Below are 139336 nucleotides of genomic sequence, written 5' to 3' on the forward strand. Positions count from 1 at the left end.
ACCCAAGTATTTCCATTGTGGATGACAGTCTTTCGTAGAAGTTTCTACGCAATCCATGGTGGAGGGTACATAAGATTCGGCCTGGCCGAACTTACGGCCGTATATACTTGTTTTTAATTATTAGTGATTTTTTACAGCACTACCTCTTTTTTTAGTTATTTATTTTTCATAAAAATTTGTTAAAAATTTAAAGGAGATTATGGGAAATTTTAGTTTATTTTGGGGACGAAAGCAACCCAATTTAGGGAAAAGAGAAAATACTGGGAACAAACTCTACTGGATACATTTCAAAATATTATCCCATATACACAGAAAAAAATGAATCGAAATAAAAATCAATTATTGGCATAATTGAATGATAAAATTATATCAAATACGATTTTTATTAAGTCAAATACGAAAATAATTGGTTGAATGAAAAACTGTCAAAAATATCCAAATTCCCTGGTAATTGAATTCACAACACATCATTTTATATTTATTATAATAAATATAAAATCATAAATTTTTATAAAATCCTTCAGAAAATTATTCGATTTACCCAATTGGGTCGGAAAACTGCATTATCATAGTTTTAATTACATCTCCTAAAAAGAAAAGTCATTAGTCACAATTTATTACTAAAAAAATATCCATTTTAATGTTCTTGTCTAGCATTGGTGTGGTCCTCTTTGAAAGAGATCTACTCAAATCATTTAATATTTTCAAAGAAATTCTAACGGTCCTAATCTGGCAGGAAGGGAACATATTTTTTACCAACATTTACAATCGCAAGATAAGTAAAAATTTAGTGGAAGGAACTCAATAAAGTAGGATTTGTTATTGGGTACAAAGTCAGTGACTTTAAGACATTGAACAGGAACCCTCTCACACACCAACTCATGGCCTATGAATGAGTTGCATTGCTAACATACTTTTATTTATGACCCGTATTTAGATTAGCCAAAAATCAGTCTAAGTCTGTTTCTTTTTTGTAGTTTTTCTCACTAGGCCTATCTCTACATGGTTTAAGTAAAGGCTCAGAAATCGTTAGGTGAGAAACAAAGATCAGTATTTTAGTATGCTTAACAGCCAAACTCATCTAACTCATAGCAAACAGGTAGGACATTAATACACCGGTATAATGGTTATCTCATAATATGAGTTTGGGTATGTGTGGGTGTGTGTGTGTGCATATCCTTATGCGCAATGTGTAGGAAGGATTCAAAGTGCCATGGCGCCGAAAATCCATTTGTTATACTCCATAAACCGTTAGAAGTGAATAGATAAACAGATTTTATGCATTCCATTTGTAGTTGTTTTTGTTTTAGTATCCTTTTTTAGTTTTTTTTTTGGGTTGCAAAGGACCTCACAGTGGTCCTAATGATATTTTTAAATAAACAGAATTACCATAGTACAAGAGAAAATTTGTTAAGATTACAGATGCAAAAAAAAAAGGATCATAAATTTCAAATGCATTTACTGCTTGGCAGGACTTCGCTTTACAAACAGATAGGAGAATATGAAGAAGGATAAAGTGGAAAATAAAAATTAGAGTAGTGTATAGCTCAATGGGAAATGGATCTACCCCATGACCTGGTGTGTATGAACGCAGAGAAGGAATTTGATCACCTCACCTCAGCGTTACTGAAAAATGACACTAAAACTGGCATTCGCAATATAAGGTGGCACAAAAGGTGGCATATTTTGTTCATTTCTTTATATCAGTTTTTTATGGAATTTTTTTAAAGGAATTGTGAAATATTTTATTTTCCTTTTGATTCTCACTAACCTAACAATCATTTTAGCTCCATTTCATTTAAAACCATTGCTTGAAATTTAATTTTAATTTACTATAGAAAATTTCCTTTGCAAATGTTCAGGCGGAACACTTGTCCACTGAGAACATTATAACACAAAAGGGAAAATTGTTCACGAATATGGTATTCGAATGGTAATTTATCGATTATTTGTTAAGACACCGACGATATCCGTAATCTTAACGGAATTTGGGATCACAATGTATAGTATAATCTTACGCTGTAAATAAAGTGGCACAGTGTGACGAAAAGGTGGCATAAAAATGTGAAACGAATCACATCAGTACAAAAAAGGTATCACTAGTTAATAACAAAAGTGGCAACTTCGCCACTGACGCCAAATATGTTTCACGAGCATAATGTACTCTTTTCAGGAGGAAAGACTCTGCTGTAGAGAATCAGAAATAATTTAAAAATTAAAATTTTGTCAAATCCAGCAAGATGCAACAAGATCAAGATTTCGAACCACAACACCAAGGGACTGGTGATCGTCGTCCAAATGCTGGAGATATGAAAATGGGAGTAATAAAATGTTGACAAAATTTTCTAAAGAAATAAAATTTTGACAAAATTTTCTATAGAAATAATTTTTTTTAAAAAATTTCCATAGAAATAAAATTTCGACGAAATATACAATAATAAAACAAAACGAAAATTTTATTTCTATAGAATATTTTGTCAAAATTTTATTTCTATACAAAAAAATTGACAATATCTTTTATATAAATAAAAATTTGGAGATATGAAAATGGGAGTAATAAAATTTTGACAAAATTTTCTATAGAAATACAGTTTGACAAAATTTTCTATAGTAATAACATTTTGGCAAAATTATATACAAAAATAAAATTTTGACAAAATTTGCAACAAAATGAAGTTTTGAAAAATTTTCTATAGAAATAAAATTTTGACAAAATTTTCTATAGGAATAAAATGTTGACAAAATTTGCTACAAAATTAAATTTTGACAAAATTTTCTATAGAAAACGAAAATATAGAAAAAAAAATCTATAGAAAACGAAAATTTTATTTCTATAGAACATTTTGTCAAATTGTTATTGCTATTGAAAAGTTTGTCAAAATTTTATTTCTATAGAAAATTTTGACAAAATCTTCTATAGATATACAAATGTTGACAAAATTTTCTATAGAAATAAAATTTTGACAAAATTTTCTACAATAACAAAACAAAACAAAAATTTTTAAATTTTGACAACATTTTCTATAGAAATAAAATTTTAACAAAATTTTCTATAGAAATAAACATTTTCTATAGAAACAAAATTTTGAAAACATTTTCTATAGAAATAAAATTTTAAAAAATTTTGAAAAAATTTTCTATATTGACAAAATTTTTAAGAAATTTTCTACAATAACAAAAAAAACGAAAATTTTATTTCTATAGAAAATTTTGTCAAAATTTTATTTTTGGAAAAATTTTGACCAAATCTTCTATAGATATAAAAATGTTGACAAAATTTTCTATAGAAATAAAATATTGACACAATTTTCTATAGAAATTAAATTTTGACAAAATTTTCTACAATAATAAAACGAAACGAAAACTTTAAAATTTTGCCAAATCTTCTATAGAAATAAAAATTTTGACAACATTTTCTACAGAAATAAAATTTTGACAAAATTTTCTATAGAAATAAAATTTTGGCACAATTTTCTATAGAAATAAAATTTTGAAAAAATTTTCTATATTGACAAAATTTTCTATAGAAGTAAAATTTTTAAAAAATTTTCTACAATAACAAAAAACGAAAATTTTATTTCTATAGAAAATTTTGCCAAAATGCTATTTCTATAGAAAAAAAATTTGAAAAATTATCTACAAAAAATGTTGACAACATTTTCTTTAGATATAAAAATGTTGACAAAATTTTCTATAGAAATAAAAATTTTGCCAAATATTCTATAGAAATAAAATTTTGACAAAATTTTCTATAGAAATAAAATTTTTAAAAAATTTTCTACAATAACAAAAAACCAAATTTTTGTTTTTATAGAAAATATTGTCAAAATTTTATTTCTATAGAAAATTTTGTCAAAATTTTATTTCTATAGAAAATTTTGTCAAAATATTCTTTCTATAGAAAATGCTGTCAAAATTTGAAGATATGAAAATGGGAGTGATAAAATTTTGACAAAATTTTCTATAGAAAAAAATTTTGACAAAATCTTCTATAGAAATAAAAATTTTGACAAAATCTTCTATAGAAATATAAATTTTGACAAAATTTTCTATAGAAATAAAAATTTTGACAAAATTTCCTATAGAAATAAAATTTTGACAAAATTTTCTATAGAAATTAAATTTTGACAAAATTTTCTATAGAAATTAAATTTTGACAAAATTTTCTACAATAACAAAACAAAACGAAAATTTTAAAATTTTGACAAAATCTTCTATAGAAATAAAGTTTTGACAACATTTTCTATAGAAATGAAATTTTGACAAAATTTTCTATAGAAATAAAATTTGACAAATTTTCTATAGCAATAAAATTTTAACAAAATTATCTACAAAAAAATTTGACAAAATCTTCTGTAGAAATAAAAATGTTGACATAATTTTCTATGGAAATAAAATGTTGACAAAATTGTCTGTAGAAATAAAATGTTGACAATTTTTTTATAGAAATAAAATTTTGGCACCACGGTGGCTCAATGTTTAGCATGCCCGCCTTGCATACACAAGGTCGTGGGTTCGATTCCTGCTTCGACCGAACACCAAAAAGTTTTTCAGCGGTGGATTATCCCACCTCAGTAATGCTGGTGACATTTCTGAGGGTTTCAAAGCTTCTCTAAGTGCTTTCACTGCAATGTGGAACGCCGTTCGGACTCGGCTATAAAAAGGAGGTCCATTGCACCACGGTAGCAATTTTGCGGTTGAAATTAAGGGACGAACCCCGTTTTTGAGGCATTCTTGGTTGACCTGTACTGACTACGATGGTGATCAGTCCTCTGACAATGTCCATTCTCTGTGTCCGAAATATCTAAACGACCATCGGCGGCGCTTGAGTTCTGGTGACCAATTGAAGGGTAAATTTTCAAATAACCTCATTGGCACGAAAACCCGATAATTTTGTTTGTTCATAAACTGTTCAATTTGTAATGGCTTCTTATCGAAAAAAATCAAAGTCGGCAACTGACCACTTTCGTACAACCGAAGCAAATCCTTGACTCTTTCCAGTCCAAATTTTTTTATACATCGATGAGCTGTTACTCCAATGTCTTTAGTCAAAACTTTTTGGTCCACCCTTTGGACGCAATGTAACACTGTCAATACGAGTATCACGGTAATGAGCAATGGTACGAGAAACAAAAAATTTATTCACATTTAAATGCTAAATGGCTCAAACTATCATGAAGTTGACATTTTGAGGTTATACGTACTTAGAACGTTTTGACATACGAGAGCTATTTGCGTTGTTTGCAACAGAAAAAAAGCTTCATTTGTCTAACATTTCGATCCTCAGAAAAAGAAACTCTTTTTTCAAGTGTATTCAGCTGCATTCTTAAGAAAAAGATCATCATGTTTGAAATGTTCAGTTATGCTAACCCAAATAGTAGGTGGGGCTGCGAAAATAAAGACATTGCTCTTGATAACCATCCCATGGTAGCGTTTGTATGTATCCACTTTAAAATCACCTGAAACCCTATTTGGGAAAGGTGTCGCTAATACAAAATGATCTTTGGCGGTAACAAATTTTTGAAGTACATTCTAAAGAATACCTAAATTCTAAATCAATTGCGATTACTATTTTATGTCACCCGGGTAAAAATTAAACAATAACCATAGTCGGGCATTGTATTTTAAATTTTAATACAAAAGATGTTTTGAGCATTTTCCCCCTCTTTCGGAAAGTTGACAAAAAAGGCGAATAATATTAATTGATTTTAAGCAGAACCTAATGGACAACTGATCGCATTTGCTTTCAAACAATGACATCTTAGCCATGATCTAAAGCAACAGGACAAAGAGGCCTTTGGACAATGGTCAAATGTGAAGTGGGAGTATCCAGTAATATTTGTCAGCCTCAGTTTGAGTTTTCTTTTTAGCGAATTTCGTGTTCTTTTATTTCGTGTAACACCTTTCTCATTACCAATTAATGACATGACATCCTTTTGGGTTATTTTCTCTTGGCTACCGGTACTTTTGCCATGGCTTAAAGATGCTGTCCTTTGTGAGAAAAAAAATATTGCTGATGTTCAGAGAGTAGGATTAACAGGACACATAAAACGAACAGAGGAGTTGTTAGTGCAAATGAAAAGCGTAAAGGATTCCTGGAGTGAATAACAATGACTTTGTGAAACTACCATATTGTAAATCATTTGCACATGCGCACTATTTATTTTCCACTGCACTACGCATTTCTTACAATGCGTGTACAGGTGATGGTCAAGCTGTGTTTGAGAAAATATTCAGCAGTTTTTGGGATCTATTAATTGCAGAATTTAATGAAGAATATATGTAATATACAGTATTCCTTTTTATTCAATATAGATATACATTTTTGAATATTGAATTTGAGATTCCGAAGATAAAATTTGTAAGAGCAAACAAGTAAATGAACTCGACATGATCTTGTATCTCCCAATGTGTACAGATTTTCGACAAATTTAACCTAAATCCATATTAATAAAATATAAAATAGAAATAAAATATTGACAAAATTTTCTATAGAAATAAAATATTGACAAAATTTTTAAAGAAAAAACGTTTTGAGAAAATTTTTTTAGAAATAAAATTTTGACATAATTTTGTATAGAAATAAAATTTTGACAAAATTTTCCATAAAACTAAAATTTTGAAAACATTTTCTATAGAAATAAAAAGTTGACAAAATTTTCTATAAAACTAAAATTTTGAAAACATTTTCTTTAGAAATAAAATTTTGAAAAAATTTTCTATAGAAACGAAATTTTAAAAAAAAAATTTCTATACAAATAAAATTTTTACAAAATTTTATAGAGAAATAAAATTTCAACAAAATTTTCTATAGAAATAAAATGTCGACAAAATTTTCTATAGAAATAAAATTTTGACAAAATTTTCTATAGAAATAAACGCTTGACAAAATTATCTATATAAATAAAATTTTGACAAAATTTTCTATACAAATAAAATATTGGCAACATTTTTCATAGGCAAAAAGTGTTTTTAGAAATAAAATTTTGACATAATTTTGTATAAAAATATATTTTGCAAAATTTTCTATAAAACTAAAATTTTGAAAACATTTCCTATAGAAATAAAATTTTGAAAAAATTTTCTATACAAATAACTGTTTTACAAAATAGAATTTCAACAAAATTTTCTATAGAAATAAAATGTTGACAAAATTTTCTATAGAAATAAACGCTTGACAAAATTTTCTACAGAAATAAAATTTTGACAAAAATTTCTATAAATCAAAAATTTTGAAAACATTTTCTATAGAAATAAAATTTTGAAAAAATGTTCTATAGAAATGAAATTTTGAAAAAATGTTCTATGCAAATAAAAAGAGAAATAAAATTTCAACAAAATTTACTATAGAAATAAAATATTGACAAAATTTTCTATAAAAATAAAATGTTGACAAAATTTTCTATAGAAATAAACGCTTGACAAAATTTTTTATAAAACTAAAATTTTGTAAAAATTTTCTATAGAAATTAGATTTAGAAAAAAATTTCTATAGAAATGAAATTTTGAAAAAATTTTCTATACAAATAAAATTTTTACAAAATTTTATAGAGAAATACCATTTCAACAAAATTTTCTATAGAAATAAAATGCTGACAAAATTTTCTATATAAAAAAATTTTCTTTAAAAATAAATTTTTGGCAAAATTTTCTATAGAAATAAAATGTTGGCAAAATTTTCCCTGCTGGGAACAAGTTCAGCGATTCCTTAAAAAATGAAATTGGGAAAAAAATTCCACAGAAATAAAATTTTGACAAATTTTTCTATAAAAAAAATTTTACAAAACTTTATATAGAAATAAAGTTTTGACAAAATTTTCTAAAAAACTAAAATTTTGACAAAATTTTATATAGAAATAAAATGTTGACAAAATTGTCTATAGAAATAAACGCTTGACAAAATTTTCAATAGAAATAAAATTTTGAAAAAGTTTTCTATAGAAATGTAATTTTGAAAAAATTTTCTATACAAATAAAATTTTTACAAAATTTTATAGAGAAATAAAATTTTAACAAAATTTTCTATAGAAATAAAATATTGACAAAATTTTCTATAGAAATAAAATGTTGACAAAATTTTCTATAGAAATAAAATTTTGACAAAATTTTCTATACACCCAAAATTTTGAAAACATTTTCTATAGAAATAAACTTTTGAAAAAATTTTCTGTAGAATGAAATTTTGAAAAAAAAAAATTTACAAAATTTTATAGAGAAATAATATTTTTACAAAATTTTATAAAGAAATAAAATTTCAACAAAATTTTCTATAGAAATAAAATTTTGGCAAAATTTTCCCTGCTGGGAACAAGTTCAGGGATTCCGCGAAAAATGAAACTGGGAAAAAATTCTATAGAAATGAAATTTTGACAAAATTTTCTATAAAACAAAAAATTTTGACAAAACTTTATATAGAAATAAAGTTTTGACAAAATTTTCTATAAAAATAAAATTTTGACAAAATTATCTATAGAAATAAACGTTTGATATAATTTTCTAAGAAATAAAATGTTGACAAATTTCTTTATAGAAATAAAATGTTGACATAATTTTCTATAGAAATAAAATTTTGACAAAACTTTCAGAAAAATTAAAATTTAACAAAACCTTCCTTCTAAAATTTTGACTAAATTATCTATTGAAATACAATTTTGACAAAATTAAAAATAAGTTTTTATGGGAATAAAATTTTGACAAAATTTTCTATGGAAATAAAATTTTGACAAAATTTTCTATAGAAATAACATTTTGACAAAATTTTCTGTAAAAATATAATTTTGACAAATTGGGAAATTTATTGGCAATAGTACACAGTTTGTCTTTGATGAAAGGAATACTGTGGATAGAGTGAAGAGATATAAAATTTTTGCAAAATTTTTTAAAGAAATAAAATTGTGACAAAATTTTCGATAGAAATAAAAATTTGACAAAATTTTCTATAGAAAAAAAATTTGACAAAATTTTCTATAGAAAAAAAATTTGACAAAATTTTCTATAGAAATAAAATTTTGACAAAATTATCTATAGGCATAAAAATTAGAAATAAAATTTAGACAAAAATTTCCAATGAACTAAAATTTGTCAAAATTTTCTGTGGAAATAAAATTTGATAAATTTTTCTATAAGAGTAAAATTTTGACAAAATTTTTAATTAAATAAAATTTAGGCAAAATTTCTATGGAAATAAAATTTGGCAAAATTTTCTATGGAAATAAAATTTTGACAAACTTTTCTATAGAAACAAAAATTTGACAACATTTTCTGTAGAAATAAAATGTTGACAAAATTTTACCTGCTTGGTACCAATTCAGGAATTCATGACTGCTAAGTCGGCGTCAAAAACTCACACCAGATACTAAGGATTTCCTCGGCAATCTAGTCGTCTACTACTTAATCACTGATTCGTAGTACAGTGTTGTTTCTAATCACCCTCGTAGTGTTCTTAAGGTCTTTGTGGAGCCTTCGGTCAACTTAGATAAAATATAATATATAATATTATATAAAATTATATTATATATTATATAATAATATATAATATAATTTCCTATAGAAAATTTGAATATAAATTTAATTTTTTTTTTTCAAAATTATTACAATATTTTCCAAAACAAAAATATCTACATTTTTCTAAACATTTTCAATTTTAATGAAATTCTCTGAAGTAGTATTCCAATTGAAAAGAAAATATCACCTTTTTTCAAGCGCCACCTCCCTACTTTCGATTTTCTGTTTTTCACAATAATAAAGAGTGAAATCATTTTCATTTTTACGAAAACGAAAAATAAAAAACACCTTTCATTCAGTATTGAGAAAGAAATCAATCCTTTCGTCATCACATGTCAATGATATACGAAATAAAAGAAATTCCTTGTCAACTCATTTGAACTAAATTCATTTGTTGGAAAGTAGAAATGCATCTGCTTGGAGAGAATTTGAGATGGTTTTTTAGTCAAGTCAAGCCTTCATTTCAGTTCGTTTTCTATGCGTGCAACACTTTCGCCACGTGTAAGGATTTGCTTACAATTTCCGGTTATTGGCATGCATCAAAATCTTTTTCATTGGTGTTCTTTGACGACATATAGATGACAAGGACAATAATGGTGGTGGTGGTTGTCGTAGATGATTAATAAACAAATCCTTTCGTTTTTTTTTCAGCATCGAGTTTTTTAGTTTGCCTAAATACCCTTATGCGATTCTTAGGACCAACATATCCTTGGAATTCCTTGCCATAGTTTGGCTTTTGTTATGTCATTGCTTTGGGGAGGAAGTTAAATGTTTTCTTATTACTTATTAGATGATTATTTAGATGATGATTGTCGATGCTTCGTTGGTTGGTCGGTTGGTTCATTCTGATGACGATGAAGATGATTGAAAGGATAAGGATGGTGACTACTACGATGGAGATTTCATCGTTTGTGTTTTCGTTTTTTGCATCATACGCGTGTCGGCCACACTCCTTTTTCCGGTTGTATGCAGATGGACTCCAGATTGTTTTTTAGTTTCTTTCCCCTTTTCTTTATTGTGTTTAACACATTTCAGCTTCACTTGAAAAGGTGTTAAAGGGTTAAGCGTATGAGCCAGGGCAAATGTCTGCATCTTGCGTTCAAAGGGTGAACGAATTGATTATGCTGAGCAAAATGGGTGTTAAATGTTAAGTAATATTTCCGTAAACGTCTGCTTTTTTATGGTAAATTTGTTAAGGTAATTTCCAATGGAGTCGATAGTGATGAAATCTAAGATTTATATTTGCTTTGACCATGAATTAAAGGAGTGTGCGATTTTCGAGTAGATATTGATGAATTTTTTTCTCTATTTGTACTCTATTCGAATGGAATTGGATGTAGTTTATTAGCATATGAAAGGACGTAAATGGAAATGGTCCGGCCGAAAAAAGTCGATCACGGCGACAAAGAAGTCCGAACCCATGACGAAAAATTGTATTATGGTAAAAATAACATTGTGAAAATTTCTTCTATAGCAATAAAATTTTGAAAAATTGTCTTTGGGAAAAAATATAGAGAACTGTTTTATAGAAATAAAATATTTGACAAAATTTTATTTCTATAGAAAATTTTGTCAAAATTTTATTTCTATAGGAAATTTTGTCAAAATTTTATTTCCATAGAAAATATTGTCAATTTTTTTTTCTATAGAAAATGTTATTGAAACTGTATTCCTATAGAAAATGTTATCAACATTTTATTTCTGCAGGAAATTTTGTCAAAATTTTATTTCAATAGAAAATTTTGTCAACATTTTATTTCTACAGAAAATTTTGTCAAAATTTTATTTCTATAGAAAATGTTGTCAAAATTTTATTTCTATAGAAAAAATTCTCAATATTTTCTTTCTACATAAAACTTTGTCAAAACTTTATTTTTATAGAAAATTTTGTCAAAGTTTTATTTCTATTGTTGAAAGTGGCAGCCCGATTAAGTTTCAGGCTCACTTCGACTATTCAGAGTCCATTCTATAGAAAATTTTGTGAAAATTTTATTTCTATAGAAAATTTGTCACACTTTTATTTCTATAGAAAAGTTTGTCAAAATTTTATTTCTATAGAGAATTTTGTCAAAATTTTATTTCCATAGAAAATTTTGTCAAAATTTTATTTCTACAGAAAATTTTGTCAACATTTTATTTCAATAGAAAATTTTGTCAAAATTTTATTTCTCTGGGAATTTTGTCAAAATTTTATTTCTATAGAAAATTTTGTCAAAATTTTATTTCTATAGAAAATTTTTTTAAAATTTTGTTTCTATAAACAATTTTCTCTAAATTTTATTTCTATAGAAAATTTTGTCAAAGTTTTATTTCTATAGTTTAAAGTGGCAGACCGATTAAATTTCAGGCCCACTTAGACTATTCAGTCCTTTCTATAGAAAATGTTGTCAAAATTTTATTTCTATAGAAAATTTGGTCAAACATTTATTTCTATAGAAAATTTTATTTAACTTTTATTTCTATAGAAAATTTTGTCACAATTTTATTTCTTTAGAGGAATTTCTCAAAATTTTATTTCTATCGAAAATTTCGTCAAAATTTTATTTCTATGAGAAATTTTGTCAAAATTTTTTTCTATAGAAAATGTTGTCAAAATTTTATTTCTATAGAAAAAATTCTCAATATTTTCTTTCTACATAAAACTTTGTCAAAACTTTATTTTTATAGAAAATTTTGTCAAAGTTTTATTTCTATAGTTGAAAGTGGCAGCCCGATTAAGTTTCAGGCTCACTTCAGAGTCCATTCTATAGAAAATTTTGTGAAAATTTTATTTCAATAGAAAATTTGTCACACTTTTATTTCTATAGAAAAGTTTGTCAAAATTTTATTTCTATAGAGAATTTTGTCAAAATTTTATTTCCATAGAAAATTTTGTCAAAATTTTATTTCTACAGAAAATTTTGTCAACATTTTATTTCAATAGAAAATTTTGTCAAAATTTTATTTCTCTGGGAATTTTGTCAAAATTTTATTTCTATAGAAAATTTTGTCAAAATTTTATTTCTATAGAAAATTTTTTTAAAATTTTGTTTCTATAAACAATTTTCTCCAAATTTTATTTCTATAGAAAATTTTGTCAAAGTTTTATTTCTATAGTTTAAAGTGGCAGCCCGATTAAATTTCAGGCCCACTTAGACTATTCAGTCCTTTCTATAGAAAATGTTGTCAAAATTTTATTTCTATAGAAAATTTTGTCAAACATTTATTTCTATAGAAAATTTTATTTAACTTTTATTTCTATAGAAAATTTTGTCACAATTTTATTTCTTTAGAGGAATTTCTCAAAATTTTATTTCTATCGAAAATTTCGTCAAAATTTTATTTCTATGAGAAATTTTGTCAAAATTTTTTTCTATAGAAAATTTTGTCAAAATTTTATTTCTATAGAAAATTTTGTTTCTATAGACAATTTTCCCTAAATTTTTTTCTATAGAAAATTTAGTCAACATTTTATTTCTATAATTTAAAGTGGCAGCCCGATTAAATTTCAGGCTCACTTAGATTATTCAGTACTTTTATTTCTATAGAAAAATTTGTCACAATTTTATTTCTTTAGAGGAATTTGTCAAAATTTTATTTCTATAGAAAAGTTCGTCAAAATTTTATTTCTATAGAAAAATTTGTCAAAATTTTATTTCTATGGGAAATTTTGTCAAAATTTTATTTCTATAGAAAATTTTGTCAAAATTTTATTTCTACAGAAAATTTTGTCAAAATTTTATTTCAATAGAAAATTTTGTAAAAATTTTATTTCTCTGGGAATTTTGTCAAAATTTTACTTCTATAGAAAATTTTGTTAAAATTTTATTTCTATAGCAATTTTTGTAAAAATTTTATTTGTATGGGAAATTTTGTCAAAATTTTATTTCTACAGAAAATTTTGTCAAAATTTTATTTCTATAGAAAATTTTGTTAAAATTTTGTTCCTATAGACAATTTTCTCTAAATTTAATTTCTATAGAAACTTTTCTCAACATTTTATTTCTATAGATTTTTTTGTCAATTTTTTATTTCTAAAGAAAATTTTGTCAAAATTTCATTTCTATAGAAAACTTTGTCAAAGTTTCATTTTTATAGAAAATTTGGTCAAAATTTTATTCCTATAAAAAATTTTGTCGAAACGCTATTTCAATAGAATATTTTGTCCCACTTTGATAACATATTGTATAGAAATAAAATTTTGAAACAATTTCCTATAGAAATGAAATTTTGACAAAATTTCCTATATAAATAAAATTTTGGCAAAACTTTATATAAATACATTTTTGACAAAATTTTCTATAAAAATTAAATTTTGCACAAATTTCTATAGATATAAAATCTTGCAAAATGATCGTTAATATCATAAACCTTTTTCTATCAGTGTAGAGTGTGCAATTTTTTCCCAAATTTATATAAAATCGATGACTCAATTTCCACTATGTAATTTTTGACAATGAAAAAAATGACACTAATTTTCTTTCGCCCGAATAAAATTCAGATTATCGAAAATATGGTCAAACCAACAAAAATTTTAAGCTTAATTTACAAACAGAGACCATTGCAAAGGGAGCTCTAGAAATAATCAATTTTATTATAATCAAAATTTCCTATAGAAATTAAAATTGGACAAAATCTCTTATAGAAATGAAATTTTGACAAAATTTCCTATAGAAATGAAATTTTGACAAAATTGCTTATAGAAATATCCTATAGAAATACAATTTTGACAAAATTACCTATAAAAATAAAATTTTGACAAAATTTCCTATAGAAATGAAAATTTGACAAAATTTCCTATAAAAATTACATTCTGACAAAATTTCTTATAGAAATGAAATTTTGACAAAATTTCCTATAGAAATTTAATTTTGACAAAAGTTCCTATAGAAATGAAATTTTGACAAGATTTTCTATAGAAAGGAAATTTTGACACAATTTCCTATAGAAATGAAATTTTTACAAAATTTCCTATAGAAATGAAATTTTGAGAAAATTTCCTATAGAAATGAAATTTTTACAAAATTTCCTATAGAAATGAAATTTTTACAAAATTTCCTATAGAAATGAAATCTTTACAAAATTTCCTATAGAAATGAAATTTTTACAAAATTTCTTATAGAAATGAAATTGTTACAAAATTTCTTATAGAAATGAAATTTTGACAAAATTTCCTATAGAAATGAAATTTGGACCAAATGATCTACAGAAATGAAATTTTGACAAAGTTTCCTATAGAAATGAAATTTTGACAAAATTTCCTATAGAAATGAAATTTTGACAAAATTTCCTATAGAAATCAAATTTTGACAAGATTTTCTATAGAAATGAAATTTTTACAAAATTTCCTATAGAAATGAAATTTTGACAAAATTTCGTATAGAAAAGAAATTTTGACAAAATTTCCAATCGAAATGAAATTTTGAAAAAAATTCCTATGGAAATTAAATTTTTACAAAATTTCCTATAAAAATGAAATTTTTACAAAATTTCCTATGGAAAAGAAATTTTGGGAAAATTTGCTATAGAAATGAAATTTGGACAAAATATTCTACAGAAATGAAATTTGAACAAAATTTCCTATAGAAATGAAAGTGTGACAAAATTTCCTATAGAAATGAAATTTTGAAAAAAATTCCTATAGAAATGAAATTTTGACAAAATTTCCTATAGAAATGAAATTTTGAGAAAATGTTCTACAGAAATGAAATTTGGACAAAATTTCCTATTGAAATGAAATTTTGACAAAATTTCCTATAGAAATGAAATTTTTACAAAATTTCCTATAGAAATTAAATTTTTACAAAATTTCCTATAGAAATGAAATTTTGAGAAAATGTTCTACAGAAATGAAATTTGGACAAAATTTCCTATAGAAATGAAAGTGTGACAAAATTTCCTATAGAAATGAAATTTTGACAAAATTTCCTATAGAAATGAAATTTTTACAAAATTTCCTATAAAAATGAAATTTTTACAAAATTTCCTACAGAAAAGAAATTTTGACAAAATTTCCAATAGAAATGAAATTTTGAAAAAATTTCCTATAGAAATTAAATTTTTACAAAATTTCCTATAGACATTAAATTTTTACAAAATTTCTACAGAAATGAAATTTTTACAAAATTTCCCATTGAAATGAAATTTTGACAAAATTTCCTATAGAAATGAAATTTTTACAAAATTTCCTATAGAAATGAAATTTTGAGAAAATGTTCTACAGAAATGAAATTTGGACAAAATTTCCTATAGAAATGAAATTTTGACAAAATTTCCTGTAGAAATGAAATTTTTACAAAATTTCCTATAGAAATGAAATTTTGAGAAAATGTTCTACAGAAATGAAATTTGGACAAAATTTCCTATAGAAATGAAATTTTGACAAAATTTCCTATAGAAATGAAATTTTTACAAAATTTCCTATAAAAATGAAATTTTTACAAAATTTCCTATAGAAAAGAAATTTTGACAAAATTTCCAATAGAAATGAAATTTTGAAAAAATTTCCTATAGAAATTAAATTTTTACAAAATTTCCTATAGAAATGAAATTTTGAAAAAAATTTCCTATAGAAATTAAATTTTTACAAAATTTCCTATAGAAATGAAATTTTTACAAAATTTCCTATAGAAAAGAAATTTTGGCAAAATTTGCTATAGAAATGAAATTTGGACATAATATTCTACAGAAATGAAATTTTTACAAAATTTTCTATAGAAATTAAATTTTTACAAAATTTCCTATAGAAATGAAATTTTTACAAAATTTCCTATAGAAATATAATTTTGACAAAATTTCTATGGAAATAAAAGTTTTGACAAAAGTTTCTATAGAAATAAAATTATGACAAAATTTTCTATAAAAATTAAATTTTGATAAAATTTTCTATAAAAATAAAATTTTGCACAAATTTTCTATAGATATAAAGTCTTGACAAATGTTCGTTAATATCATAAACTTTTTTCTATCAGTGTAAAAATTGCGATTTTTTCCGAAATTTATATAAAATCGATGACTAAATTTCAACTACTACAAAAGAGAAAATTAGTGACTACAAATGACACAAATTTTCTGTGTGTTGATGATATCTTCGGAATAAAATTCAGATTATCGAAAATATGGTCATACCAACAAAAATGTTATGCTTAATTTATAAACAGAGACCATTGGAAAGGCAGGTCTAAAAAAAATCAATTTTTAGAATACATTAAACCATTGAGGGTAGAGGAAGAACATAAGCTCAACGCTTGATTTTTACAAAAAAGTAAAAAAAAATCAAAGCTAAATATAAAAAACAACGTCGTTCAGTGAAGCGTGAAAATTTCAACATCAAACAAATCAGTTCTCAAAAATGTGGTTAGAATTTTATACTCTGTTGATTTTAGGGTCAATGCTACAACAGATAATAGCCTTTGACAGCTACGACCACTATGTGACCTTTGGAGATTCCTCAATTAAATCGGCAAACATCACGGCCAATGTGTCGATAGCAGAGACCATATTTCGATTACCCAGTGACATTGATGAAGATGAGCTACTCCATGAAATGGGCCTATTCATGTTGGGGAATATGAACTTGAAAGTGGATCCTTGTGAAGATTTCTATGAGTATGCTTGTGGTAATTGGCGTAAATCGGAAAGAGTACCCAGTATGGGGCAAAAAGATACTCTCTTACATGTCATACAATCGGAAATAAATGAACTAATGGTGGGATTTTTAAAAAATTCCTCTAAAGAGTCGAAAACGGCGGAGGGTAAAGCGAAAATGTTCTACACATCCTGTCTGGTAATGGGCAAGGATATAAGTGTGGGCCTTAAAACTATGCTCGATAATGAAGAGGAAGTGTTTGCCAAACTGAAACTATCAGGCAAAAATGATTGGATAGTGCTAAATTTTATGTCCCCCTTCAGTGTATATCCCCTGCTGCCCATGAGTATCAATTATAGCACTCATAGTAGACAATTTGAAGTGGCCATTAATTTGCCCCCATCGACTTTAGAAAATTTCAAAAATTCCTCTAAATCGGAGGAATTTTTAGAGAAGCTAGGAGATATGGCTTCCGAATTAAAGGTGATGTTAGAATTTGAACGTAATTTAACATCCAAAGTCCAAAGTTTGAATCATACTGAGAGGCTAACAATGGAGGAATTTCTGGAGACTCATCAATATGATCCCATACCATGGAAAGATGTTTTCGCAGAAGCCTTTGGTGATAATACCCAAGGGGAATGGTTTGTGAATAATCGTATAGCCAATTTTACCAATCTGGAAAGATTTCTTCGGAAATCCAACATAGACACCTTAAGGCGTTATATCAAATGGAAGACCCTCGTCAAATTCTATAGCATTTGGAAGACCGAATTACAAAACGATGATAAAAGGGAACAGGTATGTCGTCTACACACTGAATCCTATTTCAGTTATGCCTTACTTCCATGGTTCATTGACACTCTCTATGATGCGGAAAGGCGTGAAGATTCCCTTCGTATAGCCCAAGCAATTCTCAACTCTTTTCTGAATGTGACCGAGAAATATTCATGGCTTGATGAGGATACCAGATCCCATGTCCTGTCCAAACTTCAAGCTATGGACATAATGGTGGGCTATAGAGATGATATGCGTCATCGTGATCAAATTGATGAGATCTACAGTGATTTGGAAATAACCGGGGATTGGTTTAAAAACCTCCTTATCCTAGAGGCAAATCATGCTCGCCTAAGACTGCGCTCAGTTCATCGCACTGTTCTTCCACCAATGCTTTCACCCTACAGCGTCAATGCCTACTATGCCGATTACATCAATACGGCCTTTGTGACCATGGGTATATCACAAATGCCTTTGTATGACAGTCGACTTCCAGCATCTTTGAAATTTGGTGGCTTGGGATTCCTTATAGGTCATGAGATGGCCCATGCCTTAGATTCCAATGGCTACCACATGAACTATGAGGGACGCCAGTATTCCTGGAGTGCTGCATCACAACGTCATTTCTTCGAGAGAATTCGTTGTTTGGAGAATCAATATAATAAATTCATCTATCGTGGTATTCAAACCAATGGATCTCTAACAATGCCCGATAATATTGCCGATAATACAGGAGCTCGTTTGGCTTATCATTCATATATGCATGGCCATGGCCGTAAGGAGAGTGAACAGAAACCTTTGCCTGGTGTGAATTTCACAAATAAGGAACTCTTTTTTATTAAAATGGCCCAGACTTGGTGTACTGGTCGTGAGGATTCCTTTAAGATGCATCACATCAAGTCTGATGTTCATGCCTATGCTGAATTTAGAGTATTGGGACCATTGAGGAATATGGCTGAATTTTCAGAAACATTCAAATGTAAATTGGGTGCCCAAATGAACCCGCTGAAAAAGTGTGTAGTGTGGTGAGAAGAAAAGGGACAAACGCAAATATTCAGAGACGAAATACATATATGCAATAATTTTTTAAAATATAATATTTTTTTTTTTTGACAAATAAAATTTAAGCCAAAAAGCATTGTTTGTTGTTTATATTGATAATTTGGTTATTGGGTAGCTCAAAATAATATTTTTTACACCATATTTTGTAGAAACAAACTATTGAAAAAAGAAATAACATTTTGACACAATTTTACATAAATAACATTTTCACAATAATTTCTACATAAACGAAATTTTCTAAACATTTCCTATAGAAATATGATTTTCCGAAAATTTCCCATATAAATAAAATTTTGAAAAATATACCTTCTATATAAAAAATTCTATATATAAATAAAATCTTGCAATAATTTTCTATAAAAAAAAGTTTTGCACAATTTTTCTTTTTATTTATTTTTTTTATAGTAATTAAATCTTGAGAAAATTTTCTACAGATATAAAATTTTCAAAACTTTTTTGTAGAAATAAAATCTTAAAAAAATATTCTGTAGAAATGAAATTTTTCAAACAATTCTCTAGAAATATAATCTCTACGAAACAAACGTTAAGAAAACTTTTTATAGAAATAAATTTTTTAAAACATTTTTTAATAAATAAAATTTTGTGTATATCTATACAGAAACAATATTTTAGATTAGATGTATGTTTATTGATATATATTATTTACAATTTGGTTAACCACTATATGTACAATTCAAAGATTTTAAGGTTTTTTATACTTTTTCTACTTAAACATAGCACTGGAATTAATGAATTAACTTAATGAGATTAAAATTTTAATTGAAGGGAAAAATTTACAAAAACCTATACAAATTTTGTTAGTTAAAAATCTTATAAACTAGGCTCATATCTTAGGAGACTAGCTCGGAAATATGATTATATTCAGAATATTAACATTTGACATTAAAACGTTCTATTAAATCGTTTATTTTGACATTTACAAGTTCGATTCCAGCGTCCTTGTGTAAACGGGCCGTAGAATAATATCTAGGCAAATTATTGATCAGTTTTAAGATTTTATTTTGTATTACTTGAATCCTCTTAATGTGAGTTATGGCTGTTTTACCCCAGACGGGAGCTGCATAATATACAACAGCGTGGAAGATTACTTTAAATATTAACATTTTATTGTCAATGTTCAGAGCAGAAGATCTATTAATGAATGGATACAAAGTTCTAATTAATATATTACATTTATTTAAAATGTTGACACTATTTTCGATAGAAATAAAATTTTGACAAAATTTTCTATAGAAATAAAATTTTGACAAAATTTTCTATAGAAATAACATTTTGACAAAATTTTTTATAGAGAAAAATGTTGACAACATTTTCTACAGAAAAAAATGTTGTCAACATTTTCTATAAAAATAAATTTTTGACAAAATTTTCTACAGAAATAAAATTTTGACAAAGTTTTCTATAGAAATAAAATTTTGTCAATTTTTTTTTTTATAAAAATAAAATTTTGAGAAAACTTCCTATAGAAATGACATTTTGGGAAAAATTTCTATAGAAAAAAATTTTCTGTAGAAATTTTGAGAAAATTTTCTATAGAAATAACATTTTGACATTTTTTATAGAGATAAAATTTTGGGAAAATTTTCTACAGAAATAAAATTTTGAAAAAGTTTTCTATAGAAATAAAATTTTGTCAACATTTTCTATAACAATAAAATTTTGAGAAAACTTCCTATAGGAATGAAATTTTGGGAAAAATTTCTATAGAAAAAAAATTTCTGTAGAAATTTTGAAAAAATTTTCTATAGAGTAAATTTTTAGTAATATTTTACAAATAACATTTGAGAAAATTCCAATTTTCAGAAAATTTCCTACAATACTCGTAATGAAATTTTCATAAGATTTCTATAGAAATGAAATTTTCTGAAAATTTCCTATAAAAATTAAATTGTCTGAAAATTTCCTATAAAAATGAAATTTTCATAAGATTTCGTATAGAAATGAAATTTTGAGAAAATTTTCTAATTTTGACAAAATTTAGCATAGAGATAAAATTTTGACAAAATTTTCTATAGAAATAAAATTTTGTCAAAATTTTATATAAAAATAAAATTTTGAGAAAACTTCCTATAGAAATGAAATTTTGGGGAAAAATTTCTATAGGAAAAAATTTTCTGTAGAAATTTTGAGAAAATTTTCTATAGAAATAACATTTTGACAACATTTTTTATAGAGATACTATTTTGAGAAAATTTTCTACAGAAAAAAAATTTTGACAAAGTTTCTATAGAATTAAAATTTTGTCAAAATTTTCTATAACAATAAAATTTTGAGAAAACTTCCTATAGAAATGAAATTTTCTATAGAATAAAATTTTTGTAATAATAAAATAACATTTGAGAAAATTCAAATTTTCAAATTCAAAATTTCCTACAATACTCGTAATTAAATTTTCATAAGATTTCTATAGAAATGAAATTTTCTGAAAATTTAATTTTTATAGGAAATTTTTTACCATACAGGCCTCCTTTCCTGAAAATTTCCTATAAAAATGAAATTTTGAGAAAATTTTCTAATTTTGACAAAATTTTGCACAGAGATAAAATTTTGACAAAATTTTCTACAGAAATAAAATTTTGACAAAGTTTTCTATAGAAATAAAATTTTGAGAAAACTTCCTATAGAAATGAAATTTTGGGAAAAATTCTATAGAAAAAAAATTTTCTGTAGAAATTTTGAAAAAATTTTCTATAGAAATAACATTTTGACAACATTTTTTATTGATATAAAATTTTGAAAAAATTTTCTACATATATAAAATTTTGACAAAGTTTTCTATAGAAATAAAATTTTGCCAAAATTTTCTATAATAATAAAATTTTGAGAAAACTTCCTATAGAAATGAAATTTTGGTAAAAATTTCTATAGAAAAAAATTCTGTAGAAATTTTGAGAAAATGTTCTATAGAAATAACATTTTTAATAACAAAAAAATTTATGGAGATGAAATTTTGCCAAATTTGACCAAATTTTCTATATAAAAAAAGTTTTGACAAAATTTTCTATAGAAATAATATTTTGACAAAAATTTTTATAGAAATACAATTTTGACAAAAATTTCTGTAGAAAAAGATTTTGTCCAAAATTTTGCATAAATAAAAATTTTTGACAGAACTTTCTATTGAAATAAAATTTTGACAAAATTTCCTATTAAAAAAATTTGAGAAAACTTCCTATAGAAATGAAATTTTGGGAAAAATTTCAGTTCTATAGAAAAAAATTTAAAAATATTTCTGTAGAAATTTTTAGAAAAAGAAATTAAATTTTGAAAACATTTCCTATAGAAAACAAATTTTTAGAAAATTTCCTATAGAAATTTAAATTTGTAGAAAATTTCCTGTAAAAAAATAAATTTTGAAAAATTTTCTATGGAAATAAAATTTTGAGAAAATTTTCTATAGAAAAAAATTTCGGAAAATTTTCTGTAGAAAAGAAATATTCAGAAATGTTTCTATAGAAATGAAATTTTGACAAAATTTTCTATTAAAATAAAATTTTACAAACAGACAGCAGGACAAAGGGAGCTCAATGGGAGGGTAGAAGAATAAAATAAGCTCGATGCTTGATTTATACAAAAAAGTCAAAAAATTCAAAGCTAAATATAAAAAATTCATTCAGTGAAGCGTGAAAATTTCAACATAAACATTTGATTTTTGACAAACTTGAAATAAATTTTTGACAAAACGTTCTATAGAAATAAAGTTTTGTTAAAATTTTCTATAGAAATAAAGCTTTGCACACTTTTTCTATAGAAAAAAATTCAGCAAACATTTTCCATAGAAAAGAAATTTGCACAAATGTTCTTGTTGAAAAAATTGCAAAAATTTTAGTAATATTTTAAAAATAAAATTTGAGAAAATTCAAATTTTCAGAAAATTTCGTATAATAGTGAAATTTTCATAAGATTTGTCAAAATTTTATATTTATGCTAAATTTGGTCAAAATCTTTTTCTACAGAAATTTTTGTCAAAATTGTATCTCTATAAATAATTTAGTCAAAATATTATTTCTATAGAAAATTTTGTCAAAACTTTTTTCTATAGAAAATTTGGTCAAAATTTTGTCAAATTTGGCAAAATTTCATCTCCACAAAATTTTTTGCCAAAATCTTATTTCTATAGAATATTTTCTCACAATTTCTACAGTAATTTTTTTTCTATAGAAAATTTTACCAAACTTTCATTTCTATAGGAATGCATTTAGTGAAGCGTGAACATTTCAACATAAACATTTGATTTTTGACAATCTTTAAATAAATTTTTGACAAAACGTTCTATAGAAATAAAGTTTTGTTAAAATATTCCTTAGAAATAAAGCTTTGCACACTTTTTCTATAAAACAAAATTAGCAAAACTTTTCCATAGAAAAAAAAAATGTACACAAATGTTCTGTAGAAAAAATTGCAAAAATTTTAGTAATATTTTAAAAATAACATTTGAGAAAATTCAAATTTTCAGAAAATTTCGTATAATAGTGAAATTTTCATAAGATTTCCTATAGAAATGAAATTTTCTGAAAATTTCCTATAGAAATGAAATTTTCTGAAAATTTCCTATAAAAATGAAATTTTCATAAGATTTCCTATAGAAATAAAATTTTGAGAAAATTTTCTATAAAAATTAAATTTTCATAAGATTTCCTATGGAAATGAAATTTTCAGAAAATTTCCTATGGGAATAAAATTTTCAGAAAATTTGCTATAGAAATGAAATTTCGAGAAAATTTACTATAGAAACTATTTTTTCAGAAAATTTCTTATGGAAATAAAATTTTTTGAAGATTTCCTATAAAAATAAAATTTTGACAAAATTATCGAAATGAAATTTTTCTATAAAAATGAATTTTTCATAAGATTTCCTATAGAAATGAAATTTTTAGAAATTTTCCTATAAAAATTAAATTTTCATAAAATTTCCTATGGGAATGAAATTTTCTGAAAATTTCCCATGGAAATGAAATTTTCATAAAATTTCCTATAAAAATGAAATTTCGAGAGAATTTCCTTTAGAAGTGAAATTTCGAGAAAATTTACTATAGAAACTATTTTTTCAGAAAATTTCTTATGGAAATAAAATTTTTTGAAGATTTCCTATAAAAATAAAATTTTGACAAAATTATAGAAATAAAGTTTTTCTATAAAAATGAAATTTTCATAAGATTTCCTATAGAAATGAAATTTTTAGAAATTTTCCTATAAAAAAGAAATTTTCATAAGATAGGAAATCTTATGAAAATGAAATTTTCAGAAAATTTCCTATAAAAATGAAATTTCGAGAGAATTTCCTTTAGAAATGAAATTTCGAGAAAATTTCCTAAAGAAACTATTTTTTAAGAAAATTTCCTATAGACAAAAAAATTTTAGAAGATTTCCAATAAAAATAAAATTTTGACAAAATTATAGAAATAAAATTTTTCTATAAAAATGAAATTTTCATAAGATTTCCTTTAGAAATGAAATTTTTAGAAATTTTCTTATAAAAAAGAAATTTTCATAAGATAGGAAATCTTATGAAAATGAAATTTTCAGAAATTTTATTTCTATAATTTTGACAAAATTATAGAAATAAGATTTTTCTATAAAAATAAAATTTTCATAAGATTTCCTTTAGAAATGAAATTTTTAGAAATTTTCTTATAAAAAAGAAATTTTCATAAGATAGGAAATCTTATGAAAATGAAATTTTCAGAAAATTTCCTATAAAAATGAAATTTCGAGAGAATTTCCTTTAGAAATGAAATTTCGAGAAAATTTCCTAAAGAAACTATTTTTTAAGAAAATTTCCTATAGACAAAAAATTTTTAGAAGATTTCCTATAAAAATAAAATTTTGACAAAATTTTCTATAAAAATAAATTTTTTATAAAATTTTCTATACAAATAAAGTTTTGACAAAATTTTCTATACAAATAAAATTTTGATAAAATTTTCTATAGAAATGATATGTTGATAAGATTTTCTATAAAAATTAAGTTTTGACAAAAATTCCCTATAGCAAAGAAATTTTGAGAATCTTTGCCAAATAAATGTTTCAAAAATTTGTGATGTTTTATACATTAAAAATTGAATTGAAATATATGCCAAAATCTATTACTATTTAGAATGGCAATGCCATTGATATTCTATTTTACCTGATGCGGTCTTATCTGATGCCACAAAATGAAAATCCTTCGATAGAAACATCAAAGAGAATTAGAACAAAATTTTCTCTATATAGCCAGCTAGTAAAAAATCAGCACAAGTGCCAACAAAAGGTTATCCCAAATTTCCCTAAGGAATAGGCTGTCATACAAAATGTAATGTAATGAATTTTAAGATTAAAAATTGCATAAAACCATATTAGGGAAGTTAAGATGCCATTGTTGTTCGGTGAGAAGGAAACCCAGAAGAAATGAATGAATTCCATGGCAAGCAAGACACATCTTCCACTATTAAGTGTCCTTTGAATCACTTTGATTTTTTTTTTTCTAAGAAAACAATGTCAAAGGTATTATGCCGCAAAACACCAGAGCAGAAAAACGAAACCAAATTAAAGTGACAGCAAAGTAATAAAAAGTGTTACTAACAATGGTGAGGGAAGAAAGAATCTAATGGCCCATTTTCCATGGCCAAGGTGTATAGGATAGTTGTTCATCACTGGAGTTTTTTTTAATGTGGCAAGTAAATCCTGTATCGAGATTCTTAACGCCTGGCAGAAGAATGAAATCAATCGCAACAATATGGTCTAAACCGCCAAAGTGTAATTCCAATAGAGTCTACATAGATTGCATCTATGGTTTATTGAATGGACAAAACAAAAAGAAAAACGAACATACATGTATAAGACACCAGCCTGCTTTAAATCCTTTAAGGATGCACCAATCATCGGGCGAGTATGTAACATTTGCCCAATGATAAAAGGATGTTGTCGTTGGTCTCATCCATATTTCAACGAAATTAATGAAATCCTGCAACGAGACTCAAAAGAAGGGGTTTCTGTATTCCTTGTGGTTTCTACCAATACTCGGTATAATTTCTTTTCCCAACACAGTGGGAGGAGATTTATAATAATACAGTTTCCGATTTTTTTTTTTCTATAAAAAAAATAAATTTTTTCTTTGAAAAATATTTTAGAAAAATAGGTTAACGTTTTTATAGAGAAAAAAATAAAAAATAAGAAAGTGAAAATATCTCTTTGGATTTTTCATTTACAAAAAAATTATTCACAATCATCTCGGAAATTATATATATGATTTGTGCAAGTAGATGTATGTTTGACGAGAAAACAAAGTATGTGTGACAAAAATATTCCATATTCCCCTACCAAAAATAATATTATACTCATGAAACATATTTGGTGCGATCATATTCCTTCTTTGGTTGTACTTTTAAAAATCCCCTAATTTTCCCGCATACACATCCCATTGTGCACCGTATTAAATTGAACCTGAAATCACAGATTTAATTTCAAAGAAGTTTTATACATATTTTTTCTGCCATTTTTAGTAACGTTTTCCCGGCTACCAATTGTTATGTTTGTGGCGCAATTTTTGTATCCTTTTTGTTAACAAACAAACAAAAAACGAACTGATTAAAATTGTATCCTCTTTCAGAGTTTTATTCAGGTTTATTTTTTTTTTTTTTCTTGGTGCTCGTGTGCCATTCACTACTTCTTAGTGTAGCATCAGAGAATTTCGTTTGGTTTCATTCTCTGCGGTTCAGGATGTTTGAAAACGTCTGTATTTGATTTTGGGATGCAACAGCTGCCATGAGGTATGGTTTGTCCATGCGTTGGCGAAAGGATTAAATTGCTACAGTTGTAGATGCAGTCCTTTGATGATCAATCGCTCCTGTAAATGTGCCTGAAATGTGTTGTGCGTATTCTTTTTTCGCTTCTTTTTTTAACTGAATTGAATTGTTACACATTTGCTTTGGTGATTAAACAATATTTTAACAACTGTCGTATTAACGATGCAGCATAGTGAAGGTATTCAAGAGAGCTTGTATTATCTGTTTACCGGATATCAAAAAGAGTTGTTTTGGGGTTATTTTTTTGTTATTGAAAGTGAAGTCAGCGAAAGTTACAATGAAATCATCTGGAAAATTGTTTGAGGAGGGAATAAACAATGATATTTTCAATAAAACTCATAAAATTATTCAACAATATTTTTTTACATAAAATAAAACCAGAAATTATTTGAATTTTTTTTATGAAAAATTTCATTTCTGTAAGCAATTTTTGTCAAAATTTCATTTTTATAGGAAATTTTGTAAAAATTGCATTATTATAGAAAAATTTCATATAAAAATTAAATTTTGATAAAATTTCGTATAGAAATTAAATGTTCACAATATTTCGTATAAAAATAAAATTTTGATATAATTTTCTATAAAATTAAAATTTTGACTAAATTTTCTATTGAAATAAAATTTTGACTAAATTTCTTAGAGAAATAAAATTTTGAGAAAATTTGGCTATCGAAATAAAATTTTGGCAAAATTTATTATTGGAAATTTTGTCGAAATATCATTCTATAGAAACTTTTGTCACAATTTCATTTTTATAAGAAATTTTATCAAACTTCAATTAAGACAGAAAATTTTATCAAAATGCCATAATGTTGTTGTTTGATAGTTGACCTTTAAACTGTTAATTATATTTGTTTAGTTTGGCTTGAGGTCATGTAAATAAAAAACAAATGTTGTTGTTTTATTGAGTTGTAATTTTTATTTAAAAATATCCAATATTTCGAGACATCTCCGTCTCGTCTCGTCTTCAGGGAAATTAATTCAAATTGAAAAAAACAGTGAACTTGTTCAGAAGAGTGTATATTTACAACCATAACTTAATTTCTATAGGAAAGTTTATCAAAAATTCATTTATATAGGAAATACTGTCAAAATGTCATTTCTATAGGAAACTTCGTCAAACATTCATTCTTATAGGAAATTTTGCCAAAATTTCCTTTCTATAGGAAATTTTGTTAAAATTTAATATCTATAGAAAATTTTGCTAAAATTTCATTTCTATAGAAATTTTGTTACAGTTATATTTTATAAAAAAAAATTTTTCCAACATTTTATTACGGATTTTTAATTTTGCTCGATTTGAGGTCATAGAAACAATTGATTTTTGATTTGTTCTAGAATTTATTTCCAATATTCGATTAGTGCCACTAACCATCTTCTGGGATTTTGTAAGACAGTTCGTGTGCTGTTGTTCATTCCGTAAGTCATCGTAATTTTGACAAAATTTATTATTATTATATAGGAAATACTGTCAATATGTCATTTCCATAGGAAACTTCGTCAAACATTCATTCTTATAGAAAATTTTGCTAAAATTTCCTTTCTATAGGAAATTTTGCTAAAATTTAATTTCTAGACAAAATTTTACTAAAATTCCATTCCTATAGAAATTTTGTCACAGTTTTATTTTATAAAAAAAAATGTTCAACATTTTATTACGGATTTTGAATTTTACTCCATTTGAGGTCATAGAAACAATTGATTTTTGATTTGTTCTAGAATTTATTTCCAATATTCGATTAGTGCCACTAACCATCTTCTGGGATTTTGTAAGACAGTTCGTGTGCTGTTGTTCATTCCATAAGTCAACGTAAACTTATAAAAGCCAAACAGAATTAAAAATCAGAATAATCAAAAAACATAAATCAACAATTATCAACAAATTATATTTCTACACTCAAAAAAAAAGCGAACTCTCTATTTCACTAAAGCCAATTTAACTTTATTTTAGTTCATGGAATTATTATGTTTGGAGAAAGTTTCCTTTACTCTAATAATTTTTTGTGTACGTTAGTTAAATTAACTAAAACCGAGAAAAAAATATACTCAAATGAAGCATAAAGATTAACTAAATTCGTGCCTTCCACAAAATAGTTCAGAATTTCTTTAAGTTTGTAAATTTTACCAAAAATGCATCCATCATGAACTTCGTATGTAACTAAAGACATTCTTGCAATTTTGAAATCCAAGTTTTTCCCTTCAAACTACAAAATTTTCTTTAACAAGTGAAAAAACTTAGTTATGTCTAATAAATTTTCTTGAATTTGTCGAAAAATGTTTACTTATTTTTATGACCTCGGCACGATGCAAACGTTTGTAATACTGTTTAGTTAAAATTTTCTATAAATATTCAAAATTTTCTAAAATTAACCGAAAGTTTTCTTCCTGGTGGGTTCACTGTTTTTTCAGTGTATAAAAACTTTTACCAAAATTTTCATTTTTCTAGAAAATGTTGTCAAAATTTTCATTTTTCTAGAAAATTTTGTCAAAATTTCCATTTCTCTAGAAATTTTTGTCAAAATGTCAATTTCTATAGAGAATTTTGTCAAAATTTTATTCCTATAGGAAATTTTATCAAAATTTTATTTCTATAGAAAATGTTGTCAAAATTTTATGTCTGCAGAAAATTTTATCAAAATTTTATTTCTATGGAAAATTTTTTCAAAATTTTCTTTCTATAGAAAATTTTTTCAAAATTCAAAATTTCTACAGAAAATGTTGTCAAAATTTTATTTCTGTACAAAATTTTGTCAATTTCGTTTCCCAAAAAAAATGTTTCAAAATTTTCACTATCATAGGAAGTTTTGTCCAAATTTTATTTCAATAGGAAATTTGGTCAAAAATTCATTTTGTTGAAAATTTTGTCAAAATTGTATTTCTATAGAAAATTTTGTAAAAATTTTCTTTCTATAGAAATTTTTTCAAAATTTTCTTTCTATAGAATTTTTTTTCAAAATTTAATTTCTATAGAAAATTTTGTCAAAATTTTATGTCTGCAGAAAATTTTGTCACTATTTTAATTCTATACAAAATTTTGTTAATATTTTATTTCTATAGGAAATTTTGTCAAAATTTTATTTCCATAAAAAATTTAAATTCTATAGGAAATTTTGTCCAAATTTTATTTCTGTAGGAAATTTGGTCAAAATTTCATTTCTGAAGAAAATTTTGTCACAATGTTTTTTTCCTATAGAAAATTTTGTCAAAATATTATTTGTACAGAAAATTTTATTAAATTTTTATTTCTGTAGGAACTATTGTAAAAAGTAAATTTCTTTAAAAAAATTTTGTCCACATTTTATTTCTGTAGGGAATTTGATTAAATTTTTATTTCAATAGAAAATTTTGTCACAATGTTTTTACACCCTGCGCCACACTGTGGAACAGCGTATTATAAGTTAGTACATATGTTTACAACACCCTGAAGGAGACGAGATAGACACTTGGTGTCTTTGGCAATAATGCTCAGGGTGGGGCCCTGAGTAGATCTAGCCATGTCCGTCTGTCTGTGAACACATTTTTGTGATCAAAGTCTAGGTCGCAGTTTAAGTCCAATCGCCTTGACATTTGGCACAAGTTCTTGTTTTGGGCCAGAATAGAACCGTATTGATTTTGGAAGAAATCGGTTCATATTTACATATAGCTCCCATATATATATTTCGCCCGATATGGACTTATATGGCCCCAGAAGCCAGAGTTTTACCCAAATTCGGTTGAAATCTTGCACTAGAAGTACAATTAGCAATGTAGTCAAGTGTGCCAAATTTTATTGAAATCGGTTCAGATTTAGATATAGCTCCCATATATATCGTTCGCCCAATTTTCCGTCAGAGTTTAATGTTGTAGTCCGATTTATGTGAAATTTTGCACAGGGCATAGAATTAAAATACTAAGTATGCATATCAAATTTGGTTGAAATCGGTTCAGATTTCTATATAGCTTCCATATGTATGTTTTTCCGATTTGGGCAAAAATGGCCAAATACCCACATTTTCCTTATAAAATCACCACTGCTAAGTCGAAAACTTGTAAAAGTGACTCAATTTTTCCAAATGTACCGATAAATCATAAATACACTTTTGCGAAGTTGCCTCAAAATTGGTCCAGACTAAAATGTTTCCCATACTAATTTAGTGTACCATCCCAGGGCATTAGCCGACTTAAATTTTAAGTCTATAGATTACAAATTTTGTTCAGATGGAGTCAGATTTAAATGTATGTATTTGGGACAAAAACCTTTATATATAGCACCCAACACATTTGACGGATTTGATATAGTATCGAAAATGTGGATTTACGACTTTTGACTTTCCTTACATGTTTTTATAGAAAATTTTGTCAAACTTTTATTCCTATACAAAATGTTGTCAACATTTTATTTCTACAGAAAATTTTATCAAAATTTTCACTTTCATAGGAAATTTTGTCAAAATTTCAATTCTATAGGAAATTTTGTTTACAGTTTATTTCTGTAGGAAATTTGGTCAAAATTTCATTTCTTTAAAAATTTTGTCAAAATTTTATATCTATAGAAGATTTTGTCAAACTTTTATTCCTATAGAAAATTTTGTCAAAATTTCATTTCTATAGAATATATTGTAAAAAGTTAATTTCTTAAAGAAATGAGCTGAAATCAGAACAACAAAAATTTTGTCAATATTTCATTTCTATAGGATATTTTCTATAGGAATTTTATTAAAAATTTCATTTTCATAAAAACTTTTACCAAAATTTTCACTTTCATAGGAAATTTTGTTAAATTTTCAATTCTACAGGAAATTATGTCAAAATTTATTTTCTTAGAAAATTTTGGCAAAATTTTATTTCTATAGAAAATTTTGGTAATTTTGTCAAAATTTTAATCTATAGAAAATTGTTAACTTGCCAAATTGTTTGGCTTCAGAAAATTTTGTCAAGTTTTTTTTTTTGCTATAGAAATTTTTATCAATATCTTATTTCTGTAGGATTTTTTTTTTAATTTAATTAAAATTCGTTTTTTTGTTATTGTCGGTTTATTTTTCAATCATTTTGTTGGTTTTGATTTAATTTAAGTTATAAATTGTATTTGATTTTAAAGAAAATATTCAATTAGCTATCCTTTCTTTACAAATGCCAATATTATAAGTTTTGATTTCATTACAATGTTCATAAGTGTTACTTGCACATATGTTTTGGAAAAATTATTTTTTGTTACTTTCTGACCACCGGTATAGATTTCATCAAAACTGAAAATTAATCTATCAATGTCATAAATTACAGGGACCCATAAGCACAACAAATCGATGGGCAAAAACTGTATTCAGTGGTAGAAATCCCCTCTCCCCATGTATGACCGTTTTGTTAAAAATCAAAGACCAAAAGCATCAATGACAATTAAGGAAATTAATAAATGAATGATTGCAAGAAGAAGGCGGCCAGTGGGAGTGATGGATGTAACGAATGCAATGTCCAATGCAATTTTTATCGGCCCCCGTAACACACAAAGGACTCTCACCCCTGGCACAAAACGAGGCGTAAAAAAAGGGTTATGTTTTTCTATTCCGAGAACAAAGGACTAAAACGAATATGTAATCATCAACCAAATGATCGCGTTAATAACTCCTAGTTTGGGGAGGATTTTTTCCGACAATGTTAGGTCATAAAAAAAGTTGTCCAATTGCCACCAAGTACTATGGTAGCAAGAGAAAGGGTGGAGTTATGCCATAAAGGCTACATTTTTATCCATTTGGTGTTATTCCGTTTGGCAACTGGTAACAAGTGTTAATAATGATGTTGTTGTGATAACAATGTCCTATAATATGGGGTGTTAAAGGGTTAAAACGTGGATGTGTTGTTTTTTTACAAAAACAAAGGATTGATTTTTGGGTTAGAATTGTCCTTTTTTTAGGTGACAATTGTTGTTTTAGCCCATTTTTTTTTTCTTTTTGGGTGGGGAAAAGGAAATTTATAGCTTACCTTCTAATGGGTTTATTAAAGCATATTTAGTAGATTTTCTTGAAATGTGATGTGTTTTTTATCTAATGAAAAAAGGGAGGGCATATGACGTCATATATGGATAAAATTGAATTTTTTATTTATTATCGTAAAAACAACCATTCTCGTATGCATTTGGTTAGAGACGATAATCTTCTACTTGGTCGAAATTCCTTCGTCCTTCGGCTAGTTAAAATCACATTCCAGTCTTCAGTAAAATATATATAAATTATCTTACTAAATTAATTAATTAGATAATTACCTGAAATTTGTCAAAACGCGTATCTTGGCTAGGTAAAAATCCATATATCACCCAGATATAATGTTGTTTTTTTTTTGTTTTGAGGGACATGTAACATGTTCATAGGGTGATTTTCAGCAGGGTAATAGGGTTCAAAAACAAGCACATACGAATTACGTAATTACGAAGGAGCACCTGCAGATGATGTATGAATGCTGTGTTGTAAGAGCAAGTAATTTTGGACACATCTATGTCGTCAGTGTCACATTTGCTACTTTTGTTCAAGCGGTAACATTTTTGTGTCACTTTTTTGCTGTGCCACTGATTTGCATACGTTTTTCATTTTTGTGCCACCTTTTTTCAATGTTGTGCAACTATTTCATTGATTCTCCTTGTGGTGAATATTGAACCCAATTACAATTGATATTACGGATGTGGTTGGAGCCTTAAAAAATAATCGTCTTTACGAGCACGTGGGCCGTCTGGAAATATGCAAAAAAAAATCGATATTAGATGCTAGCCGAAAAGAAGTCTAAATCTAGGAATAACTTAGGTATGGTTTTTAAATTACTTTACTTGAAATCAAACAAGTATATACGGCCGTAAGTTCGGCCAGGCCGAATCTTATGTACCCTCCACCATGGATTGCGAAGAAACTTCTACGAAAGACTGTCATCCATATACCAAATTTCAGCCGGATCGGATGAAATTTGCTTCTCGTAGAGGCTCCGCAAGCCAAATCGGGGGATCGGTTTATATGGTCAATATATAATTATTGACCGATGTGGACCAATTTTTTCATGGTCATTAAAGACCATATACTAACACCATGCATTAAATTTCAGCCGGATCGGATGAAATTTGCTTCTCTTAGAGGCTCCGCAAGCCAAATCTGCTGATCGGTTTATATGGGGGCTTTATATAATTATGGACCGATGTGGACCAATTTTTTCATGGTCATTAGAGACCATATACTAACACCATGTATTAAATTTCAGTCGGATCTGATGAAATTTGCTTCTCTTAGAGGCTCCGCAAGCCAAATCGGGAGATCGGTTTATATGGGGGCTATATATAATTATTGACCGATGTGAACCAATTTTTGCATAGTTATTTGAGACCATATACTCACACCATGTACCAAATTTCAGCCGGATCGGATGAAACTAGCTTCTCTTAGAGGGATCGGTTTATATGGGGGCTATATATAATTATGGACCGATGTGGACCAATTGTTTCATGGTCATTAGAGACCATATACTAACACCATGTATTAAATTTCAGCCGGATCGGATGAAATTTGCTTCTCTTAGAGCAATCGCAAGCCAAATTTGGGGGTCCGTTTATATGGGGCTATACGTAAAAGTGGACCGATATGACCCATTTGCAATACCATCCGACCTACATCAATAACAACTACTTGTGCCAAGTTTCAAGTCGATAGCTTGTTTCGTTCGGAAGTTAGCGTGATTTCAACAGACGGACGGACGGACATTCTCAGATCGACTCAAAATTTCACCACGACCCAGAATATATATACTTTATGGGGTCTTAGAGCAATATTTCGATGTGTTACAAACGGAATGACAAAGTTAATATACCCCCATCCTATGGCGGAGGGTATAAAAAGTAATTTCACAATTCCATAGAAAAAGAACTGATATAAATGCATGTAATTTTTATTTTTTTATGAAGAAAATTTGACTCTTTTTATGTCACTTTTTTTCGTCTTCGTGAGGGGGTCTCCTTTAAAGTCGCTCAAGAACTTCCATTTATCCGGCTTTCGGGTCCGGAAACCATCTACAACTGTCATCGTCTTTAAAACCTATTCTTACCATATGTTTCATAAGTGTATTATGCCCAGTTATAATACCAATTATAGGCCTCAAGTCCAGTCTGTTCATAACTATCATATTTTCGCAATTTCTAAAGTTCTTTTCGTCCAATATGAAATTGGTTTGCTTGCAGCCCAATATTTCAGACTCACTTAAACTATTCTGATCATAGTGATACCACAGTCGTGAAATTCTCTCTTATCACTGAATGCTGAGCCGATCCACGTTTAGCTCAATGACAAGGGATCTCCATTTTTAAAGCCGACTCCGAACGATGTTTCACATTGCAGTACAATCATTTAGAGGAGCTTTGCAACACTCAGAAATGTCACCAGCATTACTGAGAGGGGATAATCCACCGCTGAAAAAAACTCTTTGATGTTCGGTCGAAGTAGGGATTGAACCCACGACCCTTTGTATGCAAGGCGGCCACTATTGCACCACGGAGGCTCATAGTTCATCATATTTTACATGAATCCAGTAAAGATATGACGACAGCGGAGGAAAATAGTCCGAAAGGACATTATTCTTTCCATGAGCGCCCTCATTTCCCACTACTCCACACTGCCCAGGTAACTAGGGCAAAGTTACATTATGCTATTCAGTGAGAACCCCAAGCTCTCCACTACAGTGGCTGACTACCTTAGATCTTATGTCGGCATTGTCCAAGGCCTTTATAGATGCTTGAGTGGTCAAGAAAAGATATGGAAAATTCATCAACGAATTTTTTGAACCTTGAAAATTATTTTTCTAAATTCCTAATTCCAGAAATTTTGAAAAATCCTTCGAAATCTTTGGATTCTCTTAAATCTCATATGGATCTCAATGATCCTCAAAACATAGCTGCATGACTGTCGATGAAGAAATTAATATCATTTCTGAATAATGGCGTCATCAACAGCAACTCAGCAGCTTTGATGATTGCAGGAATTTCTGTCGAAATATACGACTTTCGTATTCCTCACTACAATAAATGTCCCAACCAATTCGCTCGTCCATTTTAGATCCATCTGTGTACATATATGGAGTTCAGAAAGGTATCCTCCTTTCCTCCCACTCTTCCATACCTGGTATAATACCATATATTTCGGCTTTTCGTGATAAATATGTTCAGTCGTCATATGATCCGTCATTCTATAACGTTCGGCAAGATGTTCTGTATGCCTGCAAATAGTGCTTTCCACTGTATCTGAGCGTTTAAGTCTCACGAGTGTCACCTTTGTTTTTTTTATTTATGTGCAAATCGAATGAGCAGACTCCCATCAGTACCTATAAAGCGGCAGTGACTGTGGTCCTTATTGAGCTTGTTATATAAACAAGTGCAGTGCTATTTATCCTAATTAATTATCAATATTTGATTTTGGATGTACGCAATGGTCCACCAAACGTGACAGCCATATGATGTCATAGGTCTTATAACCGAATTATAAAGGCAATATAACGAATGACACTTTTTGTGAAGAAATTCTAGGCTGTAACACTAACCGACTCGGAATGAATTGCAAGGACCTCAACCACTTGACCATAAAACCAGTACAAATGATCAAAGTGTCTAACATCTGTATCCCACCCATCTATCCTATCCTGTCAGTAACTCCCACGGTGATATATATCACCTGACCAAAAGACCAATAAGAGGACCCACAGTTCCTATAAACCCTATCCGATAACTTATGAGCAAAATGTACCCTACCAAGGAAATGAAAAATGTCCCCAATATTGAGGAAATCTCCTATATCTACCTCGTAAACTGCCGTGTAGGCCCCTAATTGGCTTACCTATAGCGCTTTCGACCCACGCCAACGGGTCTCATCAGTAGGCTTATATACCCTATCACTATTTATATATATACAACTAAAACTAACAAAACCAATAATAGGTACGTAACAGGTACCTATTGCCATCAAATAAAACACAACAAAATGAAAATACAATAAATCTTCCCGACTTACTGTAGTGACCCTATGTACGCAGATGTTGAACTCAATCATTCTGTGAAATCCCAAGACTCCAACATCCGATACAACCCTAACATAGGCACTGGATTCTAGAGACTCAAAACATCCAATTCGTGGAATCGCTAGACCCCCACGTCCGTCCATGTAAATAAGTCGAATTAACCCATCCCACTTGGGGAGCCACCGTGGTGCAATGGTTAGCATGCCCGCCTCGCATACACAGGGTCGTGGGTTCAAACGCAGTTTCGACCAAACACCAAAAAGTTTTTCAGCGGTGGATTATCCCACCTCAGTAATGCTGGTGACATTTCTGAGGGTTTCAAAGCTTCTCTAAGTGGTTTCACTGCAATGTGGAACGGCGTTCGGACTCGGCTATTAAAAGGAGGTCCCTTGTCATTGAGCTTAACATAGAATCGGGCATCTGTGACCATACTTGACCACGCCAAAACTATGGGCCCCTTTCCGTATCAAATATGTATCAACTTGGCTCGAACCATGTCTACCAATGTCGTGGTCAAAACACGTTTGACGGGGACTATGACAGAGAAATGTTGATTGATTTTTTAAACCTTAACTAATTAGATTTCTCTACGGACAACGATTGTTCTAAATTAAGAATTATTTTCACCAAAAAACCTACTTGTTGTACATTTTAATTTTGGGGAGCGGATATATCTAATGGGTTATAACAAATATAACCCATTAGCAATATACTAAAAGTTCCGCATTAATAAATATTTATAGGAAAGTTAGTATGATTTAAACAGACTGACAGACGGACGCAAAATTTATTTCCCTTAACAATAAATTTAAAAAAAAAATTTTTTCTTACATTTTCAGAAAATTATCATCTACACCAGATTCACCAGAATTTATTAGAATCCATATAAGAACTTTGAAATCAAAATCAACAATTTCTTTAACAAAATGAAAATCTTACACGAGGGCAATATATTCGCCAGTATTAAAGAAGAACCAAGATATGACGAAGAAGAAGAAGATGATAATGATAATAATCACAATGAAAAATCCGATTGTTATATCAGCAAAGAGCCTACAAACTATGCGAATGGTATCAATCTCAATCCAAATTATCACCCAAATACATATCAATTCCAATCAGGAATGTCGATAAAAACTGAATTCCCCATATATAGCGAAGACGAAAATGCTGCCTATAGGCAACAGTCAAAAAATGCTGCCAAATCTATGGAAATACCCAAAACGTATCAAACTATTTGTAACTCGAATGATCGAATTAATGGAGAATCAGTTAATGGCATAAGCCTAAATTATGAAAATCAAATGTTTCCTTATATTTTTAATGGAATAAATCATGGTAGACTATTTCCCATGCTTGATTTTAATACCTATCAAAACTTGGCATCACTTAGCGGTGGTGGTGTAAACACTGATAACTCTATAACATATCCCTTGTATACAAAAGAATTTACGAAAACTAAAGAAATTGAAGTGAAAACTTTAAATAAATCACAAAAACCTACGGTCTCAGAAATGGATAAAAGCTATGGCAACACTGTTAAAGATATGTTGAAATTTATGCGGGAAAATAAATCAAATGAAAACGACAAGGAGAAAGAAATGAATAAGAATACAGACAAAGAGGACCTTATTCCTTTACCGGCGAAAACTTATGAAGAAAATGTAAAATCCTTTAGTTGGCCTTTAGAAACCTCCAAACAAAAACTTTTTCCAGAAGCTGAAAAAGATGTGGAAAATTCATCAACGAATTTTTTGAACCTTGAAAATAATTTCTCAAAATTCCTAATGCCAGAAATTTTGAAAAATCCTTCGACATCTTTCGATTATCTTAAATCTCATATGGATCTCAATGATCCTCAAAAGAATACCGTACTTACTTGGTCTCAGTTATTGGCTACCAATCTGACACCTGTTTTCATACCATCCCCTCGAGGTCCCCCTACAAATGGCGCGAGTTCTCTACCAAAACATCAGTCATCTGTAGGAAATTCCACGGAAGGTGATTTAAAATCCCAAATTACCCCACCACAATCCCCCTTAAATCTCTTGCCACCATTTCTTTTGCCTCCAACACAAGTTGGAACAGCAGTCCCATTAACGCAATCCACTGGGCTACTAGCAATGCCACCAACATTTATGATACCAGATTTGTTAACAACACCAACGCCAACATCGACAAATATTCCTTCGACATCGTCATCATGCTCCTCCTCATCGTCATCTTCATCATCATCTTTATCCTCAACGCCAATTACGCCCTCTATGGCCACCCAACACAAGACATCGGAGGTAATTAACGATATAAATTTAACGAATACCAGTCATTCCTTACTCTTTCATAAAACTGTCGACAAGGCGACGACAGTAAGGGCCAGCATAGAGATGAAAACTACTCCCCCACCAACGCTTGACCATGGTATGAACGAAACCCAAGTACGGACAACAAAATCTCAAGAACCTGCAGATGTTGAAGCATCTGTTGATGGAGATGCTATGGGTGAAGGTGGCCTAGCATTTGGTGAGGTAATGATGGCAGACGAAAAATTGCTCACCGACATTGGATGGCATACGAAATGCATAAAACAGTCTGGCATGTCTGACAATGGTAGGGTAGTGGTAAGCTCAAAGTCATTAACCCACAAAGCTGACAACAAAAAAACAGCAGCAGACAATATGGGAGTAACAGAGAAAGACATGGAATCGAAGGAACGCATGATAGTAACAAAACAAAAGAAGAAATTCAGAAACAAGAAACCAAAGAAAAAAATCATCAGCAGACAAGTGCAGCAACATCACCCACATCATGGACAGTTACAGCAAAATTTTGAAAAAACTCCCACTTATCAGCACGCACAACAAACTCAGCCACATTATCACCAATCGACAATTTATACGCAGCAACATCAGAAGCCCATACAGCAGCAGCAACATCATCCCCAACAATCTCATTCCCATCAACATCATCACCATCAACCCCAGCAACATCATCCCTTGCAACAACATGTCCCGCAACATCCACTCTCACAACTTCAATCATTTACTCCCCAAACTCTCAGCCATGGTCCAGCTCTATGTGGCTCCCCTTTTGTCTCCCCCTTGTATGGAGAACAATTAATGTTTGTACGCAATATACACGAGAGAGATCATCGCATAAGAGAGCATCAAATTAGGCAACATTTGTTGAACGGCAGTAGTAGTAGTAGCAGCAGCAACATAAGCCAGGAGGACAGCAATAGTAGTTCAACGATTAATGCAACTATAAAGGAAACAATAATCGATGGTGTTGGTCACAATGTTCTCCCTCTCTCCGAAGGGTGTCATAAGAGAGATTATAAAAATTCACATATCTCATTATACTCTGAGCAATATTTACATGACACCCACCTTCAGCAACATCCAAATGACCAGAATTTCTATGTGAGACAAAAAGAAGTGACAGCAAATACAATAAAGGACAAGAATGAGGACGAGGAAAACATACCAAGCCATAATAATGAAGTTAAACAAAATATTTTCATTGCTGAAGATGAACAAGATGGAAATGACACTTTGACAATTGGGGGAGACATTGTTGCTGCTGCTGATGATGATGAAGTCAAGGGAAATAAAAATGGTAAAGTTCTTAATAATGATGGTACCCCCAACACTGCTATTGTTAATCCATCTAATTGGTATGGTGTTGTCGATTGTGTTGATGACATTCCCTGTCACACAACAAAAGTGAATGGCAAAGAAATTTGCGAACCCCAAACAGCAGAAACATCACAGCATCATCTCCGGCGGCCAAAGCCAGAAAATAGTGTTGTAAATCTTCTCTCCAATGACGATGACGATGATAATGATGACGAGTACAATGACCAACAACGACACTATTCTATGACTTCACGGAAGTCCATGAATATTTCTTTTGTTTCCGATGAAAAATCTTCACCATCATCGGCATCAAAATTAGCAGCAACTCCAGTCACAAATAATGAAGTTATCACCAACCAAGTGTCTCAGACACATAATAATGTCCAAGACAATGGAGACCCTGTCACAACAGTGTCTGTACGAAAAGGTAAGTTTATAAATATGATGCCAGACTTTAATAAAGATCTGAGGTGTGAGGAAAGGGATAGTCTTACACATCTTCCACAAAATTTGTCGTTAAGACTGAAAATTCTTGCAAGAGTCTTATACTCTAATACATACATATTTTATGAGAGTCAAATAAGTAATTTTCTTACACAATCGTTTATATAGCAGTGGCCGTTAAAGTTTCAATCAAACATGCACACAGTAAGGAGAAACGCACCGGATGCCTACAACTTTGTGATTTGCAAAATTTCCTATAGGAATAAAATTTTGACAAAATTTTCTAAAGAAATAAAATTTTGACAAAATTTTTATTGAAACAACATTTTGACAAAATTTTCTATAGAAATGAAATTTTGACAAAATTTTCTATAGAAATAAAATTTAGACAAAATTTCCTATAGAAATGAAATTTTGACAAAATTTTCTATAGAAATAAAATTTTGACAAAATTTTCTATAGAAATGAAATTTTGACAAAATTTTCTATAGAAATAAAAAATTTTGACAACATTTTCTATAGTTATAAAATTTTGCAAAAATTTTCAATACACATAAAATGTTGATAAAATTTTGACAACATTTTCTATAGAAACAAAATTGATAAAATTTTCTATAAAATAAATTTTGACAAAATTTTCTATAGAAATAAAATTTTGATAAAATTTTCTATAGGAATAACATTTTGGCAAATTAAAAAAAAAAAAAAAATTCTAAAGACGAAAAATTTTGCCATGGAAATTTCAAATTTTTCTATAGACAAAAAATGTTGACAAAATTTTCTTTACAAATAGAATTTTGACAAAAATTTTTATAGACAAAAAAAATGTTGACAACTTTTTCTATAAACAAAAAATGTTGACAAAATTTTCTATGGACAAAAAATTTTTGACAAAATCTTCTATAGAAATAAAATTTTGACAAAATGTTCTGTAGAAATAAAATTTTGACAAAAATTTTCTATAAAAATAAGATTTTGACAACATTTTCTATAGTTATAACAATTGGCAAAAATTTTTATCGATATAAAATTTTGACAAAATTTGCCATAGAAAAAAATTATTACCAAATTTTCTATATTAAAAACTTGACAAAAATTTCTATAGAAATAAAATGTTGTCATAATTTTGTATAGACAACACAATTTGAAAAAAATGTCTAAAGACGAAAAATTTTGCAATGGAAATTTCAAATTTTTCTATAGACAAAAAATATTGACAAAACTTTCTTTTCAAATAGAATTTTGACAACAAAATATAGACAACAAATTTTGAAAAAATGTCTAAAGACGAAACTTTTTACCATGGAAATAAAATTTTGAATTTGAAATTTTGAAATTTAAAAAAAAAAAATCTAAAGACGAAAAATTTTGCCATGGAAATTTCAAATTTTTCTATAGACAAAAAATATTGACAAAATTTTCTTTTCAAATAGAATTTTAACAAAAATTTTTATAGACAAAAAATGTTGACAACTTTTTCTATAAAAAAAAAATTGACAAAATTTTCCATGGACAAAAAGTTTTTGACAAAATCTTCTATAGAAATAAAATTTTGACACAATTTTCTGTAGAAATAAAATTTTGACACAAATTTTCATTTCATTTCATTTATTTATTTATTTACTTTCATAATTCAGAAGCCTCATTCGGCCAAATTGATTACATAGCATACAAAACATGAGACTTACAAATATCCTAATTTCTATTAAAATATAATTCAAATTCTATTTTATTACATTTTATGTCTTAAATATATATACATATATTTTTAAATAAACTTAAATATGAACACGAACATGATATTAAAGTATTATTAAATAATGATTAGCACGCGAGATTCAGAAATAGGGCTAGAGATAAGAGTTTATAAGTTCTTTGAATTTACTACATGACCACGAAAACTCTCTGTGTTCATAATTTATACGGTTGTTCCAGATTCGTATAGCTCGAATTTGGAACGAACGTTGCATAGCTAGAGTGCGAAATGATGGAACAATCAAAGAGCGTGTCCTCTGTGAGCTGCCGAATTCAAAATAGGACACTAAGTACTGAGGTCTTCTAAACTTCATTATTCTATAAAAAAGCAGTATTGTCCTAAGATCAATGAAATTCTCAAATGTATTACCCAAAAACTCAATTAAAAATGGCGAAATATGTGTAAAAATCCCTAGATTATAGACATATCTAACGATGCGATTCATACAAGTTCTTAGTCGAGTAAGATTAGTCAAATTCGTACCCGAGTATACTTCAATACCATATGTTATATGCGACAACAAGAGTGACTTAGCAATATGTTTCCTTACGCTCAAAGGAAGAAAAGCACCTGTATTATATACCTTACGCAGTAGAAACGTGACTTTTGCCGTAACCATGCCAATATGTTGGTCAAAGTTAAGTTTCTCGTCAATTACAAATCCCAAGACCTTAATAGAGGTAACATTCTGGATGGCAATGCTGTTGACAGTGAAATTTATTTGCCTATCCCGGCCGGTGTTAAATGTTATACATTTCGACTTCGCAGAGTTCAACGTTATAAAATTTCGGTTGCACCATCCTCCTATTATATCCAATTCGGTATTAACGATACCATTGAAATTAAACCCTGGAGCTGTTCTATCACTTGCAATCAACTGCAGATCGTCTGCATACAGGTGAGGTTCCATAAAGTGAATATTTTCAAAAATATCATTCATGTATATAGAAAATAGCAGAGGTCCAAGAATGGAACCCTGCGGAACTCCTCTATGTACTCTTCGTGTAGAAGAAGAACTAATATTGTTCCAAATATATTGAGTTCTCCCAGTAAGAAAGGATTCAATCAGCCGACATGCTCCGAAAGAAAACTTGTACCTCGAAAACAACTTGTTCAGTAGCACCTCATGACTAATTGAGTCGAAAGCTCTACTAAAATCTAAGCTAATCAATGCAACACGTCTCCCTTCATCCATATTCCTCCTTATACTATCAACGGTATTCACCATCATCGTGGTCGTACTGTGGCCCTTCCTGAACCCAGATTGGTTGCTGTTCAGAAAAGCCTTTTGTGCGAAGTAGTCTGAAATTTGTTCATTTACCAAGATCTCAAGAACTTTCGACAAGGCTGGTAGTATACTTATCGGTCGGTAATCTGAATTATCCTTCGGGCATTTAACTTTAGGAATAGGAATAACTCTGGCGATAGACCATCCTCTAGGAAAGGTTGAAGTCATAAGAATTGTATTAAAGATATGCGTCAAATGCGAGGAAATCGCAGGAAAAACAACCTTAGCGAACTTCAGTGGGATACCATCATCTCCTACGGCGTTAGATTTGATCCGATAAAAAGCTGACCATACGTCCATCTCACTAACACAACTAAAAGAGAACCCCTCAAATGGGTCATTGCTACCAGTATGGTAAAGAATGGTGGGTGGATTGTTTAGCTCCGGCATTATGAAGAAATCATTAATAGAGTTAACATCCACATCCACATTAACATGTCTATCGTCACTGTAACCCAGCCTTCTAAGTTCTGCCCACATGTCCCTAGGCGATGTCGAGCGAAATAAACTATGGAAGTGTCTAATCTTCTCTCTTCTCATGATGCTTTTCAGTCGATTTCTATACTTGCAGAATATTCTCCAGCTAGTCGAACATTTATTTTCCAAGTAAGACCTGTATGCAAGGTCACGCATCTCACGGGCACTTCTAATGCAATCCTTGTCTACCCAGTTTCTGTTGCCCCCATGACGTTGTGTGTTTCTCCCAAACCGTATAATCCTCTTGGGCACATATCTATCATATGTCTGAAGGACGATGTCATTGAAAACCTCTATTTGTGCGTTGCAATCGTTTGTACTGTAGATGGAGGAGAAATCAGAGATTGCAAGATCCCGCAAACAACCCTCGATGTTAATATTAGAATAATCCCGAACAATTATTTCGGATATCATAGTTATACTTCTGATACGGTATGACAGCAGTATTGCCGCATGATGCGAGTTTAGAGAAGGAAAAGAAAACTGGCAGTTTTTTGTAACCAAGCTCCTATTGCTCACTAAAAAATAATCTATCAAGGAAGAACTTTGAGACTGGATGCAATAATGAGTTGGACTGACGTTATGGACAATATTGAGTCCATAACTGCGAGAAAAATTTAGCATCTCCACTCCTCTGTCAAACAAATTTATATTAAAATCCCCCATAATGATGGTATGCTGATATTGGGCCGAGATATCAGCTATCGTATGTTCGCAACTAAGGATATTGCCATAAGGCAGATACAAAATACCTACTATTGCCTTTGCCCCATCTTCTAACTGAATCTCCACAAAGACTCCCTCAGACACGCAGTAATTTCTAATTTCGCATATAACTTTAGCCTTCAAATTCCTCCTAATATATACACATACTCCTCCACCTCTACCTGTACTCCTATCTACCCTATAAATATTATAGCCATCGATATTAACAACATCATTATTTATATGAGGCTTTAACCACGTTTCTGACACTCCGATGACATCGAATATTCCATCATCAAACACTGAGCGTATTTCGTCGATTTTACTTGAATTTATAGAAGGTACAATGCTTTGAGCATTAATATGAACCACATTAAAATTTTCGTAGCCAAGCCCTAAATTCCTAATTTCGCTTTTACTAATAAATGGACCTAAATTGTTGTCCATAACAAGAAAATATATGTTTTAACCATGTTCGTGTTGATATTACAAATCTATTTAAAAAATATCTAAATCTAAATTTATGTATAAAAATAACAAACGATAAAAATTCCATTGTTCTATTTATTCAAATCCATTATAATAACGGGGTTCAATTGTATCTTTCAATTAGTATAAATCATGAAGGAATTACCTTATTCTGTATAATTACATCTTTATGAAAATTTCCATTTAAACTGTCAATTGAAGCTACATAAACCAGTGTGCATTGGGGAAACAAAACATAAACTGCGGAGATATTGAGAGGTTGAGCAAATGCCATCCACTCTTCTTGTCATTTGAAAGAGAAATGTGTACACTTGATGGAAAGGAATACACTCTTAGAGAAAACAAAACTTGAAATAAAGAAGTTCCACCACATGATAGCTAACAAAGTTAGATTGCATATGAATGTAGCGACATTTGTCATTCTCTCAAAATCTCTATTTTCCTCTTGAAACAAAGAAAGAAAGATATGGAGAGCAATATTGTACTCATGAATATTGTAAAATTTCTCATAACATAACAATACAAAGAAAGAAATTTGTATAATAAAGAATAATAAGAATCAAATGAGACCAAATATAATTAAATGCATGCAATTTATTTAACAGAACAACAATTGATTGAAAGTTATAGGTAGAGAAAATAGACAAAATTTTCATAAATTATCAACAGCCTGAATTCCAATATCAGCATTGCACTCTTTAACGTACTTCATAAGACCTTCTAAATTCAGGGTACGGGTTGTATCATCATTGAGTACAATTTTAACTTCGGGTGTATTTTTATTGAGTAGCTTATATTTATTAATTTTCTTTTTTTGAACCAATTTTCGACAAGTATAGGTAAGTTTCGCAGCCATAGGAGGTAAATTATCGTTTAAATACACTCGGGAAGCAATCTCACTAGTGATGAGCTGGTTTAGCTTTAAACTTCTATCTTTAATATACTTCTGGAAAATAAGGTCACGTTTGTACACGGAGTTAAATTTAACAAGTACACCTTTTTTGTTTCTGATATAGGCGCAAATGTTTATATCGCTGTGTTGCAAATCAACACGAAGAACTTTTCCGATATTGAAAACTGCTTCGTATAGTTCATCATTGGATAAGTTAGAGGGAAGTCCACTGACCACAATATCGTTACGGTTTAATTGGCGTCGTAAACTATTATTTTCAGTTTCCAGTAAAAATATTTTCGATTTTACAAAACTCTCAGTCTCATTTGATTTCACTAAACAGTTGGTAACCTCATCTTCGATATGTTTAAGTTTAGTCATAATGTCCTCCGAAATTATTTTTGACAGTTGTTGAATGCTATTTTCCAAAGCCAATAATTTTGTGGAGATGTCTTTAGAGCGCTTGTCAACTGTAGATTTAGAATCATTCTGCGGCAATTTAATGCATTCTAAACACTTGAATACTACCCCTCCCTTGCTTTTTTTGATCAGTTCCACTAAGTCAGGTGTGAGACCAGTTATATTGGTAGCAGCACATTTCACATGAAAACGAAGGGAACAACTTCCACAAGATATACTGGCAGCACCTTGTAAGTTCTTTTCACAATCTGCACACTGTTGATTTGGAGCCATTCTCTTTGCTTACGTTGATTTCCTTACGGATCGCACAAATTTAGTTTGATAATTGCAAATAGCAGTTTAGCAATGTTTATAAGAAGCAAATAAAACGTTTGGTCGCAAATGTTATTCTGTAGTTTTCTTTCTTTTCAGTTTTTACCAAATACTTTTCTTATTCGCATGTACTTATGACTGTACTGCTCTTACACTGTAATAGTTAGTTTAAACAACTGTTGATTTAGGTGTTTTAGCATTTCTCTCTTTTATTCCCTTTTGATTATTGTTGTTTTCTTTTTTAGACTTTACAATCACTAGTAGTATAAGAGATTTAACCATCACGGAGTTTATTTTATGTATTATAAACCGAACGTTTCAACAATTGTTTTTTTTTTTTTTTTTTGAGGTTTTCTTTGTTTATTATTTAACACCGATTCTTATTCGCCTGCACTTATATCGAAACTGTTCTTACACTGTATAAGTTAGCTTAAACAGTACTGTCAGATTATGAGTTTTAATTTATCTCTCTTTCACTCCTTTTAGATAATTGTTGTTCTCCGAGTTTATTTTGTGGTTGTTATACCCAAAGATTCACTGCATGAAAAAATTAATTTTGTTTCGAAAATTTCTGTAGATCTTCGATAGATATAAATGCTTGTAACTAATATTCTGGATGTCTTATTGAAACTGTAATAACTTTGCTTTACTACAATCCACCAAAACAAGCATATTCCATAGAAAAAAAATTTAGTTTGAACCGCCGAAATAAACACGTCTACTCTCGTCTCATGTCTCTTTCTTTTCCTTATCTTATTTTCTATAAAAATAAGATTTTGACAACATTTTCTATAGTTATAAAATTTGGCAAAAATTTTTATCGAAATAAAATTTTGACAAAATTTGCTATAAAAAAAATATTACAAAACTTTCTATATAAAAAATTTGACAAAAATTTCTATAGAAATAAAATGTCAAAATTTTGTATAGACAACAAAATTTGAAAAAAATGTCTAAAGACGAAAAATTTTGCAATGGAAATTTCAAATTTTTCTATAGACAAAAAATATTGACAAAACTTTCTTTTCAAATAGAATTTTGACAACAAAATGTAGACAACAAATTTGAAAAAAAAATGTCTAAAGACGAAAATTTTTACCATGGAAATAAAATTTTGACAAAATTTTCTATAAAAAAAATTGACAAAATTTTCTATAGAAATAAAATTTTGACAAAATTTTCTATAGAAATAAAATTTTGACAAAATGTTCTATAGAAATTAAATTTTGACAAAATTTTCTATAGAAATGAAATTTTGACAAAATTTTCTATTGAAATAAAAAATTTTGACAACATTTTCTATAGTTATAAAATTTGGCAAAAATTTTTATCGAAATAAAATTTTGACAAACTTTGCTATCGAAAAATTTTTCTATATAAAAAATTTTACAAAAATTTCTATAGAAATAAAATGTTGTCAAAATTTTGTATAGACAACAAAATTTGAAAAAAATGTCTAAAGACGAAAAATTTTGCAATGGAAATTTCAAATTTTTCTATAGACAAAAAATATTGACAAAACTTTCTTTTCAAATAGAATTTTGACAACAAAATATAGACAACAAATTTTGAAAAAAATGTCTAAAAACGAAAATTTTTACCATGGAAATAAAATTTTGACAAAATTTTCTATAAAAAAATTGACAAAATTTTATATAGAAATAAAATTTTGACAAAATTTTCTATAAACTGAAATGTTTGACAAGAATCTTATAGAAATAACAGGTTGGCTGATAAGTCCCCGGTCTAACAAAGAAAAACAAAATTCGTTTTTATTATTCAACATAGTTCCCTTCAAAAGCGATACAACGATTATAACGACCTTCCAATTTTTTGAAACCCATTTGTGTAGTACTCCTTCGGGTTTGCCTCAAAATAGACCTCAGTTTCGGCGATCACCTCTTCATTGCAGCCAAATTTTTTCCCTGCGAGCATATTTTTGAGGTTTGACAACACGAAAAATTCTCTGGGGGCCAGGTCTGGAGAATACGGTGGGTGGGGATGCAATTTAAAGTCCAATTCATGAATTTTTGCTATCGTTCTCAATGACTTGTGGCACGGTGCGTTGTCTTGGTGGAACAACACTTTTTTTTTCTTCATATGGTGCCGATTTTCCGCGATTTCGACCTTCAAACGTTCCAATAACGCCATATAATAGTCACTGTTGATGGTTTTTCCCTTCTCAAGATAATCGATAAAAATTATTCCATGCGCATCCCAAAAAAAACAGAGGCCATTACTTTGCCAGCGGACTTTTGAGTCTTTCCACACTTCGGAGACGGTTCACCGGTCGCTGTCCATTCAGCCGACTGTCGATTGGACTCAGGAGTATAGTGATGGAGCCATGTTACATCCATTGTCACATATCGACGGAAAAACTCGGGTGTATTACGAGTTAACAGCTGCAAACACCGCTCAGAATCATCAACACGTTGTTTTTGGTCAAACGTGAGCTCGGGCGGCACCCATTTTGCACAGAGCTTCCGCATATCCAAATATTGATGAATGATATGACCAACACGTTCCTTTCATATCTTTAAGGCCTCAACTTCATTTTACGGTCATTCAAAATCATTTTGTGGATTTTTTTGATGTTTTCGTCGGTAACCACCTCTTTCGGGCGTCCACTGCGTTCACCGTCCTCCATGATCATTTCACCACGCTTGAATTTTGCATACCAATCAATTATTGTTGATTTCCCTGGGGCAGAGTACGGAAACTCATTATCAAGCCAAGTGTTTGCTTCCACCGTATTTTTTTCCCTTCAGAAAACAGTATTTTATCAAAACACGAAATTCCTTTTTTTCCATTTTTTTTTTTTCACAATAACAAAAGTTGCTTCACAAAAGACGCTCTATCTCACAAACTAATTGACTTACAGACGTCAAATTTTGACACGAATCATTTGAAGGTTGGTACTATATAAAAATAGTATGCAGTTAATACTGGCGACGCCAACTATGTGTCAGACCGGAGACTTATCAGCCAACCTAAAATTATGACAAACATTTTCTATAGAAATAAAATTTTGACAAAAATTTCTATAAAATAAATTTTGACAAAATTTTCTATAGAAATAACATTTTTACAAAAATTTCTTTAGAAATAAATTTTTGACAAAATTTTCTACAGAAATAAAATTTTGACAAAAATTTCGTAACAAATAGAATTTTGACAAAATTTTTTATAGACAAAAAATTTTGACAAAATTTTCTATAAACAAAAAATTTTGACAAAATTTTCTATACAAACAAAAATTGACAAAATTTTCTATGGAAAAACATTTTGACAAAATTTTCTAGAGAAATAAAATTTTGACAAAATTTTCTGTAGAAATAAAATTTTGATTTTATATAAAAGTAAAATTTTGACAAAATTTTACTTCTATAGATATAAAATTTTGACAAAATTTTCTATAGAAATAAAATTTTAAAATTTTCTATAGAAATTTGTTCAGAATTTCATCACGCCCCAAAATTTTACCTTAATTTATTTTGGTAACACAAAAAAATTCTTCAAAATTAATGAAATTGTCTTTAAATTTGTTGTCTTTTTGCATCTTGACAACAAATAAAAAAGCGTTTATAAATAGGATATGTTTTTCAACACTTTATTTTAAAAACGATTTTTACTTGAAACAATGCATAATTTCCACTTAAAGTCGGGTATGAATTTGATGAAATTTAAGAAGAAAAAAAAACAGCAAAAACGATTTAAGTCGAATTTGCTACCTAGAATCAAGTACGCAAAACCTACATTTAACCCTCTAATGCCCCAATTTTTTGCCATCTGATTAAATTTTCAATGTTAACGACACAAAAGCAAGAGAACTAATCAAGAAAAATGTATACCGTAAAATTCAGTATATGCTGCAAAGCCTCTTGAATAGTTTTAAATAAGTTTTGTTTTTATTTAGCCCATTTTTGTTGTCTTAATATGTGTTTTACTAAAAGCTTCTTTATTAAATGAAGCCCGCTTAAAGGCGGGCTTGGGCATTTGAGGGTTACAAGGGAATTGGGTCTTAAATGTGTCTTTGCATCAATTCTCATCTTCTTTGGCTCGGAATTAATACTAAAGTCATTAGTGTAAAAACAAAATATTTGGAACCGTACATGCTGGTTTTTAGTGTATGTCATCCCTTTAACCTACTTACTTCAGGAATATCAGGTCAGATAGCTGCAAAATATCAAGATACTAGGCAATGAAAAAAATATTCAACAAATATAGTTGAAGCCGTATGTATTTGAACTAAAACAAAACTTTTTTTTTTTAAGTAAAAAAAAGTATTTTTGGTTGAAAGGAAGGGTCCTTATATTAACTGATATATTGAATTTTTAGATTTTTTGTTATTATATGGATTTTTAAAATCGCTTATTTTTGTACGTGAAGAGCTTTATTAATAAATCGCGAAAATAGAATAAAAAAGCGATATATGAGAACTTTATCAAAAATGTTTTTAATTTAAAGAAGCCGCGTTCTTGGCTCGGAGTCAGTACTAAAATCCTAAAGGGAAGAATAATATCTTTTGAGCGAAGTATTTTTTTGTTAGTGCCTATTTCTTGCCTTTAAATATTAATCGACGTTATTCAAATTAGGCAAAAAGTTTTTCAGCGGTGGATTATCCCACCTCAGTAATGCTGGTGACATTTCTGAGGGTTTCAAAGCTTCTCTAAGTGGTTTCACTGCAATGTGGAACGCCATTCGACTCGCCTATAAAAAGGAGGTCCCTTGTCATTGAGCTTAACATGAAATCGGGCAGCACTCAGTGATAAGAGAGAAGTTCACCAATGTGGTATCACAATGGCCTGAATAGTCTAAGTAAGCCTGATACGTCGGGCTGCCACCTAACCTAACCTAAGGCTATCCCGCCAAATATCATCTACGTTGGATCAAATTTGGTTATCTCTTATATAGACTAGTATGTATTTCCATTTAATTAATAAACTTCCAACCCTTTTAGTTTTGTTGTATACTTCTACCTCTTCCAGCCAATCATGATTTAAATATTCAAATACCATCATCACTACCTAAATCCTTAATGTATTTTTTTTATGGATTTCAATTTCAACCAATCACGATTACAAAAATATTTAAATATTCTCACCACTACCAAGGTATTTTTAAAACCTCTAACATTTTCAAATTTACCCCTATCTTATTCAAATTAACCCCTTTCCACATTGTTGATAATCACCATATTCAGATTTCAAAAGTGTTGTTTTTTTTTCGAAAGCTATATCAAAAATCAAAAACATCCCTTAAAAAATTCTTTAGCCTCAGTAAGGCCTGGTCGTCAACCCTCAAATCACACAAACGCATTTTTTATGCGTGAATTCCGCGCAACGCAATAAAGACATTTAAATGCGATTTAGAATTTCATTTTACAATGGTGTTATGATTCCCAAGGATTCCAAAGGATATAACTTCAATAGCATCTATCTCACTCTGACTCTATTGAGATACTCCTCTCTCTCTCTCTCTCTCTGAGGTAGAACTTTTTTTTCTGTGATACAAAACTTGATGCTTTATTGGATTTAATTTTGGGAACAATACGCGCACATTGAATATGGGCCATAAAACAATTGTGTTAATACACCCACAATACACCAGTGTGACATGCTGCTTTTTACAAAAATCAAAAAAAAAAAGGAAATTTAGATGGCTTTGTCATCCCACCAAAAAAAATCTATAAAAATTTTTGTGCCGGTGTCGACAAGGTTTTAGAGAAGCTGCTTGGTCGATTTTTTATAACCCCCTCTACCAAAAAATTTTCAAATATTTCACAGTTTTATGAAAAAACATAATTTCCTTTTGAAGTCGCTTTTTTTAAGAGGGTGTATTTGGCCACATTTGTAAAGAATATTATGTTCCTGGTCAAAGGTTATTTCAACGTTACACCATTCTCGGCATCAGCATAATAATGTTTTTTTTGGTCCCTTATTCCCCCATTGTCTTGTGGCCTACCCCCTAGGTAGTCATGCAATTTCTGTTTGGTATTAAAACAAGTGGTTGAAAATTGGGTTGACTCGTTGTTTTTTTTTTTTTTCTTCAAATTCATATTATATTCATATTTCGCCCACATATATCAGGGGACCACTACAGGTTGATTTTTTGCTTTTTTTTGGCATTTGTATGGTGTTGCTTGGAAAATACCTTTAAATTCCATTAAAATTGGTTTATAAAAGGTTTTCCATTTTTTTGTGTTTTTTTTTTCTTTGCACTTTCCGACATCCCTTATCAAAAATTGTTATTTTGGGGTTGATGCTTTTGGGTAGGGGAGAAATATTTTGTTCTCACTTTTGTAAAATTAATATTTAAACATTTATTATGGGGAACCCCCGCTCCTAATATTTTTAGAATACTTCAGGTATGTTTGGAATATGTTATTTCTATGTTAAAATGTTATGGCTAGGGGGAAATGTCTTTTGAGTCCATGGTTGGGTCTTTGTGGGAGAGTTGATAGTAAGTTTAAATTTTATATTTAAGTGGGGTTGTTTTTTGGAGTTTTTTTTTTTTTTGTTGGTGGCGACATGGTGGGTGGTGTAGCTAATTTGTAATGGAGTTTTATTGGATTTTATGGTTTAATTTTTAAATGGCATTCTCAATTTTTTTTTTTAATAAAGTGATCAAGTGCTAAGTTTATTAATCGTTTATTATATTGAAAGATGTCAGAGGAGAGAGTTAAAATCGATAAATCCAGCGATACGAATATGCGCCCAATGAAAAATAAGCCCCAAAGCCTCTATGAAGTAAAAAAAATATATGCAAAACAATAGCACCAAATATTATGTTATTTGGGGCCGCTATGTAAACGCGCCCAGGAAAATGAGCCCCAAAACCAAAATTAAACACGGCCACAAATGTGGGGAGACATTTCATAATGAATATGAGCCCCAAAAAAATGTATATGAAACATAAAAATCGAGCCCAAAATAAAATTAGGGCTCATTTTCTATTTTAAGTTAAAAGACCTCGTGAAAAAGAACCCTAACTGATGGACAAATATTAAGTTGTAAGAAAAACTTAAATACCCAGCAAAAAAATGTGGAAGTTCTTCTAAAGGCACAACTTTAAAAGAACTTCCAGAAATGTTCTCCCAAAGAAGTTCTTTATTTTAACTAAACAGGAAGTTCATTTGAGTCAACTTTTTAAAACTCGCTTTTTTATATTTTTAATGGGAAATTTAATTTTTTTATTTCAAATTAAAAACAGACCAAGGATTTATAAAATGATACAAATTACTTAAATTTTCCCAAAAAAAAATGTTAAATCCATTCTCGAAAACTTGCGAGTTTTTGAAAATACTTTATGTCAAACATTTCAGACAAACGTTAGAATGCATTAAAAACATAAAAAAAAAATTAAAATTTATTTATTTGTCAAAATATCGCAAAATTTCTTAATTCACATCCAAAACACTAAATTCGAATAACACCTTAAGAAGTGATGCAAATTCAGTGCAACGGCTGTTGTAATGGTGGGCATCCGTCCTATGCCAAGCCTATGTTAAATTCATCGCTTCTGCGCCAATTTTGCACCACTTCAGGATTCAAAAAGAACGTTTTCACTACATTTTTGGCGACGCTTTTTTTGCTGGGTATGTGGTACTGAGAACGATTTTTTTTGGGAATCGCGTTAACCAACTTCAAATGTGGGTCAACGCTTCATAATGAATATAAGCCCCAACAATTTGTAAATGAAAATCGACCCCAAAATACAATTAGGGCTCATTTTTACTTGTAAAATATAGAACCGCGTGAAAATGTACCCTCACTTAAGGAAAAAAATATTCATTTTTAAGCAAAAATCCATAGGAAAAAGTCTTAAACCCTTGCCATTGTCTAATACGGCGATATGAAAATCGGCCCCAGGAAAATGAGCCTCAAAAACCCAAATGAAACCGGGTCTCAAATATGGAGAAACGCTTTGTAATGAATATAAGCCCCATGGAAATTATCCCCAAACAATGTAACTGAAGTATGAAAATCGACCCCAAAATAAAATTAGGTCTCATTTTCTCTTTTGATTTAAAATACTGTGTGAAAATGAACCCAAACTGATGGAAAAAAATGAAGTTTTAAGAAGCAACGAATTAAATATATGTTAATGAGTACGAATGTTTTGTGAATCATGTTAGCTTAAAATCTGGCCATTGTCTAAACCATTGGGCCCCAGGAAAATGAACCCAAAATGAAGCAGGGTCTCAAATGTGACGCAACGCTACATAATGAATGTAAGTCCCTTAAAAATGAGCCCCAACAAATTGTAACAGAAGCATGAAAATCGAGCCCAAAATAAAATTAGGGCTCATTTTCTTTTTTGATGTAAAAGACCGTGTGAAAATGAACCCTAACTGATGGAAAAATATGAAGTTTTAAGAGAACTAGAATTAAATATGTGTTGCCGAGTACAAATCCCTTGGGAGTCGCATTAGCCTACATTGGACTTTGTTCATAGGAGAAAGTTTTAAAAACCGGCCTAAGGACGATCACGCGAAAACCAAATCTGGCGCGATACAATGCTGTTCACAAAAAAAAAACAAAAAGTTTATGTGTTTGACACTATTGATAAATCCCGGAATAAGAAACAGACCCCATTTGAAAACGAAGCACAATCCCAAACAATGAAATTGGAGTTTATTTTCAATTAAAAGAGTAGGGTTTATTTTCATAATGCAAACGGTCTCCCAAAATAAAATAAAATTGCTCTCAAAAAAAAACATATAAAAATTGTGTTGTTTTTTTCCATATAATTTTTTGGAGTCCTATTTCATTTAGGTTTTTGGGGCTAATTGTCATGGGGCCCATATTCAAAGCATTGTCAAATCCCAGAAAGTGAAAATAGGTCCCATCTGAAAAGGAAACACAATAAAAATAAAATTTTGACAAACCTTCCTGTGTAAATAAAATGTTGACAAAATTTCCTATAGAAATAAAATTTTGACAAAATTTTCATAGAAATAAACTTTTGACAAAATTTTCTATAGAAATCAAATTCTGAAAAATTTTTTTATAGAAATAAAATTCTGACAAATTTTTTTGTAGAAATAAAATTTTAACAAAATTTCTATAGAAATAAAATTTTGACAAAATTTTTAATAGAAAAAAATTTGAGAAAATTTTCTATAGATAGTAAAATTTTGAGAAAATTTTCTATGGAAATAAAATTTTGAGAAAATTTTCTATAGAAATAAAATTTGTACAAAATTTTCTATAGAAATAAAATGTTGACAAAATTTTCTATTGAAATAAAATTTTTACAAAATTTTCTACAGAAATCAAATTTTTACAAAATTTTTTACAGAAATTAAAATTTAATAAAAAGTTTCTATAGAAATTAAATTTCGACAAAATTTTCTATTTTATTTTTCTGTAGAAATAAAATGTTGACAAAATTTTCTATTTAACTAAAATTTTGAAAAAATTGTCTATAAAAATAAAATTTTAACAAAATTTCCTATAGAAATAAAATTTTGACAAAATTTTCTATAGAAATAAAATTTTGACAAAATTATTTATAGATATAAAATGTTGACAAAATTTTCTATTTAACTAAAATTTTGAAAGAATTTTTTATAGAAATACAATTTTGACAAAATTTTCTATAAAAATAAAATTTTGAAAAAATTTTCTATAAAAATAAAATTTTAACAAAATTTCCTCTAGAAATACAATTTTGACAAAATTTTCTATAGAAATAAAAACTTTCTATAGAAATAAAATTTTAAAAAATTTTCTATTTAACTAAAGTTTAATTAATTTACAGAAATACAATTTTAACAAAATTTTCTATAAAAAAAATTAACAAAATTTCCTATAGAAATAAAATGTCGACAAAATTTTGTATATTTTTATTTTATTATTATTTCTATAATAAATATAGAAAGAATAATCAAATAAAATATTGCCAAATTTTCTGTAGATATATAAAAAAATTTTGGCAAAAGTTACTACAGAAATACAATTTTAACGAAATTTTTTATAGATATAAAATTTTGACAAAATTTTCTATAGAAATAAAATTCTGACAAATTTTTTTATAGAAATAAAGTTTTAACAAAATTTCTATAGAAATAAAATTTTGACAAAATTTTCAATAGAAAAAAATTTTGACAAAATTTTCTATAGAAATAAAATTTTGAAAAAATTTTCTATAGGTAGTAAAATTTTGAGAAAATTTTCTATGGAAATAAAATTTTGACAAAATTTTCTATAGAAATAAAATTTTGACAAAATTTTCTATAGAAATAAAATTTTGAAAAAATTTTCTATAGGTAGTAAAATTTTGAGAAAATTTTCTATGGAAATAAAATTTTGACAAAATTTTCTATAGAAATAAAATTTTTAGAAAATTTTCTATAGAAATAAAATTTTGACAAAATTTTCTATAGAAATAAAATGTAGACAAAATTTTCTATAGAAATAAAATATTGAGAAAAATTTCTATAGGTAGTAAAATTTTGAAAAATTTTTCTACAGAAATCAAATTTTTACAAAATTTTTTACAGAAATTAAAATTTGATAAAAGTTTATATAGAAATTAAATTTCGACAAAATTTTCTATAGAAATAAAATTTTGACAAAATTTTCTATAGAAATAAAATGTTGACAAAATTTTCTATAAAAATAAAATTTTAATAAAATTTCCTATAGAAATAAAATTTTGACAAAAATTTTTATATTTTCATTTTATTATTATTTCTATAATAAATTATAGAAAGAATAATCAAATAAAATATTATATAATAAATTTTCTACAGAAAATTTTGGCAAATGTTACTATAGAAATACGATTTTAACGAAATTTTTTATAGATATAAAATTTTGACAAAATTTTCTATAGAAATAAAATTTTGGCAATATTTTCTAAAGAATTAAAATGTTGACAATATTTTCTATAGATATTAAATTTTGACAAAATATTGTATAGACATATAATGTTGAAAATTTTTCTATAGAAATATAATTTTGACAAAATTTTTGATTCGGTCAGAACTTAACATGGGCAGCACAGATGTTCACCAAGTGCAGTATCACAATGAATAGTCTATGTGAACCTAATCCAGCAAACAATATTTCAGCAGTAAGAGTTTAGTTGCGCTTTTTGGTATACAATAAAGTAGGCAATGTGTCCACACTGCATGAATCGGTGGCAATAACGTAAACGAGTAATGAAACTAGTTTATGATCATTCGTTTACGTTATTGCAACCAATTCATGCAGTATAGATGTTTTCCTTTACGCCACCAATGCTTTACTCAAGATTTTATATCACTTCTAAGCAATATTTCTATTAAAATGGGCATTTATATCAGCGCTATGTAGAAGCTGCTCTAAATCGGGATATCGTCCACAAAAATCAGCGCTGATTCGGTTGTTGGTAGTGCCTCTCTCCCTTACAATCCTCCTGAAATAGTGCTCCATTTTTTGCTGATAAACTACACCTATCCTAACATGCATCCATCCCCCATAAGTTTAATGTCAGTTTTCCGAAAGAACATTTGTATTGAAAAATGTCCTAAAAATATGAAACCAATCACCAAGAGCCAACTGATAATTATACCTTAGCGAAATACGTTATAAAAATCCTCAACTCTTTTCTCCCAAAAAAAAAAATATTAAAAAAATCGAAAAAAAGAATAAAAGTCACACCTGGTAAACTCTGAAAGTCATTGAAAACAAGGCAAGCTGATGCTATTGGCATTCGCGATCATTATGATCGGGCAACCTCAGAAGCTATGAAATGCGAAACAAAAACTTCTACTTGGCGCCAAAAACACAACAAAACCCATTGATTTTTATCAAAGGACATTCCTTAACATTTAACTCCAGCATCAGCCATCTTATCAAGGCAAACCATTACGAGACAAAAGGCAATGGATACAATAGAGTTCTAGAAAGTACGTTAGAATTTTTTTCCTGAAGAAAACCAAAAACCCTTGCTTCCTTTTCCCCTTTTACACGGAATGCATAAATGGTTTTAAAATTATAGGTTTTCCATCCCAAAATCAATTTCCACCAATACAACAATAATTTCAAAAGAGTTTTCATAAATAAATGTCCTCGAAATTACAAGAAAAAAAATCTGGGAAAAAATCATTAAAAAAATGGCAATGGGATAACATTAACCCCAAACATCCGTTGCAACGGAAATGGTTTTGGTAGAGGCAGCGGTTATCCAAAAACACACGAATGTCCTTAACTTCCTATTTTCACAACCTTTTTTTCTTACTACAATATTTTTCTCCTTGCCTACTCTTTTTTAAGGATTTTAAGGGAAAAATTGATTATTTATTACACATTTGTCGTTCCGTTTGATATATTCTACAATGTGCCAATAAATGATGACATTTTTTTTAGATTAGAGTAAAAAAAACCCAAAAAATCTTGAAGGATTTTCTTTAGATTTTGCAAAGAAATCAAGGATACTTAGATTCCTTATTTTCTACCAAAAAATAATCATCGAAAAAATTCAGCAAAAAAACAATAAGAAATCATTGTTATTTTTAAGAGGATCGCAAACATTGAAGAGAGATTACAAACGATCTTCCACGGCTTAGAACAATGGAAATCATTTCAAATGAGGGTAGGATTCTCCAACTAAGGGATATTCGTATTGACAGTGATTTCCTATCTACTACAGCATTCAGCCACCACAAAACCCACCCTTAACGTAAAACAAGGACAATTGAAAATTGCAACAACAACATTTAGATTTAAAAATTATTCAATTTTTTTACCCAAAATAAATTTCAATGTTTTTGCCTCCGATTACACAATGGCAAACAGAATTTGATGTTTTACCCCCCAAAAAACATTACAAACGGACAGACATGATTTTTTTTTTTCTAAAATAAAAAGGAAATCATTGCAATTTTTCTTGATCCTTTTGTTATTCTATTTTTTAGTTTTTTACCTAAAAACCGCTACGCTTAATGAATCTTAAGAACATAATAGACAAGATTCTCTATTAATTGTGAAAATTTTTTCCCTTAAAAAATTCTTCAATTTTTTCTTTTGCTTCTGGGTATCCTTTGTCCTATGACAATAAGAACAAAAGATATTTTCCAGGACTTTTATCTTTAAGGTAGTAATATTTTATTGACATGTTCGGTAATAAGTAACTGTCAATATGCCAAAAGGAATCCCGTTTTTTAACGCAATTTCTAACCATTTTTTGGGATGGCTTTAGAAAACGAAAATGTTAAGATTTTGTATAGAAATAGACCCAAAAATAAATTGCAACGGATTTTTTGCAAAATTTTCACACAGCTAATCAATGGCTATACGAAAAGGATTCTCTTAACTGAGATTTAATTCTGTTTCTTCTCATGTTTTTGGGTTAGATTCTTATTGAATTTTGAGGGAAAAAAGGATTGTTTGTGATTAAGATTTATTAATTCATTTTTTTTAGGGAATATTTTCCCGCCAAAACATAAACAGATTTTTTAGAGAAATATTCGCAGAAAAAGTAAGAAAGGTGCTGAGTTTTGTTGGGTTGCCACTCGAGCTACAAATATTCTACCAACATTTGAAGAAAATTTTACCAAAAAACTACCAAACAACAAAATTTTATTTTACAAAGTTTTATTGATATAGAAAATTTTGTCAAAATTTTGTTTCTATAGAAAATTTCTGTTAAATTTTATTTCCGTAGAAAATTTTGTCAAAATATTATTTCTGTAGAAAATTTTTTCAAAATTTTATTTCCGTAGAAAATTTTGTCAAAAAGGTTATTCGATTATAAAATTTTGTCAAAATGTTATTTCAATAGAAAATTTTGTCAAAATTTTATTTCTGTCGAAAGTTTAGTCAAAATTTATTTCTATAGAAAATGTTGTCAAAATTTTATTTCTATAGAAAATTTTATCAAAATTTTATTCCTATAGAAAATTTTATCAAAATTTTATTCCTATAGAAAATTTTGCCAACATTTTATTTCTGTCGAAAATTTTGTCAAAATTTTATTTCCATAGAAAATTTTGCCAAAATTTCGTTTCTTTAGAAGTTTTGTGAAAATTTTATTTCTATAGAAAATTTTGTCAAAATTTTATTTCTATAGAAAATTTTGTCAAAATTTTATTTCCATAGAGCATTTTATCAACATTTTATTTCTATTGGAAATTTTGTCAAAATTTTATTTCTATAGAAAATTTTGTCAAAATTTTATTTCTATAGAAAATTTTGTCAAAATTTTATTTCTATAGAAAATTTTGTCAAATTTTTATTTCCATAGAAAAATTTATCAACATTTTATTTCTATCGAAAATTTTGTCAAAATTTTATTTCTATAGAAAATTTTGTAAAAATTTTATTTCTATAGAAAATTTTGTCAAAATTTTATTTCTATAGAAAATTTTGTCAAAAATTTATTTCTATGGAAAATTTTGTCAAAATTTTATTTCTATAGAAATTTTTGTCAAAATTTTATTTCTATAGAAAATTTTATTTCTATAGATGATTTTGTCAAAAATTTTGTTTCTATAGAAAATTTTGTATAAATTTTATTTCTATTGGAAATTTTGTCAAAATTTTATTTCTATAGTAAATTTGTCAAAATTTTTTTCTCTGTAGAAAATTTTTTTTCGAAATTTTATTTCTATAGAAAATTTTGACAAAATGTTATTTCTTTAGAAAATTTTGTCAAAATGTTATTTCTATAGAAAATTTTGTCAAAATTTTATTTCTATAGAAAATTTGTCAAAATTTTATTTCTATAGAAAATTTGTCAAAATTTTATTTCTATAGAAAATTTTGTCAAAATTTTATTTCTATAGAAAATTTGTCAAATTTTTTTTCCCTGTAGAAATTTTTTTTCGAAATTTTATTTCTATAGAAAATTTTGTCAAAATTTTATTTCTATAGAAAATTTTGTCAAAATGTTATTTCTATAGAAAATTTGTTAAAATTTTATTTCTATAGAAAATTTTGTCAAAATTTTATTTCTATAGACAATTTATCAAAATTTTATTTCTATAAAAAATTTGTCAAAATTTTATTTCTATAGAAAATTTTGTCAAAATTTTATTTCTATAGAAAATTTTGTCAAAATCTTATTTCAGTAGAAAATTCCAAATTTCATTTCTATTGAAAATTTTATCAAAATTTTATTTCTATAGAAAATTTTATTTCTATAGAAATTTAAATTTTATTTATTTTATTTCTATAGATGATTTTGTCAAAAATTTTATTTCTATAGAAAATTTTGTATAAATTTTATTTCTATTGGAAATTTTGTCAAAATTTTATTTTTGTAGAAAATTTTTTCAAAATTCTGTTAAATGAGATTTGATTCTGTTTCTTCTCATATTTTTGGATTAGTTTCCCATTGAGGGGGAAACAAAGGATTATTTGTGATTATGATTTATTAACTCATTCTTTTCTAGAGAATATTTTCCCGCCAAAAATTTAAAGAGTTATTTAGAGAAATGTTCGCAGAACAAGAAAGAAAGGTGCTGAGATTTGTTGAGTTGCCACTCGAGTCATATATAATCTACCAACATTTAAAGAAAATTTTACTAAACAAAAAAAAATTTATATTGAAGAGTTAATAAAACTCTACAAAATTTTGTCAAAATAATATTTCTGTAGAAAATTTTGTTAAAATGTTATTTCTAGAGAAAATTTTGTCAAAATTTTATTTCTGTAGAAAGTTTAGTCAAAATTTATTTCTATAGAAAATTTTGTCAAAATTTTATTTCTATTGGAAATTTTTTCAAAATTTTATTTCTATAGAAAATTTGTCAAAATGTTATTTCTATAGAAAATTTGTCAAAAATGTATTTCTATAGAAAATTTTGTCAAATTTTTTTTTTATAGAAAATTTTGTCAAAATTTTATTTCCATTGAAAATTTTGTCAAAATTTTATTTTCATAGAAAATTTTGTCAAATTTCATTTCTATAGAAAATTTTGTCAAAATGTTATTTCTATAGAAAATTTTGTCAAAATTTTATTTCTATAGAAAATTTTGTCAAAATTTTATTTCTGTGGAAAGTTTAGTCAAAATTTATTTCTAAGAAAATTTTTTCAAAATATTATTTTTATAGAAAATTTGTGAAGCACTTCGTAGTTGTAGAAGAATACTCGGCAAAATCTACCAAAGCATCATGAATTCTACCAATCTACCAAACAGTAAAAAATGTACAATTTTTGGTAGAATTAGTAAATGCGGCCAGAATGATGCGAACACCAAATAGATGTACGGACGGACGCCACGGGCTAGATCAACTCAGGAGGTGATTCTGTGTCGGTCGGTATTTATTTTATTGGGTCTAAAATCAATATTTCTGGTAGACACATTTTTTGTCCGATCAAAGTCCTGAACCACTATGTGGTTTAATTAAAAAACTATAAATTTTTTATCATATCAACTAGTGAGCTTCAACTGCAAGATTTCGAAACACAACACCAGGAGGCTGGTGATTGTCTTCCCAATGAAAGAAAAATTAAAATGGAAGTTCGCTCACTATATGTTTATGAATGAAAATTCACTTCCATATAAAGTAAATTTAGGTGGTAGATCTATATGAAGCTGAGCCATCGCCATTATTTCTATAATTATGGGATATAATGTTCAAATCATTATTTCGTGGCACCTATAAACCTACATGGATTCTACATAAAAATCAAATTATATCTTTAAGCTTCAAATATAACCCAAAAAAAAAATCAAATAAAACAAGGCTATCTAAAATCTGCTTTACAATTACACAAAAGTTTCTGCATTCGTCGCACAATCGATGAAATATAATCAATCTCCTTTAAATGAAAAATTTTATTATAGTGCAAACTTATATTCATTTAAATGTGACTCATGGTACCATTAATTTTATTTCGAAATGTATATTTCTCTCTTTGGATAACTTTGCATATCGATTACCTTTCATTTACCGACCCCCACACTAACATCACCACCATCCTCACCATGGCCCATATTGAAATTAACCACATAGAAACATTAATGGCAAAGATATTTGTATTTATGAAACGACTATGTTTTCTTAACAATTTGACCTTTGTGAAGGAAATCTAGAAATTCGACTATAGCCCCATAAATATCACGTTAACTATGTGCTGAAAAAGTGGACGATATGACAAGTTAAGTATTGCGAAACTTTCTTTGTCGTGGCAAGACTCATAATTAAACTTTATTATTGGTTGCAGATAATATTTCATTGTAAATAGACAATGACCTTAGAATTGAAATTTAGGGTCAATGGTATGGAAGGGTACAATGATCAGTAAAGAAAATTAAATCTTCTTTGTCAATATGATAACAATAATTTTCCTATGAGGTTTTGTTGTTAAGAAACTATTATTGAAATTATATTCAATGTATTTTTTTTAATTATTTTAATTTAAAGGTAATTATTATTCGAGCTTTATGGACAAATTAGATTAAGGAACTTGATCAAGGAATTGATCAGGTTCCTTAATCTAATCTGTCCATAAAGCTCGAATAATTCAATAACGATTAATGAAATCAGTATTGAAAATATGGGAATTTTTATATGTTCTTCATTTGAATGTTATTTATTAGGAACACTAATTGATTTTTTAAATGTGTAACATTTAAATACTTCCTATTTTTATGGTAAAATAAAAGACATTACAAATATCTTTGTGTGCAACGCCTATAATAATTTAAGGTCTTTATTAATTGAGTATAAAATATTTTTTTTTTAAAATTTTTTTCGTAATATAATCACAACTTTTCTAAGCTAAAGTCTTACCACTTCCTACCATACGTGCATCCTATATTATTCACAACTTCTCTCACCCTCTCTTTCTCTCTCATATTCTTGCTTTCGTCTTAAATGGATAAATTTTCTTAATGCCATATATGGAAATTTTGTACGAATAGTCAATATGTGCACACATGCATAACCGAGTTACATTAAATACAAATACACATGCAGACACATCCACCCACATTAACCCATAGCCACCCACACCACCCATCATCATCATCATCATCGCCATACGCAAAACAAAGACATTCAACTAAAAACTAAAATACAGGCAGACAGATTTATATTTCTTCCAAATATATAAATGTAAATAACAACTCACACATGTAAATGGGTATATTAGAGTGAGCCAAAATTTATGCAAGAATTAATTAATGATTAAAAAATTCGACTATATAGGTTTGAGAATATGAATAGAATATCATAAGAAACTTTCAATAAAAATGCAACTTTTTGTTGTTATACCCTGCGCCACACTTGCACGGTTGCTACTCGAGCCAAAAATAATCTACAAAAATTTGGAGACACTTTTAGCAAAATACTACCAAACAATTTCATTTTATATAGAAAATTTTGTCAAAATTTCATTTCTATAGAAAATTTTATCAAATTTTTTTTCTATAGAAAATGTTGTCAAAATTTTATGTCCAGAAAAAATTTTGTCAAAATTTTGTGTCTAGAGAAAATTTGTCAAAATGTTTTGTCTATATAACATTTTGTCCAAATTTTTTGTCTATAGAAAATTTTGCAAAATTTTATGTCTAGAGAAAATTTTTGCCTAAAGAAAATTTGTCAAAATTTTTTGCCTATAGACAATTTTGTCAAAATTTTATGCCTATAGAAAATTTTGTCAAAATGTTATTCCTATAGAAAATTTTTTCAAAATTTTATTTCTATAGATTTTTTTTTTCAAAATTTCATCTCCATAGAAAATTTCGTAAAAATTTTATGTATAGTGAAAATTTTGTAAAAATGTTTTTGTCTAAAGAAAATTTGTCAAAATATTTTGACTATATAAAATTTTGTCAAAATTTTATTTCCATAGAAAATTTTGTCAATATTTTATTTCAATAGAAAATTATGTCAACATTTTATTTCTATAGAAAATTTTGTCAAAACTTTATTTCTATAGACAATTTTATTTCTATCGAAAATTTTTTGTCTAACGAAATATTTATACAAATTTTATTTCTATAGAGAATTTTGTCAAAATTTCATATCCAGAGAAAATTTTGTCAACTTTTTTTTCTATATAAAATTTTGGCAAAATTTTTTGCCTATAGACAATTTTGTCAAAATTTTATGCCTATAGAAAATTTTGTCAAAATGTTATTCCTATAGAAAATTTTTTCAAAATTTTATTTCTATAGACAATTTTTTTCAAAATTTCATCTCCATAGAAAATTTTGTAAAAATTTTATGTATAGAGAAAATTCTGTAAAAATGTTTTTGTCTAAAGAAAATTTGTCAAAATGTTTTGTCTATATAAAATTTTGTCAAAATTTTATTTTTATAGAAAACTAGCGTAACCCGGCCCGCTTCGCTGCGCCTTCCGAAGCGTATTTGTAGGAACATTTTGCGTTAACTTAGTCAACCATATCCTTCGTGCTGAAAACAAATTCGAAAAGATTTGAAATCTTTCAAACAAATCGGACTACTTGCTTTTTCGTTTATAGGTACAAATACGGCGGATATGCATATGTAAAACAGTTCGTTTTAAAAAATGTCGGGAAGAGGGTGTACCCTTTCCTCCAAATTTTTTAAATAATGTTCTGTATTCAAGTAGTTGGACAATCTTCTATTTTTCTTGTGAATTTTAAGTGTGGCTTGTCAAGGAAAGGTATCCTTCTCCTCAAAATATCTGAAAATTTAGCACTATATTATAATAACATACCAAGAATTACTGCTTCCCATCCAATAAATCGGAAAAAGCAAAAGTAGTAAAAAATTTTACCAAATTAACATTTGCTAAAATGTTGGAAAATGATGCACCCTCTACGTTGGCTGCCAATTTTATTTAATTTAAGTTCTTTACTAAAAAGAAGTCTGGCAGAAGCCTGTCATGAAATTATGTACCGTATTCCCATTTGCGGACAACCCTCTATTTTTAATTTAAGAAAACAAAAGGGAACCCTCTCCCCACCTTCGCTCCACTCCGACCTGATTTCGGACTATCACGTACTCTATATTAATTTCACAACTACTCAATGGTCCCTATAAATGCTATCGAAGTAAACCGACAAAGTTTATTTCAATTTTCCCCTTCCCCAGCCAGATTTCGAAAAATCTTATACTAATTTAAAAACAAGTAAGGAAAGTCTAAAGTCGGGCGGGGCCGACTATATTATACCCTGCACCACTTTGTAGATCTAACTTTTCGATACCATAATTCGCGAAAGTCTATTTATGATTTATCGCTCGATATATATGTATTAGAAGTTTAGGAAAATTAGAGTCATTTTTACAACTTTTCGACTAAGCAGTGGCGATTTTACAAGGAAAATGTTGGTATTTTGAGCATTTTTGTCGAAATCAGAAAAACATATATATGGGAGCTATATCTAAATCTGAACCGATTTCAACCAAATTTGGCACGCATAGCAACAATGCTAATTCTACTCCCTGTGCAAAATTTCAACTAAATCGGAGTTAAAAATTGGCCTCTGTGTTCATATGAGTGTAAATCGGGCGAAAGCTATATATGGGAGCTATATCTAAAACTGAACCGATTTCAACCAAATTTGGCACGCATAGCTACAATGCTAATTCTACTCCCTGTGCAAAATTTCAACTAAATCGGAGCAAAACATTGGCTTCTGTGGTCATATGAGTGTAAATCGGGCGAAAGCTATATATGGGAGCTATATGTAAATCTGAACCGATTTCAACCAAATTTGGCACGCATAGCTACAATGCTAATTCTACTTTCTGTGCAAAATTTCAACCAAATTGGGCTAAAACTCTGGCTTCTGGGACCGTATTAGTCCATATCGGGCGAAAGATATATATGGGAGCTATATCTAAATCTGAACCGATTTCAATAAAATTTGGCACACTTGACTATAGTACCAATTGTTCTTCTTGTGCAAAATTTTAAGCAAATTAGGGTAAAACTCTGGCTTCTGGAGCCATATAAGTCCATATCGGGCGAAATATATATATGGGAGCTATATCTAAATCTGAACCGATTTCTTCCAAAATCAATAGGGATCTATTCTGAGCCAAAACACATACTTGTGCCAAATTTGAAGTCGATTGGACTAAAACTGCGACCTAGACTTTGATTACAAAAATGTGTTCACGGACAGACGGACATCGCTATATCGACTCAAGAGCCCACCCTGAGCATTTTTGCCAAAGACACCATGTGTCTATCTCGTCTCCTTCTGGGTGTTGCAAACATATGCACTAACTTATAATACCCTGTTCCACAGTGTGGAATCAGGTATCAACTATTAATATCGTAACCACTCCCCAGTCCTCTGTAAATTTCAAGTAACTCGGTAAAGTTTAATTGTTTCTCTGTATGTACTTAAGAGAAGATACCAACCCCAATATTCAATGAACATTTCAAGCAAATCGCATAATTTTGTTCCAAGTTTCAAAAATTAGGGCAAGGGGGAAGTCCCACTCCCCGTCCACATATGAAATCATCAGGTACCCCATATTAATTCCATAACCTCAGCGCATGTTCTCTGTAAATCTCAGATAATTTAGAGAATTTTAGTTTTTTCACTATACTTTAAAAAAGGTCGAACAAAGGGGAGGTCCCCTTCCGCCACCAAATATCGAAATATAAAGTAGCGGATCTTTGTCTAGATGCCAATCCCAACCTTCAATGAAAATTTCAAGCAAATCGGTCAACTTTAGTCCAATTTTCAAAAAGTCCGACAAAGGGGACCTGGTGTCAAAAAATGAGGTACCCCATTTTCACCACATGAACGCCCCTACCATCTCTGAAAGTTTCAAGTAAATCGGTTCAGCCGTTTCGGAGCCAACTCGGAATATACAAACAAACAAACATAGATTGAATTTTATATATATAGATGTTGTCAAAATTTTATTTCTATAGAAAATTTTGTAAAAATTTCATTTCTATAGAAAATGTTATCAAAATTTCATTGCTATAGAAAATTTTGTAAAAATTTTATTTCTATAGAAAATTTTGTCAAAATTTTATTTCTAGAAAATTTTGTAAAAATTTTATTTCTATAGAAAATTTTGTCAAAATTTTATTTCTATAGAAAATTTTGTCAAAATTTTATTTCTATAGAAAATTTTGTTAAGATTTTATTCCTATAGAAAATTTTGTCAAAATGTTATTCTTATTTTGTCAAAATTTTATTTCTATAGAAAATTTTGTCAAAATTTTATTTTTATAGAAAATTTTGTCAAAATTTCATTTCTATAGAAATTTTTTTCAAAATTGTATTTCTATAGAAAATTTTGTTAAAATTTTATTTCTATACAAAATGTTCTTAAATTTTCATTTCTATAGAAAATGATGTCAAAATTTTATTCTATAGAAAACTTTGTCAAAATTGTATGCCTATAGAAAATTTTGTCAAAATTTTATTCATATTTTGTCAAAATTTTATTCATATTTTGTCAAAATTTTATTTCTATAGAAAATTTTTCAAAATTTTATTTTTATAGAAAAAAATTTTTTTTTTTCATTTCTATAGAAAATGTTATCAAAATTTCATTTCTATAGAAAATGTTGTCAAAATTTTATTTCTATAGAAAAATTTGTCAAAATTTTATTTCTATAGAAAATTTTGTCAAAATTTTATTTCTTTAGACAGTTTTGACAAAATGTTATTTCTATAGAAAATTTTGTCAAAATTTTATTTCTACGAAAATTGGATCAACATTTTATTTCTGTAAAAAAATTTGTCAAATTTTTATTTATATTTATTTAGATATAGTTCTCATACATACCTTTAGTCCGATATACACTTATATAGCACAAGAAGCCAGAGGATTACGCTGATGTGCTGTAAATTTCAATATAACTCCCATATATCTCGCCCAATTTACACTCATATGACCACAGAGTTCAAAGTTTTACTCCGAACATTTTTATGAGTAAGATGCCAATAAGCATGCCATCATTTAATTTCCCTTCTCTGATGCACACGCTAATACACCCAGCTACCCGTCACTAAGAAATTCTCCCGAACTTAGAGCAAAATAATCGTAATGAAGGGAGTAAAGTCGAAAAAGGAATAAAAAGTAATTATAACAACATTGAATGAATAAAAGAAAAAAATGAGACATGTTCTCCTCCCCCTACACCCGGTGTATAGAGGACACCGGTGTGTGGGTGGTTGAATAGTGGGTAAATGAATGGCCAATATGTAGAAACGACAAGAGAAGAATACGTATTGAACAAAAATGAAAATAATGAGTATAGGAAGGTTAATGGTTTATTAGAAAATAGAAGAGAGTGAGAGAATGAAAGAAAGAGAGAGGAAACCATAGCGACAACTGTGTGCAATATTCAATTAGGAGGACTCTATGATTACATTAGGAAACGAAGGCAAATTTTGGTATAGTCATTAGAAAAGGATTGCAAAAATTGCAGGACAGTTTTGTTGAGGAATTTTCTTCGTTATACATAACATATTTGGTTTCCATATTTTTGAAAATAAGAAAAGATTCATGGAAATAGTTTTAGAAATTTGCCCTAGAAATGCTTATGATAATTGTAAACAAAGTCTTTCAATTATATATAGAAACATTCTCTTTTTCATCCAAACCCTATCCAAATTCTCCATCTAACTCATTAGCATTACTGCATTCTCATTAAAACAAACTTTAATGTATAATGAGATGCTTGCAGGGTTACTATAACCACAATGACTAATGAGAACGTCTCATTCTTTCTCACTTCTACCACCCACTCGACTAACAGAAAATCTGATCTGATGACCCCTGTGATGATGTAGAGTTGTGAGTGTGTGTGAATATTTGCAATTTGTTGGTTACCAAAAACAAAGTTTCGTATGAAAAAGTCCTATTTTTGGATGAACAAATTCAATTCATAAATAAATCCTTCATGCAAAATTCTTTTGCAATCATCCCTCTTTGCTGAAATCATTCCTAAGACCACATTTGTTTCAGCAATATTTTGCATCGAACTAATGTTTAATGTTGGTATGTATGTCTATCTACTCGTAAACTAACAAGTTAATGCTAAATGGAAAGAAAGGGGAGTGGTATGAGAATTTGGAGGAGTAAATTAAGCTCACTCGGAATTAAGAGAACATGGAAAATTATAATTTACAAACACGGAAAAAAGGAAAGCTTTCTCAAAAAATTGAAAAAAGTCTGTTGTAAAACTGATGCTAAAATAAAGTAATATTTATTACAAAAATTTTATTTTGTTTTAGTTAATTTTTAATGTTTTGTAAGACATTTTCCCCAGCCCAACGATTTTTTCTTTATTCCAAGTATGTCTCAAAAATTTTATTAACTAAATGGCAGTAAAATTTCAATAGCATACAAATTAATTCAATTCTAACTAAAACAGAAGAAGTTTTTGTACACTTCTCAAAAATAGTAATAATGAACTACAGCGTAGTTAAACTGGAAATGATCTGGCGCCTAAGATTTTTTCTTTAGTTTTAGTTCATTTTTGCTTTTCGAGAAAGATGCATTTCATAAATGGTAGTTAAAAATACCAAAAATGTCGGAAGATTTTCGTTAATTTATTGAATCTCAAAATTTGGAATACAATTTAGTTCAATTTTCGCACGAGATAGTTCATTTTTCTCATAATGTAGTTTACTTGTTTTCTGTGAGTGGATGGTACATGTGGGGCGTCACTGCCCTGCCTTTAGTATACAAAGATTTTACCGTATCGGCGAAGAGGCACAGCTGGGACATGGGACAGGACATGGCCCAGCTGGGAAGCAGCGAAAATTGGAGTTCAAAATTGCAAGGATTTCTTTAAAGCCATACGAAGTTCACAATTTACAAATTTAAAGTAATACTGAACAATTTCATGAGAAGTACGAATTCAGTAAATCTTTGTGTTTCATTTGTGTATAATTTTTCCCGTTTTTATACCCACCACCATAGAATGGTAACCGGGGTATAATAAGTTTGTCATTCCGTTTGTAACACATCGAAATATCGATTTCCGACTATATAAAGTATATATATTCTTGATCAGGGAGAAATTCTAAGACGATATAACAACGTCCGTCTGTCTGTCTGTTGTAATCATGCTGCAGTCTTCAATAATGAAGCAATCGTGCTGAAATTTTGCACAAACTCGTCTTTTAGATGGGCTATATCGGTCCAGGTCTTGATATAGTCCCCATATAAACCGACCTCCCGATTTGGGGTCTTGGGCTTATAGAAATCATAGTTTTTATCCAATTTGCCTGAAATTTGAAATCTAGAGGTATTTTATTACCATAAAAAGGTGTGCCAAAAATGGTGAGTATCGGTCCATGTTTTGGTATAGTCCCCATATAGACCGATCTCCCGATTTTACTTCTTGGGCTTATAGAAACCGCAGTTTTTATTCAATTTACCTGAAATTGGAAATCTAGAGGTATTGTAGGACCACAAATACGTGTGCCAAAAATTGTGAGTATCGGTCCATGTTTTGGTATGGTCCCCATATAAAACGACCTCCCAATTTGGGGTCTTGGGCTTCTAGAATCCGAAGTTTTTATCCTATTTTCCTGAAATTGGAAATCTAGAGGTATTTTCGGGTCATAAAGAGGTGTGCCGAAAACGGTGAGTATCGGTCCATATTTTAGTATAGCCCTCATATAGACCGATTTCCCGATTTTACTTCTTGGGCTTCTAGAATCCGAAGTTTTTATCCTATTTGCCTGAAATTGGAGATCTAGAGGTATTTTCGGGTCATAAAGAGGTGTGCCGAAAACGGAGAGTATCGGTCCATATTTTAGTATAGCTCCCATAAGAAAGATCTCCCGATTTAACTCCTTGAGTTTCTAGAAACCGAAAACGTGTATCGGATTAAGTTTTTATCGGTCCATTTGGTAATGCCTCCATATAGACCGACTGCACTTCTTGAGGGTGTAGTAGGCGCACTGATCATGAAAATTGCTTGAAACTAAATTTAAAATTTCAAGATTTTACTTATACAGATTTAAGATTTCAAATCAAGACGTTATTTTATAATTTTCTTGCACACTTACAAGAGATGTTAATGATTCTTCTAAAACTCAAACAAAAATGGTTCTTATAAATGCAGAATCTGATATAGTCCTCATAGGTGAAATCTTTAAATTTATCTTCGGGAAGTGTCCTCAAATCCTCAAGCCCTCCTGAAATTTCAAAGGAAACCCCAATATTTGGTTCATGGTGGTGGGTATTTAAGATTCGGCACGGCCGAACTTAGTGCTGTATATACTTGTTTTAGTTCATTTAACAAACATACGGAAAAAAATATTAGTGTAAAGGAAACATTGTCCAAAAATACTAATTCCATGAACTAAAATAAAGTTTAATCGGCTTTAGTGAAATAGAGAGTTCACTTGTTTTTGAGTGACTAACACTAATTAACACTATTTCAGGATCCAAAAAGAATATTCATTGCGTTTTTTTCAAACTTATAGTTTTCAAACTTATAGCCTCCTGCAACATATGCAACGTGCAATATCTAACCAAAATTATCTATACCACCTCTCCAGTCCAATCGCTGCTAAATCCCAACTAAGGGTTACAATTCTAATCGTAACAATATTTGTTTTGTTGATTAATTTTCTAACAAAAACTTAATTTGACTACAGCAACAACAACACTGGCCGTTTCGATATTTGTTTATTTTCCACAGAGAAAAAAAAGCAGAAGATAGTGAAGACCATAGTATAGATTTCCCTTTCCCAGAATAGATCCTTAGTAGAAACCACCTCACTGTGTAACAAGGACAATCAAGGGGAGAAAATCCTTTCAAATTCAATAGAATAAAGAGAAATGTCTGTTTTTGGCAAATAATCAAACGAAACGAAACGAACTAAGGATCTTATGAAAAACTATTTTACTTTTGCAAATGTCCACAGCGATTGCTGGTGAATGTAGTGTCGTCCAGACAACAACAACAACAGAAACACCTACACCATCATCACATCGAATATATTGATTATTGTTGTTTTCCGTAGAAAGTCTGCCACGGCTGCTGCTGCTGGTTACTGGCATTGTTGCTTATCATTTGCCTACCACTCATTCATTCATTCGGCCATGCGACAGGATATCGGAGAGTTAAGGGAAAAAGAAAGCCACAATACCCTCCAGTTTCGTTAGTCCTTATGACCAGTGTCTGACTGAAATGTTTCTCCATCCCCCCTCTTCAGCCACTGCAAGACAACTTTAATCAGTATCATGGTGTGTTGAAGCCATAACTGATGGTCTGGTCCACATATATAGTGCATAAATCCATTCAAATGGATGCTAAAAGGATAGCTCTGTCTTGCTGTTTTTATCATCCATTCGAGAAGACGATACAATTCAATGATTTCGTATTGAAATTAGTTCGTTTGCAAATGCCATTCCAATATGGGGGAGAAATTCAAGGCAAAGAAAAAAATTCAAGTTGATAGCAAATCGATAAAAGAGGATGTCCAAGAATTTTGTCTTCCTTGGGAATTTCGAGTAAATGTAAATTCCAACATGGATAATATGTCAAGAACAGTTTTAGATTATTTGTAAAATAAATTGGAAGTGAATTAATTGCAAGCACTTGGCCATCTTTAAATTATATATGTTAAAATAATTCATCTAAATATCGTGATCATATTGGAGAATCATTTGTATAAACATATTTTTTATACCCTCCACCATAGTATATTAACTTTGTCATTCCGTTTGTAACACATCGAAATATTGCTCTAAGACCCCATAAAGTATATATATTCTGGGGCGTGGTGAAATTCTGAGTCGATCTAAGTATGTCCGTCCGTCCGTCTGTTGAAATCACGCTAACTTCCAAACGAAACAAGCTATCGACTTGAAACTTGGCACAAGTAGTTGTTATTGACGAATGGTCAGATGGTATTGCAAATGGGCCATATCGGTCCTCTTCTAACTTCCGAACGAAACAAGCTATCGACTTGAAACTTGGCACAAGTAGTTGTTATTGACGTTGGTCAGATGGTATTGCAAATGGGCCATATCGGTCCACTTTTACGTATAGCCCCCATATAAACGGACCCTCAGATTTGGCTTGCGGAGCCTCTAAGAGAATCATATTTCATCCGATCCGGCTGAAATTTGGTACATGGTGTTGGTATATGGTCTCTAACAACCATGCAAAAATTGGTTCACATCGGTCCATAATTATATATAGCCCCCATATAAACCGATCCCCCGATTTGGCTTGGGGAGCCTCTAAGAGAATCATATTTCATCCGATCCGGCTGAAATTTGGTACATGGTGTTGGTATATGGTCTCCAACAACCATGCAAAAATTGGTTCACATCGGTCCATAATTATATACAGCCCCCATATAAACCGATCCCCCGATTTGGCTTGGGGAGCCTCTAAGAGAATCATATTTCATCCGATCCGGCTGAAATTTGGTACATGGTGTTGGTATATGGTCTCTAACAACCATGCAAAAATTGGTCCACATCGATCCATAATTATATATAGCCCCCATATAAACCGATCCCCAGTTTTGGCTTGCGGAGCTTCAAAGAGAAACAAATTTCATCCGATCCGGCTGAAATTTGGTGCATGATGTTGGTATATGGTCTCTATGCGAAAATTGGTCCACATCGGTTTATAATTATATATAGTCCCCATATAAACCGATCCCCAAATATGGCTTGAGGAGCCTCAAAGAGAAGCAAATTCAATCCGATCCGGCTGAAATTTGGTACATGGTTTTGGTATATGGTCTCTAACAACCATGCTAAAATTGGTCCATATCGGTCCATAATTATATATAGCCCCATATAAACCGATTCCCAGATTTGGCTTGCGAGGCCTCTAAGAGAATCATATTTCATCCGATCCGGCTGAAACTTGGTACATGGTGTTGGTATATGGTCTCTAACAACCAATGCCAAAATTGGTCCACATCGATCCATAATTATATATAGCCCCCATATAAACCGTTCTCCAGATTTGGCTTGCGGAGCCTCAAAGAGAAGCAAATTTAATCCGATCCAGCTGAAATTTGGTACATGGTTTTGGTATATGGTCTCTAACTACTATGCTAAAATTGGTCCATATCGGTCCATAATTATATATAGCCCCCATATAAACCGATCCCCACATTAGGCTTGCGGAGCCTCTAAGAGAAGCAAATTTCATCCGATCCGGTTGAAATTTGGAACATGGTGTTACTATATGGTCTCTAACAACCGTGCCAGAATTGGTCCATATCGGTCCATAACTATATATAGCCCCCATATAAACCGATCCCCAGATTTGACCTCCGGAGCCTCTTGGAGAAGCAAAATTCATCCATTTATAGAAAATTTTGTCAAAATTTTATTTCTATAGAAAATTTTGTTAAAATTTTATTTTTATAGAAAATTTTTGTTAAAATTTCATTTCTATAGAAAACTTTGTCAAAATTTTATTTCTATAGAACATTTTGTCAAAATTTTATTTGTATAGAAAATTTTGCCAAATTTTATTTCTATAGAAAATTTTGTTAAAATTTTATTTCTATAGAAAATTTTGTCAAACTGAATTATATACGTATTTAATTGGTCTTTTTTAATTTAATATATACCACGTATGGACTTACATATAATTTAGAAGACGGTGTTAGGAGGTTCTAAGATACCTTGCCATCGGCAAGCGTTACCTCAACCCAAGTAATTCGATTGTGGATGGCAGTGGTTAGAAGAAGTTTCTACGCAATCCATGGTGGAGGGTACATAAGCTTCGGCCTGGTCGAACTTACGGCCGTATATACTTGTTTTTAAAAACTATTAAGAGCGCAAATTAAAACTGGGAGATTTTTTTTTCAAATGTTTGTGATTTTATTTCGAAAAAAAAAATTGAAATTGACAATAAACTCAAAAAAATATTAAGGACATTTTTTTAAATAATGACATTAAAATCAAAATAAAGTTTATAATTTTTACTTCAAAAATTTTTTCTGTAAATTTTGGAGACAAATTTTGTAAAATTGCGTTCCTCCGTTAAAGTCGCATTTCTTTGAACTAAGGAAAATTTTCCATCAAATAAAGAAACACATTTTTGATTTAAAGAAATCGTGCTTAAATTAACTGAAATATTGAATCTTTAGAGTTAAGATAAAAAAGCTTCAAATAAAGGCTAAGATTTATTTTGAGGATTTAGCATCTTTGGTTTGATTTCTTTTTTTTTTTTAATTAAGAAAATATTTTTACTTTGAGGAATCCGCTATAATTTGGGGTTTTAAACTGGCTTTTGTTTGTACATGAATAGTTTAATTAATATACCGCGAAAGGCGGAATGAAAATTCGATTAATGATTTTTTAATTTTAATTTTATTGATCCTAGATTTAAGGCCAGAGAGGACTCTAAAAATATCTTTATTTTAAAGAAGACGCATCTTTGGCTCGGAATCAATACCAAAATCCTTAGGGAAGATCAAAATCTTTGGATCCAAGTAAACTTGTTTTTTGGGTATAGCATGTAATTGCAGAGGTGTTTTAAATCTTTGTGCTATTCCGAAAAATATGGCAAAACCAAATATTGACTAAATCAATTTCTCAACAGGTATCGTCTACACCATCTTTGGTTTGAGCCACCGTGGTGCAATGGTTAGCATGCCCGCCTTGCATACACAAGGTCGTGGGTTCGATTCCGGCTTCGACCGAACACCGAAAAGTTTTTCAGCGGTGGATTATCCCACCTCAGTAATGCTGGTGGCATTTCCGAGGGTTTCAAAGCTTCTCAAATTGGTTTAAATGCAATGTGGAACGCCGTTCGGACACGGCTATAAAAAGGAGGTCCCTTGTCATTGACCTTTACATGGAATCGGGCAGCACTCAGTGATAAGAGAGAAGGTCACCAATGTGGTATCACAATGCACTGAATAGTTTAAGTGAGCCTGATATATTGGGCTGCCACCTAACGTAAACCTAAACCTATCGTCTATAATTTGCAACACGGATTTAGAAAGTCTCGGTCAACGATTTGGAACATTTTAGAGTTTACATGTATGGGGTAAATAACGCCTTCAGATGTCGTAACCAGACCGATACAATATATACGGACTTCAGTAGAGCATTCGATAACGTCAACCATTCCCTTCTATTGATCAAACTTGATTTAATTCATTATTAAAATGGTTAAAATCCTACTTAGTCGATAGAACACAAAGAGTAAAATTTGGTACGGCCACTTCTAGACCTATATATGTATGTCTCTTCCGGACGTTCCTCAGGGGAGTCATCTATGTCCCATATTGTTTTGTCTTTTTTTAATGATTTGCCAACAGCAATAAGACATTCTAATGTTTTGATATTCGCGGACGATTAACAGGTTGGCCGATAAGTCCCCGGTCTAACAAGGAAAAACCCCTTTTTTTGTTAAAATTCGTTTTTATTTTTCAACATAGTTCTCTTCAAGAGCGATACAACGATTATAACGACCTTCCAATTTTTTGATACCATTTTGGTAGTACTCCTTCGGTTTTGCCTCAAAATAGGCCTCGGTTTCGGCGATCACCTCTTCATTGCAGCCAAATTTTTTCCCTGCGAGCATCCTTTTGAGGTCTGAGAACAAGAAAAAAACGCTGGGGCCAGATCTGGAGAATACGGTGGGTGGGGAAGCAATTCGAAGCCCAATTCAGGAATTTTTGCCATCGATCTCAATGACTTGTCTTGGAGGAACAACACTTTTTTCTTCTTCATATGGGGTCGTTTTGCCGCGATTTCGACCTTCAAACGCTCCAATAACGCCATATAATAGTCACTGTTGATGGTTTTTCCCTTCTCAAGATAATCGATAGAAATTATTCCATGCGCATCCCAAAAAACAGATGCCATTACTTTACCAGCGGACTTTTGAGTCTTTCCGCGCTTCGGAAACGGTTCACCGGTCGCTGTCCACTCAGCCGACTGTCGATTGGACTCAGGAGTGTAGTGATGGAGCGATGTTTCATTCATATCGACGGAAAAACTCGGGTGTATTACGAGTTAACAGCTGCAAACACCGCTCAGAATCATCAACACGTTGTTGTTTTTCGTCAAATGTGAGCTCGCGCGGCACCCATTTTGCACAGAGCTTCCGCATATCCAAATATTGATGAATGATATGACCAACACGTTCCTTTGATATCTTTAAGGTCTCTGCTATCTCGATCAACTTCATTTTACGGTCATTAAAAATCATTTTGGGGGTTTTTTTGATGTTTTCGTCGATAACCACCTCTTTCGGGCGTCCACTGCGTTCACCGTCCTCCGTGCTTATTTCACCACGCTTGAATTTTGTTGATTTCCCTGGGTCAGAGTCCGGAAACTCATTATCAAGCCAAGTTTTCAAGCTTCCACCATATTTTTTCCCTTCAGAAAACAGTATTTTATCAAAACACGAAAATCTTTTTTTTTCATTTTTTCACAATAACAAAATTTGCTTCACAAAAGACGCTCTATCTCACAAACTAATTGACTTGCAGACGTCAAATTTTGACACGAATCATTTGAAGGTTGGTACTATATAAAAATAATATGCATTTAATACTAGCGACGCCATCTATGTGCCAGACCGGGGACTTCTCAGCCAACCTGTTAAAGATTTTCCGACCATTTTCTGATTGAGACTAACAATGCTATCTTCAAGCTGATCTCGACGACTTTTATAAATGTTGTGATGTTAATTTGTCTAAGTGTAAATTAATGCGATTTTGAAGAGGAACTTCTCTCTATACTTATTATTTTTTGGATCGAACGTACTAGAAGCTGTAGTTTCCTATAAAGATCTAGGAACAAGCTACTTTACATTGCACTTACCAAGCTTTTGTTGCAATATGGCTAATTCCAGTGTTCATCAAAGTATCAGGGATATACACTATAATTTTATGCTTAATTTAAAAATATGTTCATTTAATTTTTTTATAAAATATTTTAACTATCATATCAGAAAACAAGAGCCTCACATCTGTTACAATCCAAAAAAATGCATACCCGAAGTATCGATTTAATGGATACACAGAAATCTGAAAGATAGAATAAAAAAATAAGTAAATTACTACCACCTTCAACTAATTATGATTTAGCAAAGAATTCAAATACTATATGTTAACACACTCCCCCTGCCACTAATATCCTTACATAAGTCGAAAAATAAAACACTAGTTCAAGTAGAAAATGATACAAAAGGATGCTGCCATTATAAATCTAATGTATGTGGTGGTAAACCGAAGAATATAAGAAGAGATGTAGGAAAAACAATAATTCATGACACTATGGGTTGGGTGAAAACAGACGTTGAGAGAAACAAATTTCATCAGCCATCCTTTTGGTGCATAGGTTAAGTGGGAAGCGATGGCCCATAGGTCTCCCTCTTCTTCTTCTCCTCCAGTGATATAAAGGGTGATTCTTTTGAGGTTAGGATTTTCATGCATTAGTATTTGACAGATCACGTGGGATTTCAGACATGGTGTCAAAGAGAAAGATGCTCAGTATGCTTTGACATTTCATCATGAATAGACTTACTAACGAGCCACGCTTGCAAATCATTGAATTTTATTACCTAGAAAAGTTGGCAGAAAATCCGCTTTTTTATCGACAAATTTTGTTCAGCGATGAGGCTCATTTCTGGTTGAATGGCTACGTAAATAAGCAAAATTGCCGCATTTGGAGTGAAGAGCAACCAGAAGCCGTTCAAGAACTGCCCATGCATCCCGAAAAATGCACTGTTTGGTGTGGTTTGTACGCTGGTGGAATCATTGGACCGTATTTTTCAAAGATGCTGTTGGACGCAACGTTACGGTGAATGGCGATCGCTATCGTTCGATGCTAACAAACTTTTTGTTGCCAAAAATGGAAGAACTGAACTTGGTTGACATGTGGTTTCAACAAGATGGCGCTACATGCCACACAGCTCGCGATTCTATGGCCATTTTGAGGGAAAACTTCGGAGAACAATTCATCTCAAGAAATGGACCGGTAAGTTGGCCACCAAGATCATGCGATTTGACGCCTTTAGACTATTTTTTGTGGGGCTACGTCAAGTCTAAAGTCTACAGAAATAAGCCAGCAACTATTCCAGCTTTGGAAGACAACATTTCCGAAGAAATTCGGGCTATTCCGGCCGAAATGCTCGAAAAAGTTGCCCAAAATTGGACTTTCCGAATGGACCACCTAAGACGCAGCCGCGGTCAACATTTAAATGAAATTATCTTCAAAAAGTAAATGTCATGGACCAATCTAACGTTTCAAATAAAGAACCGATGAGATTTTGCAAATTTTATGCGTTTTTTTTTTTTTAAAAGTTATCAAGCTCTTAACAAATCACCCTTTATAAATATAAGTTTTATGAATGTGTGATAGTCTGCTCATTTGTATATATGGGGGAGGAGACATGAATCCAGTGTATAAGTCGTATATGGTGCTTATACACTTGAGCAAATTTTTTGATATGATATTTTTTGATAAATCGAAAAGTTTAGTTAGAAAGACCAAATGTCGAAAGTTAACATTTTAAAATTAGAATCGATTAGACAAATATTCCAAATTTTGAAAAAATCAAAACAATTCACATTTTTGATACTGATGACAATCCCTTCTTCTCTTGCACTGAAAAAAAAAAATTATGACTGGCTCCAAAGATTTTGTCTTTGCACTAAAAATTTGGGTATTGACTCCCAGGTAAAGAAGCAGAGAATTGATGTAAGGATATTTTTGCGATACAACTTTCTTTTAAATTTGAGTTTTGCGTATTTGATTCTAGATAACAATTTTTAATTTATTCAAAGTAATTTGTACATGTTTTAACGACAATTTAAATTTAAAAATTCAGACTCGACTTCCAGTAGAATTTGTGCTATGTTTCAAGTAAAAAATATCTTTACAAAAAAGTTGTTAAATTCATCTCCTATCCTTAAATGCGTTTTTGCGCAAATAATCAACAAATTTAAAAACAATTTCATTAATTTTAAAAAAAATTTCAGAATCATTAAAGCCATATTTTCCTTAGTCAAATAAAATTTTCTTTCATGCGAAGACGCCCAGTTTTAAGTCGAATCACTTAACCATAAGGACAAAACGACTTCTTTAAAAAGTTTATGGACTTTTGGACAAGGGAAAAATACTTTATATCAGAGATATGCGTCTTCTAGCTGTGCAAAATTCGCATTCGTATTTTAAGGACATGAAATCTCTGGCCTTACGGCAATATTTTTTCTGTGCAATTAAGCCCTGTGTGACTTTTTTACTTCAAATATGATTCGAAGATGCACGTCATTGACGCCATTGAGGCACGATTGCCACAGTTGGTAGAATTCTACCAAAAATGGTAAATTTTTTACTGTTTGTTAGATTGGTAGAGTTCTTGATGTTTTGGTAGATTTTGTAAAATACTCCTTTCCACCTAAGAGGTACTTCAATTAATATAGAGATAAAATTTTAATAAAATTGTTTATAGAAAAAATTTTTGATAGAAATAAAATTTTGACAAAATTTTCTATAGAAATCACATTTTCTATAGGAATAAAATATTACCAAATTTTCTATAGAAATAAAATTTTAACAAAATTTTCTATAGAAATAAAATTTTCATGAAATTTTCTATAGGAATAAAGGTTTGAAAAAATGTTCTACAGGAATAAAATTTTGAGAACATTTTCTATTGGAATAAAATTTTGAGAAAATTTTCTATAGAAATAAAATTTTGACAACATGTTCTATAGAAATAAAATTTTGACAAAATTTTCTGTAGAAATAAAATTTTAACAAAAATTTTTATAGAATTACAATTTTGAGAAAATTTTTTATAGAAATAAAATTTAAAAAAAATTTTCTATAGAAATAATATTTTGACGAAATTTTCTATAGAAATAAAATTTTGACAAAATTTTATATAGAAGTAACATAGTAACAAAATTTTCTATTGACATGAAAAATTGACAAAATTGTCTGCAGGAACACAACTTTGACAAAATTTTCTATAGAAATAAAATTTTGACTAAATTTTTCATAAGAATAAATTTTTGACATATTTTTCTATAGGAATAAAATTAAAAAAAAAAAATTCCCAAAGAGAAAAAAAATTGACAACATATAGGAATAAAATTTTGAATGACATTTTAACAACATTTTCTATATAAATAAAATATTGACAAAATTTTCTATAGGAATAAAATGTTGATCAAATTTTCTACAGAAATAAAATTTTAACAAAATTCTCTACAGAAATAAAATTTTAACAAAATCTTCTGTAGAAATAAAATTTTGACAAAACTTTCTATAGAAGTGACATAGTGACAAAATTTCTATAGACAGAAAATTGTCTGAAGGAACAATGTGACAAACATTTTCTAGAGGAATAAAATTTTGACAAAAATTTCTATACAAATAACATTTTGACAAAATTTTCTGTAGAAATAATATTTTCCCAAAATCTTCTATAGAAATAAAATTTTGACAAAATAAGAATAAAATTTTGACAAAATATTCTATAGAAATAAAATTTTAATAAATAAAATAAAATTTTGACACAATTTTCTACAGAAATAAAATTTTGACAAATATTCTATAGGAATAAAATTTTGACAAAATTTTCTATAGAAGTGACATAGTGACAAAATTTCTATAGACAGAAAATTGTCTGAAGGAACAATGTGACAAACATTTTCTAGAGGAATAAAATTTTGACAAAAATTTCTATACAAATAACATTTTGACAAAATTTTCTGTAGAAATAATATTTTGCCAAAATCTTCTATAGAAATAAAATTTTGACAAAATAAGAATAAAATTTTACAAAATCATCTATAGAAATAAAATTTTCACACAATTTTCTACAAAAATTAAATTTTGAAAAAATCTTCTATAGAAATAAAATTTTGGCAAAATTTTCTAAAAAAAATGACAAAATTTTCTATAGAAATAACATTTTGACAAAATTGTCTATATATAGACAATTTTGTCAAAATTTTATTTCTATAGAATATTTGATCAAAATTTTATTCCTATAAGAAATTTTGTCAACATTTAATTTATATAGAAAATTTTGTCAAAATTTTAGTGTTGAAAATGTTGTCAAAATTTTATTCCAGTAGACATTTTGTCCAACTTGTATTTCTATAGAAAAATTTCTCAAAATTTTATTTCTATAAAAAATTTTGTCAAAAAATTTATTCCTATAGAAAATTTTGTCAAAATTTTATTCTTATAGAAAATTTTGTCAAAATTTTATTTCTTTGGAAATTTTGTCAAAATGTTATTTCTATAGAAATGTCTATATGTTATTTCTATAGAAATTTCTATAGAAATAACATTTTGACAAAATTTCCAAAGAAATAAAATTTTGACAAAATTTTCTATAAGAATAAAATTTTGACAAAATTTTCTATAGGAATAAATTTTTTGACAAAATTTTCTATAATCATAAAATTTTAACAAAATTTTTTATAGAAATAAAATTTTGAGAAATTTTTCTATAGAAATACAAGTTGGACAAAATGTCTACTGGAATAAAATTTTGACAAAATTTTCAACAGGAATAAAATTTTGACAAAATTTTCTATAGAAATAAAATTTTGACAAAATTTTCTATAGAAATACAATTTTGACAAAATTTCTAATAGAAATGAGAAATGTTCCCCAAAATAAGAGTTTTTAAATTTGGTAGATTTTTGGTAAATTTTTTTTCAAATGGCCACGAGTGGCTACTGTGCATGGAGGCCCCGAGAAAACGTATTGTTCTGAGCTAATACTTGTAAAAGTGAACAGATTCGTTTATTCAAATTTGAGAAATTCGAAAATTCAATAATGGCAAAAGTCACAAGTCTACTATTCTTAACATTTAAATGTTAACTCTTTCAAGTTTGGACCTTTGCAGAAGTCGAAAATATAAAATTTTGAAAAAGTCGATAATATTAGTATTTCAAATTTTGAATTATAACACGAAAAGTAGAATTTTTAATTCTAATTACAATGCCCCATCCACCTTATTCTCCCGCACTCAAAAAAAAAAAACTGAACCCTATATTTCACTAAAGCCGATTTAACTCTTTTTTAGTTCATAGAATTATGACTTTTTACGAAAATTTCCATGATTTTAATATTTTTTTGCGTACCTTAGTTAAATTTACTAAAACATAGGAACGAATTATACACAAATGAAGCATAAAGATTAACTAAATTTTTGTCTCCCACAAAATAGTTCAGAATTTCTTAAAATTTGTAAATTTGACCAATAATGCGCCCATCTTGAACTTCGAATGTCACTAAGGACATTCTTGCAATTTTGAACTCCAATATTTTCCTTCAAACTACAAAATTTTCTTTAACAAGTGAAAAAACTCAATTACGTCTAATAAATTTTCTTGAATTTTTCGAAAAATATTTACTTATTTTTGTGATATCGGCGTGATGCCAACGTTTGTAATACTGTTTAGTTAAAATTTTCTAAAAATAACCGAAAGTTTCTAAAATTAACCAAAATTTTTCTTCCTGGTGGGTTCACTGCTTTTTGAGTGCGAATAAGCCCCGTGCGATATATTCCCAAATGCAAATATTATTCAAATGAGAATGACGCCATAAAAGACTTTTTCTGCAGCCCTCGAGAAGACGTAGTTTTTAGAGGTTTAAAAATTTTTGAATTGAAATCAAATCCAATTCACTTTTAAATTTTATTTAAATAATAATATTCAAAAAACTTTTCATTTTTATTTCATTATTTTTATGTGTAAAATTTTTTTTATATGTAATATGCAATAACATCATAAGAGTGAGCAAATGAAGTGAAATAGACAGAGAGAGAGAGATGTAAAAGCCACAAAAGAGTACTTAAAAGCCCTCACATGCCAACATCCGTAACATATATTGCACATTGAATATAAGTGTATGCAAGCTCCTTATGTATGCATAATGCATGTGCATGTATGCAAGCATTATGCAAGTACATTATATACATTTGCTAGAATCTTATTTTTATGCATAAAAGCCACACCCATTAAAAAAAGGACAAAGAGGATATTTTCCATAAAAAAAAGAAAATTGCAAAAACAGCATTACCATTTGGGAGCAACTAGCTGAGAAAATGCGCATTGCATATCGAAAAGGACGGACATCAAACTAATGTGATATGTATGCTAATGGAGGACAACGACAAAATGCATAAACGAATGCTGGCTATAGCTGCTCTCACATGCTGCCAGTGACACAAACACACACACGCTCGTACTCACTCGAAAAGTGAGACATTTATAAGCTGCAAGGTTATGGTAATTCTTCGAAGACATGCTAAAAAGATGCTGGAGAGAGCGTATACAAAATTTCCATGAATGAAATGCAAGAGAGTATAAAAGTGGATTGTGCAGATCGGAGAGGGGTAAAAAATCCCATAAGAATTCTATGACTGATAGAATTAGACAGCCTTATGATTGAAAATTGGTATATCTGGAATCTATTCTCCAAACAAACTAATAAGAATAAGGGGTTATTGCAGAGAGGGAGAGAAAGTAAAAATGCTCTCTCCCCCTTTTTATGCAGAGATTATGAGAATGTGGAATAAGAATTTCTCTATGACTGCTAACTACCGATGATATCTATGTCTGCAAATGGGGTGGTTTTAACACACATCATTTATGGTCACACACTTAACAAACAATGTCATTTTTATTTCCACTTCCATATACATACATACACTCACACATTTCGTTGATTGTTCATTGTGTGCACTCATTGACAGGCTAACGGAAATGTGTAAATGCAGATATTATGCTATGCCTTTTGGTGGATTGACTCTCTATAGTGTTAAGAGAAAGGGGATGTTTGCCTAAGGTGACGAAGAGAGCAAGAGAGTTTAAGGGGAACCATGAATTGTATGCATATGCAGCCAATGCTGCAACAACAGTTAATCTAAAGGAAATATATTCTTGTTGTTGTTGTTGCTATGTCGTATTTTTTTGGTATTTTCTTACCCAAAACAACCGGAGAAAGATTGAAAAAACAAAACAACAACAACATAACACAAATGCCGCAAGTAATTTTTGTTGTTGCTGCTACCGCTTGGACTGCATTGGAAATGGTTGATTAGAGTTTGCCATAGATTTCCAAAGAGTATGAGGGCAAAAAATTGTGGCTCTGGCAAGATAGTTAGATGGGCCAGCAAGTGTGATTCAGTTGCATTCGAACTGTGCACACAGTAAGACATACAGCTTTACTCATATAAATAAATATAAATAAAATATACGAATATTATTATAAAACAAAAAAAACAAATTATTTAAATTTACAAACTTTTAGTAATAAATTATTTAAAAAAAGACAATAATTATAATATAAAATATTATAATATTTTTACACGCAAAAAAACAAGAGAAAAAATTTAAATGAACACAACAAATTTTTAAATATCAAAACAAAAGTGTTGAAAGTTTTAAAAACAAACAAACAAAGAACAAAATCCATATTGTTTAAATAAAGTGTTGAAGTTTTTATAAAAAAAAAAATAACCATCATGATGCTATTACAACAACAAATGCTTTGGAATACACAAACTTCGGGCGCTTCACAAACTACAGCCTCTGTTAAAGAGGAATCCCGTCTATTGGATAATTCATCACCAGCCAGTTTAAGGGACTTAAAAACTGAGATTTTGGATGAGGATGAAGAACATCAAGTACCTCATGATCTACAAATGCACCATCACCATCATCTATACTCAGCCCATCATCATCATCAATATTTGCATCATCACAACAACAACAATAATAGTGCAAATAATGATGATGAAGAAGAGGAAGAGAGGAAAATTGGTGATGAGATGCAAACCAAAGTACCTGTTAAAGAAACATGTAGGTGGAATAATTTTTTTTTTTTTAAATTTGTTTATTATGAAAAATTAGTAAAAATTTGTGGATTTTTTTATATTTTTATAAAAAAAAAAATAATATATTAGGAAAGTTTTAAAAAATGATGAAATATTTTAAAAAATCATCAGTTTATGGATTTTTATATTTTACAAAACTGTAGGTGAACTATCACAAATTTAGTTTTTTTTTCTTACTCAGAAGGTAGTGCATTATAAATTGGTACTAATTATTAGATGAGTACTTGTCAGGAAAGTCCCAGAATAGCGACGGCAAAATAAAAATTTTTAAAAATATTCAATTAGGTTCAAAACTGTAACAGTTATATCAAATTGCCCCAAAGTAATTAATTTATATTTAATATGTTTTTTTAGGTCAATTCTTTTTATAGAAATATTGAATAAATTAATATAAATTATAGATTTTTGTATTGAAATGATACTGAATTTAAACAAACTACCAATTCTTAGAAATTTAGTAAAATTATTATAAACCCCTAAGGGAAAGTACTAAAAAAACTTGCCGGCGGGTTTAAAGATTTTTAAATATTTTTTTGTTTTGATTTTAAAGACAATTTTATTTAAATTTAATTTTAAAAAATAGGAATACAATTTTTTAATTTTTTTTTTAATTTCTAAACAGTACAGATTACGAAATATATACATCTAGAAATATAATATTTTGCAAAGAGCTTTTTATATTTTAATTAAATGAACAAAAAAATCAAATAATATAAAGCCCTATATTTCACTTATTTATTTTAATTATTTAATATTTAAATTGCTATTTAAAAAATTAGTTCTTCCGGTACAATAATTTTTTGGGGAAAACCATATAAAATTCATCGAACATTTTTTAAGGAAATTAAAATTTAATCAACATTTTATTTTAAAATCTAATCATTATTGCTTCCTCGATTTCTCTTGCCATTTTCCCATTATTTTTCACCTGCTCTCTGAATACTCGGCCTTTTATGGAACCCCCTTGTAGTGTACCACCTACTCAACGCCACATGATGCTTGCTTGCAAAATCTGCTCCCTATTATCTAGACTACACCCATCGTTTTAGGTATTGTCATTGGCCTTTGTAGCCTTCTAAATTACCATGTATCCAGCAGAGTTTACTAGATAGCATGCTTCTTATTTTTAAGACTTTACCTATTTTGAATTTCAATGATAACCATGCAAATCTGTTTTCTTCTTATTACAAAAATGCATATTCTTTGTGGAAATAATTTCGCCCAGTAATCCAAAACAATGGGAATTGGATCATTTTACACTAAACGAATGGCAATCGGAACACAGAGATAGGAAAAGGACATCATGTAGGGCAATGAATGATTTATTCAAATACAAAACTCAAAGGATCTTATCGTAGTCTTGATGAATATTCAAATTTTTCTAAAGGATATCTAAAAAGGATCTTAACAATCGGAGAATGTATATTTTGTTTGTATGTGTGTGTGCGTGTATCTTTAAAAGAAAATCATCATGAAATTTTTACCTGCCTAGTTGTGTCTGTCATGACAAATAAACCAAAGGTGTTTTGCATGTCCTTTTTTTGTGAGGGTCCTAAGTAAAAAGCATGAAATTTATAGATTTTCTCACAAAAAACATTTCCTTTTTTTGAGATTGTAAAAAGGACATATGGTTCTTGGAGATTTTTGTTAGTGTAGTTTTCTTTAAGGGGTGGGTAAATAAGGAAGAAAAAAATTCTTTAAAAAATTAAGAATATTTTAGGTAATTTTTAGTTTAGTTTTTTTTTTTCATCCTTAGAGCCTATGACCACAAAAGCCAAAGTCCTGTAATTAGATTTAAATAGAAGAGGTGTTCACAATGCTTGTTTTCTCTGTCCATAGGGATGTTGTGCATGCCCTTTAATTAGCAGGGATTAGCAAGGATTTTTATGGCATTGACTTTTGAAAAAGGAAGTAGATTTTTTAGGAAAAAATATCGAAAAATCATAAAAAATTACCTGATTTTTTTTTTTTTTGTGAAACAACAAAAAACCTATCTCTTGACTTTTTTCACAGCTGCCAAAAAAGACCATAAAATTTGTAATTTCGATATGCCTCTAAGTCCTTGTTTTTTGGACATTGATTTAGCATAACAAAAAACTTTCTTTCTTCGTTGTTGTGCAAAATCCCTTAGGGGATATAACTTACGATTTGCCCAAGTCTCTTGTTCTTTACATTCCATTCCATATAAGTTTGTGCATATAAATTGTTTAGCCACTATATGTTATGGTTTTCTGGTGATAATCTAAGTATTTATAGGACTGTCCTTTCGGTGTAACAAGGAGCTATGTGCAAGAAAACTGGGGGAATTTTACATATTTTGTGGTTAAAATATGGCAGCCTTCTTAGCTCATCCTATTTGCGTCTATTTTCCATATATGAAAATATTCTCTTGGTTCGGGGTATATTTGTTTAGCTTTTATTCACACCACAAAAACCAACAACAAACTCGTGGAGAGAAAAAATGATAACACCCCAGGGGAGCTATAAATTCCATAATAGTGTCCTTTTTGTATACAATGTCCATAAGGATAAGTGTGGTCATTTTGGTCTGATGTTCCCTTTTTTTTTGTTTGGTCATTGAAGAAGATTTTCATGATGTTTATTTTTATTTGGCTTTTTTTTTTTTTTTTTTGTGAAAGGATAATCTTAGGTAATATGTGTTTCAGTAAAAGGATTTCAATTAACTTCAAGGATGGGATGTGAGAAGAATGATATTGTCAGGAAAAAATCTTAAGAAAAATAAATAAATATAAAATTCTTAAAAAAAAAAAACAATAAATTGAATTAATTTTAAAGTCTTCATATTTTATTCTTAATTTTTTATTTTCCTCAATTTTTTCTTTTATTTTATAATAAAATAAAAAAAAATCTAGCTGATGGCCTCAGTTGCTAAAGCTTCCCCCTATTTTTTTCTCATACTCATCTTATATTTACTATAAGTTTAGTATAATTTAAATAAATATATAAATAATAAAAATAAATATAAACTTCTTAAAAAAAATAAGAAATAAATTGAATTATTTTTAAAGTCTTAATATTTTATTCTTATTTTTCTATTTTTCCTCAATTCTTTATTTTCCAAAAAAAAAACATTTAAAAAATTATTGACTGAGTCAAAACAATTTGTAAATTCATTCAAATAATTTTATATGGGTGACTCTATTATTTTCTTATGGGATTAATATTTCAAAGGAAATGTTTTTCTCGTACACTTTTGCCTCTCGTATTATTTTTCGCACATAGCATGTGCATATTAAATTTTGCATTTTAAAATGCCAATACAACAACCCAGTACAGTCATGAAATTTCAATACAAAACATGTCCTTGCATTCCTTTATGAATATTAAATGAAGAAAATTGCAATGAAATAGCCATTGAGTTAAGACACCAGAATAGGAAAATAGTAAGCAAAGAAAATAAATGGACTCTTGTCCTTTAATCAATAAATATTGTTAGCAAACACAAAACGTGCTATTTGCATAAACTCATAATTAACAAAAGGCCAAAGGGACTTCAAATGGACCAAACCAGAACCACCCTTAAATTTACAAAAATATTTTAGATTTTTGCATAAATTACAATCTTAAAAATTTCTACAAAATTTTATTTATATTTTTATACGTGATTTTTCTGTATTTTTCTATATTAATTTTTTCCAAAATTTTTTTCTCTTTTTAGATCTGAGACACATGTCAAAATCACCTTCACCCATAAGATCCTTATCAGGTATGTATACATATACAATACAATTTTATTTATACAATTTTGTTTAGTTTAAATGATTTTTTGTTTTTGTCTGTGTGGTAAAGATTTCCATAATACGATAAAATGGAATTTAAAATAAAATAAAAGAATCCTTACAACGGTATTTTATAGCTCTGTTTTTCTTAATTCCTGGAACATCAGATCCTCCCCCCATTAGGAAAACGTGTGGCAAATGTTAATCATTAGTCTTTAGACACGTGACCAAATTTTAAAAACTATTTTCTCCATATACCAAGGCTTAGGGAGTTTTCGAATAAAATCGAAACTAATTTTCTAAAATTTTTCTTTTTGGTTACAATGAGGGAGGATATTGGGATTTGGAAAAGAAGGGAAAAGGGATCCTCTAAGTTGTTTTTCTTTCGATATTAAGGGGTTTGTGAATTTTATTGCAACCCCTTTTGATAGAATTGTGCAATTTTATGACATTTTCCATACCCAATGTTAGCCACGTGCTGAAAGTAGGTGCCCTAAACAGGAAAGGGATCTTCTTCAGATTGTCTTGTTATCTTCTTACCTTAATTTGTTAAAGGATCTTTACTAGACAAGCAACCCCTTTTATTTGTGATATATTGGCAAATATTTTTTGTTGATAGCGAATTAGGTCTCAATTTGTTTGAAACTTGTGTAAGAAGCATGGGAGGCACGTGGGATCTATATTTGATATTAATCTAAGATTTTTGCAGAAAGGTAGAGAGAGATATATATAAAATAAATGAGTGAAATATAGTAACCAAAATTAAATTAATTAAAATGAAAAAATAAATTATTTAAATTAATGTAATTCATTTCAGTTAAAATTAATTAAATTTTTAAATTAAGTTTTTTATGTAATATAATCCATTCTAAAAGATTAAATATCAATTTAGTTAATTTAATTTTATTTTATTTCAATTAATTTGTAAAACGAAATAAAGTTTTATTTTATTTTTTTTATTATTTATTGAAGTTAAAAAATGCGGGATACTTTAATTTAATTTTATTTTGATTTGTTTTATTTTATTCTATTTTTCTTATCCTTTTTATTTTATTTTATGTTATTGAAATTAAATAGAGAAAATATTATTTATTATTTAAATTAAGAGATATAAAATTAAAATAGTATGAGTTAAATAGAATTAAACCAAAATTAAATTAATTAAAAATTAAAAAATAAATTATTTAAATTAATGTAATTTATTTCAGTTAAAATTAGATTTTTAAAATAAGTTTTATATGTAATATAATCCATTCTAAAAGATTAAATATCAATTTATATAATTTCATTTTATTTCATTTCAATTAATTTGTATTTTATTTCGTTTTATTTTTCTATTTTTTTATTATTTATTGAAGTTAAAAATTTCGGCACACTTAAATTTTATTTTATTTTGATTTGATTTGTTTTGTTTTATTTTATTCTATTTTTTACCCATTTTATTTTATGTTATTGAAATTAAATAGAGAAAATATTATTTATTATTTAAATTAAGAGATATAAAAATAAAATAGTATGAGTTAAATAGAATTAAACCAAAATTAAATTAAATAAAAATTAAAAAATTAATTATTTAAATTAATGTAATTTATTTCAGTTAAAATTAATTAGATTTTTAAAATAAGTTTTTTATGTAATATAATCCATTCTAAAAAATTAAATATCAATTTATTTAATTTCATTTTATTTTATTTCAATTAATTTGTATTTTATTTCGTTTTATTTTTCTATTTTTTTATTATTTATTGCAATTAAAAAAATTCAGGATACTTTAATTTTATTTTATTTTGATTTGTTTTATTTTATTCTATTTTTTTATCCATTTTATTTTATTTTATTTTATTTTATTTTATTTTATTGAAATTAAATAGAGAAAATATTATTTATTATTTAAATTAAGAGATATAAAATTAAAATTGTATGAGTTAAATAGAATTAAATCAAAATTAAATTAATTAAAAATTAAAAATAAATTATTTAAATTAATGCAATTTATTTCAGTTAAAATTAATTAAATTTTTAAATTAAGTTTTTTTATGTAATATAATCTATTCTAAAAGATTAAATATCAATTTATTTAATTTAATTTTATTTTATTTCAATTAATTTGTAAAGCGAAATAAAGTTTTATTTTTTTTATTATTTATTGAAGTTAAAAAATGCGGGATACTTTAATTTAATTTTATTTTGATTTGTTTTATTTTATTCTATTTTTTTACCCGTTTTATTTTATGTTATTGAAATTAATTAGAGAAAATTTTATTTAAATTAAGAGATATAAAATTAAAATAGTATGAGTTAAATAGAATTAGACCAAAATTAAATTAATTAAAAAATTAACTAAAAAAAATAAATTATTTAAATTAATGTAATTTATTTCAGTTAAAAATAATTAAATTTTTAAATTAATTTTATAATTAATTTTTTTTTAATATAATCCATTCTAACAGATTAAATATCAATTTATTTAATTTCATTTTATTTTATTTCAATAAATTTGTATTTTATTTTGTTTTATTTTATTTTTTGTATTATTTATTGAAGTTAAAAAATGCGGGAAACTTTAATTTTATTTTATTTTGATTTGTTTTATTTTATTCTATTTTTACCCATTTAATTTGTTTTATGTTATTGAAATTAAATAGAGAAAATATTATTTAATTCTATGATTTAATTTAATATTATTTTTTTTATTATTTTGTTTTATTTTATTTTTTTTGAAATTAATAAATTCAATATAATTTAATTTCATTTTACTTTTATTTTATTTTTTTACCTATTTTATTGAAATTAAAAGGAATCAATGTAATTTAATTCTATGATTTAATTTTATAAAATTTAATTTCATTTTACTTTTATTTTATTTTGTCTTGTTTATTTTATTTTATGTTATTTTATTTTATTTTGTTTATTTTTATTTTATTTTTATTTTGTTTTGTTTATTTTATTATATTATATTTTATTTTGTTTTCTTTTATTTTATTTTTAGTTTGTTTTAATTTATTTCATTGAAATTATAAATACTCAAATGATTTAACTTATTTTTAGTTAACTTTATTCTACTTAATGTAATTTTTTATATTATTTTATTTTATTTTTATTGAAATTAATCCAATTCAATATAATTTTATTTTTATTCTTTTTTAATGAAATTAATAAAATTCGATATAACATAACATAATGTAATTTATTTTAATTATTTAAATTTATTTTTTATTTTACTTTAGTTTATTTTATTTATATTCTCTCTTCTTTATGGCCTTTGACTTGTTTCCAAAACAAAAACCTGTTGCATTTATTCCTACCTTTTCCAAGTAACCCCCTTTTAATTTACATAATAGCTCATTTAAATTAACCCCTTATTAGAAAAAAAATCAATCAACGCTTCAACACCCTAATCATTGAAAGGCAAACCTATGTTCATCATTTAAATAAACACCCATTAGACATGCAATCATTTTTTGTGCAACAATTACCCTTTCTCCAGCAACAAAAACGATTTGCCTTTTTTTAAATCACTTAAAAAACCAACATCCCTAATAAGCATATCATTTGAATATAACAACACCTTTTATACCAAAGTGCCATACTAACAATGGTGATTACAAGTCAAGGGTGCTTATCACAAAACCAAACCAGTGGTAATCAAATTTGAATCATGAAATAGGCGGTTTTTTATAACAGCACCCAGGATGTTGAGACAACAAAAAAGGGTAGTTCATTGTTTGCATATCAAACATGAATGGCCTTCTTCAGCAACCCCTTAATTTCCTGTTGCATTTGAATAATTTTGCATAATCAAAGGGTGCTAATGGTAATGGAACAAACCATGGTTAATTGGTTTTTTTATTATGACAATTTTACCTCTCGGATTTGTGTGTGTGTATGGCACACTTTTATTAGATGTCACAATATTTAATGCGCATGTGCAACACTCAAGAGCTAATAAGGTGCTGTTAAAGTTAAATGCCATATAATTTACATAACCTTTTTGTTTATGGAAAAAATACGTTGGGAGCGAGGATATGCAACAACCTCATCTCATATCCTCTATAACAATGGATAGCAAAGTGTGAGTGAGGGTTGATTTACCATTACCATTTTAACTGTGTATGATATGACCTTGATATTCAAATGAAAATTTATGACCAATGTATTTAAATTCCTACGAGAGGGAAGTTTATTATGCAAACATAACCTCTGATCACGATGATGATGATGAAGATCCTCCATCCACCCTATACAAAGGCAAATGAGTTTTGGTGAAAATTTTTGATTCCACATCACTCAGTACATATTTGAAATTCTAACCATTAACAAGGTGTTTTATTTAAATGGGATTTTGGGTGATTTTTCTATAAATGAAAATTTTTAGTTTCCATTCAAATGGGGTGGTTTTTCCTGCTAGAGCTGGTGTAAAAGATTTCATTTCATTCATTTGTATAGTTTTTCCTGAAATTTTGACAAATTTGTGTATTTCTATTTCTAAGCAAACAATGGACCGAACGGTCAGACAAACCTATTGGGCAAATGTTTTGTTGCTAGCATTATTTATTTTTATTTTCCTATGTCTCAAAATTAGAATTCTTTGGCCAAGGGTCAGTTTTTCACTAATAAGGTCATATGACCATATCATGTGTAGAGTAATCGTTACTTGTTCCACCGATTCGTTGTCAATGCTTAGAGTGATGGACACCAAACATGAGGGGTCAACAATTTTGTATTTGGCAAACATGAAACGGGGGTGTTATTTTGTTCTTTAGTTAAATTTTCGTATCATCTGCTTTTAGGGTGAATTTTACAAAACAATAAAATGCAATTTATTGTGAAATTTTTTGAGAAAATAATAGAGAAGGGAAAAAGTTATGGAGTGGGGGGAGGATAATATAAAGAAAAATAATTTTAAAAGAACAAAAAAAAAATAAATTCGAAATAAAATTTTCATTTTGAAAATTTTGCAAACAAAACTCAACATAGTTTCAAAAAGAAAAATATTTTTAAAATATATAAAATATTTGCTAGAACATGATTTGGGGGAGGATAATATAAAAGAAAATAATTTTAAAAGAAAAAAAATTTTTTGAGAAAATAATAGAGAAGGGAAAAAGTTATGGAGTGGAGTATAAAGAAACATAATGTTAAAAGAAAAAAAAATAAATTCTAAATAAAATTTTCATTTTGAAAATTTTGCAAACAAAACTCAACATAGTTTCAAAAAGAAAAATATTTTTAAAATATGTATATAAAATATTTGCTAGAACATGATTTGGGGGAGGATAATATAAAAGAAAATAATTAAAAAAAAAAAATAAATAAATTAAAAATAACATTTTCATTTTGAAAATTTTGCAAACAAAATACAACATAGTTTCAAAAAGAAAAATATTTTAAAAATATATAAAATATTTGCTAGAACATGATTTGCATGTGAGAATATTAGAGAGTATTGTCACATATAATAAATATTTGAACATAATTTTAATTCACTATAAATTCCAAGGGTTATATTATAAATATTTAAATATTTCTCAATAGCTTGTGATTATTTAAAAACATTTCATAAAAAAAACTTCATTTAGATAGAGAAAAAATCATAAATAAATGGAAAAATAGTTTTTTATTTTATGTTTTGAAATTTTTTAATAGACTTTTTAGTCAGTTAATTTTTAGTAAATAAAACGATATGTTTTCATTTTATTTTTTCTCGACGTTTCGTTGGTGTGGGTTTTCATTTTTTTTTTTATTTTTTCAAACAATATTGATATTTATAAAAATATTTATATTTTTATAATTATTTATTTATTGAAATTTACATTTTAAAGTTTTTTTTTTTGTCATATCCATATGCATTTTTTATTCATTCATTTCCATTAAACAATAAATCCTCCGCTTTTTGTAAAAAAAAAACTCCCCCTGATTACACATCTGCTTACAATTTTGAAATCATTCCCATAAAAAACTAGGATATTTCTTGTTAAAATTGACAGGATAATACGAAAAATTTAGACAATTGAATATACAAAAATCACACACACACACACACTCAGCCATACAATATATACTCCCTCAATTACACAATAAGCCAACCAAAATCCTGACTCCGATTACATGGAAAACAACTCTCATCTACACACAGTCCAAAAAAAGGACAATAGGACACAATGATAACAGGCAAATAAAAAGGGTCTTTCATACAGATCAATAAAAAATAGCGAAATTTTCTGTTTAAAAAAAATTTTAGTAATTTAAACAATGCCCAATACATAATGACGGAAATGTCATAAAATGAAATATGTGTAGGCAAAATAAAAAAACTAACATGACAGATTCGTTTTTTTTTTCGTGAATATAATAGAAGAGAAATACAAAAAAACATGGAAATATGAGTTTATGTTTAAGGAAGTTGATTATGGATATTGACAACAATTATGATTATTGGGATAGTTGTTTTTTGTTTTTTTTTTTCTTTTTGTGAAATTAATAACAAGCTATTGATAAATTTAAAAAGGATATGATAGACAGCTAGGTAAAGGTTTCTCCTTAATTTTGGAAAATTTTATTTCCATAGAAAACAAAAAACTTAAATTAAAAATTTTGAAATTTAAATATATTTAATTATATTAAAAAAAATGCTAAATTAAATCGAAAAAATTATAGTAAAAATTTTTTATTTTTATAAATATAATTTTTTTAATTTTCTACTCAAGCTCATTTATAGTTCTTTTTATTTCCTTTTCCTTTTTATTGTATGATATATTATCATTATATTATTATTATTATTTTATATAAACTTATATAACAAAATTTTGATGTACGTCGAAGACATTTTCTGTTATTACCTCCCACATTTAATATCATAATGTATTATGGTTTATTTTTTTTTTACAAATTAATAAATTTTTCTAAGAAAATTAAATTTTCAAAAACTAAAAAACTCCTATGATCAAAATTAATTTTGTAATGTATAATACATTTCATTATATATATTTTTTTTTTCAATTATTTAAAATATTTTATATAAATTTATATAACAAATTTTTGCTATGGAAATAAAATTTTCAAAAATTAAAAAATATTTATCAAATGTCCGTTCTAAGTGTGATTTAAAAATCTCAAATAAAATCTAAAATTTTTTTATTTATATTTAAAATTTAATTGTGAATTTCCGAAACCAAAATCTTTCACAAAAAGTACAGTTCTTTTGATTTCATTTAAAAATATTTCTCATTTTTTGCATGATGAGATTTCCTTTCAAAATCTAACAAATCTCTTAAAACCCTCAACTATAAATTTCAAGTGTCATATCTTTAAATTGTACAACATGTCCCACCATGTCCATATGAAATATATACCATTTCATGTTTAAATTAGCAAAAATTCGTTACATTCGATAAAAATCTGAAACAAAGTAATCTCACCCTTTTTTTTTGGTCGCATTTATAATGTGGCGGCCCAACGCAAATCAAACATTACCGAATATAATTAAACAGGGGATGAAAAGGAAAGGGGGGAAAAATTTTAACAACAAATCCTTCCATACCAATAACTGAAAACATTTGTTCAAAACTGCACTTTTAAAATTAAACATGGTGCCGATTAAAATTTTTTTGTTTGCTTTGCTTAGCATCCCCCTTTCTGGTGAAAAGAAAGGGTGCACTTTATCAACACAAACACCCTTTTTCAGACCAGGGGGTAGGGCAGTAAAATTTGCCACCATTTCATAGAGACAAGACAAAAGCAGAAATCACAACACACATATCATGCAGTTTTAGGGATACAATTAAATCTAAACATTTATTTGTTTTATTCTATTAGGGTTCATGGCATAAGGACAGGTAGTAGATATAGGATAAAGCCTTGTCTACATTGCAGAGAAGCTAAAGCTTGGTAGGAGGTAGTTTTCATAAAATCTCAATATCAAATTTCAAAATTTCCAAATATGTAACTTCTTAACTTTTCCTTATTTTCAAAAACAAATCTCCATCTTGTCTTTCAATCAAAGGTTAGAGTTATAAATCATTAAAATGTGTGTATATAAATTTTTGTTTGATTTTTCATTTTACACCTCCTGATGTTTCACATTTTTCACATTTCTATTTTGAATGCCCAACTACTTTACTCTTTGCCTCTGTGGCATGTTGTAGCATTGTCCTGGCAAGTTATTTTATGTGTTTTTGGTCCTGTCACACAGAACTCATCACAATGGTGACCAGGTGATAGTCTCTTATTTGTTCTTTATTTTGTTGTATGTTCATGGAAAGAGCAGCTGGTAAAATTTGATTTTTCAAAATGATGGTATTTATCCACATGGATATTTGGGTATTTGTGGGTTAGTTATATTTCTCAATGGCATATAGTGAATTTTGGTATTTCATTTTTTTTTTAATTTCAAAACAAGAATAAAGGATTTTCGCACTTGAAATCAAAATATGTTGACACTGTACCTTGTACTCTTTCTATCCTTTATAGAGTTCTTATACAAATAAATATAAATAAAAAATTTAAAATCTAAAATGGAAATTAAAATAAAAAATTTAAAAATTAATCTAAAATTTTATATTTATAGAATTCTCTTTTATAGAATTCTTATACAAATGAATATAAATAAAATATTTTAAAATCTAAAGGTGGGTACTATGTTCGGTTTTCGAGTTGAAAACCACTTTATTTTCGCGATTACTTTTCTTTAAATAATCAAAGTTATAATTGATAACAAACTTATTCCTGTAACGTCTTGTCGAAATCTAGAGGAACAAGAAACTGCGCATCAATTGAGTCAATTTATCTGCTTTGTATTGAGCTGTTTTAATAAAGTAACCACGAAAACTTCAACGCGAAAAGCGAACATAGTACTTACCTTAAAATGGAAATTAAAATAAAACAAAATTAAAAAAAATTAAATTAAGGATAATATTAACAATAAAATATATATAAAATATAAAATATAAATTCAAATTTTTAAAATGCTTTTAAATTTTAAAAAATAAAATTTAAAATGAGGCTAAAATTGAAACTAAACTTAAATTAATTTTTTTTGAAATAAAATTAAAATTTTAAATAAATAATTTTTAGTTAATTTAAATTTCTTTCCGTGTTTGGATCTAAATCAAATTAAACTAATGCATGAAAACAAAAATTAAAAATTACAAAAATATTGAAATTAAGGCTAAAATTGAAAATAAAATTAAATAAAATTAAAATATTAAATAAATAATTTTTAATTAATTTAAATTTATTTCTGTATTTGGATCTAAATCAAATTATGAAAAAAAAAAATCAAATATACAAAAATTAAAATTAGGCTAAAATTGAAACTAAAATTAAATAAAATTTTTTTTTAAATAAAATTTTAAATTTTACATAATTAATTTTTAATTAATTTAATTTCCATATTTTTTTCCCATATCAAATTAAACTAATCCATTTTTTCTCGTTTTTATTTTTCATTTCAGCTTCAATGCCCTATGATAATGCTGTCAATTTGCATTCACCTTCCTCACCCACTAATCTCAGTCAAAAACGAGCCCGCGAATTGGATTCGGATATGGAAAATCAAGTTTTAGATTTGGCTTGCCATAGTAATACCCCCAAAAGGCAAAATCGTTCACCCTCACCCATTACTCTAGAGTCAGAGAAACCCGCCACTTCTCCGGGAGCTCAAAGTGGATATGCTACCACTACTACCAATACCACATCATTTTTGGCTGCTTTACAAAATCCTTTGGCTCCTCTACTGCTACAAAATCCTTTGGGTTTAGCTGCTGCTGCTGCCTTTCAACCAGAGGATATGCAACAAACTATTCAAATGCAATTGCAATTACAAAGCTATATGGAAATGATGCGTCAAATGGCTCCAGAAACTTTACAAAATCCTGCAGCAGCACAATTTCTATTGCAAAATTCCATACAGGCCATGATCCAATTGCAGGCATTGACACAAATGAAACAGCAGCAACAGCAACAACAACAGCTAAATCTTGCCGAAGAACCCAAACCAATGCAGCCAGAAGAGGAACCCCTATGTAAAACTCCCAATGTAAGAAATTTCTCAACACCCCACAATAAATCACCTTTACGTAGTCCCTCATTGAGTCCTGTGTCACGTCATGGATCAGCTCAGCGTTTACATACACCCTCGAATTCCAACTCGCAAGCCACTTCAGCCACTATGCATTCACAACAAACCACACCACCAAACTCGGCAACCCATTTACCCATGAGTCTTAGCAGTGCTGCCATGACACCCAATACCCCAGGCATGGCCCCAGCCTTTCCCCAGTCCTCTTTAACGCAATCGGCTTTGGCCTATTCCAGCACTCCTCAAAATTCAAAAAGTTCCTCCTCCAATACCCTCTCGCAAGCTGCCCGCACATTGGATCAATCTCCTGAGGAAACCACCGATTTGGAGGAATTGGAACAATTTGCCAAAACTTTCAAGCAAAGGCGTATAAAACTAGGATTCACTCAAGGTGATGTGGGTTTGGCCATGGGTAAATTGTATGGCAATGATTTCTCTCAGACCACCATTTCCCGCTTTGAGGCTTTGAATTTGAGCTTTAAGAATATGTGCAAGCTAAAGCCTTTGCTGCAAAAGTGGTTGGAAGATGCTGATAACACGGTCTCCAAGCCAGGAGGTATTTTCAATCTATCGGCCATGACTTCTGCCCCTTTGGTTACCCCGGAAAATATTATGGGTCGTCGCCGCAAGAAGCGTACCTCAATAGAGACCAATGTTCGGTCTACCTTGGAGAGAGCTTTTGCCATTAATTGTAAACCCACCTCAGAGGAAATTAACCAATTGGCCGATCAAATGAATATGGAAAAAGAAGTGGTACGTGTATGGTTCTGTAATCGTAGACAAAAAGAGAAAAGATCCAATCCTTCATTGGATTTGGATAGCCCTACCGGAACACCACTCAGTAGTCATGCCTTTGGTTATCCTCCACAATCTTTGAATTTAACAAACGGCCACGAGGCTTCGTCGCTATGTGGCAGCTCCATTAGTTCATTATCTCCCCATTATCCCAGCGGCAAACCCGAATGATGTTGGTATACCCCAGAAGAATATAATCACATTGGTTATGTAGATAACATGGACTCAACAGCATATCGTTCAGGGACACATATTTTGGGTATGCCTCCCGGCTCGAATGGTTTATATCCAACGATGCCAACAAGTGGCAACTTAGATATCCCATGCAAATATCAATGTCCCTCAAATTATTCTCAGCATAATGAATCCTATGGGCAGGAATCGGCTTGCCCTAATATTGCCTCTTCAAACGCCATTAATGTCACCACCACCTCCTCTGCCTCCTCTGTATATCAAACATCCTCATGGCATATGAAAGCTCAGGATTATATCCATTTTCATCAGACATCAACACTAAGGCCTTTAGATAGCCAATGGTTATTAAACTAATGAGCCTAAAGGGTCACAAATGAAATGGTTTTAGCTGCCCTAAGGTCGCCAGTTCGGACCTTATAAACGAACCTCCCCCAAAACAAAAATAAAAAAAAAACTTTTGTAAATACCAAAAACTCTAACCTTCTGGTAACATTCCATTTCAGTATTCATATCAAAAGAAAATAAAAAAACATAACAAATTTTGTATATTTAAAACAAAAATAATTAAAAATTAAAACAAACAAAATGCAAACCCCTCCTTGCAAAAAACCAAATTTTTCAAAAAAACGAAACTTCCATTATTGTTAGTTATTCTAAATTCAAGACACAATTAATTAACGAATTTAAGTAGAAACCATTTTTTTGTAAATATATTTAAGAGACCCCTTTCCCTTTTCCCCTCTCAAATTATAAACAAACAGAAATCAGATTAGCATTTACTAATAGTTCCTATAAAATATCCCAAAAACAAACATATATATGATGACAACCACACATTCTACTCCATTTGTAACGAAAGTATACTAAAACTAAAGACATATGTATTTACTATAAAGACCTATTACACTTATATAAAAACATATATCATTTATATGTATAGTAAGTAAACAAAAATCTGAAAAAAACAAACTAATTGCAAATATGCGTGTATTATAAATGTTAATTGTGTAAAAGAAACAAAAAACAAAGACCTACAAACAATGAAATATATTTAACAATAAAACAACAAATATTAAAATTATAATTAAAATAGTCTTTTATTTATTTAGAAAAAGTTTCGTTCGTTTCTATAGAAAGAACATTTTGACAAACTTTTTTGTAGAAATAAATTTTTAAGAAAATTTTCTGTAGAACTTTTGACAAAATTTCCGACAGAAATAAAATGTTGACCAAATTTTCTATTGAAAGAAAGTTGTGACCAAATTTTCTACAGAAATAAAATTTTGACAAAATTTTCTATAGAAATAAAATGTTGACAAAATATTCTATAGAAATAAAATTTTAACAAAACTTTCTATAGAAATAAAATTTTGACAAAATTTTTTATAGAAATAAAATTTTTACAAAATTTTCTATAGAAATAAAATTTTTACAAAATTTTCTATAGAAATAAAATTTTGACAAAATTTTCTATTGAAATAAAATTTTGACAAATTTTTCTCTACAAATACAATTTTAACAAAATTTTCTTTAGAAATACAATTTTGACAAAATTTTCTATAGAAATAAAATTTTGACCAAATTTTGTACAGACATAAAATTTTGACAAAATTTTGTATAGAAATAAAAATTTTGACAAAATTTTTTACAGAAATAAAATTTTAACAAAATTTTCTATAGAAATAAAATTTTAACAAAATTTTCTATAGAAATAAAATTTTGACAAAATTTTTTGTTGAACTAATTTTTTGACCATATTGTGTATAGACCTACAATTTTGACAAAATTTCCTGTAGAAATAAAATTTTGTAAAATTTCCTATAGAAATAATATTTTGACAAAGTTTCCTATAGAAAAAATTTGACGAAGTTTCTCATAGAAATAAAAATTTTAAAAAATTTTCGATAGAAATAAAATTTTCTACAGAAATAAAATTTTGACAAAATTTCCCACAGAAATAAAATTTTGACCAAATTGTGTACAGACATAAAATTTTGACAAAATTTTCTATAGAAATAAAAATTTTAACTAAATTTTCTACAGAAATAAAATTTTAACAAAATTTTCTATAGAAAAAAAATCTTAACAAAATTTTTTATAGAAATAAAATTTTTACAAAATTTTCTATAGAAATAAAATTATGACAATTTGTTTTTTTTTTTCTACAAATACAATTTTAACAAAATTTTCTTTTCTGCATAGATATAAAATGTTGACAAAATTTTCTATAGAAACAAAATTTTGACAAAATTTTCCACAGAAATAAAATTTTGACCAAATTGTGTACAGACATAAAATTTTGACAAAATTTTCTATAGAAATAAAAATTTTAACAAAATTTTCTACAGAAATAAAATTTTAACAAAATTTTCTATAGAAATAAAATTATGACAATTTGTTTTTTTTCTACAAATACAATTTTAACAAAATTTTCTTTAGATATACAATTTTGACAAAATTTTCTATAGAAATAAAATTTTGAACAATTTTCTGTAGAAAAGAAAATTTTCAATATAAATAAAATTTTAACAAATTTTTGACTAAATTTTCTATAAAGTCAATATTAAGGTATTGTGATACCGAATGGCGCTTCACATTGCGGTGAAACCCCCAAAAGAAGCTTTGAAACACCCAGAAATATCACCAACATTTCTAAGAGAGGATTTGTTTACATGGGGCTATACAGTGAAACTTCTCAGAAGTCAACAACCAAGGTCGCCTTAATTTTTTGTCCACTTATGAGAGCTTAATTTTTATGTGATAGTATAGCAAACATCTTATGCCTAGAGGTGTGCACGTGAGTAATAGTTTGCTCACGCACGATGTTTTTTGGTAGGACTCATGCTCACTCACGAAAAGAAAATTTGTACTCACGCACAAAAATCTTTTAAATGTAGTGACTCACGAAAAAAATCGTCACTTACGAAAAATCTCGTGACTCACGAATAATTTGATGAGTAATTTACCTATAGAACCAGACTGAAAACATGAGTATGATTAAAATCGAGAGCGTCATAAAACTCTTAACACCTAGGATGTCACTAAAATTATAAATGTATTCAACTCCTAACCATTTTATGTTCGTAAGCGGGATTATATTCGTGAGCGTGTTTTCCCGAAAATCGTTACTCACGCACGCTCACGAAGATATTATTTTTGTGAATCACGCTCACGCACGACATTGGGTTGGTTAATCACGCTCACGCACACTCTCGCCGTTGTCCTCAGCGTGACTCACGACTCACGCGTGAGTCACAAATATTTTCGTGAGTCACGACAATTTCGTGTCACGTGCACACCTCTACTCACGACTACTGTCAATTTTAGAGAAATGTACGCTTTTCAGAGTATCCACGTTTGATAGGTTTCACTGTATATGGAGGCTATATATATTTATGGACCGATATAACATAGACAATGTGGTATCACCATGGACTGAATAGTCTAAGTGAGCCTGATACATAGGGCTGCCACATTACCTAACCTAACCTAACATAGACAAAATTTCTTTCGAAAATCGCTAGTTCAATTCAAAACGTTGACCACGACCCAGAATATATACTTTATGGGGTCTGACACGAATATTTCGATGTGTTACTATCAGAATGACAATGTAAGTAAAAATAAAATTTTGACCAAATATCTATAGACATAAAATGTTCACCAAATTTTCAATAAAAATAAAATTTTGACAAATTTTTCTATAGTAATAAAATGTTGACAAAAATTTTATACAGAAATAAAATTTTGAGAAAATTTTCTATAGAAATAAAAATTTTGACAAAATTTTCTATAGAAAGGAAATGTTGACCAAAATTTCTATAGAAATAAAATTTTGACCAAATTTTGTGTAGGCAGAAAAATTTGACCAAATTTTGTATAGAAATAAAATGTTGATAAATTTATCTATAGAAATAAAATATTGACAACATTTTTTCTAGAAATAAAGTTTTGACAGAATTTTCTATAGAAATAAAATTTTGAAAATTTAAAAAACAAATAAAAATGTTGACAACATTTTGTATAGAAATAAAATTTTGACAAAATTTTCTGTAGGAATAATTTTTTTTTCGTTTTGTTTTGGTATTGTTGGTTTTGTTCTTTAATCATTGTTGTTGTTTTCTTGATTTCAGCTTAAAACCATGTATTGACTAAACTACAAGTGTAGCTTAACCAACAGAGGAAAAGAAAGAAGAATAAAATTGTGACAAAATTTTCTATAGAAATAAAATTGTGACAAAATTTTCTATAGAAATAAAATTTTGAAAAAAATTTCTATAGAAATGACATTTTAACAAAATTTTCTATAGAAATAAAATTTTGACAAAATTTTTTATAGAAATGACATTGTAACAAAATTTTCTATAGAAATAAAATTTTGACAAAATTTACTATAGAAATAAAATTTTGACAAAATTTTCTATAGAAATAAAATTTTGACAAAATTTTCTATAGAAATAAAATTTTGACAAAATTTTCTATAGAAATAAAATTTTGACAAAATTTTCTATAGAAATAAAATTTTGGCAAAATTTTCTACACGGATGAAAAAGACTGTTTTTCATATGTTTGGCTATAAACATTATATGTTTGGAACACAAATTTTTAAACACAATATTTTTGAGTGCAAGCATATAATTTTCATAAACTAGCATAACATGTTTGGGACATATATGTTAATATGTTAGAACATATTATGTTTGGGACATTAAATGTTTGTAAATATAATATGCTTGGATGCAAACATATATTAATTTAGAAATAGCCTATAAACATATATGCGTTTAGTAGCTTGGAGCGCTATTTAACAGGGAGCGATATTGAATTAAGTTGGTGGTTGTTGCTTGTTATTACAAAATTAACATTTTATTTTTCCTTGGGCAATTGATCAGCTACTTCTTTGATCCTTACAAACTGTGTGGTCCGCTGTTCGAATCCCCGTCCGGCAAAAGGTAAAATTAAAATAAAAAAAATTATACAATTGAATAATTTCTTCTACAATGTTTGTATTACAGAAAAAGGTGCTAAGAACTAAAAAATCTGGTGGAAGTGAGAAAGATGTGGGGGAATATACAATTGGGCAGAAACAAAATTTTGAGCATTCAGGTCGAAAACCTATGTTATTAGCACCTATATTACCTGTTTATTTTCATAATTCATTATGATTGTAAATAATAAATAAATAAATAAAATTTTGAGCACAATATTGTTTGGGAGAATTTTTTTTAAGCATATAATATTTTTGGGTGCAAAATGCTTCCAAACATATTATATGTTCACATAATAACATATTGTTTTTTGGAAGACAACATTATTGAATTTGGATGCAAAAATACAAAATGTTTGGAACTTAGACTACCCAAACATATATTGTTTAGACCAATATGCTTTCAAACATATTATATATTGGAAGAGATCAAACATATAAATGTTTGGGCAATACCCAAAAATATATATACTTGAAGCAAAATATGTTTGGGAGTATATGTTACAGAAGCGATTTTTTGTGAGCGTGTATAGAAATAAAATTTTGACAAAATGTTCTATAGAAAGAAAATTTTGACAAAATTTTCTTTAGAAATAAAATTTTGAACAATTTTCTGTAGAAAAGAAACATTTCTACACGCTCACAAAAAATCGCTTCTGTAACATATACTCCCAAACATATTTTGCTTCAAGCATATATATTTTTGGGTATTGCCCAAACATTTATATGTTTGATCTCTTCCAATATATAATATGTTTGAAAGCATATTGGTCTAAACAATATATGTTTGGGAAGTCTAAGTTCCAAACATTTTGTATTTTTGCATCCAAATTCAATAATGTTGTCTTCCAAAAAACAATATGTTATTATGTGAACATATAATATGTTTGGAAGCATTTTGCACCCAAAAATATTATATGCTTAAAAAAAATTCTCCCAAACAATATTGTGCTCAAAATTTTATTTATTTATTTATATATTTACAATCATAATGAATTATGAAAATAAACAGGTAATATAGGTGCTAACAACATAGGTTTTCGACCTGAATGCTCAAAATTTTGTTTCTGCCCAATTGTATATTCCCCCACATCTTTCTCACTTCCACGAGATTTTTAGTTCTTAGCACCTTTTTCTGTAATACAAACATTGTAGAAGAAATTATTCAATTGTATGATTTTTTTTATTTTAATTTTACCTTTTGCCGGACGGGGATTCGAACAGCGGACCACACAGTTTGTAAGGATCAAAGAAGTAGCTGATCAATTGCCCAAGGAAAAATAAAATGTTAATTTTGTAATAACAAGCAACAACCACCAACTTAATTCAATATCGCTCCCTGTTAAATAGCGCTCCAAGCTACTAAACACATATATGTTTATAGGCTATTTCTAAATTAATATATGTTTGCATCCAAGCATATTATACTTACAAACATTTTATGTCCCAAACATAATATGTTCTAACATATTAACATATATGTCCCAAACATGTTATGCTAGTTTATGAACATTATATGCTTGCACTCAAAAATATTGTGTTTAAAAATTTGTGTTCCAAACATATAATGTTTATAGCCAAACATATGAAAAACAGTCTTTTTCATCCGTGTATAAACATAAAATTTTAAAAATATGTTCTTTGAAAACATATTTTGACTAAATTTTCTATAACGTTTATATTAAGTCAATATCTTAAAAAAGAATAATTTTCATTTTAGGTCATACTATCAAAGTCTCCCTTTTTGTAGAAGTAGTAACTTTCTCTTGTTGGTGCTATTGGAAGTGAATATACAAAATAAACTTCCACAATAAAATAATCAAATATTTCTTTGGAAGAAACATTTTTTAAAACCACAAAATTTTGATCACACACTGCAAAATAGGATTTTTGTTATTTTCTTCATATTTTGGTAGATTATCGAGTGGCAACCGTGATCTTTATCCATTCAAAACTTACAGAATTATTTCCAAAAAAAAAAAATATTTAGAACCTCCGTGCGATGATCATTTGTCCGAAATTCCGGTTGGAAAGAAATGTATTTTTTATTTTTCGTGTGTTAATTAATGTTCCATCAATATCAGGAAAGCAAGAAAGTTATATTGATTAATTTCAGATTCATTGAGACTATTCAGGCACTTGGTAATACCGAACGGCGTTTCACATTGCGGTGAAACTACACGGACGAAAAGACTGTTTTTCATATGTTTGGGTGTAAAAATTATATGTTTGAAACTCAAATTTTTAAACACAATATTTTTAAGTGCAAGCATATAATGTTCATAAACTAGCATAATATGTTTGGGACATATATGTTAATATGTTAGAACATATTATGTTTGGGGCATAAAATGTTTGTAGATATAATATGCTAGGATACAACCATATATTAATTTAGAAATAGACTACAAACATATATGTATTTAGAAAGAGAGACATAAAGTGTACACAAAGAAAATTTCATTAAAGATTTGAAAAATACTATGTGTGGATATAAACAAGTATAAATTTACAAATTTGGAGTAAACATATATATATGTTGTGATATAAGACTTCGCCAAAAATTGTATATGCTTAAGTAAAAATATTAAAATGAGTATTCGGAGAGAAAATTCATTCTCAATCAAGAGAAAAGACATTTGAAAAAAGAGCATGAGTTTTGTTTATCATTTTCGCTTTACGGGCACATTTTTTTTGTTTCGTCAAAACAAATCGGTACGTAGGACGAGTAAGTCAAAATATTCAAACAAAGGTAATTAAAGGGATCTTCATAAAAACTAACGAAAGGGCACTATACACTGAAAAAAAGCATACCCGGTTTCAAAGATTGTGTTTCTACTTTAACAATTTTGGTATTGATTCCGAGCCAATGAAGCGGAGAATTCAAGTAAGGATACTTTTAAGACACAATTCTCTTTTAAATGGTGGTTTTGTGTATTTGACTCTATGAAGCAAATTTTAATTTTTCGCTTTTCCAGCTTTTTTCATATGCTATAAAAAGTCGGTTAAAAACAAGACTTCCAGTAGAAATTATGTTATGTTTCAAGTAAAAACGTCTTTAAAATAAAGTGTTGAAAAACATGTAGCGGCAAAACTCGAAACCAGAATAACATTTTCCGGTAAATTGTATAATAACATGGGGGGAATGATCCAAAGCAACAATTGAATAAGTTTATTTTCTTTAAAATAAATTATTAAAGAAAAGTAAAAGGGTAAACATGGCCATTTTAAGGCGATAATGCCAACTTTATACCGGCCTTAAGAATTAAATTAAGTAAAAAATTATTCGTTAATACAAATTCATATTTATTTGTATTTCTAAATTAATGGTGCTACATGCCAGCAAACATTTGTTCACACCAAAATAAATGTATGTGCTGGTTGTATGTGCTTTAGAATGGTTATCGTTAACCTTAGGATTCGATGGAAAAATATGTATATATATACTCGACTTCACGTTCTTCTTTTGTAAGAGTTTTTGAATTTCTTCGAAAATTTCAAACTTGTATACAAAAACTTTTTTTGTTCCAAAATTTTTATTTTTGCAATAAAAAAATAATATATGATTTGAACTCAGTCTGTTGAACTCCGTTCCCCAAATATTATTTTTCTTTGAATTACTATTAAACTATTATTCATTTAATTGAATTGTTCTTTAAAATGAATTGTGAATTATAATATGAATTAATGAATTACTAGATACTATTGTACTTAGAAGATGGTAACCCTGAAGTTTTCTGAATACTTACTTAGATATTTGTCCTTTTCTGTATTGAATTCATTTATCTACGAATTTTGTTTTTATGTTCTAAAACACTATGTCGGAATTGACCTTTGATTTCTAACTTCACTTTGTGTATCACCATCAAGCTGGTAAGCCGCTGCTATCTGAATAAAACTACCATTATTCACTGAAACTGAATCTTTGCCTTTTTTTCTGTTCATTTTCTTTTCCGGGAGTTTAATTGATCAATACAGTCCATTCCAGCTAATATCCCCGGAACTGTACATGGTCCTTTCGACCCGTTTAAGGAATATATTGAGATTTTCTGGAAATTTTCTTGGATCACGTCCACCGCTGCATAAATTTTAAATTTTGGAAAAGTCTTCATAATTCATACAATGGAAAAAAGGTATGTGAAGTTTATTACATTGTGAATAGTAGAGAAAGTAAAGTGAATTTGTTGGCAACCAAGTGGTAGTGTTATTGTAAAAAGTGCGAACTGTTTTCTAAGCTGCAATTAGCCCAAGACATTGAAAGGCACAAAGTCAAATTGTCTGTACACAACGCAGGTGTAAAGAACAATTTTCGCTAAAAAGCTCGTTAATTGCGTATATAATACCTGTACTGTTGATATATTTATACTACACATATATTACGAGCACCGCAGAAATCTTGTTGTACGAAGAAATATTTTCTACACGAGGAGACAATAATTTGAAGAGCACAGGTCTCTTTAAAATTGTCAAAGATATTCATTGGAGTTGCAGTTTTTACGGACGCAAGAAAAACACACAAGTTTTTGAGTTCTGTCATAAACATATGTGAACGTGAGAACGATCAACATTTATGTTAATAATTTGACTCTCGTCGTATTTTCTTAACATTGAGTTAAGAATATTGGTTTCCAATCTGCCTGATTTTTGGAAACATTTGTTCCCACCTTTTACTTACATTTCAACGTTAACATTGGATTACGACGTAATCATACATATATACCAGAAAATACCTTAACATTGGTAACAGCAACTTCTCTTATTACCCATTTGACTGTAGCTCACACATGTGCCCGACATAATTTACGGTCACCATTCTGTTCGCTACATTTGTCACACTTTCATGACATATATTTATTCGCTGCTTATTAACACTCATCTCTACGTATAATATACATCCAAGCTTAAGCCACAAACATTCTGTCTATAACACTCATTCCGTTTGATGGCAATGTTCGCCAACAGCCGAACACTTAACATACGGATTTTAGAAACGCTCGCCTTGGTTTCTTAACATACATTCTTTAACATCTTTTCGTTTGCTGTTAAAGTCCAGCAACAGTCACATATACATACAACATACATATTCGAGAGCAATTCGCCTAATCTGGGATTCATTGCGAGTTGGAAAGGAGGGTAGAATTGGTAAAGGTATTTGGCTACATGGGACAACCCCTTGTTTATGGGAGTGTTCTTACGATCTCCTTATAATTGTTGTGTGGGTTTTAGTTGACAGCGTTGTTAAATATTTTATGCGATTATAAGCTAAACGCGCTGCTTCTTAAGGCTCTCTTTTTGGGGGATCCATCGCAAGTTTTCGGCGATTAAGATTGTCCTCACTTTGACTCTTTGGTTGTTCGAGAAGAAGAGAAACCGAAACAATATTTCGACGTTGCCATATGTTCAGTTTTGGCGGCCGCATTGTACACTAATTGGAGCTTACATTTATATATGAGATAAGCTTGGAGAATACGGAGAAATAATATTGGGGAAAAGATAATGATAATTTTCTATAGTTTGGCTTAAGTTCATATGACATAAGTTAAACTCTTGATAGGTAACATCATTTGGTTGAAAGTTGTCCCCGCATATTGTGTGCAATGGGGCATCGCTGTTCGTATGTCGGTGTACTAGCTTGCTCATACTCGTTTTGCTTATGGTAACTGTGGATAGAGAAAAGATTAGGCATACGAAGGGCCGATTCATCATTATTGCAGTTGAGAATTGTTCACGTGAGGATGACACATGTGGTTAATTAATTGAAAATTATTATATCTGAGGAAATCAAAAAGTCGATGAAGTGAGAATATTGTAGAAAGATTAAATTGCAAATATTCTGGAGGAATTTTGAAAATTCGATAATTGTGGTGGTTATAAATAAATAAAGGAAATGTACTATTGCTTGGTGGAAGAGATTGGCTTGTGACTTGGATGGTTTTGTTTACCTGTTGAGGTGGAATTTGCTTGCCTTTTGATTTGGGACAAAGAGTAAGGAAGGAATCGTCGAATATTCTATAACGGTGCATTTGGAACATGCCCAAAGACATATCGCTGGTGGAAAAGGGCAGACTGGTAAGCAAATGGTGAGTCTGTTGCACATTGTTATATTGTTGCCATTTATGATATCAAAAATTGAAGTAGAGAGTCCAGACACTCTGAGACGATTCTACGGGTACTTTAGAACCGTACACTGGGGAGAACATATGTCACGGAGATTTGTTTTTAACGTTTGATACGAGCGTTTAATGCACATCAAATAAAGCATAAAGTTTCACTATTTCTTTAAATTTGTAAATTTTACCAAAATCGAAAAAAAAAACAAAAAATCAAGAACTTCGTATGTCACTAAAGGCATTCCTGCAAATTTTAAATCCAAGATTTTCAATCAAACTACAAAATTCTCTTTAATAAGTGAAAAAACTGTCTAATAAATTTTCTTCAAATTGTCGGAAAATATTTACTTATTTTTATCATATCGGAGTGATGCCAGCGCTTGTAATACGGTTTAGTTAAAATTTTCTAAGAAAGTTCAAAATTTTCTAAAATTAATGGAAAGTTATCTTTCCTGGTGGGTTTACTGTAGTGCCGAGAGTATAGACTGAGATCTAGCTGGACCTTTGAACTTTCTTTTAACTAGTGCATAGCAAATTTTTTTGGAGAAGAAACGGAGTCTGAGGGAGATACTCTTGGATATTGATTCACCGAACGTCACATTTGAGTATTACGACGACAATTTGGGTATTGCGTGATGGCCGTATCAGGCCAACTCCATATGGTTTATAATGGAAGTTTACATGACCTTTTTTTTGTGTTCATGGAGCAAGAAATCAGGACCGCAATACAGTGTATTGAGATTGATATATTTGTTCTAAAGATTGGATTTTTTGAATGTATTGAATATACATAATTATTGGTGAATTGAACTATATCTCTTACATACCAAATTTACTTTTTGGAGTGAATACCTTTATTGCTTCCTTTGCTGGGAGTAGGAAACATTTTATCAGTGTTCATCGGACATATTCGATCATGTTTAACCTGGCTAACAGCGAAGTGACTATACCGTGTATTTATACATGATTGTGAGTTTGCTGATTGTACAAGCAATTGGTTCTATTCGAGAGTTGAAATCTTTCAAATTATTTGCATTAGTCCTATTGCTGAAAGTGCTGTTTGTGAGAATTGTTTCCCATCTCTGTTCGGGACATATAGCATAGTATTAACTCTCATCAGCGATTGTGATTAGACATCATGTTATGCGAACATCTTTATTAGCACACATATGTTAAGCGCTGAACTTTGGCGATTTTTTTTTTGCACGTGGAATTGTTATACTGTATGTACAGAACATTCGCATGGAACAACTGCAGAGGTTTACATCGACATTTTGTGGGAATATATTTGTGCAATGACACAATTTTCACACGTTATTCTTCACAAACGAGTTGACAATCGTGAATTGGTTTTATAATTCTTACGGGGTTATATGCTGATATTTGTTCTCACAGACGAACGGCTCAAGGGAGAGAAAAGTGTTTGTACGGTCTAGGTTTGGATACACTGAAAAAAAAAAATATTGTCCTAATATGGAAAATAATGCAACTTAAATTTTAGGAATCGGAATTTATCCAAAGTTAAGGACAAAATTCTTTAAAATAGTGATATTTTAATTAAATGAAATGTTTATAATCCTTGCTTAAAATTTTTTTTTCATTAAATTTAGGACACAAATCTTGAAATTTTGTGTCTCTCTGCTGAAGTTTTAGATCTTTGAAGTAAGGCAAATTTTCCTTAAAATAAAGGAAAACATTTCAATTTAAAGAAATTGTCTTTAACTCAACTGACATATTAAATTTTTAAATTTCAATTGAAATACCTGGCATAATTTGGATTTAAAATTGAAATTTGCTTGTACATAAATACCTTTATTAATATATCGCAAGAAGAGGATAAAAATTCGATGAATGAGATCTGTACCCAATTTTAATTTTATTGCTCCTAGATTTGATGCCAGATAGGTACTAAAAAAAGTTCTTTATTTAAAGAAGCCGCATCGTTGGATCGGAATCAATACCAAAATCCTTAAGGGAAGGTCACAATCTTTGAATCCAAGTAAACTTTTTTTTTTTGTGTACTGAATCAACTGGCATAACATGAGATTGATTCTATATACTCAGAATTACGCTAATAAGGCTATTCGATTTGTGAAATATATTGCTTAAAGTTTGACTAGTTTAGTTAAATTTGAGAATTTTACTGCTCGATACCCATTCCATAGTTTGGGGATTTCGAAATTTTTTTTTGAATATATTTTATTAATTGGCCGAATTGAATTTGGGAATTCTACTGGTACCTAGCCATTCCAACTTCGTAGAAGAGGTTTAGAGTGAATATAATATTTAAATTATAACGAATACGTTGGATTGTTGGTAGCCTATCGGCGTTGAGAGATGACACGAGAAACATTCCATTAACGGGGAAGAGAAACATTTTTCATTAACGACCAGTTTACAGAGCTGCTGGGACTTGACATTTTTCGCCTATGTGAAATTGTACGTTATTTCTCACGATTGGCCAACATTTGGACACATATACAAGTGGAGAGATATTTGTTCTCTCGTCTTTTGAACTCACGTATACACAACCACATACACAGTTGGTTTGGAGAAATACTTGCTTTCACGATTTAGACTTACGATGTGGAGCTGGAGTATTTGAGTTCCTGCAGGCTTAATTGAATTACTTTATTTGGTATGTGAGGTCACTGTACATTGGGACATTACATCATGTTCTATTAAAAGTGTTCCTGTGGAACTGAAACTCTGATAACATAGAATATTATTAAAATTGTTCCTGGGGAACTAAAACTGTTTACTGATTTTCATAACATTTAACTGAAATTGTTCGTCTGGAACTGAAAAGTGTTCATTGATTTACATAACGCTGTATTTCAATTGTTCTTGTGGAACTGAAAACTGTTCACTGATTTACATAACGTTGTATGGGAATTATTCAAGAACAATTGAGACTGTTCATTTACCATCTGTTTAATATATATAATCATTTATTACTTACGGGAAATTGGAGTTTGAAATATTAATTGGATTTGGAAGTTTTGGCTGACTTTATTTTGGTTTTTAACATAATAAGTTTGTCGCGATTGTCTTATATATATATATATTTTTTTTTATAACTTCATCACAATGTCGTCTCAGAAGTTCATTTTCTTTTCTGATCAGTTGGTCACCTACTGTGCAAATTTTGCGGCAACTGATGTTTCAGAACATACACTTTCGAGTTTGAGGGTTGATCTAGATGATCTGGAACGTCGTTGGCGCACCTTAACTCAAGTGTATGAGGATGAAATGACCACTGAGGAAAAACACTCCAAGGATGAACGTGAATCGATTCACATGAAATTTAATGAATCGTGCAGGTCTTACAAAGTGTGTAAGACTTCGATACTTGACTTAATCGATATTGAGAGACACAAATTAGAAAAATCATTACGACCAGCTGCACAATCCGAGAACATTCTGTCGGATAGCACTGGGTATTCGGTAAAGGTCCCCCCTTGCGATACTGAACTATTTAGTGGGGGTTATGACAAGTGGCCCAGTTTTAGAGATATGTTCTCTGCCATTTATATTAAACATCCTAAACTGTCTCCTGCACAAAAGCTGTTCCACTTGAGAGCAAAAACGCGAGGCGAAGCGAATCAAATTGTGAAACAATTCGCTCTGACTGATGATAATTTCATGTTGGCTTGGGATGCACTGCAACAACGTTACGAAAATAAGCGCATACTCATTAACCAACAACTTCGAAAAATATTTGAAACTGAGCGGGTTACAACTGAAAAGGGGAGGGCTCTTAGAAATTTACAGTATACTATGAATAATTGTTTGTCGGTTCTCAAAACATATAATATTGCTGTTATTTCGTGGGATCCAATACTGGTATACTGGATGTCCTCAAGACTTCCAGATGACACCTTGACTGCTTGGGAGAATTCGTTAACTGATCACAAGCAAATGCCATCTTGGGGTCAGCTCGATGACTTCATCACGAAAAGACTCAGCATGTTAGAATCTATTTCGGATATGAGAAAACCTTCAAATCCTCCGGCAGCTTCTCAGAAATCCCAGACTTATCATGCTAAAACTGAGCGAAATTTTAAGCCTTGCAAAGCCTGTAAGAAAGATCATTCGCTACGAACTTGCCCTAAATTCATGTCTTGGAAAATTCCACAAAGGAGGAAATTTGTAACTGTCAACAAGATTTGTGAGAATTGTTTGTCGTATGGGCATAACACTCAAAATTGCAGAAGTGAGCACCATTGTCAAAAATGTCAACAATCACATCACACATTGTTACATCCTGAGTCTGGTAACAATCTGTCTCAAGAAGTGGATCAAAGAGAACAACCAACACACATTTCGACATATCATGTTGATACACAGGCTGATCAGCCATCCACTTCAACTGCGGCATATTCGACCCCAATCTCATTTGTTCAGACAAATTTTACTCATTCTGGGGATTGCACTATTCTGCCAACTGCGTTGATAGATTTGGAACATATGGGATCCAAATTCACGATTCGAGCTTTTATTGACCAGGGGTCGCAGGAATCATTTATATCAAGTAGAATTATCAACAAATATTCAATACCAACGAAAAAGGGCTACACGACAATTTCAGGATTAGGGGGAACTGTATTGGAGAATTCTTCAAAACTGTGCAACTTAGTGATGAGATCTCGAAAATCTGATTTTGAACTTCGAGCGACGGCTGTGGTAATTACAAATTTGAATCAATTGATGCCGTCTTGTCCAACCCGCGTTTCCGATTGGTCGGCTTTAAGGGAAATCGACTTAGCTGATCCGAACTTTTACAAACCTGCACCAATTGATATGTTGATAGGAAGCGATGTTATTCCATTTATTCTTAAGTCTGGGGTGACAAAGAATGTGTCTGGCAATCTTCTGGCGCAAGAGACTGAATTCGGTTGGATTCTAAGCGGTCCTTCAAAAACTCGATGTGTGTCTTCATTTGCAGCATTTGCAACAAATTCTAATAATTTAAACGAAGAGATAAGAAAGTTTTGGGAATTTGAAGAGGTTCCATCATCTAATCATTTATCTGAAGCTGATGTTTGGTGCGAGGAATTTTATAAGAATACAACTGTTCGCCAACCTGACGGCAAATTTTTAGTTAGATTACCATTTCGCCATGATTTACATGACAATGTATTGCTCGGATCGTCGAGAAGGACTGCGATGGGGCAATATTTTCATATGGAGAAAACTCTCACGAAATCACCTGAATTGGCTGTAGAATATTGCAATGTATTAAAAGAATATCTCGAACTTGATCACATGGAGCCCACTACTTCAACGGAAATCTGCCACGGTTCAAGATATCTTTCATATTATTTACCTCATCACGCGGTTGTGAAATCTGAAAGAATCACGACGAAAGTCAGGGTTGTATTTAACGCCTCAAAGAGGACGTCTACTGGGGTTTCGTTAAATGATATTTTACATACTGGTCCCATACTTCAAAATGATTTGATGAACGTAATACTGCGTTGGCGTTTTTTCAGATACGTATTTAATGGTGATATACAGAAAATGTATCGCCAAATATATGTACACGAAGATGACAGGAATTTTCAAAGAATCCTATTTCGAAATTCCCCAATAGAGGAAGTTACTGATTACTGTTTGAAAACTGTTACTTTTGGGGTAAACTGTGCTCCGTATTTAGCAATACGAACACTTTTACTATTAAGTGAGGACGGAAAATCCTCCCACCCCGATGCATCCAACATTTTAAAGCATCAAATATACGTCGACGATATACTTTCAGGGGGACATACACTGACCGAAACTGAATCTTATCTGCGACAATTGATTGATTTGCTGAACACAGCTGGTTTTCCACTGAAGAAAATAACAGCTAATCACTCCCAAATACTCCAAAACATTCCCCCCGAGGATCTTCTTCACGAAGAATTTCTGAAACTCGAGGATACTAGTGAGGCGAAGACTTTAGGCATTCGGTGGAATGCTATGGCTGACAATTTTTACTACAGTGTTGCAAATATAACTGTTCCTACCGCTCCACTAACAAAACGGAAAATACTGTCGATCGTTGCGAAAATATTCGATCCAGCTGGCTGGTTAGCTCCGGTTGTAATTGTAGCAAAAATGCTTCTACAGCAGTTATGGATTGATGGTACTGACTGGGATGAAGAAGTCAGGCCACATTCATTGGAAAAATGGAATTTATTCATCAACAACTTTTCTGATATTGCATCAATAAGAATTCCCCGCTGGATACATTACGCTCCTGAAAAGACAACTCAGATTCATGGATTTTGTGATGCATCTGAGAAGGCATATTGCGCTTGTATCTATATTTGCACACTATCCTCAAGAAATTGTAGAACTGCTTATTTACTTGCTTCGAAAAGCAAAGTAGCGCCATTAAAAACTGTCAGTTTGCCGAGACTTGAGCTATGTGGGGCTGCACTACTTTCTAAATTATTAAAATCTGTTTGTCAAAATTTAAAGGTGTCCATTTCTGATATTTATTTGTGGTCTGATTCCACAATCACTTTGGCTTGGTTGAGTAAACCACCGTTTCACTGGAAAACGTTTGTGGCCAACAAGTTATCTGAGATTTTGGACAATGTGGGAAACGCCATCTGGAGGCATGTACCCACAAATGAAAACCCTGCCGATATTGGTACACGGGGATGTACTGCTGCGGAATTGAATTCCAATCCACTCTGGTGGCATGGCCCGAAATGGCTACTCCAACCACCAGAGTTCTGGCCAAAACCCACGTCGTTCAAAGAGCCAAGTCTAGAAAGAAAAATAGTTGCACTTCAGACTGAAACCCAAACTGAGGATATACTGGAAAGATTTTCGTCCTTCAGTCGGGCACTCCGCGTCATCTGTTTCATGTATCGATTTATTAGAAAATGCCAAAAACGGAACTGGTCGGATATGACAAACAATTTGATCACTGCTATTGAAATTAAAACTGTAAAATTTCAACTTATTAAACTTGCTCAACTTAGATATTACTGTGGTGAATACCGTGCTCTTGAAAACAAACAACCGCTTTCTTCCAAAAGTAAATTATTAACTTTAAATCCGTTTTTGGATGATCAAAAACTGCTGCGGGTTAATGGTCGTTTAACCAATGCACACCTAACCTACGATGAAAAGTATCCGATAATTATTCCTGAACAATCGAGGCTGTGTAAACTATTAATTGATTTTACTCACAAGATTCTTTTGCACGGTGAGCATCAAAGTATGTTGCGAGCTATTCGAAGTGAGTTCTACATTATACGGCTGAAAAATGCTGTGCGTTTTTGTATTAAAAACTGTCGCACCTGCACTATATACAAACAGCGAATCCGAAATCAAATAATGGCTGCATTACCTGTCGAAAGGTGTACTTTTTCGCTGCCATTCACCAACACAGGGTTAGATTTTGCGGGGCCATTCGAACTGAAAGCGTCAAGATTACGAAATGCTAAGATACAGAAAGGATATGCTGCCGTTTTCATCTGTCTATCTACTCGAGCTGTTCATTTGGAGGTATGTTCTGATTTGTCAACTGAGGCATTCATGGCAACCTTTAATCGGTTTGTTGGGAGAAGGGGATTTCCAAACAAAGTTTTTTCTGACAACGGAACGAATTTTGTTGGAGCGAGTAGAGCTCTGACCCGAGAATACCAAGCGTTTCTGAAATCGGCTGAAAAACATTTAGTTGAACGATACAACATACATGGATTTAATTGGCATTTTATTCCTCCTCATGCTCCTCATATGGGAGGCTTGTGGGAGGCTGCTGTAAAAAGCATGAAGACTCATTTGCGAAAAGTAGCGGGCAACCTGAAATACACTTATGAGGAATTCTCAACTTTACTGATTAGAATCGAAAGTGTACTCAATTCTAGACCTCTTTCTCCAATAAGTGAAAACCCTGAGGATCTTATTCCACTAACTCCTGGACATTTGTTAAGAGGAGCCGCCTTAACATCAGTGCCAGAGGAATTCTCTGATAATATGTCATTACTTAACCGTTGGCAGAGACTGAAGACCATTCAAAATCATTTCGCAAAAAGATGGAAAAATGAGTACATCACTGAATTACAACGTCGATATAAGTGGAAAACTGAGCAAAACAATTTGAAAGAGAATGATTTTGTAATAGTTAAGGATGATAATTTACCACCTACAGAATGGCGATTAGGTCGCATTACTAAGGTTTATTTCGGCTCTGATTCTAAAGTTCGTGTTGCTGAAATAAGGACCCTAAATGGGATAATAGTACGACCCTTAGTCAAACTATGTATTCTACCAGTTGCCAACTAATTCCTAATAGCTTTTTCTCCTTCACAATCTAATAACTTTACAATTTCAGTCCTTTATCAAAGTTACCCAAGTGCCGCGTCTGCCACAGCAGGCATTTTCTGAAAGATTGTGCTGTCTTCTATCGCATGGACGTTGTTGAGCGTAGAAGTGCGGTAAAAGAAAAAGGATTCTGTTTCAGATGTCTGTGTTCCTCTCATACTCGAGACTGGTGCCGATCAAGAAAAACGTGTATGGTCTGTAATTATAATCATCATACGATGTTGCACGTTGACGATCATATGAAGCGCTCTGTTGATCGTGCTCACTCGTCCCGAAAAACAACACCTCTAACAACGTCAAATGGAATCTCCACTGTTACTCGATACCGGTTTACCCATAAAATACAGTCAACCTTACAGAAAAAACCTAGTGCTACCCGAAACTCCAACAAACGATCCGATCCATTAGTACATGAGCGGCTAAGTCAGCGTACTAAGACCCATATCTTCATGCCCACCGCTCTTGCTAGGGTCTTGACATCCAATGGTCCGGAAAAAGCGAGGCTATTGTTAAATTCTGCTGGTGTTGAGACTGTAATTCTTCAATCGCTGGTAGATCGCTTACGACTTCGCACAACTGTAACAAAGGGAAAAACTTATTGTACAATCAACCTTCAATCGTATCACGATCCGGCCGCCAAAGTACAGGTCACTGGGGTTGTGAGATCCAATTTAGGTACAGCCTTGCCGCAATCAACCGCAGAGAAGAAACTACAAAAAATATACGACCACCTGACGAATTTAGCCGATCCCAATTTTTTCAAACCTAGCAATGTGGAAATATGCATAGCGAACGACCAGCTCTCTAGAATTATCCTCCCTGGACTAGTTCAAACCTCTTCAACACAGCCGATTGCCCAAAGCTCCATCTTCGGTTGGATAATATCTGGAGTATGTCGATATTAAATTGCAATCCTGCAAAGGGGGCGGGATGTTGAACTCCGTTCCCCAAATATTATTTTTCTTTGAATTACTATTAAACTATTATTCATTTAATTGAATTGTTCTTTAAAATGAATTGTGAATTATAATATGAATTAATGAATTACTAGATACTATTGTACTTAGAAGATGGTAACCCTGAAGTTTTCTGAATACTTACTTAGATATTTGTCCTTTTCTGTATTGAATTCATTTATCTACGAATTTTGTTTTTATGTTCTAAAACACTATGTCGGAATTGACCTTTGATTTCTAACTTCACTTTGTGTATCACCATCAAGCTGGTAAGCCGCTGCTATCTGAATAAAACTACCATTATTCACTGAAACTGAATCTTTGCCTTTTTTTCTGTTCATTTTCTTTTCCGGGAGTTTAATTGATCAATACAGTCCATTCCAGCTAATATCCCCGGAACTGTACACAGTCCATTTCGTTTATATTAAACACTGTTCTTTTCTGACTTTAAGTCGTTTATAAGACACATTTTACAGTTTCGTAGTAAAAATTTAATATAGTAGTATGTAAATTTAAAAATGTAATATAGTAGTATGTAATGTTGAACACCTTTTCGGGATATTCCGAACGTATCTGGAATATATGTAAAAAAAATAAAAAAAAATTGGTGTCGGTCGAAACAGGTATCGAACCCAGGACCCTTGGCATTCAAGGCGGACGTACCAACCACTGATCCACGTCGACAACAAATGTATGTATAATGTATAATGTTATGTTTGCATCGGCTCGTGGGCGCCGCAAGCTATGCTATATAAATATAACTTATAACGATAATTATCTCTTTATGACCATAACAGCTATGTAGCCCAGTGGATAGTGTGCTGGCTTACAAACTGTGTGGTTCGCTGTTCGAATCCCCGTCCGGCAAAAGGTAAAATTAAAAAAAAATATAAAATTGAATAATTTCTTCTACAATGTTTGTATTACAGAAAAAGGTGCTAAGAACTAAAAAACTCGTGGAAGTGAGAAAAATGTGAGGGAATATACAATTAGGCAGAAAAAAATTTTGAGCACAATCTTTTTTGGGAGGAAATTCGTCTAAGCATATAATATTTTTGGGTTCAAAATGTTTCCAAACATATTATATGTTCACATAATAACATATAGTTTTTTTGGAAGACAACATTATTGAATTTGGATGGAAAATACATAATGTTTTGAACTTAGACTACCCAAACATATTATATTGTTTAGACCAATATTCTTTCAAACATATTATATATTGGAAGAAATCAAATATATAAATGTTTGGGCAATACCCAAAAATGTATATGCTTGAAGCAAAATGTGTTTGGGAGTATATGTTACAAAAGCGTTTTTTTTTTTGAAAATTTTCTTAAAATTTTCTATAGAAATAAAATTTTTAGAAAATTTTCTATAGAAATAAAATTTTGAGAAAATTTTCTATAGAAATAACATTTTGACAAAATTTTCTGTAAAAAAGAAATTTTTTTTTTTAAAAATAATAATATGGTGTTTGTATATGTCCTCTAACAACCATGCAAATATTGGTTCATATCGGTTCATTATTATATATGGCACCATGCAAATCGATTCCCAAATTTAGTTTCCGTCGGCTCTTGAAGGAGAAAACCCAATGAAATTTGGTATGTGGTGTAAATCTTTCGCCGCTAATAACCATACAAAATTTGCTCCATATCGGTTCATAATCATATATAGCTCCCAGATTTTGCTAGCAGAGCAGACTCTAAATCGACTATCTTACAATTTAAAAGATAATTTTAAGAAGTGCTAAGATACCTTGACATTGGCACGTTACCACATAAGCCAAATAACGCGATATTAGATGACAGTATTTAGTAGAACTTTCTGCGCCATTCAGATTCAGCAAGGCGGAATTTTATGTACCTATATACATAAATATATAATATGAGAACTTATGCTATGGATAAAAATTAGTGAAGTTTATTTTATTTATCCCTTGTCAAAAAAAGTTTGAAATTTAAATTTGTGGCACTTTTTAAAATCAGTGTGACAGCTTTTATAAACTTTTTTGAAAGTGGTCCATACAAAAATCAAAATTATTAGTGTAACGACAAAATCTTTTCAATCGGACAATTTTTGTTTTTGTTTTTAGTGTAGACATTTTATAAAACAATTTTATTATATTAAAGACTCGTACTCTAAGAATATTTCATCTCCATCTTTCCCAGCATACTAGCGAATAGCGCCCCTTCCCCCTTTGAGGACAAATATTTATAAATATTTCCTAAATAAACATTAGGCCAATTTAAAGAATCTTGCAAATATTTCCGTTACCTCAACAAGGCAATCGAAATTGTAAGAAAAAAACTAAATGGCACGCGCCAAAAATAAATAGGAAACACAATTTTTAAATGAACTTCCGTTGTTGGCGCTCTTGGCATATGACAAAAAAAAGGGAAATCGAAATAAAGGCACTTTGATTCATATAACCAGAATGGATGAAAAAAACCCTTTTCCTCTAAGAACAGAACCTGAAAAGTTCTGGTCACCATCCCATCAAGTAAGTAGTTAAATAATGGCACTAAAAGTAGATTTACAGGATAAAAGTAAAAATCACTCTAGCCAAAAAAAAATCTATGTCAATATGTTGCGGGCTTTATTATGGGAGGAGGATATTTTTTTGCTTGGTGGCTAGGCAAAATATGGCCTCTAACAAATATTTGAAGCCCTTATTTGTATATGCCACAATGTCGTTGAGCACAAGGATATAAATCCTTTGACAATGTTCGCAAGGTATGTATAAACAGTCAACATATTCACAATCATATTTCGTTTCTCATTCGCCATTCAATCTCAACCCTTTGTTTTGTTCTTCAAACTCCCTAAAGGATGGAAGCAAATGGTGTCTTTGCTGTTTTTCAAAAACTCTACCGAAGATTTCTCTTCAGGGATGGGGGTTAAAGAAAAGGGGTTATAAACCCAAAAACAGAGGCAAGAATTCACACAGGACTTCATCTTTTATATGGGAGAGTGAGTGTGTGTGAGCCTGTTGTGTTAAATGTCCTTGTGTGGGCCTGCTACTACAACCTGTTTGTGGCTCATGAAATATGGACTTGTAATCGAGTAAACCTTTCACCCAGATTTAACCCACTCTTCCAAAATATAGAAAAAAAAGTGACGAAGGACCATCGTTGTCCTTCTGGTTTATTCACATGTTTTTTGGTCGTTTGAAAATTGTTTTTTTTTTGTTTGCATGTGTTTGTGCCCTGATTTCATAAAAATGTTTTAAATGATTTTGTGTATGCCTTCGTTTAGATGCTTAAGTGTTTTGAACATATTTTTTGGGGGGAGGGCTCCCATGCTACGAGTCCTTCATCAAATGTTTCGTTCTCCTCTCCTAAACATATGGGCATGAGCGCTGTTTGGTCCCCCAATTTGACAAAAGGGTCAATAAGTGTAATTTGGTATTTCGATTTAAAATGGTTTATTTGTCAATTTGTTGAAGAGCTAAAGGAGCTTCAAAAACTCACAGACATGACATGAGAGAGATATATATGTAGTTATCATGTAGAAGTTGATCTTAAAACTGGATAGTCTTATAATTTGGATTTATTAAATTTACCATAATCGTCCTATGTCACGTAATTGCATAGAATATACACTGAAAAAAGAGTTTTCTGAGGAACGAAATTTTTCTTTTGACGCTAAAAACTTATCTTTAAAATCAAATAAACAAGTTTAGAGACAATCGTTGTCACGCTTATCATAAATTCGGGTTAATTGATCTAAAATATACTTTGTATGAAAGGGGAATTTCGTTTCTCTGAAATTTCGTTCCCGAGGAAAGTATTTTTTTCTTTGGGTGTAGTGAAGAAAATCCACGATCAAGTATTGGTAGACCCACGGATGGAAACAGTGGACTGCACTTGACGAACAAGCAAATACTCTTCACGAAAAAGACCTCCTTTCCCAGTATTCGTAAGATGTGATCTACCTCGATTACATGAAAATGTTTCCAACTATAGTCTTAATTGAGTTTTAAAATATATTCAATTAAAAATTTAATTGATTCAACAATTTTTTAAATTGAAACCAAAATCAATCACACACAAAAAATTTTTTTCTGATTCAATCACGAAATTATTTGATCCAATTAATGTTTTAATTGAAATGTCTTCAATCACAGAAATGATAGTATCAAAAAAGTAATTGATATAATTAATTTTTGTGTTTGATTTTTGTTTCAATTAAAAACTTTGTTGAATCAATTAAATTTTTAATTGAATATTTTTTAAAACTCAATTAAAACTTTTCGTGAACAATTTTTCTGTACACAAATATTAATAGTATTAATTAGTTTTTTAATTGGATCAATTAATTTTTTAATTGACTTTCAATAATTTTTTTAATTGATACTATCATTTCTGTGATCGAAGATATTTCAATTAGAAATTAATTGTATCAATTAATTTCGTGATTGAAAACAAAAAATATTTTTTGTATGTACCGGTAGAATAGGAGGTACACTCAAAAAAAAGTTTACTTGGTACTAAAAATATTTTTGCAATTTTGAACTCCAATTTACTCCTTCAAAATACGAAGTTTTCTTTAATAAGTGACAAATAATAATTTTGTCCAATATGTAGTTTTTTACTCTGCCCAAAATTATTTTCTTATTTTTGTGAAATCGGGGTGACATCTGATTTTGCAATACCGTTTAGTTAATATTTTCGAAACTTAATCTAATTTTTCTAAAATTGAAAATTAAATTTTCTGTCCTGGTGGGTTCACTGCATTTTCTGTGTAGGTTATAAAAAATCAAATTTGGATAAAAATATCATTGATCGAATTTTTATTTTCTTTTTGCAGAATATTAGCAAAGCTATTCTTGTCTACATAAAAGTCAATTTAAAAAAACACATTATAACAAACACTTCAATGTAAACCATATCTTCTTAATAAAAAAAACTAACTTTAAACCAAAGATGCAAAATCCACAAAATTTCTATAGAAAATTTTATGTCTATAGAAAATTTTATTTCTGTACAAAATATTGTCAAATTTTTATTTTTATAGAAAATTTTGTCAAATTGTATTTCTATACAAAATTTTGTTAAAATTTTATTTCTATAGCAATTTTTGTCAAAATTTTATTTCTATAGAATATTTGTAAAATTCTATTTTTATATATGTTTTTTTTTCAATAGAACATTTTGTCAAAATTTTATTTATATAGAACATTATGTCAAAATTTCATTTGTATAAAAATTTTGTCCAAATTTTTATTTCTATAGAAAATTTTTTCAAAATTTTATTTCTATAGAAACTTTTGTTTTAAACTTTTGTTGTTTTTATTTTATTTCTAGAGAAAATTTTGTCAAAATTTTACTTCTAGAGAAAATTTTCTAAAAATTCTATAGAAAAAATTGAAAAATTGTATTTCTATAGAAAATTTTGTAAAAAATTTATTTCTATAGAATTTTTTTTCAAAATTGTATTTCTATAGAAATTTTTGTCCAAATTTTATTTCTCTAGAAATTTTTGTCCAAATTTTATTTCAATATAAAATTTTTGTCCAAATTTTATTTCTATAGAAAATATTGTCAACATTTTATTTCTATAGAAAATTTTTCAAAATTTTATTTCTACAGAAAATTTTGTTAAAATTTTAGTTCTATGGAAAATTTTCTCAAAATTTTATTACTATAGAAAATGCTATTAAAATTTTATTTCTCTAGAAATGTTTGTCCAAATTTTATTTGTATATAAAATTACGTCAAAATTTTATTTCTATAGAAAATATTGTCAACATTTTATTTCTATAGAAAATATTGCCAAAACTTTATTTCAATAGAAAATTTTGTCAAAATTTTATTTCTATAGAAAATTTTGTCAAAATTTTATTTCTATAGAAAATTTTGTCATAATTTTATTTCTATAGAAAATTTTGTCAAAATTTTATTTCTATAGAAAATTTTGTCAAAATTTTATTTCTATAGAATATTTTGTTTTATTCGAGAAAAATTTGAAAAATTGTATTTCTATACAAAATTTTGTTAAAATTTTATTTCTATAGAAATTTTTGTCAAAATTTTATTTCTATAGAATATTTGTAAAATTCATTTCTATGTTTTTTTTTTCAATAGAACATTTTGTCAAAATTTTATTTATATAGAACATTTTGTCAAAATTTCATTTGTATAAAAATTTTGTCCAAATTTTTATTTCTATAGAAAATTTTTTCAAAATTTTATTTCTATAGAAACTTTTATCAAAATTTTATTTCCAGAGAAAATTTTGTCAAAATTTTATTTCTAGAGAAAATTTTCTAAAAATTCTATAGAAAAATTTGAAAAATTGTATTTCTATAGAAAATTTTGTAAAAATTTTATTTCTATAGAATTTTTTTTCAAAATTTAATTTCTATAGAAATTTTTGTCCAAATTTTATTTCTCTAGTAATTTTTGTCCAAATTTTATTTCCATAGAAAATTTTGTCAAAATTTTATTTGTATAGAAAATTTTGTCAACATTTTATTTCTATAGAAAATTTTGTCAAAATTGTATTTCTATAGAAAATTTTGTCAAAATTTTATTTCTATAGAAAATATTGTCAACATTTTATTTCTATAGAAAATTTTGTTTTATTCGAGAAGTCAAAAGTCAGCTTTTTAGACATGGCTAGATCGACTATTCGAAAGATGACTTTTGCTCTTATCGATTATTCAAAGTAAGAAACATCGAAACGTCGACTATTTAATTTTTTTACAACCGCCAAGATTATTTCCAAGGGAGTTATTGGAGTAATTGGATACATACTTCCTTTGTTATACATATTTGGTCCCTCAAAATCAACATAAGTTAACCGACTTATTTGAACTATTCAATTCATTCGCTATATGCTTTTTGGATATTCTTTCTTGAAAGCAATAACGAATATATCCCACAATTATATTAAACTCAGCAATAGGGTCGTTATATTGGTTGATTCAAATGGAAAAGCAATTTTCATTTCAAACTCTAAAAGGCGACATTGGAGATGCTTAAATATATATCAGCTTAAAACAGTTTTACAATGAAACCTTAACCTTAACATGTGGCAGTGGTGGTGGTTGAATATTCCATTCGTTGTTGTTGTTGTTATTACGATGAATGTCTCTCCAAGGACTGTTTTTCAGATGATAAGATTCAATGGCCCAGTGGCTAACTGGACGCATGTGTGCGTATTTATTCAAAACAATTTCCCATTTTCCTTTTTTTTCAAAGGCACTCTAAAGCAATTATTCAAAAGACAGAGGATGTTGGTGGTGGTGGTTAAATGAGAACGACCTTTGGTGAGTGGGTGGATGGCTGGTTAAATGGCTATTCTGTTCGTATTGACCAACAAATCCTTGGGTTGCATTGCATATCCAAATGGGCATGTGTTGTGGCATTTTGTTTTTTTCCTGATATCCTTACAAACAAATCCAAATGTTGCCTTAAGCTTTATGAAAACAAGGTTCTTACGGTTCATTGGACTGGTATCGAAGGTATTTCTTCCTTATGTTTTTTGGGGGGAATTTACTTTTTTGTGTGTTATTTCATCTTATAACCAATGACCAGTTTTTTGGTCAAAAGCCGAGTTGGTAGCAAGCGTATTTTGCTTAAGGCGTCTGTCTGAAGGAAATTGAATAGAAAATTTAATGTGATTTTTGGTCCGTTTGATCTTATCGGAATTAGGCTATTTAAGTGACTGATGACATGCTCTCGAACATCTTTTTGGGTAATGGGGAAGTCGTTTGAAATTATCGCAATGAAGGTTTGGAAATTTAAAAATTTTTCCATAAGGGTTAATTTGGTTGAAACGAGGAATTGTAATCAGTAAAATCGACGATTTTAATTTTTCAAAATTTAAATATGCCGATCTGTGTCTTTGAGCTTTTTCATACTGTACAGAAATTGAGGTTTATACATAACAGGTTGGGTGATAAGTCCCCGGTCTGACACATAGATGGCGTCGCTAGTATTAAATGCATATTATTTTATATAGTACCAACCTTCAAATGATTCGTGTCAAAATTTGACGTCTGTAAGTCAATTAGTTTGTGAGATAGAGCGTCTTTTGTGAAGCAACTTTTGTTATTGTTAAAAAATGGAAAAAAAGGAATTTCGTGTTTTGATAAAATACTGTTTTATGAAGGGAAAAAATACGGTGGAAGCACAAACTTGGCTTGATAATGAGTTTCCGGACTCTGCCCCAGGGAAATCAACAATAATTGATTGGTATGCAAAATTCAAGCACGGAGGACGTTGAACGCAGTGGACGCCCGAAAGTGGTGGTTACCGACGAAAACATCAAAGAAATCCACAAAATGATTTTGAATGACCGTAAAATGAAGTTGATCGAGATAGCAGAGACCTTAAAGATATCAAAGGAACGTGTTGGTCATATCATTCATCAATATTTGGATATGCGGAAGCTCTGTGCAAAATGGGTGCCGCGCGAGCTCACATTTGACCGAAAACAACAACGTGTTGATGATTCTGAGCGGTGTTTGCAGCTGTTAACTTGTAATACACCCGAGTTTTTCCGTCGATATGTGACAATGGATGAAACATGGCTCCATCACTACACTCCTGAGTCCAATCGACAGTCGGCTGAGTGGACAGCGACCGGTGAACCGTCTCCGAAGCGTGGAAGGACTCAAAAGTCCGCTGGCAAAGTAATGGCCTCTGTTTTTTGGGATGCGCATGGAATAATTTTTATCGATTACTAGCGTAACCCGGCCCGCTTTGCTGCGCCTTCCGAAGCGTATTTGTAGGAACATTTTGCGTTAGCTTAGTCAACCTATCCTTCGTGCTGAAAACAAATTCGAAAAGATTTGAATTCTTTCAAACAAATCGGACTACCTGGTTTTTCGTTTATAGGTACAAATACGGCGGATATGCATATGTAAAACGGTTCGTTTTAAAAAATGTCGGGGAGAGGGTGTACCCTTTCCTCCAAATTTTTTAAATAATGTTCTGTATTCAAATAGTTGACAATCTTCTATATTTCTTGTGAATTTTAAGTGTGGTTTGTCGAGGAAAGATATCCTTCTCCTCAACATATCTGAATATTAGACACTATATTATAATAACATACAAAGTATTACTGTTTCCCATCCAATAAATCGGAAAAAGCAAAAGTAGTAAAAAATTTTACCACATTAACATTTGCTAAAATGATGTACCCTCTACGTTGGCTGCCAATTTCATGTAAATTTTAGTTCTTTACTAAAAAGAAGTCTGGCAGAAGCCTGTGCATAAAATATGTCATAAAATTATGTACCTAGTTCCCATTTACGGAAAACCCTCTACTTTCAATTTAAGAAAAAAAACGGACAAAGGGGAACCCTCTACCCACCTTCGCTCTACTCCGACCTGATATGGGACTATCACGTACCCTATATTAATTTCACAAACTATTCAATGGTCCCTATAAATTCTATCGAAGTAAATCGACAAAGTTTATTTAAATTTTCGCCTTCCCCAACCAGATATCGAAAAATCATATACTAATTTAAAAATCATGTATACATTTAATCACCTCCTCCCACGTTCCCTGTAAATTTCAAGTAGTAGTGTTTAAAATTTGTTCTATTGTTTTAAAGGGACGTCACTTTCCCCGATACAATATCGACAAACACCGTAGTGAATAGCACCCCTAACTTTCCCTGAAAATTCTTGAAACTTTCCTTCAAGTGTGGGGCAAGAAAGGTTACCTCTTCGTTCATAACCTTCCCCCACTGCCTTTGTTAATTTCAAGAAAACTTAAGAATTTTTGTTTTTTTTTTTGTTTTTGCAGCTTTAGAGTAGGACCTCCTCCCCGACCAAATATTGAAAAGTGATGTAGCGTATCTTTTGTAAACGTCCCAGAAAATGTCAAGCAAATTATAAGCCTAAAGGGGGGACCTCTCTTCCATTCAAATATCACAAAATCAAGTATCAACTATTAACATCGTAACCTCTCCTCAGTCCTCTGTAAATTTCAAGTAACTCGGTAAAGTTTAATTGTTTTTCGGTATGTACTTAAGAGAAGCGGATGTCTTAGAGAATTTTAGTTTTTTCACTGTACTTTAAAAAAAGTAGAACAAAGGGATGGTCCCCCTCCGCCACCAAATATCGAAATATAAAGTAGCGGATCTTTGTCTAGATGCCAACCTCAACCTTCAATGAAAATTTCAAGCAAATCTGTCAACTTTGGTCCAATTTTCAAAAAGTCCGACAAAGGGGAGGTCCCCCTCCGCGACCAGGTGTCAAAAAATTAGGTACGCTATTTTCACCACATGAACGCCCCCTACGATCTCTGAAAGTTTCAAGTAAATCGGTTCAGCCGTTTCGGAGCCAACTCGGAACATACAAACAAACAATCAAACAAATAAACAAACATAGATTGAATTTTAGATATAGATCTTGAGAAGGGAAAAACTATCAACAATAACTAATATATGGCGTTATTGGAGCGTTTGAAGGTCGAAATCGCGGCAAAACGGCCCCATATGAAGAAGAAAAAAGTGTTGTTCCACCAAGACAACGCACCGTGGCACAAGTCATTGAGAAAGATGGCAAAAATTCACGAATTGGGCTTCGAATTGCTTCCCCACCCACCGTATTCTACAGATCTGGCCCCCAGCGACTTTTTCTTGTTTTCAGACCTCAAAAGGATGCTCGCAGGGAAAAAAAATTGGCTGCAATGAAGAGGTGATCGCCGAAACTGAGGCCTATTTTGAGGCAAAACCGAAGGAGTACTACCAAAATGGTATCAAAAAATTGGAAGGTCGTTATAATCATTGTATCGCTCTTGAAGGGAACTATGTTGAATAATAAAAACGAATTTTGACAAAAAAAATGTGTTTTTCTTTGTTAGACCGGGGACTTATCAGCCAACCTATAACAGGCACTTTTGAAATTAAGGTAAAGAATTTTAAGGTTTGGAAATTTAAAAATTTTCCTTGAGATTGGAACTGGGGATTGTAATCAACAAAATCGATGATTATAGCCTGGGCCACACTGTGAAGCAGGGTATTATAAATTATTGCATACGACAACAAAACCCTGAAAGAGATATTGTTATCACAGTTGGTAGAATTCTACCAAAAATAGTATATTTTCTACTGTTTGGTAGATTGATGTTTTGGTAGATTTTACAAAATATTCCCTAACTAAGAAGTACTTCTCCCCTAGAAATAAAATTTTGACAAAATTTTCTGTAGAAATAAAATTTTCACAAATTTTTCTATAGAAATAAAATTTTGACAAAATCTTCTATAGATGTAAAATTTTGACAAAATTTTCCATAGATGTAAAATGTTGACAAAATTTTTCATAAATATAAAATTTTGACAAAATTTTCCATAAATATAAAATTTTGACAAAATTTTCTATAGAAATAAAATTTTGACAAAAATTTCCATAGAAATAAAATTTTGGGAAAATTTTCTGTAGAAATAAAACCTTAAGAAATTTATTATTTTTTTTTTTGAAAGTTTGGCAAAATATTCTATAGAAATAAAATTTTCATAAAATTCAAAATTCGAGAAGAAAGAGCTCAAATTCTACATTTCCTTAAAACTCTATTAAAATATAAATTCTCTTATTAGCCTTTTTTATTCCTTTCTATGTTATTTTCTTGCATAAACTAAAACAGAGAAGATGATAAAAAAAATGTAATGGGCATTAGATATGTTTGTGCCCCTTTGATTAAATGTTTTGAAAAATGAGTTTCGTCCATGAAGCTTTTAGTTTTCCATTTATCAAAGTGTAATTTCAGAGAAAACTATTTTATGAATGTGTTGAGTTGTTAAAACTCTGATGTTGCTATTGCTGCTGCCACTGCTGTTTACTGTAGAATTGTTTGTTGCCAAGAAAGGAACATTAATCATACCATAGTGTAACAAGTTGTACATTTAAAGGGGCTGAATTTAAGCACTTAAGACAATACTAGCAACTATATAAGATAGTCAATATAGAGTTTAATTATAGATTTTTCATAGATAATCCTATTTTAATGGGTGGTTTCTTTAAAAACACCGGTAAAGGGTTTCATATTTATGAAAGGTCTGTATTAATATAAATTTATATAATTTATATTCTAATTATACCCTAAGCCACATAGTGGTCAGGGTATAATAAGTTTGATCTGCCAAAAATGTGCCTACCAGAAATATTGATTTTAGACCCCATAAAATATATACCGATCGACTCAGAATCACCTCCTGAGTCAATCTAGCGCTTGGTGTCCGTCCGTCCGTCTGTCCATGTATTTGTTGTTCACAGGATTCCGGTCGATTTTGATAAAATTTGGTACAGGGAGTTTTTTGGGTACAAGGACGAACGCTATTGAATTTGGAAGAAATCGGATCAAATGTAGGTATGGCTCCAATAAATATGTATCGCCCGATTTTGACAAATGGGGTCACGTTGCGCTTTTTTTCAAACGGATCGTCACCAAATTTAGTAAAAGGTAATATTTTTAATCGCCCTTCAAGTCTGCAAAATTTCATCCAACTCGGTTCAGATTTAGATATAGCTCTCATACATATGTATCGCCCGATTTTCCCAAATTTGGCCACAAGACCCTTATTTATCAACCGATCTTACTCAAAGCTGGCTAGATGTAATCTTCTATAGCACTAACTATATGCGCAAAAAATCATCGAAATCGGTTCAGATTTAGCTATGGCTCCCATATATATGTACCGCCCGATTTTTCTAAATTTGGCCATAAAACCCTTATTTATGAACCGATCTTACTCAAAGCTGGCTAAATGTAATCTTCTATAGCACTTACAATATGTGCAAAAAATCATCGAAATCGGTTCAGAGTTAGATATAGCTCCCATATATATGTATAGTCCGATTTTCCCAAATTTGGCCATAGAACCCTTATTTATTAACCGATCTTACTCAAAATTGGCTAGAACCAGTCCTCTATAGTACTAACTATATGTACAAAATTTCATCGAAATCGGTTCAGATGTAGATATAGCTCCCATATGTATACCCATACTAATTGAGCGATTTTCTCTTTTTTCAATAATGGGCTCAATATTAGTGGTGCAATATCAACTACAGCCAGTGTTGCTAGAAGTAGGGGAAATTCCCTATATGTAGGTTTTTTCTAATATTTAGCGTCTTGTAGGACGTAGGGCCATAATGTAGGGACATTTTCACTCAATTTTTCACACAATTTGTAATAATTTTTACATTTTGGTTGCTCTAGATTAGGAAATTAGAACCCGGCAAGGCTTGATCTTTACCAATGTGTGGTAATAACAGTTACCACTCGTGCCAAAAAAAAATCTACCAAAATTTAAAGATAGATTTAAAGATTTCTATAGAAATTTTTGTCAAAACTTTATTCCTGTAGAAAATGTTGTTATTCTATAGAAAATTTTGTCAAAATTGTATTTCTATAGAATTTTTTCTCAAAATTTTATTTCTATAGAATTTATTATCAAAATTTTATTTCTATAGAAAAAATTCTCAAAAAAAATTGTTTATAGAAAAAATTACTATTTTTGGTAGAATTCTACAAACTGTGGCAACCGTGGTGGTAATACATATCTATTTTCTAGGTTATATACACTGAAAAAAATATTGTCGTGAGGTCAAAGATTTCATGTCTTTAAAATACGAATACAAATTTTGCTTAGCATAGAAGACGCATTTCTCTTAAATAAAGTTATTTTCCTTGTCCAAAAGTCGATAAACTTTTCAATAAAGTCGTATTGTCCTTATAATTAAGTGATTTGACTTAAAAATGGGTATCTTAACATGAAAGAAAAAATTTATAGGCTAAGGTCAACTTGACTTTAATAATTCAGAAAAATTCTTTAAATGTAATGAAATTGTCTTTAAATTTGTTGTCTTTTTGCATCTTGACTACAAAGCAAAAAATCGTTCAAATATAGGACATGTTTTTCAACACTTTATTTTAAAGACGTTTTTTACTTGAAACACAGCATAATTTCTACTAGAAGTCGAGTCTTAATTTGGAAAATAAAGTCGTCGTTAACTTGTTTTTAAAGGACTTTGATAGCATATGAAGAAATAAAGCTGAAAAAGCGAAAAATTAAAATTTGCTTCCTAGAAGCAAGTACACAAAACCTAAATTTAAAAGAGAATTGTGTCTTAAAAGTATCCTTATTTGTATTCTCCGCTTCTTTGGCTCGGAATCAATACTAAATTTTTAAAAGTAAAGACAAAATCTTTGGAACCGAGTATGCTTTTTTTTCAGTGTACGTTGCATTTTCATGTTTTAAGATAATAAAGTACTTAGAACCATTTTGGTTTTGTAAAATTTGTTTAAATTTAACGAAAAATATTGTAGGGAAAATTGTTTGGGAATGTATGGGAAAGTTAAGGAACTTTTTTTGTCCTTGTAGGGTAAACCGAACATTTTCCCTGGCAACGTTGACTATGAGCTATAGTCAGATTGAGACAAAGCACCCATAAACATGTACCCCTTAATTTTCTTAAATATGCAACTGCGGTTTATATTCCAGACCTATATCAATGTTACCCCACAAATGCTTATGATTACTAGTTCAGTAAGGATGTTTTAGGGTTTAGCATTTCTCTAATATTAAGTTTTTTTACTTGTCCAAAAGTCGATAAACTTTTCAATGAAGTCGTATTGTCCTTTATTTTTAGTGATTTCACTTAAAAATGGGTATCATAACATGAAAGAAAAAATTTTTGTGCTAAGGCCAACTTTACTGTAATAATTCAGAAAAATTCCTTAAATTTAATGAAATTGTCTAAAAATTTGTTGTCTTTTTGCATCTTGACTACAAAGCAAAAATCGTTGCTGGAAATTGGCATTTCTTTATTGACTATTGGTATTTACGAAAAAGTGCCTGTTTGCAGTGACTTCAAAAACTAATAAAAAATTGTTGTGCTTTTGTTTTGTGTGTAATCTTGATAAATGTTTGAGCTTTATTGTAGAATGTTCTTTTTGAACAATTTGTACGTTTTTTTTTTGTTTTTGGTGACAAATAATGTTTGGTAACACACCCAATTTGTGGGAATTTCTCTTCAAATAATAAAAATAAATGAAAATTAAAAAATACGCGTATTTCATTTTTTTGTTATCATCTCCAATACAAAAAATCATACAAATCGGAGTTCATGAGTGATAGAGGGTTAAAAGTATCCTTACTTGTATTCTCTGCTTCTTTGGCTCGGAATCAATACCAAAATGTTTAAAGTAAAGGCAAAATCTTTGGAACCGTGGATGTTTTTTTTTTTTCAGTGCAACTAAGAAGTACTTCACAAATTCCCTCTAGAAATAAAATTTTGACAAAATTTTCCACAGACATAAATTTTTGACAAAATTTTCCACAGATATAAAATTTTGACAAAATTTTCCATAGATACAACATGTTGATAAAATTTTCCATAAATATAAAATTTTGAGAAAATTTTCTATAAACATAAAATTTTAAGAAAATTCTCAACAAAATAAACTTTTAAGAAAATTTTCTACAGAAGTAAAATTTTGAGGAAATTTTCTACAGAAGTAAAATTTTGAGAAAATTTTCTATAAAAATGAAATTTTGAGAAAATTTTCTATAAAAATAAAATTTTGAAGAAATTTTCTACAGAAATGCAATTTTGACAAAAATTTTTATCGAAATAAAATTTTGACAAAATTTTTTAGAGAAATAAAATTTTGACAAAATTTTTTAGAGAAATAAAATTTTCTATACACAAGGTCGTGGGTTCAATTCCTGCTTCGACCGAACACTACCAAAAAGTTTTTCAGCGGTGGATTATCCCACCTCAGTAATGCTGGTGGCATTTCCGAGGGTTTCAAAGCTTCTCTAAGTCATTTGAATGCAATGTGGAACGCCGTTCGGACTCGGCTATAAAAAGGAGGTCCCTTGTCATTGAGCTTAACATGGAATCGGGCAGCACTCAGTGATAAGAGAGAAGTTCACCAATGTGGTATCACAATGGACTGAATAGTCTAAGTGAGCCTGATACATCGGGCTGCCACCTAATCTAGAATGTTAGATTAGGTAGGTACAAAATATAATAAAAAAAAATCTCAAAAAATAAAATTTTAAGAAAATTTTATATAGAAATAAAATTTTGAGGAAATTTTCTAGAGAAATAAAATTTTGCTAAATTTTCCATAGAAATAAAATTTTGATAAAATTTTTTACTGAAATAAAATTTTGACAACATTTTCAATAAAAATAAAATTTTCTATAGAAATGAAATTTTGACAAATTTTCTACAGAAATAAAATTTTGTGTAATTTCTTTTTAATTTGGTAAATTTTGGTAG

General features: G+C 29.4%; 3 protein-coding genes across 3 annotated transcripts; all 3 read left to right on the top strand.

The window, feature by feature from the left end:
• The first annotated feature begins 16834 nt into the window (after positions 1 to 16834).
• Nepl7 (Neprilysin-like 7) lies at positions 16835 to 18877 on the top strand. The gene has a single exon (XM_075295013.1). It carries the CDS (start codon positions 16835 to 16837, stop codon positions 18875 to 18877), a length of 2043 nt encoding a protein of 680 aa, XP_075151128.1.
• Positions 18878 to 38465: 19588 nt separating this feature from the next.
• On the top strand, positions 38466 to 103457 carry LOC142226922 (uncharacterized). Its single transcript, XM_075297175.1, has 3 exons — positions 38466 to 40785; positions 91565 to 91612; positions 101078 to 103457. The coding sequence occupies exons 1-3, from the start codon at positions 38511 to 38513 to the stop codon at positions 102667 to 102669; spliced, it is 3915 nt and encodes a 1304-aa protein (XP_075153290.1). The 5' UTR covers positions 38466 to 38510; the 3' UTR covers positions 102670 to 103457.
• A 13423-nt stretch (positions 103458 to 116880) lies between these two features.
• On the top strand, positions 116881 to 122079 carry LOC142225240 (uncharacterized). The gene has a single exon (XM_075295014.1). It carries the CDS (start codon positions 116881 to 116883, stop codon positions 122077 to 122079), a length of 5199 nt encoding a protein of 1732 aa, XP_075151129.1.
• The last annotated feature ends 17257 nt before the right edge of the window (positions 122080 to 139336 follow it).

The sequence above is a fragment of the Haematobia irritans genome, chromosome 2 (assembly GCF_050003625.1).
Source record: "Haematobia irritans isolate KBUSLIRL chromosome 2, ASM5000362v1, whole genome shotgun sequence".
Classification (NCBI taxonomy): domain Eukaryota; kingdom Metazoa; phylum Arthropoda; class Insecta; order Diptera; family Muscidae; genus Haematobia; species Haematobia irritans.

Coding starts and splice junctions, on each gene's coding strand:
- Nepl7 (XM_075295013.1), top strand. CDS start 16,835: ATGTGGTTAGAATTTTATACTCTGTTGATTTTAGGGTCAATGCTACAA.
- LOC142226922 (XM_075297175.1), top strand. CDS start 38,511: ATGCCAGAAATTTTGAAAAATCCTTCGACATCTTTCGATTATCTTAAA. Junction 40,786..91,564: donor AACAGTGTCTGTACGAAAAG/GTAAGTTTATAA, acceptor TTCTCTTTTTAG/ATCTGAGACACATGTCAAAA. Junction 91,613..101,077: donor ACCCATAAGATCCTTATCAG/GTATGTATACAT, acceptor TTTTCATTTCAG/CTTCAATGCCCTATGATAAT.
- LOC142225240 (XM_075295014.1), top strand. CDS start 116,881: ATGTCGTCTCAGAAGTTCATTTTCTTTTCTGATCAGTTGGTCACCTAC.